Below are 142,842 nucleotides of genomic sequence, written 5' to 3'. Positions count from 1 at the left end.
AGCAGTCTTGGCTTACTCCTATTGTGCCAATGTCCCACCTGGCTAGGGCTGCCCCTCACTCACAAAAATAACCCAGTCTGGGAGTCTAAATTGTTAGTCCAGGTAGGCACAGAAGCACATCCAATAATATTTTTTAAAATCTATAAAACTTCTATATAGTCATACTCGGAGTGAGGGTTGCTCTTAGATTTGCCTCGATACATTGATATTACTTGAGAGTTTCCCATAAAGCCTTGGCCATCCAGTAATCCTTCAAAAGGTAAAATTTTCTCAGCACAAGATTCAACTAACTGTGATCTATCTGGTCCTGGTCTCGTCTCCCAGTGCATTTTATGGAACCTCTTTTGTTTCTGACAAACAACTTGTGGGGGCCCTTTCCTGACTTGTTACTTTCCTAACCTGTTTCTTTTCACATTTAAATACCTCTTCGAAAATTATATTACACTTCTCATCCCCTCCACCCAGTTGTCCTGGTGAGCTGTTCATTTTCCTTTAAAACCAAGTTCAATGGTCTCTACACTTATGAAAGATTCCCTGACCAAACTAAATAAAGCTGCAAACTCCCTTCTTTGTGCACTATTCTGTTTTCTATTTTGTACATGTTTTGTTGGTAGTCACAAAACGTTACATTCTAATTGTTTGTTTATGTCCAACGATCCTTTATGTCCAACGATCTAGGAGCCTCTAACGCGCAGGTCTCTGTCTTGTTCGATTTGGAATTCTTAATTCATAGCACACAACTCATGCTGTATGCTCCATATACAATTACCAAATAAACGATTGAACAGTACCGAGCAGATTACTGCTAAATAAAATTCTCCAAGACAGAGATGAAGTTAATTAAGGCATTTCCTAAAGAATGTTCTTTTCTCTCATTTTGCAAGTTCTAGGCACTGGCACTTTGAATTTACAGTAATTAGAGCCCATTTGATCTCGATATCTTTTGGGGACAGTACCTAGAAGAATTTTGGAATTTGTGAAGGCCATATCAATATTTGTTAATGATGATTAAACTCTTACCACAACATAGAGTTAGGGTAAGGATTAGGTGAACAATGGGAATTGCATAGAGCTTACTGTGTTTACCAGTAACCAGAGCCCCTGTCCACCTCCGTTGGTAGCAGTAGTACTTTATAACCCTTGAGTGGCATGTAGAGAACAACTGGTTGGGCTTTCAGAATCTCATCACATCGTAGCAGTCTTAATATGAAGACTGTTAAGTTTGTGGGTGCAGGAAATGTAGTCACTCAAAGATCAGATGCATAAATATTCATTAAAGCTTTAACAGATTAATTTCCCCCACCTTTACTCCCACATTGTACAACTGCTCTTTTTCTCTTCAGTGGTTCTTTCTCCCTTGACTTTAACAACCCACATGTTGTGATGAGTAGCTGGGTTTTATTTTAAAATACAGAAGAACCAGCTAGGCACAGTGGCTCACTCTTGTAATCCTAGCATTCTGGGAGGCCAAGGTGGGTGAATGGCTTGAGCTCAGACCAAGAGTGAGCAAGAGTGAGACCCTGTCTTTACTAAAGATAGAAAAACTAGCCAGGCATTGTGCCAGGCCCCTGTAGTCCCAGCTATTCAAGAGGCTGAGAGGCAAGAGGATAGCTTAAGCCCAAGAGGTTGAGGTTGCTGTCAGCTATGATGACATCCTGGGAATCTACCCAGGGCAACCGAGTGAGACTCTAACAAGACAAAACAAAACAAAAAACACAGAAGAATCAAACTACATATTATACTGCCAATTTGGAGATGTTTGGCCTCACCTTTTTCTCCTTACACGTTTGGGTATGTTGAGGTATATAGAGCTTGCCTATTAGTATTCAAGGGTTTCCATACAAACTTGTATTTTCAATACGTGGAACCAATGGACTCACATGAATGGTCCTTATATCCTGCATCAATTAATCAGATGAATACCTACATGACTTCTTCAGATCAACCAACAGAAAGGGGTATGCAAAATGCACTGAGCCACAAGGGCAGGCCTGAAATCTACATGCAGCCTCCTGATAACATAGCCATGCGCACAGGGAAGGAAAGAGAGAGTCACCAATTCTGGATAGTATTTTCTCACTAATTCACAGCGGAAATTTTTCTTTCAGTTTCAACTGCACTCTTTTCAAATAAAAGCCTCTCTCAAATTCTAACAGAAAAAGCTTATTTATACATGTCTTTTCAACAAAACATATAAAAGAGAAATTTGTATTTTTTTTTAAGATTCTGTCTTTCTTACTAAGGGGGATCTTACTAATGAGGATCAAGGGAATATTCACTCATTCAACAAGCAGGTATTAAGCCCCTGTTGTAAACACAGGGAGACCTGTGTTTAGTGCTTAGAGAGAAGCACTAATTAAATCATCAATGGGTTTAAAAATCAATATCAAACCTACATTTTTGGAGGATAGTAAACAGCTCACTTATGTAATTCAATTTTACTCATTGGAGTAAGGAAGCGGGTTTCATCTCCAAATAAATTAAATAGAGAAAACCCACAGATTAGAAAACTATGGATCCCACTATGCAGGAAATCATCAATTTGCTGCCTTACTGCCCAACAAAAATAAAGAAGTCCAGCTCCAAGTTGGTGCACAGGAATTCTTTAAACTATTTCTAACTAGAATCAAGAGAGATAAGATATTTTATTATTATAAACTTTTACTTCAGCCAAATATGGGGCCCTACAAATTTCCCAAACCCACTCCCACCACCTCCATGCTCAGGACCATGAAGGAAGAGGGAATTTCCTTTCCTGGGAAATCCTTTCCATCCATCCTTTCCATCATCTTTTCCTGCATCTAATAACTCTCACTCTAGCAGGACTCAGGTGGCACATTCCACCCAGGATAGAAAGGTGTGCTCCTCAGCACCAATGGCTAAACTTGGTAGCATCCAAAGTTTGATCGTAACTCCTGGTTTCTCCAAGTGAGTTGTAGCTCCCTCTATCTCTGCCTTCACAGCTGAACCCATGTCACTGGTTGTGACTGGCATGTCACTGGGATTCCAGCATGCTTTTCCTACTGAAGACTCTAGCCACATCTGACACTGCCCACCCTCTCATTCTCTGGGAAGATATTCAGTCTTCCGAACAATTTAGAGTTGTAAACTCAAGTCATGTGCCCTTTTTCAAGAAATCTACTAGAGAGCACAAGGTAACAGATCTTCGGCAATATTTTAAATGGCTCCACCGTCTTCCCATCTGTGCATCCCAACAAATACTGTTTTAAAACAGTTTGGGGGCCACTGCAGTCTCATTGTCTCTAAATAAGCAGGGTCTCTAAGAGTCTACACCCATCACCATGCACCAGTGTTCTAAGAGTCATCTGCTGTTCCTCCACTACCCTACTCCTGTACATCCTGGGTTCCACACTAGCCGAACTACTGATGCTCTTCCTCAAAGTCTAACCTCTGCCTTTCCAAATCTCAAGATGACCTCCAAGAAAGTCCTTCCTATTCTTAGAAGATCAGATGAAATAAGACCTCCTTTGTCAAGCTTCTCTAACTCCTGCAATAAAATTCATTAATTTCATTTTGAACCCCACAGCCCCTCCCATTGTATTTATCACGCTAATGGTATCCTTAATTTAGATGGTTTTCATATCTCTGTCCTTCTCTAGAGTCATATTTTTCATTTCTCACCAACACCTGTAATAGTACCTGAGATACGGTGGACAAGTGTAAATATTTGCTTTAGAATTGGCATTTGGAGGCCCATTTTCTGCACAGCCCAGCTTAACTGCTTAGAAAAGAAAATCCATTTAAATTTAAGTGGACGTTGCTATTCATTTCTGATGATAGTAACTTTCTACTTACTTAATGATAATAACAACCAAACTGCTACCATTAATATTTGCAAAAGAGGCTTGGCGCCTGTAGCTAAAGTGGCTAAGGTGCCAGCCACATACACCAGAGCTGGTGGGTTCAAATCCAGCTCCGGCCTGCCAAACAGCAATGACAACTACAACCAAAAAATAGCTGGGCGTTGTGGCGGGTGCCTGTAGTCCCACCTACTTGGGAGGCTGAGGCAAGAGAATTGCTTAAGCTCAAGAGTTTGAGGTTGCTGTGAGCTGTGATGCAACGGCACTCTACCCAGGGCGACGGCTTGCAGCTCTGTCTCAAAAAAAAAAAATATTGCAAAAGAATTTCACACTAGTCTTCTTTAATAATAATAACTAACAGTTTCTAAAGACTTACTATATACAGGTACTGTTCTAACCCACTTAGTCATCCAAACAAGAAGTAGCTATGTAACAGTGTATTATTATTATATACCTATGTAAGAATATACATAAAAAATAGAGGTATAGACAGGTCCAGGGCCATATACCTAATATGTAGTAAGTGGCAGGATTTGAAGCTCCAGAGTCTACAGGAGTAGTTAGCACTCTCTGCTGCCCCCAGAAGGTAGAATGCTTCCATAGCTGCCAGAGATGTGGTGTGTTGAGAGGTCAGAATGGTTCCAGGTTCCCTCAACCCTTATGTATCACAGTCAGCCAATGGTTGGGTGGGGCACTGATCTTAGGATCTTGCACTCAGTAGAGTGCCATGGTGTCACAAGTCACAGCAACCTCAAACTCTTGGACTTAAGTGCCCAGGTAGCTGGGACTATAGGTGCCCACCACAACACCCAGCTATTTTGTCGTCGTTATTATTGTTTAGCAGGCCCAGGTCGGGTTTGAACCCACCAACCCCAGTACGTGTGACCAGTGCCCTAACCACTGAGCTACAAGCGCTGAGCCTCACAAAGTTTCTTCTAAAAACACCTGATTCCACTTTTGCTTTCCCCCCACTGTTTCTCTGCACAAAAAGCAGATACAGTCTCTATTATCATCTCAGCTTCAGGGAACCTACGAATTAACCTCTCCTTTTGTCATAAGTATAGGCTCTGGAGCAAAATAAGAGTTGGAAGGCAGATAAGAAGTGTTGAGCAGAGGGAGAGTATAATTTTAAACAAGATGTTTTTGAAAAGACTAATTGAGGCACTGGTATTTCAGCAAAGACCTGAAAGTGATCTGGGGAAAGAGAATGCCTGGCGATGAGAAGAGCAAGTGCAAAGGCCTGAGGTAGGACTGAGCCAGCGTGTTCAAGAGCCAGCAGGAAGACCTAGGAATAGAGTGAACAAAGAGGAGAGGGAAAGGGGGGTTACATCAGAGAAGTGATGGTTTGGGGGACACAGCTAGACGCCACAGTCAAGAATTAGACTTTGAGTAAGACAAGTCTAATTATTAGAGGGTGCTGGCAGGATCTGATATATTTTTAAAAGATGCTTCTGGCTTCTATGTTCAAAATAGACCGAGAGGGAGGGTAAGGGTAAAAGTAGGAAGCCCGCTGTATGGGCACTGCAAAATCTAGATGACAGCTAGTGGGGCTGTGCGGAGTACCGCAGAGGAGATGGCAGGGAGTGGTCAGGCTATACATATCCGTTGACAATAAGGTCACTCCTGGATTGAAGGGGAAAAGAGTCAAGATAACACCACAGTTTGGGTCTGAATAACTGAAAGGTTGGAGTTGTCACTAACAGAGATGGGTATGACTAGCATTCAGATTTCTGTTTTTAATTTGGGAGAAGACAGTAATCTTTGTTTAGGATATATTTGTTTTGAGGTGTTTAATAAACATCTAAGTGGAACTGTCTAGTAAACAGGAGAGATTGTAAACCATGAGATTAAATGGGATTGTTAAAGCCGTGATCACAGGGAAGAGTCCCATGACCAAGCCCTAGGGCTCCGCAGTGTTGATAAGTAGGACAGTACAGGACACTAAAGGACCATTCCAGTGACACGGAAGGAAAGCCAGAGAGCATTATGCTCCAGGAAACTAACTGAATTAGGTTTATCAAGAAGGACAGGTCTGGCTTGGCACCTGTAGCTCAGCGGCAAGGGCACCAACCACATACACTGGAGCTGGCTGGTTCGAATCCAGCCTGGGCCTGCCAAACAACAAGGACTATAACCAAAAAATAGCCGGCGTTGTGGCAGGTGCCTGTAGTCCTAGCTACTTGGGAGGCTGAGGCAAGAGAATCACTTAAGCCCAAGAGTTTGAAGTTGCTGTGAGCTGTGACACCACAGCACTCTACAAGGGCAACATAGTGAGACTCTGTCTCAAAAAAAAGAAGAAGAAGAAGAAGGAGAAGGAGAAGAAGGAGGAGGAGGAGGAGGAGGAGAAGGAGGAGGAGGAGGACAGGTCTGTCAATATGAGGAAGGAGAACTGATCCGCGGCCTCACCAGAGTCCCTCTGGGTGTCAGCTCACTTCTCAGTGCCTGCCAGATGACAAATGCATTTTATATGCTCTACTTTAACCCTCACAAGAACACTACAAAGCAGAAGTTAATGTCTCTACATATTTTTAATTGGAAAACTACAATTCCGGGAGCTAATAACATACCCAATGTCACACAGCCAGTAAAAAATGACCTGAGATCAACACAGGTCTGCATGAACCTAAAAGGAAAGGCCTTAACCACTATGCTAAGCTGCCTCTCCACCTGCCTTCTGTAGTTTAATCTTTGGAAGACTGAAGACAAAATATTCAAATGCCAGATGCTAGTTTATTCACAAAATGCACTTGTTGGAACATCCTCTACCCACCCACCCCTTTATATTCTATTCATCACTCTGAGGGAAGCCTGTAATGAGAGAATTTGTAGTTATGATTTCTACAGATGACATTATTACATCCTGGAGGTAATATTGATCGCCCACTTCCATATGACTTCAATATATTCCTAAATCTGATTACTCATCTGTGTCAATTCTTTGATATCAGAGAGCTTTTGTGCAATCTCCGGTTGGGGACAAGAATCACACAATCTCCTCATTTTCAAGGCTCTTTGTGGTCAAGCAACAGATTTCCTGTTTTTTTCTCCCTCAGAGACTACTTGAATAGATTTCCTCATGAGTAGGCGGGAAAGTACAATGAAATATTGCTTTAGAAATATTTATTACTGCACCTCCCATTGCAACCCAGAGTAGTACAAATAGCTTTTAATATCTTACTTGTAAGTGAACTTTAATTGTGCTTCATTTCCAAGGAATATTTGCTGAATTCTATTTAAGATCTTATTTTTCCATATTGCTGAGCAGGCTAAATCCTGGCGAGAACCGGGATAACTAATTTCCTTGTGCAAAGACCAAGTGAGTCAAGCCAAGATTATTTTGTGGTACTTTGTTTAGAGATGAGAAGAAGATGAACTAACACTTTATGCTAGAAAATCAAACACACAGATAAGCAAAAGAAGAAAAGTAAAAGCACTCATAATTTCACCTGTGTTAATATTTTGATGTTTAGCCTTTTAAATATGCTGCCTCAGTAATTTATTATCTGAGTAAGAGATAAGATGAAGCAAAGTGAACTTGCTTATTTGTCAGTTGACACTTCCTGAAGACACACACACACACAAGGTCTACACTCATCCCTCCAATTCAAAAAAAGAGACCTGTTGACAAAAATGACATACGCCAGTACAGGGGACCCCATGTCAGCTGTTCCTACTAATCTACCATTAGGCCTAAATACAGGTCGACAGATAACTTCAGGAAAGTAAACAACTTTAAAGAGAAGACCTTAAATGAACAATAAGAATAAATGACCTCAAAGGAAATCAAACTAATAGGGAGGACAGAAGAGAATTATTAAAAATAATAAGAGTGGGAGGCAGGTGAATTGCCTGCGCTCAGGAGTTTGAGACCAGCCTGAGCAAATCGAGACTCCATCTCTACTAAAAACAGAAAAATTTGCTGGGCTTTGTGGCAGACACCTGTAGTCCCAGCTACTCAGGAGGCTGAGGCAAAAGGTTTTCTTGAGCCCAAGAGTTTTGTGGTTTCTGTGAGCTGTGATACCACGGCACTCCACCAAGAGCAACAGAGTAAGACTCTGTCTCAAAGATAAAAAAATAAAAAATGGTAAGAGTGACAGATTTGACTATACCATGTATAAAATGCATGATATCTTCCAAACAAAATACCTGCAGGAGAAGGTTTAAGCCAGTTCAAGATTAAAAGGCAATCAGAATAGAATAAAATTTGTATATACATCCTATATCATAAAAGAATTGACATCCTTATAATATAATGAGTGTCTAAAAATCTATTTTAAAAATAATAAATGATCTAGCAGAAAATAGGCAAACAATATTAATGTAGGAAAACATGCAAATTCTTCAGAAAGTTGATTTACATTCAGAAATATAACATTCCTTTTAAAAGAACCTGCTTTTAATCCACACGTTGTCTTGCAAAACAGATGTATTAGATTAAGATTAAAAGACCCAATTAGGGTTGCAATTAGCTATTCTTTCTTATTCCACGCATTCCTGAGGCACAAAGTGTACCTTAAATTGAGTGGATAAGGCTCGGCACCTATAACTCAGCAACTAGGGCGCCAGCCACATACAGCGGGGCTGGCGGGTTTGAACCCAGCCCAGGCCTGCTAAACAACAATAGCAACTATAACAATAACAAATAGCTGGGTGTTGTGGCAGGTGCCTGTAGTCCCAGCTACTTGGGGGGCTCAGGCAAGAGAATGATTGAAGCCTAGGAGTTTGAGGTTACTGTGTGCCGTGACTCTACAGCACTCTACTGAGGGTGACATAGTGAGACTCTGTCTCAAAAAAAAAAAAAATTAACAGGAGTAAGAACAAATATGTTACATATACAATTTTAAACCAGTTCTAAAGGTAGAAAAAACAAAGTGTGTTAATAATAATATATATATGATAGCCAGAATAATGGTTCCCCCAAAGATGTCCACAGTATAATCTCTAGAACCTGTGAGTATGTTATACTACACAGTAAGAGAACATCAAGGTTACCAGTCAGCTGACTTTAAAACAGGAGTATTACTGGCTTCATTTAGTGGAATGGGAGAGATGCGGAAGTGGCTGGGAGTCTGCACTTTCACACCAAGGGTTGGGACCCACTCTCCTGCTGGGATGCAGGAAGGGTTACTGTTTGACCTGTGCACAGCCATCATTTTCCTCAGCACTATTCAGTTTACTTGCAGCCCAGTGTTCTGCATTTCTTGTCTGTTTCTTTTGAACCTCAATAGCACTTCTGGCCTTGTGCCACTTGGCACACCAGTGGTCATCCTTACCAGCGTGGATTCATCACGCAAGCTTTGGAACCTCAGCAGCCATCCCTGTGGGAAAATAGCACAGCCATAATTTTTCAGTACTCATGACAGTATACCCAAGACTATGGGGGGAAAAGTGTCCCAGATGATGTTTAAACCCCCAAGGAGCTCATGATGTAGTGGGAAAGCCAACAAGACTAGAGAACAAGACACAGAAAGACGTAAATCAGATGCCAAACTGTGATTAGATAAGAGAAGTGTTCAAAATGGAGGGAAGTTTCTCGTGAGTAGCTGCCCAGAGGCAGGATTCGTGCTCTCTGAAGATGAATAAGGTCTTAGATGACCACAAAGTTCAAGACCTGCAGTAGGCAGAGGGCACAGAGCCGAAGCTGAGATATAGTGCTCTACCCATCGCCAACCCCAGATGACCTGTCTCAACTGCTTTGTTTTAAATGGATCCTGGAGCAGAAATGGGCCATGTCTGTCAGTCTGTCCTGAGTGTCCAGAGCCTTGGTCGCAAGGAGAATGGTATCTAGAGAGTGAGCTGCTGGGATTATGGGAACAGCTCCTGCTACTTCGGCCAGGGAAGTGCCTGGGTATTGCTAAGAAGCTAGATAAAGTCTATTGAGGTCTCCAGATGACTGTGTCTGAGGAGACAGAGATGAGGAGTCTTCAGAACCTGGGGGAATGGAAGGATTCTAGCTAGCTAATTTGTCAAGAAAAGTGCCCATCTTGATCATTTAAGAATATTTTTAAAATCCACAAAATAAATATTTCTCAATTAAAAAAAATAAAATAGGAGCATTATCCTGGACCTTTGGATGGGCCTAATGCAATATACAAGGATCATTTCAATACAGAAGGGGGAGGCAAGGGAGTAAGCATCAGAGAAAGACTTGATGAGGTCGCAAGGCTGGCTTTGAAGATGTAGGAAAGGACCATGAGCCAAAGTAGTCAGTCCTCGAGATTCTGGAAAAGTCCAGATACCAAGAATTCTTCTCTAAAGCCTCCAAAAGGAATGTAGCCCTGCCAACACCTTGATTGTAGCCCCATGAGACTCATTCTGAGCTCAGAGCTATAAATCCAAATTGCCTTCAGTATTGTAAAATGGTAAATTTGGATTGGTTTAAGCCACTAGATATGTGGCAATTTGTAACAGTAGCAATGGAAAACTTACACAGCATTCAACAGTGTGTCAAGACAGTGATCTAGAATAATTTCATGCCTGGATCTAGTGACTGCAATAAAGCATGTGCTGTCAGAAAGCACATCCACAAGCTTCATCTCCTGAACCAAGTCTTTATTCACACATGACAATTGGTATCTTCTAGGCCAGCAAGCAAAGCCTGTGATAACTCAATTGCTGAGATTTTTCTCTGAGCAGTTCCTCAAATTTTAAAATCTAAACCACAGACACGTTTCATTCTTTGATAGGATACTCTAGAGCAGTGATTCTCAACCTTCCTAATGCCGTAACCCTTTAATACAGTTCCTCATGTTGTGGTGACCCCCAACCATAAAATTATTTTCATTGCTACTTCATGAATCGTAATGTAAATACCCGATATGCAGGATGTATTTTCACTGTTACAAAGGGGTCACAACCCACAGGTTGCGAACCACTGCTCTAGAGACATCAGAGGTAAGTATATGGCAATTCAGAGGCTCAGGGTGTTCTCAAACTACTGACCTCAGCCTCCCAAAGTGCTACGATTACAGGTGTGAGCCACCATACCAGGCCCACACAACAAACTCTTTTTTAACCTTTGTTCCTTCCAGAGAGGGGAATGAGAGAGGTTTCGGGGATAAAGGAACCAGTTTCCCTGGTTCTTTAAGTCAATGAAGATTCAAATTCAACACTTTGCAAGGTGATTGTTGATAAGTCTGTTTCCTTTCTTTGGGTTTACTTTTTCCATCCATAACATATAAGTATAACCAAACATCCACCAACTTATAGTTTAAGCTTCTTTGCCCCAAAGAAGCAAATTTCCGGGCGGCGCCTGTGGCTCAGTGAGCAGGGCGCCGGCCCCATATACCGAGGGTGGCGGGTTCAAACCCAGCCCTGGCTGAACTGCAATCAAAAAATAGCTGGGCGTTGTGGCGGGCGCCTGTAGTCCCAGCTACTCGGGAGGCTGAGGCAGGAGAATCGCTTAAGCCCAGGAGTTGGAGGTTGCTGTGAGCTGTGTGAGGCCACGGCACTCTACCGAGGGTGATAAAGTGAAACTCTGTCTCTACAAAAAAAAAAAAGAAGAAGCAAATTTCCTCTCATTCTTTAGGAGAAGCCTATTCTGTAACATCAGATTCAAGAGATAACTGTGGGGGGCGGGGAGCAAGTAGACCGTGTCTCCACATGTATACTAGTGACCGGCCCAAATACCTGGAAGTTTTATCTCAGGTCTTCCCTCTCCTGCTGACCCCAAGCCCTCAACACACACGCCCTGTTCTCCATCTCTGCTGTCTCCTCTCTGGTTCATCTTTTGTCGCATCCCACCACACCCCTGCAGAAGCCTCTTCTCTGGCCCCTCTGCCACCAATCTTTTGCCCCAACAATTAAGATAATTTATGTTTCATAGTTTTATATATAATTTTTCCTTTTCTTGTTCTCAAAATGGAAAAGTACTATATGACTTCACATAAAAATTAAACAGAACTAACTTAGACACACATAACTAGGAATGTGAAGACCAAACTCCCTGTCCATAACACTTAGGAAAATGAGATCTACCATAAATAGAGGGCTGGGACTCATCCTGGAAGAAACAGGGATGAATAGGCCTGTAATATATTCTGGGAATCCTCTAGAGGGCCTCACTTATGTGGCATTCACTGTGGTTTTAGATTATTGAAAAACAGATTCCTGTAAATGGCTTCATGCCATTCCATTACCAAATACAAGAGCCTCTCCTGATTTGTCCTAACAAGGAGAATTATGATATGCAGCAGCACGAGGACTGGGTTCGCATTAGCCACATTGCAGAAAGACATTGCCAGAATCTCACTTGCAGAGGCCACCATCACATACACCAGTAACCCTAGCTGCCTGGACCCACAGCTCCCTGTGTAAGGAGATCTTAACCCTGATCCTTTAACAACCGCATACAGTTTCTTGCTTTATGTATCTCTCATAAATGGATCAATGAGTTCTAGACTTTTAGTACAAATGTATGAAAACACAAGAAAATCATATCTCATTCTCAAAAGCCTAATCCCAGAGGTTATATCCATCACTTCACTTCACATGCCATTGGCAAAAGGAAGTCACATGATCCCACAGATGCGAGGCCAATGGGACCTTAACAACCACTTCCCAGTGACAGTTACACATTACAGAAAGAGACCTCGCACTTAAGAGGAAAATTGATGACCTCTGCCACGGTATTGAATTCTGCAAACATAGGGAGAGTGGTGAAAAGCGCTAAGTAGCTAAAAAAAAAAAAAAAGTGTCAATGTCTATTTACTGAAGGTCATAGGCACCAAAAGATATACAGATGCTGCACAACTTACAATGCTGTTACATCCCAATAAACCCCTTGTAAGTCAAAAATGTATTGAATAGACCCCGCCTACTGAACATCTTAGCTTAACCTAGCCCACCTTAAATGTACTCAGAGCATTTACATTTTCCCACAGTTGGGCAAAGTCATTTAAAACAAAGACTATCTGGGCGGCGCCTGTGGCTCAGTCGGTAAGGCGCCGGCCCCATATACCGAGGGTGGCGGGTTCAAACCCGGCCCCGACCAAACTGCAACCAAAAAATAGCCGGGCGTTGTGGCGGGCGCCTGTAGTCCCAGCTACTCGGGAGGCAGGAGAATCGCTTAAGCCCAGGAGTTGGAGGTTGCTGTGAGCTGTGTGAGACCACGTCACTCTACCGAGGGCCATAAAGTTAGACTCTGTCTCTACAAAAAAAAAAAAAAAAAACAAAGACTATCTGATAATAAAGTCTTGGCTATCTCATGTAATTTACTGAATACTGTACCGAAAGCGAAAACAGAATGGTCATATGAATTTCATTTTCTACTGAATGCCTGTCACTTTCACATCATAGTAAAGTCAAAAAAGTCATTCCAAACATCATAAGCTGAAGATCATCTATATGACAGTAAAAACTTTTTTGTTATTGAACACACAGCAATTGTCAAGAAAGAAAACACAGCAATTTCTGTGGGCTATGTCCAAGCAATCAACAAGAAGAAGGATTTCGTACCAAAGTAATTGAAACATCTATAGACAAGTGTGCAGCGAGGTAATCAGGGCTTCTACTAGTTTGAGATTACATAATTAAAATGTTGATGTAGATTGAAATATACTAACATGTTATGCTTCTTTTTTACTTCCTGCAGCACTGAAAAAGTTCTGGGATCATTGTTCCAAAACAAATAGAACTATTATTTGTATTCCACTGTTTATGCTGCTGTTACATAGTTTTATGAGTTAATCTACCCTGTTTCTGACATTAATACATACAACTTTCTCCTCTAGGGAGTTGCAGGCAGGCACTCTGTGCTCCATCCCACAGTTACCTATGCACATTGTCAGGGACAAGCATAAGCTTGCTGTACCACCTCAGCTGTAGGGATTAGGGAAGTACCTCCTGAGGCTTTGCTCTCTGGACCATGCAGGAGGGTATAGACAGGAGTGGCTGCAGATCACGCTGTGCCTAGGGGTGAGGCCCCATTAGTAGGACTTGGAGAGATAAGTCACAGGCACAAGGCGTCTGTTTGGCTTGAGGGGTTAGTAGAGGCCCATGAAGAGTTCATTGTACTTTCCACTCTAGGCCCCTTAATCTCAGAAATCACCCTAGAGTCATATAACCTAGAGGAAGGAGCTTAATCTTGCTGCTAAATCATCCTCCTCCTTGGGGACTTTAATCATCTAGTCTTTAACCTGCCTGTGCCAGGAAAAAATCCTTTATTCCTTACTTTGTTTCAGGGGACAATAACCCTACCAAGAGTCTAACACTAGGGTCAAGAGAAAGGGAGGGAAAAAAGGAGAAAGGCAAGGAAACATCAAGTGGAGGCGAGCTAATACTCTGTGGGCACCCACCATATGCTGAAGACTTCTGCTTAAGTCATCACTCTTAAGCCTCACAACACTTCAGGCATTATGTCAGTCCAGTAATTTTCAAATTAGGAAACTCAGTCTCAGAAGATATGAAATGCCTTTTCCAGGGTTTTATCAATGCATCAGCAGTGTGAGCTAAGTTGAATCCATTCTGCCTGACTCCAAAATCCTATTCCTTTCCTTCCCTCTCCTCAATAGTTTCCATTGGCATATAAGACCTCTCAAGATCAACTAATACATAACTAATTTCATAACAATAATCTTTTGCCTTTTCACAAAATTGACATTGGCTCTGATAATGCAAAATCGATAGTGGTAAAACAGTTTGTGCCTTACCACAAATCAAAGCATTGGCACAAATCTATAACTACAAGTTGAACTCTTCATCACCAAGCACTCACAATTTTTCATTATGCCACTTTTACTTAAGAATATCCTGATAGGCTCGGCACCTGTAGCTCAAGCAGTTAAGACACTAGCCACATACACTGGAGCTGGCAGGTTCAAATCCAGCACAGGCCTGCCAAAAAAAAAAATGACAACTACAACCAAAAAATAACTGGGCATTGTGACGGGTGCCTGTAGTCCCAGCTACTTGGGAGGCTGAGGCAAGAGAATTGCTTAAGCCCAGGAGTTGGTGGTTGCTGTGAGCTGTGATGCCATGGCACTCTACCCAGGGCAAAAGCTTGAGGCTCTGTCTCAAAAAAAAAAAAAAAAGAAAAGAATGTACTGATAAAGCAAAATAACAATAATAATAATAATGTTACTGAAAGGTCTATCGCAAATCAGCACAAAAGACAACGAACTGGAGTGGGAATGGTGGGGGATGAGAGAAAAGATACAAGAGACAAAGATGGGATGGGGGGGTCTGGAGCAGTCACAACTGCAGCCAGCATCAAAATACAAAATCAGCTTTATTTTATAGTATCTGAGCAGGGTTGTTTATGAGAAAGTAGCATAGATAAAAAACATATTTTTGGACTTACAACATGATTGGAAAACATAAATAACTTTATCAAGAACAATTCATTCTGTTAATGGTTTCTACTGTATAACATTGTTAACATATCCTGTTCTTGGCCAATATCATGTTAAGAAACCTTATGAACCAGGTATTCTGTAATCCTTGATTATAGAAGGCATAACTGAAGAAGAGGTCCAGCTCTTGAGACTCTGACCAGCCCAGGGGAGAGGCTGAGATCGCCTTTGCATGATAAATTCTAGGCCAAGGCTGTGCCTCTCCTAGGGATGTCCAAGTTGTATTTATCCCTATGAAGTCCTGTCTAAAGTCAGCAACTGCCCTAAAGTCTCAACCTTCACCACCTTCATAAAACTGTCACCCAAGACCAGCCAACCCTACCTTACTATATTTTTATGTTCATCTCTCCTACTTGTTATAACAAAGTTCCTATTTCATTGGATTTTCTCTTGTTTTTAAAAGAAGGAAAATTTTTAACTTGCACTGAAGAAATTCCTTTGAGTCAGAAAGGAATTTTGTTTATCATATCCGAGAAAGGAACAGACACATTCCCTTTATTCTGGGCACTGGATTTTCAAAGACCGTGTTCACTGTGTCTCTGGCCTCCGAGTAAAGCTCATAGGGACAACTGTGAATTTATCAAAAGCATAGGTTGAGTTAGGTCATGAAAATGGAAAAAAAGAAGTGGATGCACAACTCATCACAGAGGACAAACATCACAACATTCAGAACGTTTGGCGTGGGACTGCTTTAGGGTAAAGGGGCAGCTGAGTTTTCTTTCTGGGAAATCACCCGGCCTAAGAAAAGCTATTTTGTATTCTGGTTCAGTTTCCTCATCTGTAACACAGAGACTTTTATGCCAGTTTTTCTAGCTACCCTAATTATGAAGCAACATATTTTAAATATCGTAAAAGGTTATCAAGTGAGTTTTGTGGAAGAAATTAACTCTGTTTTAAATTCTTTGAGGCAGACATAAGAAGGGATAGTCGAATACAGAAAACCAGCAAGTTGCTGAGTTGTGAGACTGAGGCTGAGGAGATTGTTTTGTCAGTAGAGATGCTGATTCATAAGAGGGAGAATGCGAAGTAAACCTCATGAAGTCAAGAACTGTCAATTAGAACGTAGCTGATACATGGTGTCTACTGTTCAATAGATATCTGCTGAATGAACTGGAAAATTTGAGGCAATAACAGGTAATCACTATAAAACAACATATGCAGATGGGAATATGAGAAGTGCCTACAAGAGAGGGAGCTGCAAAAGGGCACGGTGGCTCACACCTGTGATCCTAGCACTCTGGGAGGCCGAAGTGACTGGATCCCCTGAGCTCTGGAGTTTGAGACCTGCCTGAGCAAGAGCAAAACCCTATCTTTACTAAACACAGAAAAACTAGCCCAAGCATTGTGATGGGTGCCTGTAGTCTCAGCTGCTTGGGCATCTGAAGTAAGAGGATTGCCTGAGCCCAAGAGTTGGAGGTTGCTGTTAGTTCAGGCACCACGGCACTCTAGCCTGGGGCCTTAGTCAAAAATAAATAAATGAATAAAATTAAATTAAAAATAAAAGAAAGAAAGAAAGAACTGAATCTTAAGAGAGTAAAGAAACACCAGAATGATCAAAGACTACAGAGAGACAGAGGATGAAACTCATGAAGTGGAACAAAATGTTAAACTCTTGAAATGCAAAAATCCTGTTGCATTTATCTTTGCACTTACTTGGAGGAATGATCTACCATCACTTCCTGTCACTCATGGGAATGGGACAGAACTGACTTAAGAGTATGTAGAGGGAGAATCCGGAACCCAAATCCCTTTTTAATCAAGAGATGCTCTTTTATTGCCATCTGTATATAATTATAATAGGGAGGTTGGTGTTGGGATAAGAGGGACTGATAACTGGTAGTTCTACCCTTGGACATGGAGGCAGGGACAGGTGTGTAGAATCTCTGCATTTTCCCAGAGTTGTCATTAATGATCCAGAAGGCTAGAAATTCATAGATACCAATTCTCTCTCTCTCTCCTCCCCTTACCCTTTTAGTGACTTCTGACTTCATTGTAAGACACTAATCTATACCCAGTCCTCTCTCCTTTTCTGCAGGAATGCTGTTCATTCAAAAATGCTGGGATGGAGGAGCGATCTGCAGGGCAGTGACACATGCCCCAAGAAGAAGAGAAAAATAGATGCCTCTGAGAAAAAACATTGCTGTTACCTCTGGAATTATTCAAAACTTGTTTTACCTCCTAATGTGAGTAGACATCTGATCCAATGTCTAAGGTCTCTAACCTAAGGCAATAAAGTCGAAGCTTTTGGTCTTTTCTCCTGCCAAGCACCCTATAAGATTCTTTCTACTTTGGGCGGTGCCTGTGGCTCAAAGTGGTAGGGCACCGGTCCCATATGCCAAAGGCGGCAGGTTCAAACCCAGCCCCGGCCAAAACCCACAAAAAAAAAAAGATTCTTTCTATTTTAAAGCACACAGTACAGCCCTGATTCTTCCTAAGTATTCAGTAAATGTTGTTTAGGCGGCTACTGTGTAGTTTTCTTAGGAACCCCATTGAAAGGAAGTGGGCCAAGGAGGGGATGGAATGTAACCCTGGACACCTAGAGGACAAACTTACATTGATGAATTGTGCCTTGAAGACAGGCTCGTGCTGCTGGTCTTGGACTCAGTCAGGCCTTCCATTTGGCGTGTTCAGTTTTCTGGATGCTGGGGGAGAAAAGCCTCAAGATTGCCCTTTTTTCTTATGAAGCTTGAGGAAATCCTTTGTGCGAATGAAAATGTGGGGGAACCCAGTCTGCCCTTTGGATAGAAGGCCACACACTCTTTAAGAAACCAATTTCTCAGTAGCATTTTGTACATTTGATCCCTTAGTTTTGGAAACACTTTCTTCAATTAGCTGCCAGGACCTTACCATCTCCTCACAGCTCACATCTTCCTCTTAGTTATTTCTGGTTTCTCGTTCTTTCTTTCACCTCCAAAATTAGGGTAGTTCCAATGGCTTCACCCTGCCTTAGTGATGCACTGTCATCAAAGTTCATGAAACTCTCAAAGTAAAGTATGGTTCTGTTCCTATGACACTTCTCAAGTGATTTCTGACAGGACATTTTCCTCCCAATAACCAAAGTCAATGAAATGTCCTTTATTTTCTTTTTCTTCCTGGGTAATTCCTTTGTAAAGCACCACAGAATTTCAGAGAATGGATACGGCATATTTTTTTTTTTTTATTGTTGGGGATTCATTGAGGGTACAATAAGCCAGGGGATATGGCATATTTTAATTAACCATAATAAACATTCATGTTGATTCTTTTTTTTTTTTTGCAGTTTTGGCTGGGGCTGGGTTTGAACCCGCCACCTCCGGTATATGGGGCTGGCACCTTACTCCGTTGAGCCACAGGAGCCGCCATGTTGATCTTATCTTGCTTTTGCTCTTACATGTAATGTACCAACAAGCAACCTTTTATATCATTCTTTTTAGTTGTTGCTTTCTTGAAATAAACGTTCAGAAATTAATAGTGATAAAAGTCATGAGGTTAAAACAAGCAGCACAAAAAATACTGATCTTCAATAACAATCAGGGAGACACAAATTAAGACCAAAAATAATACCATTAAATTTTTTTAATGATTTATGCATTTTGTTAGTCTCCCTACATTGCCCAGGCTGGCCTCCGACTCTTAGGCTCAAAGGCCCTCCTGCCTCTGCCTCCCAAGTAGCTGAGACCACAGTGGATACCATTTTATACCCACTAGAATGCAAAAAAATAGAAGCCTTTTTATATCAAGTATGGGGAAGCTATAGAATAATGAAAATTTATACACATACACTGCTGCTGATTGGGGATATAAATTAGGAAGACAACTTTTGATAATGAGTTAGTATTATCTCATATAAGTACATGCATTCCCTTTGACCAATAATTCCTTTTGCATGTATAAATCCTAGAGAAACTCTTTATTTATTTATTTATTTATTTATTTATTTATTTATTTATTTTGAGACAGAGTCTATGTCACCCTCTGTAGAGTGCCATGGCGTTACAGCTTACAGCAACCTCAAACTCTTTGGGCTCAAGCAATTCTCTTGCCTCAGCCTCCCAAGTAGCTGGGATGATAGGCACACACCTGGCTATTTTTTTGGTTACAGTTGTTGTTGTTTAGCTGGCCTGGGCCGGGTTTGAACTCCCCAGCCTCGATGTATGTGGCTAGTGCCATAACCACTGTGCTACAGGCACCAAGCCTGAGAAACTCTTACACATGTATATCAAGATACATGTATAAGAATACTTCTAGTTGTATTGTTCATAATGACAAAAAACTAGAAATAACCCACATGTCCATTGACAAGAAATAGATGAATAGACTTTGTTATATTCACACAATGGATTATACAACTGTAGAAATGAATGAACTACAATTGGCTGCAACAACACAAACCCATCTTTGAAATACTGTTGATCCTCAATATTCATGAGGGATTGATCTCAGGACCTCCCTATTCAGGACTCAAGTCCCTGATATACAATGGCTATAGCATTTATATATAACCTATGCAAATCTTCCTGACTTTAAGTCATCTCTAGATTACTTAAAACATCTAATACACCGTGAATGCTGTGGAAATAGTTGTCACGCTATTGTTTGGGGAATAATGACAAGAAAAAAGTCCGTACATGTTCAGTATAGATGGAATTTGCTTTTCAAATATCTTCAATTTATGGTTGATTGAATCATTTGTCGAATCCATAAATATGGAATCCTTGGATACAGCCTATATAATGTTGAGTGAAGAAAGAAAGTTTCAGGAGATGGCACACAGTATGATGCTGCTCAAACCTCACAAATGGAAATAATCCTTCAGCCAAGGATATACAGTCAGCACCATTTCATATCAGGGACTGCAGCATCCACAGATTTTTATATCCGCAAGAGTCCTGCAACCAGTCCCCTGCAGATATCCAGGGACTCTTTCTTCAAGAAAAATAGTACTCAGCTCAGCACCTATAACTCAGCGGTTAGGATGCTAGCCACATATACCAGAGCTGGTGGGTTCAAACCCAGCCCAGGCCTGGCAAACAATGATGACAACTACAAAAAAACATATACATATATATCCGGGCGTTGTGGCGGGCACCTGTAGTCCCAGATACTTGGGAGGCTGAGGTAAAAGACTCGCTTAAGCCCAAGAGTTTGAGGTTGCTGCGAGCTGTGATGCTACAGCACTCTACGGTGGGTGACATAGTGAGACTCTGTCTCAAAAAGGAAAAAAAGAAAAGAAAAGAAAAATAGTACTAATAGTGCTCTTAAATTCGTGATAGGTTTCGTAGGTGATGGTTCACATTTATTTATTATGTTTCCTAACAGTGCCTATGTTACCTATATTTACATATATGAAACAGTATAGAAAAGTAATATTGCATAAAATCAGTTATCACTGAGATCATTTTGACCTTCAATTTAGATACAATGCTCACTAAATTACCATGTTACTGGGTAACTTTATATATCTTCCATTTGTGTTTTGTATATCACAAATAACTTGATGGCAGGAAAAATAAAGGAAACATCACAGATAATGCAAACACATATATTTTTAAAAACTTAGCTTAACAGGGCAGCGCCTGTAACTCAGTGCGTAGGGTGCCGGCCCCATATACTGAAGGTGGCAGGTTCGAACCCAGCCCCAGCCAAACTGCAACAAAAAAATAGCCAGGCATTGTGGCGGGTGCCTGTAGTCCCAGCTACTTGGGAGGCTTAGGCAAGAAAATCACTTAAGCCCAAGAATCTGAGGTTGCTGTGATCTGTGACGCCACAGCACTCTACCAAGGGTGACAAAGTGAGACTCTGTCTCTAAAAAAAAATTCTGGGAGACTGGGTGAGTAGATTGCCTGAGCTCACAGGTTCGAGACCAACCTGAGCCAGAGTGAGACCAAGAGTTTGAAGTTGCTGTGAGCTAGGAGACCAGAGCACTTTACTGAGGGTTACAAAGTAAGACTCTGTCTGGAAAAAAAAAACAACAAAAAACTTAAGTTCTGGGGCCTTTTAGAAATCAGAATATATATTTAGCATTTTAGTTGACAATGTGACAGGCTGTTCAGGGCCTGCTGAGTCCTCTCCCTTTTTTCCTTCATTCAATTTTAGAAGTGCTGCAAAATAAGAATAAATAAAATCAAACAAATCATCTACAAAAGGCTCACATGTAAGAAATCTAAGCAAATTATGCAAGAAGCACTGATTAAAACAAGCAGATTGAAATCCTTATAAGCTGAACCTCTCCAGGCAGAGAGAATGGCAAAGGAAAAGCTTCAAGCATTACAAGTGACCTGGTAATATCAGGAACAATAATGTGACTGTGAATCTAAGCTCTTGTCAAGTGCTGTGTATTTAACTAAAGAGATAATTGCATGCAAGTCTAAGGAATCCCTGGATAGATGGAAAAAGGTGGAATTTGGTAGATTATTAAGTGCTTCATAATGCCTTTTACATTCATGAAAGAATAATATAATTAGATCTAGGCTTTCTGCTTTTGACTGCCATTGTTAATTTTTTCATACTGGAATTTTATTTTTTATTATTTTTTAGTTTCCAAAATGTTAAGAGAGCACAAATGTTTTTGTTAAAATGGATTGATTTACATCGCTTTAGTCATGGTGTTCATTATACCTTAGATAGGTTTTTACCCCTTCTTTTCTCCTCCCTCCCCTCTTCTTGATTTCTCAAGACTTTTACTTCTTTCTGTCCATGTGTGCCCATTGATTAGCCCCAAATTATTAGTGAGTGCGTGTGGTGTCTGTTTTTCCATTCTTGAGATACTGCACTTAGAATAATGATCTCCAGTTCCAACCAAATTGCTGCAAATTATATCATTTCATTTCTTTTTATAGTGACTAGTACTCCATAGTATGTATATTAATACACTTTGTTAATTCACTCATGAATTGGTGAGCATTCAGGTTGATTCTACATCTTTGCAGTTATGAATTGTGCTGCAATAAACGTTCAAGTTCAGGTGTCTTTTTGATAAAATAATGTCTTTTCCTTTGAGTAGATACCCAGTAGTGGGATTGCTGAATCAAATGGTAGGTCTACTTTTTGTTCTTTGAGAAATCTCTCTACTGTTTTTCACAGGGGCTATCCTAATTTGCAGCCCCACCAGCAGCACAGAAGGGTTCCTGTCTCTCTACAATCACACCAGCATCTATTATTTTTGGACCTTTTAATAAAAGTCATTCTAACAGGGTTAAGGTGAGAATCCAATTGTGGTTTTAATTTGCAGTTCCCTGACGATTAGTGACTTCGAGCACTTTTTCATGTTCGTTGGCTATTTGTTTATCTTCTTTTGAAAAGCTTGTTTGTCTCTTTTGCCCACTTTTTATTTAATAATTGGCTCTAGTAAGGTGACAACAACCAAAGCAAATAGACAACCTTCAGAATGGGAAAAGATATTTGCAGATTACAAATCGGACAAAGACTTGATAACTAGGATCTACAGAGAACTCAAATTAATCAACAAAAAATGAGCCAACAATTCCATAGATCACTGGGCAGGAGACATGAATAGAACCTTTTCTAAGGACAATGGCTAACAAATATATGAAAAAATGCTTATCGTTCTTAATCATCAGAGAAATGCAAATCAAAACCACCCTGAGATATCCACCTAACCCCAGTAAGATTAGCTCACATCACAAAGTCCCAAAGCTGCACATATAGAGAGAAGGAAACACTTTTACACTGTTGGAGGAACTGTGAACTCACACAGCCTCTCTGGGAAAAAATATGGAGACCTCGCAAAGATCTCAAATTAGATCTCCCAGCGGCGCCTGTGGCTCAACTAGTAGGGCGCTGGTCCCATATGCCGTAGGTGGCGGGTTCAAACCCAGCCCCGGCCAAAAACCACAAAAAAAAAAAAAAAGAGTCTTTGTCAAATTAGATCTCCCATTTAACACCACAATCCCACTACTAGGCATCTCCCGAGAAGAAAAAAAAAATCATTTTATCATAAAGACAGTTGCACTAGATTGTTTATTGCAGCTTAATTTACATCCCAGGATATGGAAACAACCTAAATGCCCATCAATTCAGGAACGGATTAACAAACTGTGGTATATGCACACCATGGAATACTATTCAGCCATAAAAAAGATGGTGACTTCACATCTTTTGTAATATTCTGGATGGAGTTGAAACACATTCTTCTTAGTAAAGTACCACAAGAATGGAAAAGCAAATTTCCAGTGTATTCAATACTAATATGAAGCCAGTAGAAGATCCAATACATGCCCAAATAGGAAAAAAACTCATTTCAATTCAAGTTGGAGGGTGGGGTAATGAGGGAGGGGGAGGGGATTGGAGTGCTCTCACTGAATGGGCATGGGGTGAGGGCGGTTGGCACACCTGTGTGTGAGACAAAACCACAGACAAACTCTACCTAACAGAATCAAATATTTTGACCGAGATGCTTATACCTTCACATTAACCTGAAATAAATTTACTTAAAATTGAAAAGAAAATGGGCTTAGGTTTTTGTCTTGTTGATTTGTTTGAGTTCTTTCGAACTGGATATTAGCCCTTTATAGGTCGTTTAAAGTTTGTAAATATTTTCTCTCATTCTGTAGGTTGTCTCTTTGCTCTGATAATTATTTCCTTTGCTGTGCAGAAGCTTTTCAATTTAATCAAGTCCCATTCATTTATTTTTATTGTTGCTATCATTGCCTTTGTGGTCTTACTCATAAATTCTTCACCTAAGCTGATATCTAAAAGAGTTTTTCCTCTGGGAGGACAATGCAGGTGGATTGCCTGAGCTCATGACCTTGTCTCTAAAAGTAGCCAGGCATTGTGGGGGATGCCTGTAGTCTCAGCTACTCCAGAGGCTGAAGCAAGAGAATAACTAAAGCCCAAGAGTTTGAGGTTGCTGTGAGCTGTGACATCACGGCCCTCCACTGAGGGCAACAAAGTAAGACTCTGTCTAAAAAAAAAAAAAAAAAAAGTTTTTTTCTACTTTTTCTTCTAGAATTTTTATATTTAAGTCTTTTATCATGTTGAATTAATTTTTGTGAGTGGTCAGAGATAGAGGTCCTGTTTCAGGGTGAATCATATTATTTTTAAGGCATCTTAAGAGACCAGAAACCAATGAAAATGTGATACTCAGGACTGATTCCACAGGGTTATTTATCCAATCTCTTAATGTCAAGGTAAGTAAATATGCCTTAGCTTGGTCATTTTTGTTCATAGAAGAAAAATATACATTTTATAAGTTGAAATTTCATAAGTGGAACCACTTTTATTTTATTTATTTGTTTATTTATTTTTAGCAGTTTCTGGCCAGGGCTGGGTTTGAACCCGCCACCTCCGGCATATGGGGCTGACACCCTACTCCTTGAGCCACAGGCCCCACCTGCGCTTTTATTTTATTTTTTTAAATAATAGTATAGTTTAAATAAAACAGGGAATTGTTGGAAAAATCCCATGGTAGCTAATGAAAACCTATGAAGACCTGAGCTTAGAAAGCTAAGAAATGAAGGGAGCTCTTAGGATTTGCACAGTTAATGATATTCGGAAGCAATGATCTTCCAATATCTGAATTTCTTAGAAAAAGTTACAATTAGCAGGGAAGGCGTCTGATTGGTAGCCTTGGCTCTAAGTTACCTCTGGATCAATCAGCTATGACCAAAACATCAGGGCAGCACACTATAAAATTGCTGTTTCTGGAAGATGCAAGAATCACTGTAAATTCAAAAGTTAAAGCTATGCCAAGAGGTGCCTCCAACAAACTTTTTCCACAAACACCAACTGAGCTTATGTGCTGATCTACTACTCATGCTGGCCACAGAGGATACGAGTACAAACAAGACTGAGTCTCTGCCCTCCTCTGAGTCTCAGACACTAAGTGCCAACCTTAGCATAAGTGAGCTGACAAACAGGGAGTCAAACATACAACCTTTGCCCTCCTCCAACATTACGAAGAAGAGGTGCAAAGGGCTTATTCATTCTTTCTCTCTTTCTTTCTTTCTTTCTCTCTCTCTCTCTCTCTCTTTCTTTCTCTTTCTTTCTTTCTTTCTCTCTCTCTCTCTCTCTCTGTTTCCCTTCCTCCCTTCTTTCCTTCCTTCCTTCCTTCCTTCTTTTTCCCCAAGGATCAAGAGCAGGGAATTTGTTGCACAGAGGTATTCAAGAAAGTGTGTTATCAAACAGAATCACATAAAACACAACTTCTGTGAGCAGCACACAAGTCTACTTTAGCTGCACTTCACTGCTTCATGGCCTAGGGCCACGAAGAGACCAATAAAGGCCAGAGCTCAACAACACCGACCCAGATCCAAGGCTTCCTCTCTGGCACACAACCATGAAGCTCCTTTTTCCTATCTTTGCCAGCCTCATGCTACAATACCAGGTGAACACAGGTAATATGGATTCCTGGGTTTAAGAGGAGTCAGTGTCAGGAACCAGGGATTTAGCTGTCCATGACAATGGGAACCCAAAAATGTGCTGAAAGACGAGATGCTCAAAGAGATGGCAAAGGAGCATACCTATTGCAAAAGTCATGCCCCATCCCCAGTGCATCTCCATAGGACCCAACCCCCAGAACTGTGTCTGATGGAAACACCAAAGAACTACAGGGAAAGCAGGGTATTTTTTGTGTGTGTACTCAGAAAGTATCCCTCAGGCAAGGCACAGTGGCTCATGCCAGTAATCTCAGCATGTTGGGAGGCTGAGGCAGGAGGATCACTTGAAACCAGGAGGAGACCAGCTGGAGGACTTGGCACCTGTGGCTCAAGCGGCTAAAGCACTAGCCACATACACTTGAGCTGACGGGTTCAAATCCAGCCCGAGCCCACCAAACAACAATGACGGCTGCAACCAAAAAAATAGTTGGGCATTGTGGCAGGTGCCTGTAGTCCCAGCTACTTGGGAGGCGGAGGCAGGAGACTCACTTGAGCCCAGGAGTTGGAGGTTGCTGTGAGCGGTGATGACACAGCACTCTACCCAGGGCTACAGCTTGAGGCTCTGTCTCAAAAAAAAAAAAAAGACAAAAGACCAGCTGGGGAACACAGTGAGACCCCATCTCCACCAAAAGAAAAATATATTAACCAGATATGGTGGTGCACACCTGTAGTCCCAGCTACTCAGGAGGCTTAGGCAGGAAGAGCAGTTGGGTCTGGGAATTCAAAGCTACAGCGAGCCATGATTGCACCACCGCACTCAAGCCTGGATGAGAGAGTAAGACCCTGTCGGAAAGAAAGAGAGAAAAAGAGAGGGAGGGAGGGGGGGAAGGAAGGCAGGACTAGCCAACATTTAATGCTGCCTCCCTGCCATGTACATATCTATCTCCTGAGGCTCCACCCAGGTCCACTTCATTTAGCTCTCTTTCTAATTTAAGCCATCTCTTGAAGCAATAGTTCCTATCAGTTTGTACTCTGGTGTAGGAATGAGGCTGTCCTCACCCTTATGCTCAAAAACTTCCTCCTCTGAGAATCCAGGTAACGGGCCTATTCTCTATGTCAACATTTTCAGATTTTTTTAGCATCTTATTATCCCTTCCTTCAGCCTTCCTAGAGATCCCCAAATCACCATAGGGGCATCTAGAAATGCATTATGGCAAAAGACCAAGTCAGAAGATTGGCCATTGTTTTTCAAAAATAAAGGAGAGGCATTGAGACCTATTTCAGAATACAAGAATCACCCAGATATTTGGAATGATTAGCAATAGGTCACAGAAGGGAAAGTGAAAGAGTCGTAGATATTTCTAATGCTTTATCCTGGGACCTAGGAGAAAGGCAGTACCATAAGCAAGTCTGGCTATGTCATCTTGTGTAAAGTCATTTAGCCACATTAAGCTTCAAGTTCCACCTGAGTATAATGGGGTTAATCAGTATAGTTCCTTCCAGTTCAAGAATTGTTCTTTTTTGTATTTGATGAGAAAAATAGTGTGGAAATAATAGTCAACATGCTTGGAAAATTATTTTTTGCTACATAAATTTTGTGTAATTGGTGAAAAATTAACTGTTAAAATAGGCAGGGGACGTGGTGGCTCAGGCCTATAGTCCTAGCACTTTGGTAGGTCAACACAGGAAGACTCACTGCTTGAGGCCAGGAGTTCAAGACCAGCCTGAGCAAGAATGAGACCCAATCTCTACAGACAAGAAAAAAAATTAGTGTGGTCCTATAGTCCAAAGCCATTTGAGAGGCTGGAGGCAGGAGGATTGGTTGAGCCAAGGAGTTTGAGGTTGCAGTGAGCTCTGATAACGCCACTGCACTCCAGCCCAGGTGCAGACAATTTTTTGTCTTTCAAAAAATTAATAAATAAATAATTTTTTTAAAAGATGAGTGATGGAGAAAGAGCTTTCTTGATTCAGAAAAAGAAAAAAAAAAAACAGATGAGACATTGGGTTGGAAAGATCATCCAATAGATGAAGATGAGGTGTCAAGCTAAGCAGGGAATTTGGAATAATATGGAAGTTATCTTGATAGAAATGGGGTTAAGGCTGTGATAATGAATAAGACCTCTGAGGCACAGAGTGTCCAGAGAAGATAAAAGCGATAGAACACCATGCCCCAGGAATCACGGGTCTAGCAATTGTCAAGAAGAGAGAAGTCAAGGACTATTGGGTTTGGCGAGAACACTCCCAAAAATCCTATTGATTTTCTTTTGAAATTCTTTCTCAGCTTAGTTCTATGAGAGATTTTTTTCTGTGATTGGCATTTTCCAGTATCAAAGAAATAGAATGGTGGTACCCTACAAGTGTCTAAAATCTTATCTTAAAAGCAAATAATTGGGTTCCTATTCTTCTTGCTTCTACATGTCTTTAGCTTTTAAAGTTACTCAAGAAAAGGAGACTAAACAGATTTATTCTGGATTTCAGAGGTGAACAGAGATTCACTTGGCCTACCCAGGTGCCTCTATCAATATCCTTAAACACTGGACTTAAAATTTAGTATTAACAAACTCCCTCTATGCTATTCATCTCTCTCCAGCAGTTTTAGCATCATCTCTAATTATTAACCTTGGCCTAATGATTTTCTACCCTTTCTTGTGTGCAGAATATTTTGGCTTGAAAAGGTGTTTAATGGGTTTTGGGAGATGCAAGGACCAATGCAATGTGGATGAAAAACAGGTGCAGAAATGCAAGAAGAAAAAATGCTGTATTGGACCAAAAGTGGTTCATTTGATAAAAAGCTACCTGCAACATGAAATGCCCTCCACACTGGGCAAAGATGCTGAAGAAATACTAAAAATTACCAAGAATTCCAGTGCTATGAAACAAAAAAAACATATTTTATCTATTCTCCCCAACATCAAAAACTCCAGCTTTTTTGTCAATACCAACATGTTCTTCATCCCAAATGCTACCTCTATAAATTTTGCCACCACCAGCACCTGGACCCCAGGACACAGCACATACACTACTAATTCTACCAAGAGAAACACCAAAAAAAACAAATATTCTGCCATTGTCTTCCCACCACCCACCACATAAACACTGCCAACGCCATGCTGGAGCTGGAGGAAGCAGACAAGCGGTGATGTGGGTCTTCCCCCTAAGACATCAAGTTCCTCTCTACTTCCACAACCTGTCATCCATCATTCAATAAATACTGTTTAAGCACCTACAGTTTGTGTAATGTTATCATTCTTACAGGAGCGTCACAGGACCAAGGGAGGGATGAAATTATAAGTTTAGATTTAGATGCCCAAGAGAGAACAAGCACAACAAGGAATGGTGACTCCAGCATTGTCTAGCCCATGAATGGCCTAGAAAATTAAACCTCTATAAGAAGCATTTATGGGGTGGCACCTGTAGCTCAGTGAGTAGGGCGCCGGCCCCATATACTGCGGGTAGTGGGTTCAAGCCTAGCCCTGGTCAAACTGCAACAAAAAAAAATAGCCAGGCATTGTAGCGGGCGCCTGTAGTCCCTGCTACTTGGGAGGCTGAGGCAAGAGAATTGCTTAAGCCCAAGAGCTGGAGGTTGCTGTGAGCTGTGATGCCACAGCACTCTACTGAGGGCAACAAAGTGAAACTCTGTCTCTCAAAAAAAAAAAAAGGATGAAAGTTCCACATGCAAAATAGAATGTGTAGAAACCATAAACAGATGAAAATACTTTTAATAATGTATTTTATTTAATGCAATATGTTTTAAACATCAAATCAACATGTGATCAATATAAAAATTATTTGAACTGCTTTATATTCTTTTTTGAACTAAATCTTTGAAATATCATATTTGTATTATACTTAAAGCACATTTCCATTGGTACTAGCCACATTCCAAACACTCATAGTCACAGGTGGTCAAGGATTCTATATTACATTGGAGAGCACAAGGTTGGAGAGTTTTGAGGGTGCAAGTAGCTATAGGACTATTAGGCAAAGGGGATGGTAATAATCCAAAGAAGATAGTCGGATTTATAACAGCCGAGGCACAGAATTTAAGAGTACAGATATTCAGGTCTGACTCTCTGGGCTATCATCCTGAATCTGGCACTTTTTAGCTGTGTGGTCTTGAACAAGTCATTTATCTACACATCAGCTTATTCATTCATAAAATGGAGATGTAAACTTAATATTATATCCCAGAATTTGGCAATCTCAGATCACACTCCCTTTTATTGCCCAAATTACAATGGCACAGAATCCTTTTTTCAGGTTTTTAAAGTTTTATTTAAGTATAATTGATACACAAAACACTACTGGCCGGGCATGGTGGCTCATATCTGTAATCCTAGCACTCTGGGAGGCAAAGGTGGGTACATCACCTTAGCTCAGGAGTTCGAGACCAGCCTAAGCAAGAGTGAAACCCCATCTCTACTAAAAATAGAAAAATTGACACAATGGTGGGTGCCTATAGTCCCAGCTATGGAGGAGGCTGAGGCAAGAGGATCACTTAAACCCAGGAGTTTGAGATTGTTGTCAACTGTGATGCCACAGCACTCTACCCAGGGTAACAGAGTGAGACTGAATCTCAAAAAAAAAAGAAAAAAAGAAGATTTCACATTTTTTTTTTTTTTTTTTGTAGAGACAAGAGTCTCACTGTACCACCCTCGGGTAGAGTGCCGTGGGGTCACGCGGCTCACAGCAACCTCTAACTCTTGGGCTTACACGATTCTCTTGCCTCAGCCTCCTGAGCAGCTGAGACTACAGGCGCCCACCACAACGCCCGGCTTTTTTTTGTTGTTGTTGCAGTTTGGCCGGGGCTGGGTTTGAACCCGCCACCCTCGGCATATGGGGCCGGCACCCTACTCATTGAGCCACAGGTGCCGCCAGATTTCACATATTTAATGTGTATAATTGTGTGAGTTTGAACATATGCAAATACCTATGATGCCATCACTACAATCAAGCTAATAGATGTACCCATCACATCACAAGGTTTACTTTTATCCCTTTGTTTTGGGGGGACTTTTCATTTGTTTTTCTGTGTGAATGGTAAGCACTTAACACAAGATCTACCCTCTCAACAATATGGTATTGAAGTGTAAAATAGATATTGTTAGCTATAGGCACTATATTCTACAACAGATCTCTGAAACCTATCATCTAGCAAAAGTGAAACTTTATACCCATTTTAAAAATGCCCATTTCCCTTACCCCTCAAGCCCTGGAAACCACCATTGAATTCTCTGCTTCTGTGAGTTGAACATTTTTAGATTCCACATAGAAGTGAGGTCATGTAGAATTTGTCTTTCTTGGCATGGCTTGTTTCACTTAGCATAATGTCTTCCAGGTTCATCCATGTTGTTTGAATGGTAAAAAAAAAAAAAAACAAAACATTAAAAAGTGGGCAAAAGACATGAACAGACATTGTTCAAAAGAAGGCATACAAATGGCCGAAAAATACGAAAAAATGCTCAACTCAATAATCGAGGAAATGCAAACTAAAACCATATTTCTGTCAAGATGGCCATTATTAAAAAGGCAATAGATGTTGGCACAGATACAGTGAAAACAGAACACTTATACACTATAGCTAGGAATGTCAATTAATACAACCTCTATGAAAAACAGTATGAAGATTCCTCAAAGAACCAAAAGTAGACCTACCATTTTATCCGGTAATCCCACTATTGTGTATCTATCCAGAGGGAAAGAAGTCATATAAAAAAGACACTCTTAGAAGAGTACAGGTGAAACCTACTAAATGCAGAATATAAATGTCTGAACACAATAACTAAGAAAATGCCAGGAAGGCTATGTTAACCAGTTCAATGAAAATATTTCAAATTGTATATAAAACCAGCACATTGTACACCCATGATTGCATTAATGTACACAGCTATGATTTAATAAAAAAAAAAATAAAGACACTGACACTTGTATGTTTATCATAGCACAATTCACAATAGCAAAGACATGGAATCAACCTAAGTTCCCATCAATGATAACTGGATAAAGAAATTGGGCGGCACCTGTGGCTCAAGGAGTAGGGCGCTGGTCCCATATGCCAGAGGTGGCGGGTTCAAACCCAACCCCGGCCAAAAACCACAAAAAAAAAAAAAAAAAAATCAAAGAAATTGTGGTGTGGGCTTGGTGCCGGTAGCACAGTGATTACGGCACCAGTCACATACACCCAAGTTGGCGGGTTCAAACCCAACCCCGGCCAGCTAAAACAACAATGACAATTGAAACAAAAAAATAGCCAGGTGTTGTGGCAGGTGCCTGTAGTCCCAGCTACTTGGGAGGCTGAGGCAAGAGAATCGATTTTAAGCCCAAGAGTCCCACTCTTTGAGGTTGCTGTGAGCTGTGATGCCACAGCACTCTACCCAGGGTGACATAGTGGGACTCTGTCTCAAAAAAAAAAAAAGAAAGAAAGAAAGAAAAAAAATGTGGTGTGTATATACCATGGAATATTACTCAACCATAAAAAAAAGAATGATACAATGTCTTTTGCAGAAACTTGGTTGGAACCAGAAGCCTTTATCCTGAGTGAGGTATCTTAGGAATGGAAAAACAAATATTGCATGTTCTCACTTAGAAGTAGGAGCTAAGCGATTAGTATACATGGTCATACAAAGTGGTATAATATACTTTGGAGACTCAAAAGGGAGAGGGAAGAGATCAAATTACCTCTTGGATACAATGTATAACTTTATATTCAGTAAGAGCCCTGACTTTACCACTATGCAATTCATCTATAGATCAAAAAAACCCACTTGTACCCCCTACCTAAATCTATTGAAAAAAATTAATGACATTGGGCGTTTTTTCATATGCCTGTTGGCCATTTGTATGTCTTCTTTGAAGAAATGTTGATTCAAGTCCTTTGCCCCTTTTTAAATCAGGTTATTTGTTTTTGTGCTACTGAGTAGGAGTTCTTTATAAGTGTTGTAGATTAATCCAACATATATAACATATATAGAGATTATCAGATACAAGGTCTGACAATTAAGTTAGCAAACTTGCCACCATACACTTATATTATACAAACAACTCAGTAAGGTTTTATAACCTCCGGATGGTAGGTATTGGTGTCTCACAACTCATGAGTTGCACTCATGTTGACAAGTGGTGGTGTCCTGCTGAGTGGCATTCATTATTGTGTGTGTGTTTATGTGCCATCAAGAGAATGTCAGAGCTTGAATTAGAACAACAAATAAACATTTGTAAATTTCTTGTTAAACTTGTCAAGAGAGGAAGTGAAATCAGGGACATGTCAGTCAGTTCAAGTTTATGGGGATAATGCCATGAAGAAAATGGCAGTGTACAAATGGATTAAATGTTTTTCTGAAGGGAGAGAAGTATACTGATGAAGAGGGGTCAGTAACGAACAGAACTGATGAAACATTACAAAAAATTCATTGAATGGTGCATCAAAATCATTGGCTGACTGTTCAGAAGCAACAGAGAAAAAGTTAGGAAAATGTTAACTGAAAATCTTGGCCACAACTCATGACTCTTGCATGATGACAATGTACCAGCATACCCGGTGCTGTCTGTAAGGAAGTTTTCAATCAGTAAACAATAACTGTAAGGGAACACCCTCCCTATTCCTGATCTGGCCCCCAACAACTTTTTTCTTTACCCAAAGATAAAGAAAATATTGAAAGGAAGAAGTTTTCAAGAGTAATATGACAACATCTTTGATAGGCATTCCAGAAAAAGAGTTCCAAAATTGCTTTGAAACGTGGACTATGTGCTGACATTGGTACACAGCTTCCCAAGGGCAGAACTTTGAGGGTGACCATAGTAATATTCAGCAATAAGTATGTACACTTTTACTAGGATGAGTTCATGAACTTAATTGTCAGACCCCTGTACAAGAGATTTTGGTTGCCAATAAGTGGTAGAAGAGCTACCAAAAAAAAAAAAAAGTCATAGAAGGAAAACACAATTCTATGGTTGAGCAAGATCATGCAAAAATTTCTGCTAAGACAGAATGTGCATCAGCGCAGCAGGAAAAAAGTTGACCGTGTACAGGTCACCCACCAAACCAGAGAGCACTGGAAACTCAACTCAGAGCTCTGGCATCTCAGTCAGAAGAGCTCAAGTCTAAGGGAAGGACGGAGCTCCATCTGTGTTCAGCCAAAGCAGCGGCAGCATTTCCTCTCAGGTAACAACGGCGGGATCCGGAAAAGCTTCCGAATCAGAAGCTTCAGACAAATAGGGTTGAGCATAATTTGTTTCTTTGTTGCTAAAGTCCCAATGTGAATAAGTTACATGGCCCAAGCCACTGATTTCAGATAACAAAGTGGATCCCCTAAAAGGAGGGCTTTGGAAGGCTCTTCAGCTGCAGTTTCTCAAAGCAGCTCAGAGATGGAGCCTTGCTGGGCTCCTTAGGATGCTCAGAAGTAGAGTTTGCCGTTACTGTCTTCTCAACTGAGTTCAGAGATGGCTTCAAGATGGTTAACTTCTAAATTACGTTCAGAGGCAGGTGTTTCATCATCAATTTCTAAACACAGTTCCCCATCTGCCACATACTCACTGACTCCCAGGAGCAGCTCTCAACAAATACAACACTGCTAACTCCCGAAAGCTCTTCCCAGGTCGCTGCAGCACCACTCGCTTCCAAGAGCAGCTCCCAGACCGGTGGATCCCTGGTTTCCAAAGCATTTCCTTGGCAGGTGGTCCCAGTTTGCTTCTAAGAGTAATTCACAGACACAGTTGCCTTCTAGAAGCACTTCACAGTCAAGTGAGAGTTCTGTCAAAGTCTCTTGTTGAAAGTTAACCAACAAAGATGTGAAACAGAAGCAACCTTTCTTCAGTAGACTGTGTACAATAGTGGTATGGAAGCTGGTAGCTGTTGATGTTCCCAGTGTGAATCCTGGAGAGCATCACTGAAGCTCTGAAGGCAACACTGGATGTGGTTAAAAGAACTGACAAATCTGCCTCAAAATAAGAGGTCTTGAGAAAAGATCGTTTATGAATTGAGGTGCAAATCTGTCTGTCTATTTGGACACTGGCTGTGGAAAAAGCAGTCAAAATGCAAAAGTAGTTGGATCAAGAGAAGCAGTGAAATTATGTCACAAGAAAAGGGTGGAGATGGCAAAAATATGTAAAAGGAAGTACAGAGGCAGTGAAATAGAAGATCTAAAACTCCTTGAAGAAGAATCAAGGCCTGTAAACTTACTTCCAGCATCAAAACATCCTTAAGAGCTAGCTACCTTAGCTCAGTGGTTAGTGTACCGGCCTCACACACCGGGGACAGTGGGTTCAAGCCTCTTCTGGGCCTGGTTAAAAAAAAAAGCATCCGTAAGAGCTAGTATGATATATCCACAATACCACTTCACACACAATATCTGGTACTTGCTGGTACAGAGCATAGAACGGGCTTTGAAAAATTTTGTATTGCCGGGCAGCACCTGTGGCTCAGTCGGTAAGGCGCCTGCCCCATATACCGAGGGTGGCGGGTTCAAACCCGGCCCCGGCCCAACTGCAACCAAAAAATAGCCGGGCATTGTGGCGGGCGCCTGTAGTCCCAGCTACTTGGGAGGCTGAGGCAAGAGAATCGCTTAAGCCCAGGAGTTGGAGGTTGCTGTGAGCCGTGTGAGGCCACGGCACTTACCCAAGGGCGGTACAGTGAGACTCTGTCTCTACAAAAAAAAAAAAAAATTTTGTATTGCCATCTTCCAGTTTTTCAGAAAATTTACCTTCTGGTTCTCTTTACATGGTAGAAGTTGTAAATAATTTATGAATAACAGTACACATTAAAAGGCATGCATTAATAGCATACTGTTTTATTATTTTTTTTTTTTTTTGTAGAGACAGAGTCTCACTTTATGGCCCTCTGTAGAGTGCCGTGGCCTCACACAGCTCACAGAAACCTCCAACTCCTGGGCTTAAGCGATTCTCTTGCCTCAGCCTCCCGAGCAGCTGGGACTACAGGCGCCCGCCACAACGCCCGGCTATTTTTTGGTTGCAGTTTGGCTGGGGCTGGGTTTGAACCCGCCACCCTCGGTATATGGGGCCAGCGCCCCACCGACTGAGCCACAGGCGCCGCCCAGCATACTGTTTTATTTGCTGAAGAAAATACTGTCTTCTATTTTTAATGATATATCCCGCATGTTGTGTAGTTCTGTAGAATCTTAAGATTTTTGTATGACTTTCAATGGGTGAAAATGTCTACCATGCCTTTTTTCCTAGTTGAATAAACCACATCAAAGAAAAGGCACCACAATATTTGAAGGTCTGAAAGTCTGTGAAGCTTAAGGTTTTAAAAATGTTGCCCATTCTGAGAGGCCGAGGCGGGCCGATCGCCTGAACTCACATGTTCAAGACAAGTCTGAGCAAGAGCGAGACCCCGTCTCTAAAAATAGTCAGGCGTTGTGGTGGGCACCTGTAGTCCCAGCTACTCAGGAGGCTAAGGCAAGAGAACCGCTTGAGTTTGAGGTTGCTGTGAGCTGCGATGCCAGGATACTCTACCAAGGGTGACAAGTGAAACTCTGTCCTCAAAAACAAAAAAACTATTGCCCATAATGTTGAACGTGTCTGTTAAAAAAAAAAAGAAAGAAAGAAATGGTTGTTTCAGACTATTTTTATGAGAAGTTGTAAGAATTTTTTAGATATAAAGCAGTCTGAAGTATTTCTTGTTGGCCGGGCATGGTGGCTCATGCATATAATCTTAGCAATCTGGGAGGCCGGGGCAGGTGGATTGCTTGAGGTCACAAGTTCGAGACCAGCCTGAGCAAGAGTGAGACTCTGTCTCTATTAAAAATGAAAAACTGAGGCAGGAGGATCACTTGAGGCCAAGAGTTTGAGATTGGTGTGAGTTATGATGCCATGGCACTCTACCAAGTGCGACAAAGTAAGACTGTCTTAAATAAATAAATAAAATACTTCTTGTTATGTGATTCTGAAGTTGTTAAAAATTCACCATGATTTTCATCCCTGCGGATTGTTTAAGCAGGTTAACATACATGTTGAGGTGGAATACAATTTATACTTTTTCTTAAAAGACATAAATGTGCGTTTCTAAGAGAAGCATACTTTATGACTACTAGTAACAGATTGATTCGTTTAGATATTAAATACTTTAAACTATTTTTTAAAAATCTCAAACAATGAACATTTATCAAGCCAAAGTTGAGAACATGGGGGTTTTGGGGGCGCAGGCCGCAAACCCCAGACAGACCTGTGGCTGTTTTTCAGAAGGGGAATCTGAAAGTTTTCAGCATTTAACGGCACACAGAAAGGAAAAAGGCAAGGAGCAGCGCAGTAGTGAGACAGTGGTTACACTCTTGTGAGATCTAGGGAAAGCTACATTTTACATAAGGTAAGGCAAATGTTAAAAGAAAAAAGAGTGTGACAGAAGCGTCAATTATGCAGATGTTCCCGGGTAGGTCATAGAACGTCTGATCCCGTCTTGTCTCTGTTCTGTTACCTGTAAGATAAATTTATAATCCATAGTCAGTAGGGAATCCAACAGACTTTAGTTTTAAGTGCCAGATATGGCCTGTGGACTTAAAGTTACAATTTGCACATCCTTGCTTATGGGAGGCCAGCAAAGAATTTCCCTATGAATGATCTGCGGGGCCAGTTCTTCACAGATGCCTCGGGCCTTTCCTTTCTCTTTTGCACAGGAGATAGGGTGGTGAGATTTTTCATTTTCTTCTTACAAAGGGCAAATACAGTTTTTTAAATTTTGTTTTAGACATAAAATATATATTGACAAGTTGCTGTCATAGCAACAGTACACAGTCATCCCTATTTTACCTCCCCCTTGCCAATGGTAACTAGAAAGTGTCTTTTCAAATACAGGAGGCTGGTCTCCGTGTTCTGTGAGTGCTCAGTCCCTGAATGTGGCAGCCAATTAGACAGTCTAACAAACTCTATCTGCCCCTAATTGAAAGCACATGTATTGAGAACGAGATGCAGTCTGTCAGGCTGGGGCGGCCATGACACAGCTGGTCTGGTCACCTCCTGTCTCTCATGCTTACTGTTTTGTAAATTTAGTTCCCACCCTAAAGCTGCCCACCTTGAATAGTTTAGGAATTAATTTTTGAATTGGAAATGCTGTAATAGATTGTCACTGAGTTGTGCTGATTATTATTTAAAATAAGGGTTATTATGATCTTTACTGTAAGCCATTATATATAAAACTATAATTTTGGAAATGGAAGAGCAAAACAGTCTTGGAGAGGCTACTGTCACTGTTGTCCAGAATCTCCGGCCTTCTGACATAGTTTGGTGGACTATCCCCATCTCTGTATCCTGGCTGACAGTGACAGGCAGCTGCACCCTCTTTGTCCGGTAACCAAATGGCAGAGATTTCTACTTTATCCTGAGTTCGGTGCCCACCTTTTGATCTCATCTGAAGTCCAATGAAGGTTGGAGCTCCAGGCAAATGACATATGTAGTTCTGTCCCCATCCACCCTACTGCATTCTCTTAAGGCACGTCCCCAATCCTCCAGGCATAAAGTTCTTGCCTCTGGCTTTGGCTTCTCTTTTCTTGCTGGCTTCAATGACTTTGCATAACCCAAAATATTCCATATTCAAAAAAGAATAACAGGGGAGAAGGAGGATGAAAATGTAAGCATTAGGCACATTTATTTTAAAGACAAAGGGAAATTTTAGAACGAACACCTGTAGGAGGAGGATGAAACAAGGGAGACAGGTGTAAAAACTAGAGTTCAATACCTCGTTTTGAAGGTTAGACCTTGGAACCGTTAATATTCTACCTAACATAAAAATGTCAAAATTTAAAAGCAATCACTAAAAACTAAAAGCAAAAGAAATTGAATTTACCTAAGTATGGAACCGGTGGCATAACCACCCAAAGGAACTATTTGAAATGACTTAGAGCAGTGTTTTGCAACCTTTTTTTAATCTCCCAGCACACTTGAATCTATAGTTAAACTTCCACAGCACACTTAAATTATGTTGATCAAAAAAGAGTTAAAAGGTGGTGACTATAGCTCAGTGGGGGTAGGGCCCTGGCCACATATAGCCAGGCTGGCGGGTTCGAACCCAGCCCAGGCCAGCTAAACAACAATGACAACTGCAATAAAAAAATAGCCAGGCGTTGTGGCAGGCGCCTGTAGTCCCAGTTACTTGGGAGGCTGAGGCAAGAGAATCACTTAAGCCCAAGTGTTGGAGGTTGCTGTGAGCTGTGACATCACAGCACTCTATGGAGCGTAACATAGTGAGACTCTGTCTCAAAAAAAAAAAAGGTTAAGAAAGGAATTCGCTTACTGTACTTTGAACTTCTTTCAAACATAATTTAGTTAATGATCTTTAAAATTTTTTGCGTCACTCCTAAGATCTTCTCATGGTACACTGGTTGAAAATCACTGACTTAGAGCAGTTTGGGAGTGACTCCTTAGTGGGATATAGCCTCGGGACAAAAGAACTGCAAAATGGTTTGTTCAGTAATCATAATGAGACTTTATTTTTTTTTTTTTTTTTATGGCTTACAGTTGATTTGAGAATCATGCAAGATGCCTTGTAAAGACTTGGCACCCCTGTGCTGGTACAGACTACAGCAGGTAGCACTGTTCTGGGCATTTCTGTCTCTTTCAAAACATGATTTTCTTGACCCTCTCTCTTAGAGATACTGATATGGGGGCTCGGAAAAGCAGGTTTTATCTTTGTTTTTTTTTTTTTGTTTTTTTTTTGTAGAGACAGAGTCTCACTGTACCGCCCTCGGGTAGAGTGCTGTGGCGTCACACGGCTCACAGCAACCTCTAACTTTTGGGCTTACACGATTCTCTTGCCTCAGCCTCCCGAGCAGCTGGGACTACAGGCGCCCGCCACAACGCCCGGCTATTTTTTTTGGTTGCAGTTTGGCCGGGGCTGGGTTTGAACCCGCCGCCCTCGGTATATGGGGCCGCCGCCTTACCGACTGAGCCACAGGCGCCGCCCATAATGAGACTTTAATACATACATTGTGGGATAAATATTGGTGTCACTGATGGAGATAAGAAATAAGAGTTTGAGTAAAAATCCTGCAATCCTAAATTTGAATTGCAAGCTATAATATAATCTAATGATGTATTTTATTTTTTTAATGTCATTTTCTACCTCTGTCCACGGAAAAGCCCTAGAAATATTGACCAATCTAGTAGAAATGATTACTCCTATTAGCCTGGCTGTGACCTCTAAATATAATTTCCCAAAGTCCCATTGAAGAAATTGCTGTTTCTGGGCCTGAAGTAAATATGCAAATTACATTAGAGATATTTTATCATATTGGAAAAAAGAGGCCTGTCAAAGATGACTGAGGTCACATCAGAAGAACAAATAAGTCAACCTGAAGAGGCTGTGAACTAAAATAAAATCTTAAGTCTCCTGCTGACTGAAGAGACTCTCTCTTAGCCAGGGGGGCCCCAGAGAAACCTTAAAACTGAGTTCCCAGCCATAAGGAGATGGGAGGTCAGACACACCTCCTTCCACCCCCTCCTTGCTAATGGCCATCAAGCATTTTAAAGGATAAACTGAAAAGGGAGGCCTTGCAAAAATAACAGGAAAATACCTAATCCTGCAATTTCCTAGTAACAGTAAAAGATCAATTCTATAAGTTCTCTTGGTAATAAGCACCCTGCCCCACAGGAGTTGTGTTTTGCACAACTTCTGAAATAGACTGAACAGACAGAAAGAGATGTATATATTTCTCTTTGGAAATTGTTTTTGAGAATCTGTTTTTCACAGAGTTTCTGAGTAAGTAATAGGGAAGGAGCTTCAGGCTTCAGCCATATCTGCCGACTCCTGCAATAATCCTCCATCGCCAAAGACGGACTCTTAGACTTGGACATCTGGCCCAGCTTGTCTTTCTTATCTGTCTGCAGCTAAGAAAAAAAGAAAAGAATGGATGCAGCAGTTTCTTGACCGCACTCTGCCAATTTATAACACCCTTTAAAATCACTTAGCCGCTCAGCTTAGGTGCTGGCTTTGTCCTTCCCTTTCCTTGGGATTCCATGCCACTGGCTCCCGGCTCTCTTTTCTCCCTGTCTTTCCCACTCTCTTTCAGTCTCTCTCACTCCCTCTCTTCTTCTAAAATGAAATAAACTTTATACTTTTATATCCTAATCTTTGTGTGGAGAAACCTTACTCAAATCTGGGTGCACTAGCTCTGCCCTACCTCAAGCCCTAACATAAAGAGGGGACCTGGTGGCTCACACCTGTAATTCCGGCACTCTGGGAGGCCAAAGCGGGAGGATCCTTCATGGTCTCAAGTTTGAGACCAGTCTGAGCAAGAGTGAGACCCCCATCTCTACTAAAAGTAGAAATATTAGCCGGGCAGGTGTGGTGGTGCACCTGTGGTCCCAGCTACCTGTGAGGCTGAGGCAGGAAGATTGCTTGAGCCCAGGAGTCTGAGGTTGCAGAGGGAGACTCTGTCTCATAAAAATGAAAAGGCAGGGCTGCACCTGTGGTTCAGTGGGTAAAGCACCAGCCCCATATACTGAGGGTGGTGGGTTTGAACCTGACCCCAGCTAAACTGCTACAGAAAATAGCGGCAGTTGTGGCGGGCGTCTGTAGTCCCAGCTACTCCAGAGGCTGAGGCAGGAGAATTGCCTAAGCCCAGGAGTTGGAGGTTCCTGCGAGCCGTGATGCCACGTCACTTTACCGAGGGTGACAAAGTGAGATTCTGTCTCAAAATAAAATAAAATAAAAAAGGCAGCCTCCGAGCAAACAACATGATTTTTCATGCATTTTAAATCATTTTTCCTCTTAAAATGGTTTCCGTGTGTTTCTTATTTTTCGACAGGCAATAAATAACTTTTAGGAAAATAAGTGTGCACCAACTTGGTCAAGTGTTTGAGATAAAGAGAAGGTTTTGCCATTTGGGAAGAGTACGGTAGGATAAATAACTCCAGGGAAAGGTTATCTGTGTTAACGGCCTTCATGAGATGAAATTTAAATAAAAATACTGGCTCATTTTGTATTGATTCCTGTATATCAAAAGGCATCTCGAAAATAATTGGGGAGATGGGAGAAACTCTACCAGGACAAATGATCAGGTTTCCTCAACAGATAAGATGCAAAGAAAAAAAAAAAAAAACAGAGATGAAGGGGTCAACACAGATCAAGAGGCTTAAGAGACACATCTACCAATTACAACTTAGGGATCTATCTGAATTCTGACTCTAAAAATCTGAAGAAAGTAAGATATTTTGGAAAACTTGTATACTGACTGTTTAGTTTTTAATATGAAGGAAATGTTGATTTTTTGATTTATTGGGTATGATAATAGGTTTGAGGATTTTTTTTTTTTTTTTGAGATAAAATCTCACTACGTCACCCTCAGTAGAGTGCCATGGCATCTCAGCTCACAGCAACCTCCAACTCCTGGGCTTATGCCATTCTCTGGCCTCAGCCTCCCAAGTAGCTGGGACTATAGGTGCCTGCCACAGCACCCAGCTATTTTTTTGTTGCAGTTGTCATTATTGTTTAGCTGGTCCGGGCCAGGTTCAAACCTGCCACCCTCGGTGCATGTGTCTGGTGCCATAACCACTGTGCTACAGGCGCCAAGCCATAAGGCTGTATTTTTAATTGTCCATATTTAATGTATACAGCATGATGTTTTCACATGCATAGACGTAGTGAAATGGTTAACTATGTCAAGCAAATTAACATATCCAGCATCTCATACACAGTTAAGTTTTCTGTGTATAGCAAGAGCACCTGAAATCTCTTTTTTTTTATCAAAAATCCCACATAATCAAGTATTATTAATCAAGTATTGTTAAGTGTAGTCTCCATGCTGTGCATTAGATCTTTAAACACCCTCATTGTACATATCTGCAAACTTGTGTCCTTTGACCTACATCATCTCCCCATTTCCTTTTCTTGCCTTCCTTTCAATCCCCTGATACCTGCTAAACACTGTTTTCTTTTCTCTCTCTCTGTATTTGACTTTTTAAAAAATATTCTGCATATATGTGAGATCATACAGTATTTTTCTTTCTTTGGAGTATTTCATTTGGTATAAGGTCCTCCAAGTTCAATCATGTTCTGGCAAATGACAGGATCTCTTTCTTTTGAAGGCTGAATCATATTCCATTACGAATGGATAAAGAAACTTTCCAGCAACAAATCCTGCATTGTTTTCATAGCTTGACTATTGTGAATAATGCTACAGTAAACATGGAAGAGCAAATGTCTTTACAAGGCAGTGATTTCATTTTCTCTGGAGATATGGTAGTTCTATTTTTAATTTCTTTAGGAACCTCCATACTGGGTCATATGGTAGTTTTATTTTTGATTTCTTTAGGAACCTCCATACTGTTTTTTGCAATAGCTGTGCCAATCTGCACTCCCACCAACAGAACACAAATGTTCCTTAAAGGTAGATATGTTTTTAAAGTTCTATTGCCTGAAGATACCCATTAAAATATAAATATCTATATTTTTTTCAAAGGAGGGGAAAGGAAGAGAAAGCAAATGGGATTATTTGAGAAATAAGATTGGCCTTGAGGCTTGGCGCCTGTAGCTCTAGCAGCTAAGGCGCCAACCACATACACCAGAGCTGGCAGGTTCAAATCCAGACCGGGCCCGCCAAACAACAATGACAGCTACAACCAAAAAATAGCCGGGCATTATGGTGGGCGCCTGTAGTCCCAGCAACTTGGGAGGCTGAGGCAAGAGAATTGCTTAAGCCCAGGAGTTGGAGGTTGCTGTGAGCTGTGATGCCACAGCACTCTATCAGGGGTGACAGCTTGAGGCTCTGTCTCAAAAAAAAAAGATTGGCCTTGAGTTGTTCATTATTGACCTGGATGATGAGAACACAGGGCTCTTTGCATCATTGCTTAACTTTTATGCACATTTAAATCATTAAGTAACAATAAGCTGAAAATATTGTTTATATAAGTATCAATGAAAACATTGCATGAATATAAAGACAAAAATCTCCAGAATGTAGCCAAAGTGATATGTACAATTTTTAAATCCTAGATTTAAAAAAATGGAAATAATTACTGAGGACCTGAGATGAAATCAAAATAAACTAAATATGTGGGTGTACACACACACATATACACACAAAATTCTATTTGGAGAAATAAAACAACATATCAAAAATTTTTAGAAGTTCCTGGGCATTACTTAGTTTCTGCTATGTAACAAACCACACCAAAATTTAGTAGCTTAACACTAAACCATTTACATATGCCACAATTCTATGGGTTAGAAATCTGGGCTGGGCTCAACTAAGAGGTTCTTCTTTTCACAGTTGGCCTCACTTACATGTGAGTTGACAGGCGCTGGTGGGTCTAGAATAGACTCAGATGGAATGGTTTGTCTCTGTTCCAAAAGCTAGCCTGCGCTTGTTCTCATAGCAACAGGGAAGCTGTCCAAGTAAGGAGTGTATCTGCTCTGAATGTAAGACTAGGCCAGTTGTTCTCAAAATATGGTCTCCAAAATAGCAGCATCATACCACCTGGGAACTTACTGTATGATAGGTGCTCTTTTAATGTCCAAATTAAACAAGGCTGTCATCATAGGTAACATAATAATCCTAGCACTTTGGGAGGCTGAGGCAGAAGGATTGCTTGAGGTCAGGAGTTTGAGACCAGCCTGAGCAAGAGCAAGAACCCCCTCTCTACAAAAATAAAAATTAAAAGAATTAGCCATATGGTGGCAGGTGCCTGTAGTCCTAGTTACTTGGGAGGCTGAGGCCACAGGATGGCTTGATCCCAGGAGAGTGAGGTTGCAGTGATCTATGAATGACACCACTGCCCTCCAGCCTGGGCAACAGAGAGAGACACTGTCTCAAAAACAAAAATAAAAACAGGCTGGGTGTGGTGGCTCAGGCCTGTAATCCTAGCACTCTGGGATGCCCAGGAAGGTGGATTGCATGAGCTCAGGAGTTCGAGACCCGCCTGAGCAAAAGTGAGACCTTGTCTCTAAAAAAAAAATAGAAAAATTAGCCAGGTTTGGCGGCCGGTGCCTGTAGTCCCTCCCAGCTACTTGGGAGGCTGAGGCAAGAGGATTGCCTAAGCCCAGTGTTTGAGTTTGCTGTGAGCTATGATGATGCCATGGCTCTCTCTACCCTGGGCGACAGAGTGAGACAATGTCTCCAAAAGAAAAGAAATTCTCTTTCTTCAAAATTTGTGGACAACTCTGAAGACCACTGAAATTGAGCTTTTTGAATTTTTCTGAGACATATGTTTAGGCCCCTAGTGTAAGAGAAATCCAGGCAGCTACTGATGTCCTCTACTGACAGTGGCTTTACTGGTCTCTGCTCAGAGGCACAAACATGGTAACTCCTATGAAGCAACTTTTAAATTGTGTTTCTTCGTGAAATGTGGCCTTGCAATGGTTGAGCCTCTAATATTGGCATGGGAGTGAAGGAATCCAAGGAGATGGCAGTTCTGATCATAAAAGAAAAAGATCAAGTACATTCAAAAATTAGATCAGGTAACTTTACAACTATCTTGGTAAAGATTGGCTCAGGTAAGAATTACTGATGATTGCTAAATCCAGGGAGTAATTATGATGATGAGCAAAGATTTACATGGTCTTAAAGTATCTCCCCACAAACTGCTTAGTAGTTGCAATATTTAATGGAAGAATGTCGCGACCCCTATGCACTGGTTTTGGTCGCCGCAGGAAGGAGCCAAGCGTGACACAGATTAGAAGTACAAGCTTGCGGGAGGTGGGCTAACCTTAAGTGCAAGGTAGCCCTGAGCCCCCTCCGCAACGGCTATTTATTAAGGTTATACACAACAGGTGTGGAGAGTTAAGGTAAAGGACGTACACAACAGGTGTGGAGAGTTAAGGTAACGGACGTACACAACAGGTGTGGAGAGTTAAGGTAACGGACGTACACGACAGGTGTGGAGAGTTAAGGTAACGGACGTACACAGGTGTGAAGAGTTAAGGTAACGGACGTACACAACAGGTGTGGAGAGTTAAGGTAACGGACGTACACAACCGGTGTGGAGAGTTAAGGTAACGGACGTACACAGGTGTGGAGAGTTAAGGTAACGGACGTACACAACAGGTGTGGAGAGTTAAGGTAACGGACGTACACAACCGGTGTGGAGAGTTAAGGTAACGGACGTACACAGGTGTGGAGAGTTAAGGTAACGGACGTACACAACAGGTGTGGAGAGTTAAGGTAACGGACGTACACAACAGGTGTGGAGAGTTAAGGTAACGGACGTACACAACAGGTGTGGAGAGGTAAGGTAACGGACGTACACAACAGGTGTGGAGAGGTAAGGTAACGGACGTACACAGGTGTGGAGAGTTAAGGTAACGGACGTACACAGGTGTGGAGAGTTAAGGTAACAGACATACACAACAGGTGTGGAGAGTTAAGGTAACGGACGTACACAACAGGTGTGGAGAGTTAAGGTAACGGACGTACACAGGTGTGGAGAGTTAAGGTAACGGACGTACACAACAGGTGTGGAGAGTTAAGGTAACGGACGTACACAACAGGTGTGGAGAGTTAAGGTAACGGACGTACACAACAGGTGTGGAGAGGTAAGGTAACGGACGTACACAGGTGTGGAGAGTTAAGGTAACGGACGTACACAGGTGTGGAGAGTTAAGGTAACAGACATACACAACAGGTGTGGAGAGTTAAGGTAACGGACGTACACAACAGGTGTGGAGAGTTAAGGTAACGGACGTACACAGGTGTGGAGAGTTAAGGTAACGGACGTACACAACAGGTGTGGAGAGTTAAGGTAACGGACGTACACAACAGGTGTGGAGAGTTAAGGTAACGGACGTACACAACAGGTGTGGAGAGTTAAGGTAACGGACGTACACAACAGGTGTGGAGAGTTAAGGTAACGGACATACACAGGTGTGGAGAGTTAAGGTAACGGATGTACACAACAGGTGTGGAGAGTTAAGGTAACGGACGTACACAACCGGTGTGGAGAGTTAAGGTAACGGACGTACACAGGTGTGGAGAGTTAAGGTAACGGACGTACACAACAGGTGTGGAGAGTTAAGGTAATGGACGTACACAACCGGTGTGGAGAGTTAAGGTAACGGACGTACACAACAGGTGTGGAGAGTTAAGGTAACGGACGTACACAACAGGTGTGGAGAGTTAAGGTAACGGACGTACACAGGTGTGGAGAGTTAAGGTAACGGACGTACACAACAGGTGTGGAGAGTTAAGGTAACGGACATACACAACAGGTGTGGAGAGTTAAGGTAACGGACGTACACAGGTGTGGAGAGTTAAGGTAACGGACGTACACAACAGGTGTGGAGAGTTAAGGTAACGGACATACACAACAGGTGTGGAGAGTTAAGGTAACGGACGTACACAGGTGTGGAGAGTTAAGGTAACGGACGTACACAACAGGTGTGGAGAGTTAAGGTAACGGACATACACAACAGGTGTGGAGAGTTAAGGTAATTACACACGCGGGCTGGATGCGTAAGGATTGCCACGTGCTCTCCTCACGGGTTCTTTCCCCACAACCCTCATGAAGAAGTACTAAGCATCAATGGTTATCACATGCTTACTAGTGAGTGAGCGATCTTATCTCATTCCAGAACACTGAGTGACTTGGGGGACTGCCCCCAAGTCACAAACATCTCTAGGCTTGCCAGGAGACTGTCCTGTTCTCAGCGTTTCCTTTTAATGTGATAAGAATCAGTAACTGTGCTTTGCAAGCATGGTGTCCATTCCTCTACAGAAGAAATTACAGATTCTAAAAGATATTTACAAAGGGAGCAACTGCTAAAATCTTGGGACATATTCTTGCCAAGTCCTGGGTCTTTTGCATCAGGAAAAAGTGAGATGCTAGAGCCACTCTGCTAGGTGGCCGGAATTAGAGCTACTAGGACCTTTCTCTTACATCAGAGGTACCATGTCAGATAAAAATTTCAGGAAAACTAGAGCCTGACCTCAAGAGAAGAATACAGATGGTAAACAGACTCAGAAAGATGCTATTGGGGGATGTAAAAAATATATATATTTCTGAAGAAGAATGTGGAGATGGTAAGCTCCCTATCATCCAGAAACCTTCCACTCAAAGGAAAGAAAGCAAAAGTTGGAAGGTGACAGTATCAATTTGAAAACTCGAACGAAAAGTAATTTTCCCACGGAAATACCTTCCCTTTCTCTAATCATGAAAGTATACACAACCTTCCTTCCAAAACTCAGACATGTTAGGTAGATAAATGATAGACACTCACACGCACATTTACACACATAGGCACATAAACAGCTGTTTTTTTTTCTTTTTTTTTTTTTTGTAGAGACAGAGTCTCACTGTACCGCCCTTGGGTAGAGTGCCGTGGCCACGGCTCACAGCGACCTCCAACTCTTGGGCTTACGCGATTCTCTTGCCTCAGCCTCCTGAGTAGCTGGGACTACAGGCGCCCGCCACAACGCCCGGCTATATTTTTGTTGCAGTTTGGCCGGGGCTGGGTTTGAACCCGCCACCCTCGGCATATGGGGCTGGCGCCCTACTCACTGAGCCACAGGCGCCGCCCAGCTGTTTCTTTTTCTTTTTTTTTTTTTTTGTAGAGACAGAGTCTCACTGTACCGCCCTCGGGTAGAGTGCCGTGACGTCACACGGCTCACAGCAACCTCTAACTCTTGGGCTTACGCGATTCTCTTGCCTCAGCCTCCCAAGCAGCTGGGACCACAGGCGCCCGCCACAACGCCCGGCTATTTTTTGTTGCAGTTTGGCCGGGGCTGGGTTTGAACCCGCCACCCTCGGCATATGGGGCCGGCGCCCTACTCACTGAGCCACAGGCGCCGCCCAGCTGTTTCTTTTTCAAAGATTAAATTATACTAAACGTATATCTTGTAGCCTGCATTTTTACATTTTATCATCATTTTTAATGACTGCATAGTGTTTTATTATATCGTATATTTTTATATTAGATTAGATCCACATTTTATCATAATTCAGGTGGCTTTTAATTTCCTACCATCATTGACAATGTGTAGATTAAACCTTTTTATGTACTAGTCCAATTATTTCCATTAGGCAAAAGGAAGGGAGATTAGGAGACAAAAAGTAGGCCTTAAAATGTGCCTACAAAAAAAAAAAAAAAGTGCCTGCATTGCCAAATTACTCTACAAAGGAAAAATTGTACAAATTAACATTCCCAGCAACAGAGCAAGAAAGCGCTGTTTCCGCACACCTCACAAACAACAGCTAGAAATAGTTCCAAAAATGAGTGCAGTAGATGGAGGTGCTCTTTGTTCTGCCTTTCTCCCAGACAGCCTAGAACACACGTGGCTCCAGGCTAATAAACATTCTGATCTAATCTGCCTGCTCTGGGTGACAGAAAACTCTCCCTGCGTTTCACCGCCCTGTGTCCTGGCGTCATGTGAACCCTATAAAGGCTGTAACCCCCAGCACATCACAGAAGGCCCCACCTCCACCCCTGTAGCCATGAAGTTCTTACCCCTGCTCTTTGTGGTCCTTGGAGTCCTGGCCCAGATGATCCCAGGTAAACAAGATGGAGGGGAAGGGCTCACCCCACTGAGTTCCAGTCAAAGGTAGGGAACTCCCAATATCCCCCAGTGTCTTCGATGCCCCAAAGCCAGCCATCACCCTATACAGCCTCGTACAAAACTTGTTTTCCTTTTTTGCTGCTTCTTTTTTTTTAAGCAGGCCCAGGCCAGATGTGAACCTAATAGCCCCAGTGCATGGGGCCAGAGCTCTACCCATTGAGCTATGGGCACCCGGCCTTATTTTCTCTGCTAAATCAACAGTCACCCTCATCCAGGTCCCAAAAACCTTCTTTGGTATTGTGCGAGCTCCTATCTAAGTTTCTAGAACACTGTGAAGGCTTCTCTCTTCACCATCTGCACATCCCTTGATATCAACCCCTGAGAGCTCAGAGGAAATATTAAGCCCAGAAGGAAGAGATTTAGGATCCTGCCCCTATGCCTAACAGAGGGCTGGCAGGTAGGGTGATGGAAGGAGACCACTCAGAGGACAAGTTCTCACAAGATGGTAAGCAAGATACTCAGCTCAAACCTGGGGGTGAGGAGAGAACGCACAGTCTGAGAGAGAGAGAGAGATCAGAAGAGGGTCAGGCCATGGATGAAGAAAGCCAAAAAGAAAGAGGGTGCTCAGAAGGGGCCAGTGCTATGAGCCGGTGGCAGACACACAGCGCTGGGGCAGAGCCCTCAAGTTTAACCAGAAGGTGCCTGGCACTGTGTGAATGCAAAAATAATCTGTCAGTACAAAACGTCATTTTCCTTTTAACGCTTTTGGAGAATGATTTGACTCCCCATACACGACACCCTAGGTTAACTAGTATTTATAGTTTTAGACTCTCTGAAAACAAAGGAGGCAGAAACACCATAGAAAAGGAGCCTGAGGGTGAGTGAGAAGAGCCCTGATCCTCCCTTTCAAGTGTTCAAGCTCCTCTCCTGACAATGAAGACCTGGACCCCCTTTGTTTCCACCCACACATCTTATTCTGCAGTAGTAAACATAGCAAAATATAAGTCTTTAATGAGCTTTAAAGATGCAAATACCAGCAAAGAAAAGGAGCTCCTCAAACAGAGTTCCCAGAGGCCATTAATCCAGAGAGAATCTGTCTACTCCTCACTGTCTTTCCCAAGTTTCCTTTGCACGGCCTCTTAAGCACACATCTCAGAATAAAAAGCCAGAGTCTCCCATCTGGCCCTGACCCTTAGCAGTCCCTATTCTGCTTCTAACCATGACTTCTCTTTATTTTCCTCTCCCACACAGCTGCTAGGACTAGGATAAGTTGTGGACACAATTTCCCTGGACACTGCAGGCAATATTGCAAAAAGGATGAGATATCACATTTCATGTGCGACTATTACAGAGCTTGCTGTGTCAAGAAAATCACTTAGAGCATTTAGACCATGACCCATCTCTAAGCCTCCTTAGTCTTCAAGCAGAAAGACCACACAAGGGCAAGGCGAGACTCAATATATGACCAGAACATCACCAGAACAACTGCTATTATCACCATCAACTCAAAGAAATACCTTTTCCACAGTGCAGACTCCCCCTACATTGTTGAGAACCAGCCAAAACTTCCTCCTTCTGGAGCTTCAATTCCTGCCTTCTACATCATTCTGTTATTTATCTAATAACTGATTTGGAGTTTGTATCTATCCTAAGAAACAACTGTCATGTGGACTCAATCCACAGGGGATTTGTCAGTTGGGTCCTCCAAAGAGCAAATGCCAAGACAGAATTGGTCATGCAAAAGATGTACTGGGGGAGAGCATCTCTGAAGAACAAAGGTGAGAGGAAGCAGGAGCGGGCAGGGAGAGCCTTCAGACTGCAATGCTTACCTGATATCTACAAAAGGGGAGAAGGACAGAGAAGGACTGAATAGGCTGGAGAGGAGACTGAGAATGCCATTCTAAGTAAGTCTCTGCCAGGAGGATGGGGAGGCCCAAAGCAAGGTGTGACCCTCAGCGGAGTTCTGCTCAGGGCAGGGATGGCCAGGTTCTAATACATGTATCCCACTGGGTTTGGGGTATTTGCTTTGGCTATTGACTGGTCGAGCATGGCCTAGTTAATGTTTCTTGCCAGGCCTTGCACACGGCTTCTTCTGTGGCTGTTATTTCTTTAGAGTATTCACAGACCCAGCAGGGGTGTTTGCATGCTATATCCCCTGCAGGCCAGACTTCTAGGAAAAGCAGGAAACTGCTCAGATAAGAAATTTAGTGGCTGATTTAAAAGTAAACTAGCTAACCTGTTTTTATTCTGCTTTGCTCAGCTTATTTCTCTGTTTTCCCCTCTTTCTGGGGGTGTTTTCCCTTGCCAAGAACAGGGTCTTCGGTCCCCATTCTGCCTGCAAAACAAGATCCTTGGAAGAGATACGGTACTACACCTCAGTTCTACCCCCTTTACCCACAGTGAGAAATGAGATAGAGCTGAGAAGATACTAGAGAAAGTGTTATAACACTTTATAAAACCTATTTGAAAGATTTTGCTAACAGCCAGGCACAGTGGCTCATGCCTGTAATCCTAGCACTCTGGGAGGCTGAGCTAGGTGGATTGCCTGAGCTCACAGGTTCAAGACCAGCCTGAGCAAAAGATAGACCCCATCTCTAAAAACAGCTGGACATTTTGGTAGGTACCTGTAGTCCCAGCTACTTGGGAGGCTGAGATAAAAGAATCACTTGAGCCTAAGAATCTGAGGTTGCTGTGAGCTATGACGCCATGGCACTCTATCAAAGATGACAAAGTAAGACTCTGTCTAAAATAAATAAATAAATAAAAAGGAAAGTTTTTGCTGGTCAGAATTTCTCTTCTTAAATTTCTTCCTGGCAAATGACCTCCACGTCCATTAGACATTAATATATCAAGCGCAAAAGGGGAAAAATAAGGACATAGAGAAATTACACTAAATCATTAGCAAACTTGAAGTAATTAATACAAAGAGACAGCATGCTTCGTGACTAGAAAAAAAAATAAGATTTCTTTCAATTACCTGTGGAAGAGGCCAGGCATGGTGGCTCACACCTGTAATCCTAGCACTCTGTAAGGCTGAGGCGGGTAGATTGCCTGAGCTCAGGTGTTTGAGACCAACCTGGGCAAGAGTGAGACCCCCATCTCTACTAAAAATAGAAAAATTAGCCAGGCAGGTGCCTGTAGCCCCAGCTACTTGGAGGGTGAGGCAGGAGGATCACTTGAGCCCGGGAATTTCAGGTTGTTATAAGCTATGACGCCATGGCACTCTAGCCTAGGAAAACAGTGAGACTCTGACTCAAAAAAAAAAAAAACCTGTGGAAAACTAACAAAACTTAGCAGTTTTAGGTTATCATCAAACATTTTTTAACAAAATTAAAAGTGGAAATTAAATATATCACAGTCTTTATTCAGAACAAAATATAATGAAAAATTAATATAAAGAGAAAACTAAGTGTTTAATCTCTAGAGAGTATAAACAAAGAAATGCTGGGTTTAAGGCTGAAAACTGTATTAAAATGCAAGGATTGAGGGAATGCAAATTAATACATTCCTTTTGGAAAGATGTTTGGAGAACACTTAGAGATCTAAAAATAGACCTGTCATTCAATCCTATAATTTCTCTACTAGGCATATACCCAGAAGACCAAAAATCACATGATAACAAAGATATTTGTACCAGAATGTTTATTGCAGCCCAATTCATAATTGCTAAGTCATGGAAAAAGCCCAAGTGCCCATGGATCCATGAATGGATTAAAAATTGTGGTATATGTACACCATGGAATATTATGCAGCCTTAAAGAAAGATGAAGACTTTACCTCTTTCATGTTTACATGGATGGAGCTGGAACATATTCTTCTTAGTAAGGTATCTCAAGAATGGAAGAAAAAGTATCCAATGTACTCAGCCCTACTATGAAACTAATTTATGGCTTTCACATGAAAGCTATAACCCAGTTATAACCCAAGAATAGGGGGAAGGGGGAAAGGGAGGGGAGGGAGGGGGGAGGTGGGTGGAGGGAGAGCGATTGGTGGGATTACACCTGCGGTGCATCTTACAAGGGTACATGTGAAACTTAGTTAATGTAGAATGTAAATGTCTTAACACAATAACTAAGAAAATGCCAGGAAGTCCACGTTAACCAGTGTGATGAAAATGTGTCAAAGGGTCTATAAAACCAGTGTATGGTGCCCCATGATCGCATTAATGTACACGGCTATGATTTAATAAAAAAAAAATTGGAAAAAAAATGCAAGGATTGAAGGAACACCTGAGTGTCAAAAATCTGTGGACATATTTTTTTTTTATCAGCTAACATTCACAGTTTGCATTAGGTCTCACTCTTTTTATTTGCAATGTGTGTGTTTTGAAAAATGTATAATAGCATATACCCATTATTATAGTATAATACAGAATATTTTTTACCACTCGAAAAATCCCCTGTGCTCCACTACTCATTCCTCCCTCTCCCCAACCCCAGGCAACCAGGGATCTTTTTATTGCCTCCATAGTTTTGCCTTTTCCAGAATGTTGTATAGTTGGAATCATCCTGTAGATAGCCTTGAGACTGGTTTCATTCATCTAGTAATATGCACTTAAGTTTCCTCCATGTCTTTTCATGGGTTACTGGTTTATTTCTTTTTTAATCACTGAATAATACTCTATTGCATAGATGTACCAATTTACTTATCCACTCAGCTATCGAAGGACATCGTGGCTGCGTCCACATAGGCAACTCTCTTACTCCATTTGTGCTGCTATGACAAAATATCACAGATTAGGTCCTTTTTTTATTTTTATTTTTTGAGACAGAGTCTCACTATGTTGCCCTGGGTAGAGTGCCGTGGCATCACAGCACACAGCAGCCTCCAACTCTTGGACTTAAGCGATTCTCTTGCCTCAGCCTCCCAAGTAGCTAGAACTACAGGTGCCTGCCACGACACCTGACTATTTTTTAAGACTAGGAAATTTTTGAATAGAAATTTATTTCTCATAGTTCTGAAGGCTGGAAGTCCCCGATCAAGGCACAGGCAGGTTTGGTGTCCAATGAGGGCTGTATTCTCTGGTTCCTCGTCAGTGTATCCTCCAGAGGGGAGGGACAAGTTGTGTCCTCACGTGGTGGGAGGGACTGATGGGTCACAAGGGGCAAACTCGCACTGTCCAGCATACTTACAAGAGCTGTGGACATATTTTTAACTACCATGGTATTAACTGGGTTTGGTGGCTTGCACCTGTAGTTCCAGCTACTTAGGAGGCAGGATCACTTGAACCCTAGGAGTTCCAGGGCACCTTGGGTGACATTCAGAGAACCTATCTCTAAAAACAATAAAAAATGAACTACCCTGGTTTGTTCAATCATTGGAAATATGTTTGCTGTGGAAAAATTGGAAAATATGGATCAGAAAGAAAATAAGGAAGAAAGCAAGAAATCACTGGTAATTCCCAACAGATAAAATCACTACTTGATATATGTAATTCACTCTTCAAAATATATATGCATGAACTTTCTCAAAATATAAACCTACTGTGTGTACTATTTTGTAACGTGCTCTTTCACTTAAAATACTGTAAATATACTTTTCATGTCAAATATCTTCTATAACAGTTTTTTTTAATTTTTGCCATTTATTTTATTTTATTTTTTTTTTTAGATTTTATTTTATTTATTTATTTTTTTGTGTGTGTGTGTGTGGTTTTCGGCCAGGGCTGGGTTTGAACCCGCCACCTCCAGCATATGGGACCGGTGCCCTTCCCCTTTGAGCCACATGCACCGCCCTCTATAACAGTTTTAATAGCTGCACACCTTAGATCATATGTATGTGTCTTAACTTACTTAACTAATAATTTGGTGTGGTAGGACACCTAGGTTGTTCACAGGGTTCCTGTATTTTATACATTTTATTAAATGAACATCCCTACAGCTAAGAAAAAGAAAAAGAGGGTGGTGTCTGTGGCTCAAGGAGTAGGGCGCCGATCCCATATGCCGGAGGTGGCGGGTTCAAACCCATCCCTGGCCAAAAAAACACACACAGAAAAAAAAAAGAAAGAAAGAAAAGAAAAGAAAAAGAAAAAGGGAAGGGAAAGGAAGAAAGAAAGAATTACTCTCTGTAGTGGTCCAGAGGACCAAAGGAATTGAGGAGAGGATAGAACTATATCATGATTGTGATGATGGTGAAAACGCATACAACATAAACCCAAAATATAGTCAATTTTATCATATGCTAATTTTATTTATTTTTTTAAATAGAGTCTCACTTTGTCACCATTGGTAAATGCCAGAGCATCACAGCTGACAGGAATCTCAAACTCATGGGCTCAAGTGATTATCTTGCCTTAGCCTCCAAAGTAGCTGGGACTACAGGTGCCCATCACAATGCCCGGCTATTTATAGAGATGGGGCCTCACTCTGGCTCAGGCTGGTCTCGAACCTAGGAGCTCAGTCAATCCACCAGCCTCAGCCGCCCAAGTGCTAGGATTACAGGCATGAGCCACCGCACTGGCCTACCATATGCTAATTGTAGAAATCAAAAAGTAAAAGACACAATCACAAAAATGTCATTTGAGAGGAAAGATTTATTCAGTATGCCAAGATAATAGAGAACTTTCAATTTATACAACCTTGCCTCTCATAAAATATTAAGGTTGTTATAAGCTATGACGCCATAGCACTTAATAATATTTATAAGTAAAATATTAAAATACAAATTCTTTTTTTTTAGATAGAGTCTCAAGCTGGCACCCTCAGTAGAGTGCTGTAGCTCACAGAAACCTCAAACTCTTTTTTTTTTTTTGAGATAGAGTCTCACTTTGTCGCCCTCAGTAGACTGCCGTAGCGTCACAGCTCACGGCAACCTCCAGCTCTTAGGCTTAGGTGATTCTCTTGCCTCGGCCTTCTGAGTAGCTGGGACTACAGGCACCAGCCACAAAGCCCGGCTATTTTTTTTGTTGTTGCAGTTTGGCTGGGGCCAGGTCAAAACCCACCACCCTCGGTACATGGGGCTGGCGCTCTACTCACTGAGCCACAGGCACCACCCTCAAAATCTTGGGCTTAAGTGATTCTCTTGCCTCAGCCTCCCAAGTAGCTGGGACTACAGGCGCCCTCCACAATGCCTGGCTATTTATTTTTGTTGCAATTGTCATTATTGTTTTTTTAGCTGGCCGGGGCCGGGTTTCAACCTGCCAACCTAAGTGTATGTGGCTGGCGCCCTACCGACTGAGCTATGGGTGCCACCTAAAATACAAATTCTTAAGAGCTATCACTTAAACTTGTACACATAACTTAGGTAAAAAAAAAAAAATTCTCCTATGAAAAGACTTGAGGATTCTTTCTTCTCTTTTCTTCTCCCTTTCTCATTTCGTTAAAGGAATAGTCTTACAGCTTACGGCCACAGTAATTGTGATCAACTTGATGAAAACAAAGCTTTAAATATGTACAATCTCAGTAATTTTTTAATAGGTATGTGTTTGGCTTGTTCTTGTCTCTTTGCTAGTTTTTCCCACCTCCCTGCAAAGAAGAAAATAGTTTTAAGTCTTGTTCGAAGAGGGCACCCGTAGCTCAGTGGTTAGGACACGGGCCACATGCTCCAGGGCTGGTGGGTTTGAACCCAGCCCAGGCCTGCCAAACAATAATGACAACTACAACAAAAAAATAGCCGGGCATTGTGGCAAGTGCCTGTAGTCCTAGCTACTTGGGAGGCTGAGGCAAGAGAATTGTTTGGGCGGTGCCTGTGGCTCAAAGGAGTAGGGAACCAGCCCCATATGCCAGAGGTGGTGGGTTCAAACACAGCCCCGGCCAAAAACTACAAAAAAAAAAAAAAAAAAAGAAAAAAAGAAAGAAAGACAGCAAGAGAATTGCTTAAGCCCAAGAGTTTGAGGTTGCTGTGAGCTGTGACACTACAGCACTCTACAGAGAATGACAAAGTGAAACTGTGTCTCAATTAAAAAAAAATCTTGTTTGAGGTGGCGCCTGTGGCTCAAGGAGTAGGGCGCCAGCCCCATATACCGGAGGTGGCAGGTTCAAACCTGACCCTGGCCAAAAAAACTGCGGAAAAAAAAAAAAATCTTGTTTGAAGAATAATTTTTTGTTTGTTTGTTTGAAGAATAATTTTGTGGTGATTATGGTTTTGGCTTTGGAAAGAAGGAAGGAAAAAAGGAAGAAAACATGTTAAGAGGCTGATTATTAATCCACTTCAAGACAGATCTTAATCACTAAACTGAAATTCTAATATGAAATTGAACTGTCCTAAATATTGAAAATTGTATATTGAAAATCATATACTCGGGAAAATAAGACTTATGAATTATCATTAAATTTATAAGATAATGTGTTTACCATGGCATTAGGCTAAGAAAAGTGGCACAATAACTACTTAGAAGGTGTCCTTTCCTAAGGCTAAAATCCTGAGTTTTTTTAAATAAAAAATTCCTTTTCCTTTAATAACAAAACTGGCTTTGGTCTTTAAATTGAAGAGAAGAGAATAAACCACCACTTTTCCAGCATAACCTCTGCAAGGTTATATCCTCATGCTCTCAATCATCATCCAGTAGATCCTGCGGCTTGAAATACAATACAGGAATGCATTCATTTTCTTCAAATAAGATAGTAGAAACACACTCATTGAGCTCCCTCTACAAATAAAAAGAATTTTAGATTTAAGGAATATGAGACTCAGCTTGCTGGACTCCAATCAGTACAAGACACATAATTCGCAAGGCCCAGCACAAAATAAAAATGTGGGGTCCCTTGTTCAATAAGAATTGAGAACTTCAAGATGGCTACAATAGAATATTAAACCAAGCAGAAAGTCCTTCTGAGTATAGGGAGCTGTGTAATGCATAGGTCTCAGGGCCATAAAGCCAGACCTGGTTCTCGCAGTTAATACAGCAATTATATTTACTGATGTGACAAAAACTTCAGAATAATCTGAACTTGAAGCTGCTGGAGTGGTGAGAATTGCACATTTCTTCATGGGAATGCAGCCATTCTGATTGAGCTAGGCATGTCAATTGAGCAAACTGGAATATCTTAAGACAGCTTTTTTTTTTTTTTTTTGGACAGAGTCTCATTTTGTTGCTCTCTGTAGAGTACTGTAGCGTCACCATTCACAGCAACCTCAAACTCTTGGGGTCAAGTGATCCTCTTGCCTCAGCCTCCGAAGTAGTTGGGATTACAGGTGCCTGCCACAATGCCCAGCTATTTTTAAAGACAGGGGTCCCGCTCTTGCTCAGGCTGGTCTCCTACTCCTGAGCTCAAGCAATCCACCCACCTCCGCCTCCTAGAGTGCTAGGATTACAAGTGTGAGCCATGGCACCCGGTCAAGACAGCTTTTATTTCTCTTTGCTGAGCTGTCCTGACCTTGCTGGAAGTAGCACCTAGCACAGTCACAGAGTAGGCAGACAACATGGGTTGAATTAATCGCAGTCTTCATGGCCATGAGTCCACATTTCCGGGACTCATTAATGTATTTAGTTAAGCAAGAGTTATGCTTTAAATTTATGTATCTCCCTTTCAAGTGCAAACCTTAGAAAGTGCTGATTGCATAGTGTGACTTTATTACAAAATGGAGCAATTAAGCTATTATGAGTCAGTCAAGGTTCTTCTGGTCAGAGATAATTCTGAAAGGTCAGAGACTATTTTCAGGGCAGCTGGCCAGAGGCCTTCTGTACTGAATTTATTGTTAGGCTATATAAGATGGCTTCGAGCAATATGAGAACACATCAACCCAATTCCAAATCCAGTATTAAGAGAGCTCACTTCCCCCATAGCAGAGTTTTGTTAGCCCAGACTGGACTGGCCTGACTTAGGTCATGTTCTCATCTCTTAACCAATCAGTAGCTGGGGCACGGAATGTTGTTGTTGTTGTTGTTGTTGTTGTTGTTTGAGACAGAGTCTCACTCTGTCCTCCTGGGTAGAGTGTGATGGTGTCATCCTACTTCATGGTAACTTCAACATCCTAGGCTCAAGCAATCCTCCTGTCTCAGCACCCCAAGTAGCTGGGATAATAGGTGCCACAAGGCCCAGATAGTTGGGGTTTTTTTGGGGGGGTTTGTTTGTTTTAGTAGGGTCAGGGTTGGAGGAGGGGACTCCCTCTTGCTCAGACTGGTCTCAAACTCCTGAGCTCAGGCAATCCACCTGCCTCCGACTCCCAGAGTGCTAGGATGACAGGCGTGAGCCCAGCCGGGATGGAATGTCATGATTGACTTAGTCATAAACTCCACTCCCAAATCCAGAAATAGAATCATCTGGGTCACCCACAGGAAGCAAAGTAAATGCTGGACACCAAACAACACATGTCCATCACAAGCAGAGAGCAAGCTACCTCTATTAAGAAGTTACTGATCCCCAGAAACTTAAAAGATAAGATCAAGGGCGGCGCCTGTGGCTCAGTGGTAAGGCACCGGCCCCATATACCGAGGGTGGCGGGTTCAAACCCGGCCCCGGCCGAACTGCAACCAAAAAATAGCCGGGCGTTGTGGCGGGTGCCTGTAGTCCCAGCTACTCGGGAGGCTGAGGCAAGAGAATCGCTTAAGCCCAGGAGTTGGAGGTTGCTGTGAGCTGTGTGAGGCCACGGCACTCTACCGAGGGCCATAAAGTGAGACTCTGTCTCTACAAAAAAAAAAAAGATAAGATCAAGAGCCGTCCTGAAATTTCTGTGTTTCAGTGTTCAGGGCTACAGTTAACTGACTTTCTGAAAGTACTATTTTTTTTTTTTTTTTTTTGCCTTGTATGAAGCAACTGAAATGAAAGCTTAGAACCAGCATTAGAAACCATGAGTTTGAAGTCAAACTGAGTCCAGGTATTCTGTAGTGGAATATACGTATCCTACAGTTCTCAAACATGATTCAGCCCATGGATACTAGTTAATTTATTGTTTTGTTGAGACAAAGCCTCAAGCTGCTGCTGGGGGTAGAGTGCTGTAGCATCACAGCTCACAGCAACCTCCAACTCCTGGTCTTAAGCGATTCTCCTGCCTCTGCCTCCCAAGTAGCTGGGACTACAGGCACCCGCCACAAGGCCGGGCTATTTTTTGGTTACAGCTGTCATTGTTTGGCCCGCCAGGCTGAATTCCAACCGGCCAGCTCAGATGTATGTGGCTGGTGCCTTAGCCTATTGAACCACAGGCACGGAGCCTAGATTTGTTTTTAACTTACAATTGTTGTTGCAGTAAACAAATTTGAAAGAGATAATTGTTTCAGGAGTGTCCAACCAGCAGCTCACAGGCAGTATGCAGATTTGTGAGGACTTATTTGCTTATCTGTAGTAGTGGATAGCACGAAAATTATGCACAGACCCTTTTGTTGTTGTTGTTCAGCAGCTTTCATTAGTGTTTGTGTATCTAATGTGTGGCCCAAGACAACTCTTCCTCTAGTGCAGGGCAGAGAAGCCAAAAGGTTGGATACCCCTGAGTCCTATTCAAAATGATTCTGCCTATAATTATGCATGACTATGTAAAACTTTAATATAAATACTTATTTAAACACTTATTTATCTATTTTTAATGTCCCTCTACTAAAAAAATCCACCCCAGCCCTAAGGTGCTTATTAATAAACCAAACCACCATGTAAGCAGTGAGAACTGGTCTCGCTGACCGTTTGTCTTGCATTACCCCCACTCGCCGGTGGAAGGATACTAGTTGCCAGGTGTTTATCAAGAGGCAACTTGCAGGCTCAACCCAACAGGAAAAAGTTGCGCAAAAAGATTCGATGTCTAACACAGGGACAATCACAGATGTTCTGTTTACTGACCCACGGTAACAGGAAGGCGGTCAAGAACCGGTGGCTTGGCTCAACGCCCGCAGCTCAGTGGCTAAGGGGCTGGCCACATACACCAGGGCTGGCGGGCTTGAACCCGGCCTAGGGTTAAACAACAATGACAACTACAACAAAAAAATAGCCAGGCATTGTGGCAGGTGCCTGTAATCCTAGCTACTCGGGAGGCTGAGGCAAGAAAATTGCTTAAGTTCAAGAGTCTGAGGTTGCTGTGAGCTGTGACAGCACAGTGCTCTACTGAGGGCAACAGAGTGAGAGACTCTGTCTCAAAAAAAAAACAAAAAAAACCATGGCTTGTCATAATGAGCTCACTAACCAGTGACAGTCCTTCTGATGTAGTATGTTAGCCCTATACACCATTTTTCCTCTCTAGGGGTTCACTTTCCTTAGATGAAGGCCTCATTTTCATGGAGATGCAAGTGTCACTGCTGCACCCTAGCCTTGCAATAGCTAGAGCCAGTTCATTCAGTAATTTAAGAAGTATTTATTGAGAACCAACTTATGTGCCAGGATCTGTTCCCTGCAGTAGGGATATCAGTAAACAAGAATGACAAATTGCCGCCCCCACGAACAACTTATTATTTCAAAAGAAGTGAATGTGTGATATCAGATAATAATCATCCTTACAAAGAAAATAAAACAGAGTGATGGGTCGCAAGTGGAAAGCCACTTGAAGACCCTGAGAACAGCCCAGGACCAGCCAGCACAAAGGTTGAGCAGGAAATAAGCTTGGTTGGCGGGAGGAGAGCAGGCTCCGGGGAGTGGAAACTGGGGCAGGAGTGGTGGGAGCGGTAGGAGAAGAGGCTGGAATCCAGCTCACTCAGGCACGGACCAGGCATTACCGACAGGCATAGAACAACGCCCTCCGTCTAGCCACACTAGCCACACTAGCTCGGATTGCGAATTCTGCAATAAAATGCACCATTGGCGATTTACAAAAAGGGGCTCGTTCCTGGGAGCCGGCCCCTGAAGGCGTTGGCTTGTTGGTTTCGTCGGCCTTTATCGCCACCTGCCGGCGATACTCGGTACACCCGCGTCGTGGGCACGCACGCGCTGCAGCGGCCCCCGGTGGCCTGGGCATGACCACCCCCACCCCAAACCCGATCTCCAGCCTAAGTGCTACCACTGACCCAGGGTCAGCAGTCCCAGGTCAAGATTCACACTTGACTTCCCGAGATACTCAGAGATCGAACAGGAGATATGCACAAGTTATACAGTCCCTGGATCTTCCATTTACCCAATGGGCTGGATTCACTGAGCCTCAGCCGGATTCACTGAGCCTCAGCTTTTCATGCCTCTCCTACCAAAATTAAAAAACAGTGCCTGGTCCATGCCTGCCACAGTCCTTATGCTAAACTCTTCACTTTTGGGGTACTCTACATCTTGTCAAATGCTCTAGAGATACCTCAGGTGCCTGTTCTTCCCGTTACAGTTGATCCCTTATCTTCCAGGTCCCCCAAGAGGCCTGTTCCCAGTTCCACGCTTCAGTAAAGACTGGGAGCAGAAATGAAGACAGATAAAGAGGACAGGGTCCTTTACCCAGAACCCCGCTCCCAACTCACACCCCACCCTTACAGCCCAAGTATGCTTCTTTGGAATCTCTGCCTCCCTCAGCCCAACCAGACCCATGTGGCTTAGATTCAGAACCTGTTCACTCTCACACTGAAGATGATCCCCACCATGAGCTGGGATTCTAATTTAGATTTTAGCCCAAACAGACATTTCTGCCACAGGGTCCTCTGCCTGATGTGCTTTCCCTCCAGATGTCACCCCTGGACAATTGCAGCTGTGATTGTACAGAGGCTTTTCCCAACTAATCAAGGTTCATCCCACGTTGCTTGCGGTGGGGAATGGTACCCACCACATGCCAGTGCAAATGTCTAGTACATTCAGTTAAAACAAGTAATGCCCCATCTTGCAACTTTGCTGCTTTAAATAAAATAGGTGGATGGGACCATTAAGTTTTGGCTTCTGTACTCAGCCTGTGAATATGTGCTGCCTGCACACCCAAGGTACCACCTTTCTACTCAGCATCTCCTCTGTGCAGCCAAAAACCCAGAATTTCTGAAGGATGCAACTCCTCCTAGAAAGAGAAGGAAACAAAACAAGCAGACCAGCCAGGCCTGGTGGCTCATGCTTATAATCCTAGCACTCTGGGGAGCCCAGGCAGGCGCATCCCTTGAGCTCAGGAGTTCAAGACCAGCCTGAGCAAGAGTGAGGCCCCATCTCTACTAGAAAAACTAGCTGGGCATCGTGATAGGCATCTATAGTCCCAGCGACTCAGGAGGCTGAGGCAAAAGGATCGCTTGAGCCCAGGAGGTTTCTGTGAGCTATGACACCTTAGCACTCTAGCCTGGGGCAACAGAGTGAGACTCAATCTCAACAAAACAAAACACAAACAGAACCACCTAAGCTGATGACTCCCTGCTAGAGGGCATCACACAAACCTGTCTTGTTAATACTACCCCACAAGACCAGAGGGGGTTATGCAGATCAGTGACACTCCCCATCTAAAGAGCCAACCTTCCACTGTTCTTCCCTATGGTCCCTGGTGGATGACTACTAAAAGTTAGTAATTTCTACTACTTTCGCCCCTACCCCCCACACTTTGCAAGTTACCAGGGACCTCTTGACTGCCAATCACCCCCTAGAGTGTCTCCCTGGTTCCCTCCACTGTTCATCCCACTGGTAATCCAGCCTCAGCCCTCGCATCCACCCCACTGTTCTCTTCTCTCTCTGCCTCTTTCCTGCACCCGTCTTTGACACCTTGTGTATAACTTGCCCAAACCAGTGCACATGCATTAATACATCTCAGCGGAGTTGGGCCTGCCCTTACCTTCCCACTTCCCACATATACTCATATAGGATCCACCCAGCTCCTTCACCCACCAGCCACCTCCCACTTAGTACTAGAGGCTCTGGCTAAGGAAAATAGGCAATAAAATAAAAGGCACCCAGAGGTGCCAGGAAAGACCACTTCTGGGTACTCCATCAATACTCATCTGGCACAACCACTCCCTGTGAGAGACTGCTAATTCCCTGTAACTCATCAGCCCTGAATTCATCCTCCACCTCTTCTCTACAACTTCACCTTCACATAACTAATACCCACTGTACTGCAAACTGTTTGTCAAAGGTGGGTGGGTAGAGCAGAAGTGCTCCATATGGTTTCATGTCTATCTGACAGAGGGGGTGTGGGAATAGCACTTCTAGAAGACGAGTCCATTTGACAAAGCCTGTCTAGACATGATCCATCTGGGTGGATTTCTGTCTCCACCATTTTGGGGACTTGGGCTGCTGCAGAACAATGAGAAAGAAAGGATGTCCCAGACTCCACCCAAGGTCTAGGACACAAGCATGCCTGAGCCCTGCAGCCCCCAGAGGTTGCCAGAATGCTGACAGTCCCCTGGTGTGGGGTAGAGAGGGGTTCATTTGAAGTGAGAAGTGTCCAGAGAGGGTATAGTAAGCAGAATAATGCTCCCTCAAAGATGTCCACATCCTAATCCCTGGAATCTATGAGTGAATTGAATTACTTTACATGGCAAAGGCGATTTGAGATTGCAGATGAAATTTAGGTTGCTAATCCACTAGCTTTAAGACAGAGACATGAGCCTGGACTATCCGTGTGGGCCCAATATAATCATGAGCGACCTTAAAAGTGAAAGAAGGCTCAGCACCCAAAGCACAGTGGTTACATGCCAGCCACATATACATAGGCTGGCGGATTCGAACCTGCCCGGGCCAGCTAAAACATCAAGGACAACTGCAACAAAAAATATACCCGGGCATTGTGGCTGGCACCTGTAGTCCCAGCTACTTGGGAGGCTGAGGCAAGAGAATCGCTTATGCCCAAGACTTTGAGGTTGCTGTGAGCTGTGACGCCACAGCACTCTCACCAGGGCGACAGCTTGAGACTCTGTCTCAAAATAATAATAATAATAATAAATTAAAAATTTATAAATAGGGGAGGCAAAAATAAATAAAGAAAAAAAAAATGGGGCGGCACCTGTGGCTCAAAGGAGTAGGGCGCCAGCCCCATATGCTGGAGGTGGCGGGTTCAAACCCAGCCCTGGCCAAAAACTGCAAAATAAATAAATAAATAGAGGAGGTGCCCATAGCTCAGTGGGTAGGGAGCCAGCCACATATAGCAAGGCTGGCGGGTTCAAATCCAGCCCGAGCCAGCTAAAACGACAACTGCAACAACAACAAAAATAGCTGGGCATTGTGGCGGGCGCCTGTAGTCTCAGCTGCTTGGGAGGTAGAGGCAGGAGAATCACTTGAGCCCAGGAGTTGGAGGTTGCTGTGAGCTGTAATACCACAGCACTCTACCCAGGGCAACAGTTTGAGGTTCTGTCTCAAAAAAAAAAAAAAAAAAAGAAAGATAAAAAGAAATATGCCCACCTGAATTTTTTTTTTGAGACAGAGTCTTAAGCTGTTGCTCTGGGTAGAGTGCCGTGATGCCACTCTCAAACTCTTGGGCTTAAGCGATTCTCTTGCCTCAGCCTCCCAAGTAGCTGGGACTACAGGCGCCGCCACAACGCCCGGCTATTTTTTGGTTGCAGCTGTCGTTGTTGTTTGGCGGGTCCGGGCTGGATTCGAACCCGCCAGCTCAGGTGTATATGGCTGGCGCCTTAGCTGCTTGAGCCACAGGCGCCACGCCTCAGCTGGGCATATTTCTAAGGAATGTGGTGAAGGTAATGCCTGGTTACTTTTGACTTATAATAACGTGTCAGGGAAGGACAATTAAGTGAGGGAAGAACTATTAGTTCAAAAGGAACCACAACTTGATGATTCTGGAACTACGGTATTCAGCCTACCTTAGTCCATTCAGGCTACAGTAACAAAATCAAGTTGTCAACAGATGTAGTGTCTGGTAAGGGCACTCCTCTCTGCTTCCAGGATGGAGCCTTCCTGCTGTGTCCTCGCATGGCAGAAGAGCACACAGTGATGAACTCACTCATCAGCCCTTTTATAAAGCAGCCCTGATCCCATTCAGGAGAGCTCTGCCACGTGTGTGTTAACTTCGACAGCACATACACTATTCATAAAACTGGAACAATACAGAGAAATTAGCCTGAGTCCTGCACAAAGATGACGGGCAAATATGTGAAGCTTTCCTTATTTTTTAACTGATCAGCACTTATGTGCAAACATAGAAGTAAAACTCAATGGGGCGGCGCCTGTGGCTCAGTCGGTAGGGCGCCGGCCCCATATACCGAGGGTGGCGGGTTCAAACCCGGCCCCGGCTGAACTTCAACCAAAAAATAGCTGGGCGTTGTGGCGAGCGCCTGTAGTCCCAGCTACTCGGGAGGCTGAGGCAGGAGAATCGCTTAAGCCCAGGAGTTGGAGGTTGCTGTGAGCTGTGTGAGGCCACCAAGGGCCATAAAGTGAAAACTCTGTCTCTACCAAAAAAAAAAAAAAAAGAAGTAAAACTCAATGGAAATCAAGCAAGCGGGAGGAGGGCAAGAGGGGATGAGTGAAATCATCCCTGATGGGTACAATGTACACCGTCTGGGTGACGGGAACACTTGTAACTTTGACTCAGACAATACAAAAGCAATCCAGGTAACCAAAACATTTGTACTCCCATAATATTCTGAAATTAAAAATTCAAAACAATAGGCCAGGAGTGGTGGCTCACGCCTGTGGGAAGCCAAGGTGGGTGGATTGCTTGAGTTCACGAGTTCAAGACCAGCCTGAGCCAAAAAGCAAGACACCATCTCTACTAAAAATAAAAAAAACTGAGGCAAGAGGATGGCTTGAGCCCAAGAGTTGAAGGTTGCTATGAGCTATGATACCACAGCACTCTATCCAGGGCGACAGCTTGAGTCTCTATCTCCAAAAAAAAAAACAAAAATTTCCCCTCATGAAAAAAAGAAACCACTTCACATCCAGGATGGCTACTTTAAAAAAACAACAGAGGGGCTTGGCACCTGTGGCTCAAGTGGCTAAGGCGCCAGCCACATACACCTGAGCTGGCAGGTTTGAATCCAACCAGGCCCACCAAACAACAATGACGGCTGCAACCAAAAAAAAGCCGGGCGTCGTCCCAGCTACTTGGGAGGCAGAGGCAGGAGACTTGCTTAAGCCCAGGAATTGGAGGTTGTTGTGAGTGGTGATGCCACAGCTCTCTACCCAGGGCGACAGCTTGAGGCTCTGTCTCAAAAAAAAAAAACAAAAAAAAACAGAAGAGCCCATCAGATACAGTCCACATAGTTGCCTAGCCCATCTTAAGACAAAGTCCATTCCTACCACATCTTCTGCAAGGCGGGGACCTGCCAGGTACTGAAAAAAAAGCAAATGTAATCCAGCTTTATTGGTAAAAAGGGCTGACAGATTTACCTGGGAATCCCCACCTGGCCCAAGTAGCAGAACCAAAGAGAGGGGAGGGGAGGAGGAGGGAAGAAGGAAGGGAGGGAGGGAGGCAGGGAGGGAGGGAGGAACTGCAGATCAAGGTCTGAATGAGATATAGTCTGGAAATAAAGGATTAAAGGCTCCAGGTCTGAGCAGAGGGCAGGGAATGCAGGGGTGGCCATGGCATCACCATCTAGAAGGGCAGCACCTCTTCCACAGGGATGTTGAGGATGACGTCCATGTCTGGGGTGCACCTGGTCGGAAGCAGCAAAGAGGGGTGTGAGAGGCCAACAGCGTGCCAGAGTTGGAGTGGGCAGGGAACATTCTCAAGGGGAGCCCTGCTCTTGAGAACACTGGCACTTACTGGGAGGCCCAATCCCCAAACACAACCTGTTACCTGGAAGCCCAACTGGGCATAGATACGTGAGCATGAGCACACACACACGTGACATCCACACGCACACATGCATCCACGTACACACACGTGGTATCCGCACGCACACATGCATCCATGTACACACACGTGGCATCCACACGCACACATGCATCCATGTACACACACGTGGCATCCACACGCAAACATGCATCCATGTACACACACGCATACGCACAAAGTATCAAAAAAGGAAAAAGGATCAGTTTGGCAAGACCATGTTCCCCTAAAGAGTGTGAGCCCAACAGAGAACTCAAATGTATTAGCAAGAAAAGAACAAGTGATCCCATCTCAGGCTGGGCAAAGGACTTGAAGAGAAACTTCTCTGAAGAAGACAGGCGCACGGCCTACAGACATATGAAAAAATGCTCATCATCCTTAATCATCAGAGAAATGCAAATCAAAACTACTTTGAGATATCATCTAACTCCAGTAAGATTAGCCCATATGACAAAATCCCAAGACCAGAGACGTTGGCGTGGATGTGGAGAAAAGGGAACACTTCTACTGCTGGTGGGAATGCACACTAATACGTTCCTTTTGGAAAGATGTTTGGAGATCACTTAGAGATTTAAAAATAGACCTGCCATTTGATCCTACAATTCCTCTACTAGGTATATATCCAGAAGACCAAAAATCACATTATAACAAAGATATTTACACCAGAATGTTTATTGCAGCCCAATTCATAATTGCTAAGTCATGGAAAAAAACCCAAGTGCCCATCAACCCACGAATGGACTAATAAATTGTGGTATATGTACACCATGGAACATTATGCAGCCTTAAAAAAAGATGGAGACTTTACCTCTTTCATGTTTATGTGGATGGAGCTGGAACATATTCTTCTTAGCAAAGTATCTCAAGAATGAAAGAAAAAGTATCCAATGTACTCAGCCCTACTATGAAACTAATTTATAGCTTTCATATAAAAGCTATAACCCAATTACAGCCCAAGAATATGGGGAAAAGGGAGGGGGAGGGGAGGGGAAAGGGAGGGGGGAGGATGGGTGCAGGGAGAGTAATTGGTGGGACCACACCTACAGTGCATCTTACAAGGGTACATGTGAAATTTACTAAATGTAGAATATAAATCTCTTAACACAATAACTAAGAAAATGCCATGAAGGCTATGGTAACCAGTTTGATGCAAATATTTCAAATTGTATAGAAAAATCATACACAGCTGTGATTTAATTAAAAAAAAAAAAAAAGAGTGTGAGGCTAAGAAGCAGCAGGGTCTTTGGCTCTAAAATGCTGAGGCCCCACAGATCAATTGGTCTCTTTGAAGTGAGGATTACTGGTTTTCAAACCTGACTGTGTCACCCTGAGCAAGCTATTTCTCCTCTCTGAGCCTCAGTCCTTCAGTTAGCACCTATGTGACAAGCACCTACTACGTGCCAGATGCGAAGGGAGCCTCAGTTTCCTCATCTGCCAAATGGGCATAATAATTTCAACCTTGGTCATTGGTGGGAAGATTAAATCAGACCACACCAGCATGTAGTAAGTGTTCAGGAAATGACAGGCATTATTCCTTGCATGAAAGTAGCAAGAGAAATGGATTCCCATCAGCATACAGTCCCCATATCAGTGACCAGCACAAACATTTAACAAGCTACAGGATTACATTCTCTCTCTTCCCTCTCCCAAGATCATCCGCTCTCACGGTTTCAATAATCCACTAATGCACATGAAATACTTGGGCATGAAATGTCAGGATGTCAGCAATTTATAATACTTCAGCAAAAAAAAAAAAAAAAAAGAATAAATACAGATAAAGCAAAAATGCCAAAATATAACAACTTTCAAATCTAGATGGGCAACTGGATATTCATTATCATATTTTCTCTACTTTTATGTACATTTGAAATCTTTCATAATCATGGTAAAAAAAAAAAAAAAAACAACTTAATCTCTATACCAGCAACACCCAATTTTCTACCTCTATCCAGTATCTGTCCTCTGAGGTCTACACTCATCTACTCAACTGCCCACCTGATGACTCCACACTGATGACTCACATAAACCAGACCTAACATCCAGGTCAGCTTCCAATGGCACTACACATACAGCCCTCACCCCAGTCTTTGCAATCTCTGGATTTGGCACCATCACCCACCTTACTACAAGCCAGGAACCCAAGGGTTATCCTGACATCTCCCTGTCCTGTTCTTCCCATAGCCAAACATCACCAAGTCCTACAGATTTTACCTCCTTCAATACTTCTCCAGTCCACCTATTTCTCCCATCTCTTCTGCCACCCACCTGGTGAGGCCACTCCCAACACTCCCCCTTGGACAGCTGACCTCATGCCCTCCTGGACTTCTGGTTTCCACTCTGGCTCCTCTCCGATCCTATCCCTGTGCTCTTTTCAAAATGTTTTAGGAATACAAATCTGATCATGTCACCATTCAGCTTAAAATCTCTTGCTTTCAGGATTAAGTACAAAACGTTGGCCTACGGGGTGCTTCAAAAAAATCACATACTTGGGTCTTCGAAGTAAAACATCCTCAAATATGATCTCTCGGGGTTCCAGGGTCTTGTTTTGGAGCTCTTCCACCTCAGCCCTTAGGATGGGTATTTCTTCTTCAAACTGGTTAATAAACTGAGAGGGAGGGGGGCATAGCAGGGGAGAGATGAGAAGCCAAACATCCCCAATCAAAACAGGGGAAAAAACAGATGAAGATGAAAGATTCTGGGGAAATGATATGGGCTTCATCACTGGGATATGCTGACTCCAGAGAGGGGACCTCCAGGGAGGGCTGGCTCGAAATCAGTGACAACATTCAGTGGTGCTGAAAAAGGTAAGGGGATCATGGAAGATGGAGACAGGCTGCAAAGGGGTGGGATTGCTTGATCTCAGGAATCACTGGGGACTGGTGGAGATGGTAAAGGGCCTCACACTGAACAATGATGAAAAGGCAAGATAATAAAAACTACTTTGAAAGGGTTGGTCATAGTGAAGTTCATTAACACGGACAATGGGTAGTGAGTGGCCAGTGACAAGAACTAAGAAGTAAAGACAGACAGTGGCTAATGGTAAAGTAGATGATGCTTGATGAAGCTGCCAGTGGGTCATGGCCAGCGCTGCTGGTTAAGAGAGTAAGGCCCAGGCCAGGGCCAACCCCCTTCCCAGCAAAAGGACACGTAATAGTAATGGTACTGGCAAGGAGGAAGGCCAAGAGTACACTCAGAGACCTGAGTGACCAATCAGGACGAGCCTGACTTCTGTGAGCCTGGGGACGGCTCAGCACTGCTCCCCCACAGAAGGCCCGTCGCCTTCCCTGTCTACTCACCTTTTTGAACCTGTCCATGCACTTCAATATGGCCTGGCTATCCTGGGTCTTCTGTAGAAGAGCCTCCTGGTAGGGAGACTGGGTTTTCTGTGGAGAAAGGCAAGGTGTAGAGAGCCAGGGCAGGGGGACGAAGAGCCCTGGAAGCAGAGGGCAGGGAAGAGGGCCTGGATATCCACCCAGGCAGCGGGCTACTCACCACCACCAGAGACTTCAGAATATTTATTTTCTTATTCTGCATCTTGTCAGACAAAGACTTCAGGACCCTTTTGCGCAGCTCACTAAGGTCGTCCAGCTCTTCCTGGGGGCCAGCAGGAGGGTGTCAGCCACCAGCCCTGCCTCCCCCAGTCTAGTGGTGCAGGGCAGGGGCGCTCCTACCTGATGGCTGTCCTTGACCTGCTGCAGCTGGCGCACAAGGTTGGTGATCTGGACTGATTTGACAGGATACTCATGGTCCATGTAAGTGCTCAGGAAGCTCACCTCCTCGTGGGTCTTCTTGATTTTGGCATCCAGCTGCTTCACTTGCTGCTCTAGACCTGGGGAGGGATGGGGAGGTCGGGAGGGACAGGAGGCAGGATCTTCCTCAGGATCCCTCCCTCCCCAGAGGCCCAGGAAACAAGGTCTCCGAGGCCAATGGACTGGGGTGTGGGCTGAGGTGTGTTCACATAGGTCTGGCAGGTGGTGAAAAGTTAAGCCCCCAGAGAATCTTCCACCACTGTAGGACAAGAGGCAACACTGGGTAGGAAAGAGAAACACAATGGTACATGATCCCTAGACTGGTCACAGCTCACCAAGTCTGTCCCTCTCTGGACCTCTCTCCTGAGATAGACCAGGGAGACCCAGCAATGCCGGATCCTGAGGATGACCCACAGTAGGACTGAGACAAAGTCTACCTGCCTTCCTCCATGGAGGGGATTCCTGATGTCTGCAGCTGCCAGACACACTCCCCTTTACTCAAAAGACCTACAGACCCAGCAAGATGGAAGCCAGGAGAGCTGCATCCTAGCCCAGCCAGACTCTCAGAGGGACTGTGGCAGGAACCAAAGCCAGGCTAGGAATGGATTCTGGCTCCTAGCTGTATAGCCTTCAACAAGATACTTCACCTCTCTTAGCCTCAGTTTCCTCATCTGTAAAATAGGAGAACAGTCCCTGCCTCCTACTGGTAGTTGTAATGACTGAGTGAAAGTCTACCCACCACAGGGCAGACACCTGGGGCCAAGTGCTTAAGAAGTCAGCTATTAGCTCTGCATCTCAGCAATTCATCCACCTCCAAGGGCCTGACGGCTTCTGAAAGTGAACGCCCTGCTGCTGACCTCCCCAAAGTGCCAGGGATGAGAGTCAAGAAGTTTACCCCAAGGATTCTCACCCTTCATCTTGGATTCCTCTTTTTCCTCCAACTCCTGAAGCTCAGACTTCAACTGCTGCAGCCTCTTATTGTTTGAAGTCTCCAAGATATCGACGATAGTCTGTGGGAGCAGTGGAGCCAGCTCATCCCCAGATTCTCCTGGAGCGGGGCTGCAGTGTACTGTCTACACTTGGCACTCCCTCAGCGGAGTCCCCAGTCCCAGTGCCACTCCCAGGCCCAGCAATCTGACCTGAGGCTGCAGAACAGTCACCTCCTCACCATCCCCCAACCCACCCCTCTCCTCTCCTACTGCCCCACCTCAGCCAGTGGCCCTGCTACACACCCAGTCACACAGGCCCAAAGCCAGACTCCAGTCCCTGCTCCCCTCTCTCATCCAGCATTTCACCAAGTTGTATGGATTTTGTCCTCCAACAGTTCCCAGAGCCATGCCCTTCTCTCCACCTCCCACTGCCACTATCTTATTCAAATTCTCTTCATCTCCACCTGGAACATTATGACAGCTACCCCTAACTGGTTCTCTTTTCATCTAGTCTCCACACAACAGTCACAAAGATATTTCTTTTTTTTTTTTTTTGTAGAGACAGAGTCTCACTTTATGGCCCTCGGTAGAGTGCCGTGGCCTCACACAGCTCACAGCAACCTCCAACTCCTGGGCTTACGCAATTCTCTTGCCTCAGCCTCCCGAGTAGCTGGGACTACAGGCGCCCACCACAACGCCCGGCTATACAAAGATATTTCTTTAAAAAAAAAAAGGTGCTCATGTCCCTCTCCTGTTTAAAACCTCAGATCCCCTCTGCCCTGTAATGAGGTCCAAACTCCTTACGTTGGTTGACGAGGCACTCCTCAGCCAATGCCCTCTTTCTCTAATCCCTGCCTCACACCTTATTGTCTGGCCATGCTTGGCAGCATGTGGCCCCTATAGCCAGCTAAGCTCCAGGTAGAGCCCTGGACCCCTTGAACCAGCTAAGCTTACCCTGAGCCCTGGACACATTTCCTCTCCCTGGAATACTCACCTCCTCTCTGTCAGTCAAACCTACTCTGCGAATTTCAGCCCAACCATCACCTTCTCCAGGAGGCCTTCTTGATTCCTCCATATCCAGGCCAGAGGCCCTCTCGGGGCTCCCTAGGTTCCCCACCTCTAGCACAGCACACACACCTTGAGGCTTTCTAACAGCCTGTGTCCCCAACAGAATAGCAGCTTCATGTGGATGAAGTATCTCCCTGACCACTATCCACCCTCAGGGCCCAGAGGAGACACTCAGGATGAACAAAAAATGTGTAAGTGGGCCAACAGTAGACAAGTCCGACAGGGATTTCATCCAGGTTTGGAGAATGTTCTGCTAGGTTTCTGAATAACTCCGTATGTCTTTGGCCTTGGTCCCTATTATAGACTAAGTTGTACCCCCCCATTCATATATTGAAGACCTAACCCTCGGTGTGACTATATTTGGAAATAGGGCCTTACAGTAATTAAAATAATTAACTTCAAGTTCATTAACTTTAAGTAATGAAGGTTAAATGAGGTCATACATGTGAGGCTCTGATCCTATAAGACTGGTGTCCTCAGAAAAGGAGGAAGAGACAACAGAGCTCTTTTTCTCTCCATGCACACAGAAGTGAGGCCATGTGAGGATACAGAGAGAAACCATTTTCTCTGAGTCTTCAGTCTAGCCCAACTCCTGGGTCCCTATGAACTTTCTGCCCTGTCACTGCAGCATCACCAAGTCTCTCCCAGAGGAGGCAGGAGATGCTTCCTGGCTTCTTCACCCTAAGTGTCACCACCAAGCCAATGGTGCTAACAGGGTGGGAGAAAGAGCACAACAGATCTAGCTCCGGAATGCCTGGGTGCAAACCCCACCTCTGATCCTGGCCACCTGGGTGACCCAGAGCAAGTCACCTAGCCTTTCTGCCTTTCCATTTTTTCATATGTAAAATGGGGGTAATAACAGTGCCCACTCCATAGGGCTGTTGTGACTATATGAACACATGTAAAGCACTTAGTATTACACCATACTGGTGTTTGCTAATGGTGGCGGTGGCAGCCTTCTCCTGCACAGGTGCAATAAATGCAGAGTCTTGCACAGGTACCATACGCATCCCTTTGGGATGGATGCTCTTGTGTTCCATTTTACAGAGCTCAGAGAAGCGACGTGAACTCAGAATCTCCAGCTAGTAAGTGCTGGAGCGAGGGACCGCAACCCCACTTCGATAGTATTCCAAAGCCCAGGTGGGTGGGGCAAAGGGTGGGAACGACCATTTTCCGGAGGGAGGAAGCCGCACATGGAAGGGGGCAGGAAAGGGCAGGAGAGGGCGCCCGAGTGCTCGGTAGCGGGGAAGGAAGGCCAGAGGCGCGGGCAAACGCTCCGTGCAGAGGGCAGAGGCGCGGGTCTCACGGTAAGGATGTCCTGCTGCTGCAGCATTGCCCGCACGTTCAGGGCAGTGCTATCCTCCATGTCCTGGATGGTGCTGATCAGATCCAGATTGAGCTTGGTGAGGAAGGTCTCGTGGTTGCGGAGCTCCTGGAGCAAGGTCTTTCTGTTCTTGACCAGCATCTGCGGGAGGAGGGAGGTGAGAGGGAGGCTGCGCGCTGCCCGGCCAGGCCCAAGCGTCCAGGAGCCCGGAGACAGCGGCTCTCCCGCGGGCGCCCGCCCCCTCGTGGCCTCCACTGGTAAATGCGGCCGGACTGGGCGGCAAGTCCCCATTGTCTGGGCGTCTTTAACTCTTTGGTTTTAATTAATTTACTTATGTTTAATTGACAAATAATAATGGTACATATTCACGGAGTACATAGTAATGTTTTGATCCATATAATGTATAGTGATCAAATCATGGTAATTAGCATAGCCATCATCTCCAACACTGATCATTTCTTTGTGCTGGGAACAATCAATATCCCCATTCTAGCTATTGAAGACTATATAATAATGTATTATTGTTAACGATAGTCATCCTACAGTGCTATAGAACTAGACCTTATTCCTCCTCGCTAGCTGTAATTTTGCATCCTTTAACAAATCTCTCCCTAACCTCTCTTCCCCTACTATTTCTGGCCTCTGTAGTTACTCTTTAATCCATTTTGAAATGCCCATGTTCCCGTCATTTCACATCTCTGAGATGGGTGAGGATGTATTTTAAAATTGGTGGTGTGTCACCATCACCATTTTATTAGTGGGCAAATAAAGTTGTGCCTTAATATCAATGGCTTCTTAGGATCAGTGAAATATAGAAATAATAATTCACATCCCAGAGGTGACTCCCAAGTCTGGAAGAGAAGGAAGGAGGGCAGAGAGGGTTCTACTAACCCCCACTTCCTGCTAGGCCTGAACTAATGCATATTGGCAGTTCATACAACTGGCCCTTGTGGAAACAAGGAGAGTCTGAGGGGTTAAGTGACTTGCCTAGGTTATACCCAGCAGGTACATAAAATCTACAATTGTTGAGGGCCTATTAATGCAGGTGGCATATGGTGACAGTTCATCTTCCAACAGCGTTTTGTTCATTAACTCCATTTTGCTAATAAGTGAAGGCTTGATGAGGCTCAGAGAGTTTAATGAATTGTTCAATGTCACACAGCCAAGAAGTGGTGGCAGTGGAATTAGAAAGCCAGATTTCTGAGTGTGCCTTTCTTCTATACTAAGAAAGAACTGAGTGGGCTTAAAACTGCAAGGCGTGGCTGAACCATATAATATTTGGGTCTTGGGTGTTAGGCCTAGACATACCTACCTTGGTTCCAAAAAATCCCACCTCTGCCCAGGCAGGGTGGCTCATGCCTAAAATCCTAGCTGTCTGGAAGGCTGAGGAGGGTGGATCCCTTGAGCTCAGGAGTTTCAGACCAGCTTGAGCAAAACTGAGACCCCTGTCTCTACTAAAAAATAGAAAAACTAGCTGGGCGTCATAGTGGGCATCTGTAGTCCCAGCTACTTGGGAGCCTGAGGCCAGAGGATAGGATTGCTTAATCCCAAGAGTTTGGGGTTGCTGTGAGCTAAAATGACATCAGGACACTCTACCCAGGGCAGAGAGTGAGACTTTGTCTCAAAAAAAAAAAAAAATTCCAGCTCTCCCACCTGCCATCTAAGGGAACCTGGGCAAGTTAATTAACCTCCCAAAGCCCTGTTATATATTTTTTTTTTAAGTGTTCTTTTTTTTTTTTTTTTTTGTAGAGACGGAGTCTCACTTTATGGCCCTCAGCAGAGTGCCGTGGCCTCACACAGCTCACAGCAACCTCCAACTCCTGGGCCCAAGTGATTCTCCTGCCTCAGCCTCCCGAGTAGCTGGGACTACAGGCGCCCGCCACAACGCCCGACTATTTTTTGGTTGCAGTTTGGCCGGGGCCGGGTTTGAACCCGCCACCCTCGGTATATGGGGCCGGCGCCTTACCGACTGAGCCACAGGCGCAGCCTGAGCCCTGTTATATTTATTCCAACAATGAGGAAACTAATACCTGCTTTGAGACCTACTGTAAAAAATAACTAAGGTAAAATTCAGTCAAGCTACTGCCTTAGCTGATATACACTCAGTGAATGATGTCTGACACTGCTCTCTCTGGCTCTAACCTTCCACCCCTGCCATTCCTTATTCCTCTGTTCTTCCTTATTTCTCTGTCCTTTGCCAGAAACCACTCCTTCCTAGCTTTCAGCCCCTGTATTTGTCATATAATCATAATCATACAAATGTACCAAAAGCTTACACATCATGTGCATTGCAGTACGTCACCCTGACAGCAACCTTATGAGATGGGAGATGGGCACTATTAGTAGCCCTACTTTATAAAAAGTAGAAACTGAGGATCAGATTGAGTAACTTACCCAAGGTCACACAGCAGAGCTGCTGTCCTGGAAGTCTGGGCTCCTGACCACTCCACTATCTTGCCTCTACATCTCCAGACCAAAATACCCAGAAGCATCTTGTGAAAAATGCCAGTCTGCACCAGGAATCTGTATTGTTCACACACATCCCATTCCCGGCTGATTCGGATAAATAGAATTTAATGATCTCTAGAGATGGCTCTCTCTGGCCCCCTATCGAATGTAGATGGCTGCTTGTTTCCTTCCTGAGCCTTACAGCAATTTGTAATCACGCATGTAGTTTGCAATTGTCTCCTGCTTTCCCAATTTATTTCTCTCCTAGGATTTATCTCTACCCAACATAACAGATATTTTTCTTATTATCTGGTGTTTCTTCCTTTTTCTTCTATCTGCATGTCCCAGCCAGGAAGGCAGGGGATGCATCTCTTTTGTTACAGCTGTTATTTCCAGCACATAACACAGGGCCTAGAGTTCTCCAAGTAGGGGCTGAATAAATTAATGAGTAACTAACTACCCTGTGGGATTTTTTTAATGCATTTATTATGTGTCTCCCCACTAATGTGGAAGCTCCACAATCACATGAACCCTTGAGTGCCCTGCTCGTGGCTACATCCCCAATACTCAGCACAGTGCCTGGCACATATTAGGCACTCTCTAAAGAGTTATAGATTGAGGCGGTGCCTGTGGCTCAAAGGAGTAGGGTGCCAGCCCCATATGCTGGAGGTGACGGGTTCAGACCCAGCCCTGGCCAAAAACTGCAAAAAAAATTAAAAAAAAAAAAAGTTGTAGATTGAATAAATAATTGTCCTGAGACTGAGGGACAGAGTCAGGATCCTATTCCATCCCCAAGAACAACCCAACTAGGTGGTGTCTGCACCCTTCCTTGTTTCTTCTCTGCCCCACAACTGCCCACATAGCAGCAGCACCCCACAGTCTCCTGTGAAGACCTAAGCCAGATCACACCCCTGCTCTACTCAAAATCCTGCAGTCTTCCTGTGTAACTCAACCAAAAAACCCGCAAGGCCTAATCAGGAACTACAGGGACAAATATAAGCTTACCTTACCCTACCACACCTCTCCTCATCATCACTTGCTGGAGTCCCAACAACCTCAGGGCCTTGGCACTTGCAGTGCTGCTGCCTGGAACATTCCTCCCTCAGATGTCCACCCAGCTGCTTCCTCCAGGTCTCAGCTCAAATATCACCACTTAGCAGCCTTCCCCAGCACCCTGTCCGAAAGTCACTGCCACTCCCTCCTCTATGCCTCTCTAGCCCCCTCACTCGCTCTTGGGGATCTTCATAGAGCTTATCATCACTGCACATATTATATGTTCATCTTGTTTATTGTCAGTCTCCCCAGAGGAACATGAGGTCCTTGAGGTCAGGGGCCACATCACTGGTGAATCCCCACACTCAGAATAAGGCCCGGCACACAGTAGGTGCTCAATAAATATGTGTTGACTAAATGAATGAATGACTATAAGAGACAGTATTAAGAACTGGTTAGGAGGCTGGGCACCTATAGCTTAGTGGTGAGGGCACTGGCCTCATGCACCAGGGTTGGTGGGTTTGAATCTGGCCTGGGCCTGCTAAAAAAAAAAAAAAAAAGTAAGGCATTGTGGCAAGCACCTGAAGTCCCAGCTACTTGGGAGACCGAGGCAAGAGAATCGCCTGAGCCCAAGATTTGGACATTGCTATGAGCTATGATGCCACAGCACTCCACCGAGGGCGACAAAGTGAAACTGCTTCAAAAAAAAAGAACTGGTTAGGAGCACAAGTTTTAGAGCCAAATTGCCCAAGTTCATATTCTATATCAAACAACACATAAACCCTTCTAATGCCAGGATAAAAATAACGTTAGAGATAACATGTTCCTGCTTTATAAATGTTAGGTTGCCTCTAAACTTTTGCAAAATTGAAGGTTAACGGAAAAAAAACGATTTCAAAGAAAATTACATTTTCCCTTTTTCTTTATATAATAGTCATTGTTCATCGAGCTATTAAAAATTTCCTTGGTTCTTCTATAGTATCTTATAGTATGTATAATATTTAGTATTTTGTTTTCTGCTATGTATACTAAAGACCCTTCTTCTTTAAAATTTTTTTTTAATTTTTATATTTTAGAGACAGGGTCTTGCTTGTTGCCAAGCTAAAGTACAATGGTGCAATCACCTCACTGTAGCCACAGCCTCCTGAGCTCAAGAGATCCTCCTGCCTTGGTTTCCCCAGTAGCTAGGACTACAGGTGCATGCCACTAAACCCAGCTGCTCTATTATATTCTTTGTGGAGATGGGGTCTTGCTATGTTGCCCAGGCTGGTCTCAAATTCCTGGCCTCAAGCAATCCTCCTGCCTTGGACTCCAAAAGTGCTAGGACTATAGGTGTGTTCCACCATGCGCAGCCAAGACCTCTCTTTTAATCCCTTCGAAAACTTTTGAAATGGGTGGCACCTGTGGCTCAAAGGGGTGGGGTGCCGGCCCCATATGCCAGAGGTGACAGGTTCAAATCCAGCCCTAGCCAAAAACTGAAAAACAAAAACAAAAACAAAAAACTTTGAAACATTGTTCAGATAATGACATAAGCTGGGACTACAGGCCCCTCTAGTTTTTCTATTTTTAGTAGAGACAGATCTCACTGTTGCTCAGGCTGGTCTGGAACTCCTGAGCTCAAGCAATCCACCCACCTCGGCCTTCTAAAGTGCTAGGATAACTCAGGAGGCTGAGGCAAGAAGATCGCTTGCACCCGGAATTTGAGGTTGCTGTGAGCTATGATGTTCTAGCACTCCATCCAGGGCGAAAGAGTGAGACTCTGTCTCAAAAAAAAAAAAAAAGAAACAAAGAAAATCACAGCACTAGACTGTATTCCTCATGCAGAGAAATAAAGGATGATTCAGCTTGTGTTCTTGAGTCTTACACACAACAGCAAATGCTTTAACTAGCTTTGACCACTGGCATGGCCATTTTCTGGCTATATGACCTGGTGCAAGTCACTTATCTCTCTACACTTCAGTTCTCCCATCTGTAAAACAGGAATGATCATGAGCACATCTGTGGGGTTGCCATGAGGAGGAAATCAGTCAAGTCTGACACCCAACGTACCCTGTGGCTTCCCCCACCCACCTTGCCTGTGGGCAAATGTCCCTCCTACCTTCATTAACCTGATTTGGGCCTGCATCATCCCAGAGTCCACCTTCTCTGATTTGCGCGGTTCTCGAGCATTCTTCAGCTTGTTTGGCACCGCCATGGACGACTTGGAGGGCACTGCTGGGATAGATGGGAAAGGGCAGAGAGAGGGTGAGGGCACAGGCAGACCTGTGGCCAGGTCCCAGGGAGAGCACCACCAATGAGAGGGAGCCCAGGTCCCAGCCCCAAACCCACTCACAGCCTTATCATGTGACACTGGACAGAGGAGGAAACTCAAACCCATCAATAAGCTCCTTGATACCAGGGAGGGAGAAGCCCAGGTCAAAGTACTGAGAAAGAGTCAGGAACTCCCATGTGTTGCGTCTTGTCAGTGGCTGACACAGCACAGGACAGCAAGAAGACCAGCGTCTGGCAGGCCTGGGTCCAAGTCCCTGGTCTCCCACCAGCCTGGCAGACGGGAAGTTCGGATGGGGTAGGAGTTAAGAACGGGAACTAAAGAGCCAGCCAGCCCAGGTCTGAAGCTGCGCTCTGCCTTCTGCTGTCTGTGTGGCTTAAGCAGATCACACAACCTCTCTACTCATCAGCTCCTCTCTATAAGTAGAGAGGCGTCATCACCATGCCACCATGCCTACCTCAGGGTTGCTGTGAAGATTCAATAAGAAGTTACTATACCTTAGAGGTGTCTGGAGGAAGTGCTTGACACATATTCAGTGCAGGACACACATTACTAGTAGTTACTGTTATTTCTAGTGACCTCAGAATTGGACGACAGCGCCCCATGACGCAGAGGACCTACACAACACTGCAATTGACTGTCTCCAAAATCCAGTAGGAGCTGTGGTTCCTCAGATGGGAGTACAGGCATTTGGACGGCATATTCTGCTTCCTCTCAGCCTTTCCAGCACTGGCATGAGACAAATCACCCTGGTGGCTGTACCTCTATTCTCAGATCCCACCAGAATCTCTGCATCAGGTGCAACCCAGTTCACTTAGGAAAGATATTAATAATTTCACTAATAGATCAAGATCCTTAATCCTGGTAAATGTTAGTACTAAGTATAGAGATAATGAAGTAAATTAATTTTGTTAAAGTTGTAAATTAATCGTACGTATCTGGTATTAATTGTATTGTTTAAGAGATACAGAGAATTACTGTATCATTAGAATCTTGTAATTCTGGGCGGCGCCTGTGGCTCAGTGAGCAGGGCGCCGGCCACATATACCAAGGGTGGCGGGTTCAAACCCGGCCCCGGCCAAACTGCAACAAAAAAATAGCCGGGCGTTGTGGCAGGTGCCTGTAGTCCCAGCTACTTGGGAGGCTGAGGCAGGAGAATCGCCTAAGCCCAGGAGTTGGAGGTTGCTGTGAGCTGTGTGAGGCCACGGCACTCTACCGAGGGCCATAAAGTAAGACTCTGTCTCTACAAAAAAAAAAAAAAAAAAGAATCTTGTAATTCTAATTTTAAAGGTATAAATGAGATTTTGATTTAAAGTTGAAAGGTTTAAGACTCTTATTAAATGTGTATGAATTACTGGAACTTCTTTTTTTTTTTTTTTTTTTTTTTATTTTGGCCGGGGCTAGGTTTGAACCCACCACCTCTGGCATATGGCACTGGCACCCTACTCTTGAGCCACAGGCACCGCCCTGAATTATTGGAACTTCTAAAAGAACATAAGATTACTTATATTAGAAGTTTATTTCATTAGATATATAAGAGTTATTTAAATACTCAATGGTTTTTGTTAATCACATAAGTAAATTATTTGAATATAAAAATGAATATATTAAAAATTTTTAATGTAGCTTAAAAGGGTAGGAGAATTTAATTTTAACCAAGTTCTAAAGTCCCCTTACCCGTGTTTATAAAAATTGTAAGATTGTTCTGGGAGGCCAAGGCGGGTGAATCACCTCAGCTCACAGGTTCAAGACCAGCCTGAGCAAGAACAAGACCCCCATCTCTAAAAATAACCAGGCATTGTGGTGGATGCCTGTAGTCCCAGCTACTCAGGAGGCTGAGGCAAGAAAATTGCTTGTTATATGTTTGTTTCCTCCTACAGTGGAGCAGCTTTCAAATCAAATATTTACACATTGTTTATCCCTTTTTTTCTTCATTGTAATAACGGAATGAACTAGGATAAATAATGAAAGAATAATATAATTGCATCAGTGACAAGAAGACTTGAAAAAAAAAACAGAAGTATCTGTCCCTGTCTGAATTTCAAGTTCCCCATTGGATGACCAGACTGGCAATCATTTCAAATCCCAATCTGTTTTATTGAAATCTCTTGATTAAATTTAATTTTCCTCTGGAAAAAAAAAAAGAGAGAGAGAGAATGCCTTGAGCCCAAGAGTTTGAGGTTGCTGTGAGCTGTGACAGCATAGCACTCTACTGAGGGCAACAAAGACTCTGTCTCGAAAAAATAAAATAAAATAGACATATCTTTTAAAAAAAATGGCAGATTGGCCGGACATGGTTGCTCATGCCTGTAATCCTAGCACTGTGGGAGGTCAAGGTAGAAGGATCACTTAAACTCAGGAGTTCAAGACTACCTTGAGCAAGAGTGAGCCCCAGTCACTACTAAAAATAAAAAATTAGCCAGGTGTTGTGGTAGGCACCTGTAACCCCAGCTTTTCAGAAGGCTGAGTCAAGAGGATTGCTTGAACCCAGGAGTTTGAGACTACTGTGAGCTACGTTGATATCACTGCACCCTGGGCTGGGAGACAGAGTGAGACTCTGTCTAAAAAAAAAAAATGGTAAGGGCGGCGCCTGTGGCTCAGTCGGTAAGGCGCCGACCCCATATACCGAGGGTGGCGGGTTCAAACCCGGCCCCGGCCGAACTGCAACCAAAAAATAGCCAGGCGTTGTGGCGGGCGCCTGTAGTCCCAGCTACTTGGGAGGCTGAGGCAAGAGAATCGCTTAAGCCCAGGAGTTGGAGGTTGCTGTGAGCTGTGTGATGCCACGGCACTCTACCAAGGGCCATAAAGTGAGACTCTGTCTCTACAAAAAAAAAAAAAAAAAAAGGTAAATGTTAGGACTAAGTATAGAGATAATGAAGTAAATTAATTCATTAATTAATTTACTATTTACTAAAAACAAAATGTTTAAGGAAGTTTCAATAATGAGTATTTATTTTCAGTTGTGGTAGTAACCCTGATTTATCTTTTTAAATTAAATGTTTAATTTTGAGATAGTTCAGCTTCACATGCAGTTTTAAGAAATAATCCAGGCTTGGCACCTGTAAATCAAGCAGCTAGGGCGCCAGCCACATACACTGGAGCTGGCAGGTTCGAATCCAGCCGGGGCCTGCCAAACAACAATGACAACTACAACCAAAAAATAGCCGGGTGTTGTGGCAAGCGCCTGTAGTCCCAGCTACTTTGGGAGGCTGAGGCAAGAGAATCACTTAAGCCCAAGAGCTTGAGGTTGCTGTGAGCTGTGACACCAAGGCACTCTACCCAGTGTGACAGCTTGAGACTCTGTCTCAAAAAAAAAAAAAAAGAAAGGAAATAATCCAGGGAGATCCTATGTGCCTTTACCCAATTTCTCTCAATGGCAAAAAGTACAATACAGTATTGCAACCAGGATATTGACATTAAGATGGCAAGATACAGACCATTTCCATAACCACGAGGATCCCTGTTGCCTTTTATAACCACACCTATTTTCCTCCCCTTACCATTGTCCCCCAACTCTCTCTAACTCCTGCAATCACTAATCTGTTCTCTATTTCTAAAATTTTGTCATTCTCAAACGTTATATAAATGTAACTTTTGAGACTGGCTTTTTGCACTGGGCATAATTCTCCAGAAATCCATCCAAATTGTTGAATGCATAAATGTCTTTTCCTGTTTGTTGCTGAATGATATTCCACGGTATTGATGTGCCACTTTGTTTAACTATTCACTCATTAGAGGCCATCCAGGTTACTTCCAGTTTTGTTTTGTTTTTGTTTTTATGAAACAAGAGTCTCCGTTACCCAGGCTAGAGTGCAGTGGCATCATCATAGCTCCCTGCAGCCTCAAACTCCTGGGCTTGAGCAATCCTCCTGCCTCATGAGGCTCTGGAGTAGCTGAGACTACAGGCACACCACCATGTCTAGCTAATTTTTTGATTTGTTGGTAAAGATGGGGTCTCACTCTTGCTTGGGCTTGTCTCAAACTCCTGCCCTCAGGCGATCTTCCCACCTTACTCTCCCAGGATGCTAGGATTATAGGTATGAGCTACCTCACCCAGCCTATTTCCAGTTTTGAGGTCTTATGGATAAGGCTGCTATAAATATTCACATACTAGTTTTTGTGTGAACACAAGTTTTCTTTACTCTGGAATAAATGCCCAAGAGTGCAATTGCTAGGTGGTATGGGAAATGCATGTTTCATTTCATTAAAAACTGCCATACTCATTTCCAGAGTGGCTCCACCATTTTACATGCCCACCAACAACGTATGTGTGATCTAGTTTCTCCTCTTTGCCAGTATTTGGTGTTATCACTGATTTTTAATTTAGCCATATGATAGGTATGCAGTGATACGTCATTGTGGTTTAATTTGCATTTCCCTAATGGCTAATGACGTTGAACATCTTTTCATGTGCTTATTTGCCATCTGTATATACTCTTTGGTTAAATATCCCTCTTCATGTCTTTTACCCATTGCCTAACAATTCTATTATTGAGTTTTTAGAATTATTAATATAGTCTATCTAGTAGTCCTTTGTCAGACACACAATTTGCAAAGATTTTCTCCAAGTCTATAGCATATCTTTTCATCCTCTTAAAAAAGCTTTTCACAGGATAAAGTTTTTAATTTTGATGAAGTCCAATTTATCCATTTTTCTTTCATGTATCAAGCTGTTAGTATTCAGTCTTAGAACTCTTTACTTGGCCATAGGTCCCAAAGATTTTTCTCTTCTGTTTTTTACACTTTCATATTTTATATTTAATTTTTTATTTTACTGCACATTTATATTTTGAGTTGACTTTTGTAATAAGTTGTGCTACTTAAATCAAGGTTCACTTCTTTGCCTATAGATTCCAGTTGTTCCAGCACTATCTGAGGAAAAGGCTTTCTTTCCTCCACTGAATTTTTTGTACCTTTTTCAACAACCGGTTGGGCATATTTGTTTTTTGTTTTGTTTAGTTCTGTTTTTGCTAAGACAGAGTCCCACCCTATTCCCTGAGCAGAGTGCAATGGTGTCGTAGCTCACTGCAACCTCACACTCGGGCTGTGGGAATCCTGCTGCCTCAGCCTCCAGAAGCCACTGGGATTACAAGGGCTTGCTGTGGCACCCAAATGGGTTTTTCATTTTTTTTCTGAGTCAGGATCTCACTCTTGCTTAGACAAAACTTGTGAGCTCAAGCAATTCTCCCACCTTGGCCTCCCACAGTGCTGGGATTACAGGCAGGAGCCACCACGCCTGGCAGTTGGGCATATTTGTATGGATTCATTCCCTTTCCCTCACTGGGGAGTGCCAGTGATTTCAAGCAGGGAACTGATCTTTCATCTCTGCCTACTGGTACTCTGATTCCCAGGCTGGGATAGTACTGGCAGGGCTGAGTGGGGAACTTCCCTTGCAGAAGAAGGCAAAGCTATGACTCCTCCTTTAGGGTAGTGCCAGCAGGGTCTAGGAGTGAACTAAGCCAGCACCGATGAGATTTAATGAGGTGGCGTGAGGTAGAATTAGTCTAGGCTCCATTCCCTTCTCCCTGTGTCAGCACAGTCCAATGGGAACCTGAGCCTCTACCCCCACCCAGCAACAATGAGGCAAAACAAAGAGGTAGTAGATGGGACTACTTGGCATTCTACTCTCCCATTCCCTTTTTTGGGTGTCAGTGTTGCCCACAGTGGGTGCTGATCTTACATTCCCCATTCAATGGCAATAAAGTGGTGCAAGTGATTATATACCCAGATGTATACATAGGTAGGGTATATTATCTATGATATTCACTTCAGGATACTAAAGGAATATTACAAAACATTTGTTATTAAAAGAGGTATTGGAGACCAGGCGTGGTGGCTCACACCTGTAATCCTAGCAATCTTGGAGGCTGAGTGGGGGTGGATTGCCTGAGCTCATGAGTTCAAGGCCACCTGAACCACAGCCAGAGCCAGACCCTGTCTCTAAAAAAATAGCCGGGCCTTGTGGGTGATGCCTATAGTCGTCCAGCTACTTGGGAGGCTGAGGCAAGAGAATCACTTAAGGCCAAGAGTTTAACGTTGCTGTGAGCTGTGACGCCACAGCACTCTACCGAGGGCGACAAAATAAAATGCCGTCTCAAAAAAAAAAAAAAAAAAGGTATTGGGTCTGATATGGGTGAAGCACAATGTTTTACATGGAGCTTCTCATTTATGAAGTATTAGTGTCCCCATTTTCACAAGTGAGAAAACTAATGCTCAGAGAAATGAATGACTTTCCCAACTGAGCAAATGGCACGGCCAAAATTTAAACTCATGTCTGCCTAACCAAGGCCTCAGAACTCCCCTGGAAAGAATGATAATGATGTGGCAGAGATTACTCTATGAGTTCAACAAACCCTGTTTTCTTTTCCTTCTAGAAACACACACTATATTCCTCCCCTTCCTTGTGGTTAGGGATGGCTATTGACTGAGTATGGCCCCTGGAATAGGAGTGGGAGTGATATATCACTTCAAGTCTGGGCCCCCCAAAACACTACCCACAAAATTGTCCATGTTCTTGCTCCCTCTTCCCTCTCTGCCAGCTGGATGCAAACGTATCCAGCAGACGACTTCAGGGCTCCTAGGGCAAAGAAGCCTGGATCCCTAAATGACCAAGTGGAACAGATTACCCCTTTCCCCTAGATCTACAAATGCACACTCTGAAATAAACCTTAATATTAATGCTTACAATTTGAAGGTTATTTGTTACATCAGCTAGCCTATCCTAATATGAATGGTGTCACTAAGGGCCAAGAGCATCTATTCTATCCTGTCCCCAACCCCCACACCAGCCTCCAAGTGCTTTTGCTGACCTGTCTGCATCTTAGTCAAAGTCTTCATTTTGCTTTTATCGTTGTCACTGACTTCTGGGACTGAAAGGACAGTAGATAGTTTGCTTTTCTGTTTGGACCGCTGCCATGGAACATAATCCTACCAGACAAAACACAATCAGTCACACAGCACAATGGGTTCAAATCCCAGCTCCACCCCGTTTACAGAGATACTATATGTGACCTCCAGCAAATGACATTACCTGTCTGAGCCTCAATTTTCCCATCTGTAAAGTGGACCTAATAATAAAACCTACCTCTATGGGTGCAAAAAAAAAAAAAAGGGATGATATTTATAAAGCATGTGGTTAAGTGTTCTATAAATGTTAGCTATCACTTTTTTTAATCAGCCAGCCAGAATTTACTAAGTACATCCAAACTGTGAGGTGCTAAGAACTGTGAGAAACAGAAGGCATGGGAAAAACCCAATACCCACCCTCAGAAAACCAGAGTAGCAATCAGAGATGAATAACCTTATTATACACGCTTAACATTCTGATAAGGTAGTGAGAAGAGAAAAATGAGATTCAGAGGCTTGCTCCGGGTCCCACAGCAAATGTGTAACTCATCTAGGACTGGCATTCAGGTCTCCAGACTGTCTGCATCACCCGGAGCAGTCATGATCGTGATTGCTGAGGCTTGCTTACTGCAGGGTCAGCCGGTTCCCCCTCCCAGACTCACCAGATCCTGGAACTTGGGGACTGCGAAGTATGTCCAAGAGCGGGCGGACCTGGAAAGAGTTGAGGCGAGAAATAATTTCCATTATTTCCACCCTATGCGGCTGCAAGCAGCAAACTTAAAACAGGCGTAGAACCTCGAACTCAAAACTATAGTTTACGGTGCCCAAGAGCAGCAGGTAAAGAATGTGAGTGGGCGTGGCGAGGACATTGTGGGCGGGGAGGGGCGGGGTCAGGGGACTGCCTGTTGTCCTCAAGGCAAGGGCGGGGCGACGGCAGGGAGACGCATGCGCGCTCCACCATTCCGACGCAGCTCTGTTTTACTTACTTCTGTAAGACGTTCTCCATTGGGCAGAAGGGAAGAAAAGTCGTGCGTTCGTGGGTCTCTGATCGGCTTCTCCAACTTTCTTGTTTCAAAGTAGATCGGTGGGACCCCGGCACTCAAATTTCCCGTGGAGACCGGAGGTTTCCTCTTGCGTCTCGGTCTCCAAGGAAACGGAACGCTGGCTACCGAGCGCCTAGAGGGACTAATCTCACAAGGCAAAATGCAGCTCTCCCCGATTCTCAAATTGGTTTCAAATGACCCTCAACTTGCCCCTCCTGTAATTCTAAATAATTGTATCAGATTTTTCCACTCTCATCAAACCTCCTTCACTTCCTCTCCATCCTCGCTCTTTTCTAATGACTTTGCTTCCTATTTCACTAAGAAAATCTTAGGAATCAGTAAGCTCACAAGTTCATAGCACTTCGTTTACTCACCTCCTGTAACTATGTATAAACTACCTAATAAGACCAGTTCCTACACTCATGCATCGAATCCTGTCCTCTTTAATTTTCTTAAAAATATTGATCCAGCAATTCTCCCCATTTTCTCATATATCATTTCCCCCCTCTCCTTTATATCATCGGTATACCAATATATTTTAATTTCTTCTGTTAAAAAAGAATGACTACTTCCCCTCCAGCTACCCATCCATTTCTGCTTCACTTTACAGCAAAATTCCTCGACAGGTTTGCCTACTCTATTTCCCTTTCCTTGACCATCCTTCTCCCCTTCCTCCAGTCAGCTTTCCAACTCCACCCTTCCTCTGAAACTGCCTTTGTCAACGTCATCAAAGACCTCCGCTTTGCTAAACTCCATTGTCACTTCTCAGTACTCCCATATTTGGCTTACCTGCAGCTTTTGACACAGCGGATCACTCCTTTCCTTGAAACACTTTCTTAACTTGGCGTCCAGGAAACCGCTCTCTTGAGTTACTTCTTGCCTTCTTTTCTGGTCCCTCCTCTTCTCCCTTTACTATTGGAGCGTCCCAGGGCTCAAGCACAACCCTCTCTTTTTCTCTATCCATTCTCACTTCATTCATGCTCCCTTCTGGTCTCAAAGCTTCAGATGCCATTTGTACCCAGAATCCTCCCAGACTCACATCTCCAGTCCAGCCCTTGCCCCTGAATTGCAGCCACATACGTCCAACTGCTTACTCAATGTCTCCACTTGGGCACCTAATAAACAACCCCAGTGTGCAAATTTTCCTCCCCTCGAAATGGCAGCCCTCTGCTTGGAGTCATCTTTGACTCATCTCTCATCCCACACAAGTTCTTCACCAGATCCTGTGTGCAATACCTTCAAAGTTATGTGAAACTGGACCACTTACCACTACCATTCTCTCTCTCTCTCTGTCTCTCTGTCTCACGCTCTCTCTCTCTCTCTCACACACACACACACACACCCCTCTTTCCTCATGCACCTAGACTACAATGTACCAGCTCCCGCTCTTGTCCTACTCTGGTTCTCTCTTTACACACCAGATTTGCTAGATAGAACATAAATATAAAGTGCATTTCAGGCCTCTCTGCCTACTTGTCCTGGCAACCTGAGTCCAGTTGCTGTCTATAGCAAATGTATCTTGCTCTGTAAGCTTGTATCTTGCTCTTACTCTGTAAATCTATCTTTCTCTTCCTCAATAAACCTTTGTTCTGTGCTTGCCTTAAAAAAATAATAAGAAGAAGTTATGACTTCCCCGTGGAAATTCTCCCTGGTCACCTAAGAGCCAAACATCTCCACAAGGACATGAACAGGTTACAGAAGAGGAAACCTAAACAAGCTAAAACTATGAAAAGGCACACAAGTTTACTAGTGACTTGAAAAATGCAGATTAAAATGACAAGGAGAGGGCAGCACCTGTGGCTCAAAGGAGTAGGGCGCTGGCCCCATATACCAGGGTGTTACCAGGTGTGGTGGTGTGCACCTGTAATCCTAGATACTTAGGAGGCTAAGGCAAGAGGATTGGTTCAAACCCACCCCAGCCAAAAACTGCAAAAAAAAAAAAAAAAACACGGAGACACCACAGGCAAATGCCAACAGGCTAGATAATGCCAGATGGAGGTGTTGAGTGGAGAGAGGGAACCCTGGGCACTGTTAGTGGGGTGTGGACTGGCCTGGGCATTTTAGAGGACAGTCTGCCCCAACGGGGGTACAGGTATGTATCTGCAACCCCCTCACACAGGAAGCAGTGAGTGAGCACTGGGGGCACACAGCAGCACTGGAGGATCTTAAAAACATAGTGCTGAGCAAATAAGAAACTGAATGAGATCTATGACACATTTACATAATTTTAAATATATGCATATAAAGCAATATACATGTATATGAACATGTGCAAATGAAAGGAAAACTTTTTTTTTTTATGGCATCAGTTTTACCAAGTGTCTTTTTCAGCAGTAGCCAAGAAAACTCTTAAATACGAGGCTGTGCCAGTAGCTCAGTGGGTAGGGCACCAGCCACATACACCCAGGCTGGCAGGTTCCAGATGGTGAAGATTTTTTTTTTTTTTTTGTAAAGACAGAGTTTCACTTTATTGCCCTCGGTAGAGTGCCGTGGCATCACACAGCTCACGCAACCTCCAACTCCTGGGCTTAGGCGATTCTCCTGCCTCAGCCTGCCGAGTAGCTGGGACTACAGGCACCTGCCACAACGCCCGGCTATTTTTTTGTTGCAGTTTGGCCAGGGCTGGGTTTGAACCCACCACCCTCAGCATATGGGGCCGGCGCCCTGCTCACTGAGCCACAGGCGCCGCCCCAGGCTGGCAGGTTCAAACCCAGCCCGGGCCAGCTAAAACAACAATGACAACTGCAACAACAATTAAAAAAATAGCCGGGCGTTGTGGTGGGAGCCTGTAGTCCCAGCTACTTGGGAGGCTGAGGCAAGAGACTCATTTAAGCCCAGAAGTCTGAAGTTGCTGTGAGCTGTAACGCCACGGCACTCTACCAAGGGCAACATAGAGAGACTCTGTCTCAAAAAAAAAGAAAAGAAAAAAGAAAAGAAAACTCTTAAATATGTAAAAATGGTTGCCTTTTGGTGGAAAAAGAGACTAGAAAAGGAAAATGAAGATAAAAGGAAATCAGCCGGCACAGTTGCTCACACCTGTGGACCTGGCACTCTAGGAGGCTGAGGCAGATGGATTACCTGAGTTTGGAGTTCAAGACCAGCCTGAGCAAGAGTGAGACTCCATCTTTCAAAATAGCTGGACGTTGTGACGGATGCCTGTAGTCCCGGCTACTTGGGAGGGTGAGGCAAGAGGATGGCTTGAGCCCAAGATTTTGAGGTTCTTCTGAGCTACGATACCATGGCCCTCTACCCAGGGCTAATAGATTAAAACTCTCAAAAAAAAAAGAGAGAGAGAGAAAGAAATTTACCAAGTCTGGTGGTGCGCACCTGTAATCCTAATCCTAAGGAGGCTTAGGCAAGAAAATTGCTTGAGCCCAGGAGGTTGAGGGTGCAATGAGCTATGATGACACCATTGCACTCTAGCCCAGGCGACAGAGCAAGACCTTGTCTCAAAAAAATAAGAAGAAAATAAGAAGGACCAAATAATTTGAAATCACCTAAACTTTAATAGGGGGAACATTACTATAGGATACTAGGCCAGAGCTCCCAACTTTTTCTGCCTCTTAAAAATCTAAGGAGAGGGCGGCGCCTGTGGCTCAGTGGGTAGGGCACGGGCCCCATATGCCCCAGGTGGTGGGTTCAAACCTGGCCCCAGCCAAACTGCATCAAAAAAGTAGCCAGGCATTCTGGTGGATGCCTGTAATCCCAGCTACTCGGGAGGCTGAGGCAAGAGAATCGCCTAAGCCCAGGAGTTGGAGGTTGCTGTGAGCTGTCTGATGCCATGGCACTCTACCCAGGGCGATAAAGTGAGACTCTGTCTCTACAAAAAAAAAAAAAAGAAAGAAAGAAATGTTTCTGCTTTAGTAATAAACATGACGCCTGTGGCTCAGTGAGCAGGGCGCCGGCCCCATATACCGAGGGTGGCGGGTTCAAACCCAGCCCTGGCCAAACTGCAACAAAAAAATAGCCGGGCGTTGTGGCGGGCACCTGTAGTCCCAGCTACTCGGGAGGCTGAGGCAAGAGAATAGCCTAAGCCCAGGAGTTGGAGGTTGCTGTGAGCTGTGTGACGCCACGGCACTCTACCGAGGGCCATAAAGTGAAACTCTGTCTCTACAAAAAAAAAAAAAAATCTAAGGAGAATGTTTTTTTTGTTTTTTGTTTTTGTTTTTGAGACAGAATCTCACTATGTCACCCTGGGTAGAGTGCCATAGCGTCACAGCTCACAGCAACCTCAAGCTCTTGGGCTTAAGCGATTCTCTTGCCTCAGCCTCCCAAGTAGCTGGGACTACAGGCGCCCGCCACAACACCCAGCTATTTTTTTGTTGTAGTTGTCATTGTTGTTTGGCAAGTCCAGCTGGATTTGAACCCACCAGCTCTGATGTATGTAGCTGGTACCCTTAGCAGCTGAACTATAGGTGTCAAGCCAGAGAATGGTTTTGTTTTTTTGAAACAGTCTCACTTTCTTGCCCCTGTAGAGTGTAGTGGCATCATAGCTCACAGCAACCTCAAACTCTTGAACGCATGCCATCCTTTTTCCTGAGCCTCCCAAGTAGCTGGGCCTACAGGTGCCAGCCACAACGCCTGACTCAGGGTCTACCCTTGCGCAGGCTGGTCCTGAACTCCTGAGCTCAAATGATCCACCTGTCTTGGACTCCCAGAGTGCTGGGATTATAGGCATGAGCCACTGTGCACAGCCTGAGAATGCTTTTTTTTTTTTTTGAGACAGAGCCTCAAGCTTTCACCCTGGGTAGAGTACCATGGCATCATAGCTCACAGCAACCTCCAACTTCTGGGCTTAAGCGATTCTCCTGCCTCTGCCTCCCAAGTAGCTGGAACTACAGGGTCCCGCCACAGTGCCCGGCTATTTTTTGGTTGCAGCCAGCATTGCTGTTTGGTGGGCCCGGGCTGGATTCGAACCTGCCAGCTCAGGTGTATGTGGCTAGCGCCTTAGCCGCTTGAGCCACAGGCGCTAAGCTGTGAGAATGCTTTAAATTACACTGCACACTGTGGTAAATAGAAGAGGCTGCTATGATAAAAGCCATCAGTCTGGCTTGGTGCCCGTAGCACAGTGGTTAAGGCACCAACCACGTACACCAAGGGTGGTGGGTTCAAACCCAGGCCAGCTAAACAACAATAACAATTGCAACAAAAAATAGCCAGGCGCCTGTAGTCCCAGCTACTTGGGAGGCTGAGGCAAGAGAATCGCTTGAGCCCAAGAGTTTGAGGTTGCTGTGAGCTGAGATGCCATGGCACTCCACCCAGGGCGACATAGTGACACTCTGTCTCAAAAAAAAAAGCAATCAGTGTGGGTAGTCTGGCTACCCCTTTTGGCTGCCCCTAGAGCTAAGGGAACCACTGTCAGTTACCCCTATCCATTTTCAGAGCATTTTCAGGCCTGTACCACAGGCCTCCAGCTGGACTCCAGATAGTTACCAAGAAACTATCAAAAAGTAGAAGGTAGCAATACATGGCAGACCCGGTGGTTGCCTTCCCAATAGACATCCCTCCTCTTCATCCTAGCTAATAGACCTCATCTCGTCCATGTGTGCATTTGCCTTAGAGGAGGCTAGCCTCAGCCCCAATCCCTGGTCCAGTAGTCATGACCGCTCTGAGCTAGGTGTGCTGGGCCCATTTCCCTTACCAGTTTGAGGTCATAGAAAAATGATGAAAGGGGCAGGCCCAGTGGCTCACTACTGTAATCCTAACACTGGAAGACTGAGGTGGGTGGATTGCTTGACGTCAGGAGTTCAAGGCCAGCCTAAATAAGAGCAAGACCCCATCTTTAAAAAAAACAAATAAGGACTCGGTGCCTGTGGCGCAAGCTGCTAAGGTGCCAGCCACATACACCTCAGCTGGTGGGTTCGAATCCAGCCCGGGCCCGGCAAACAACAATGATAGCTGCAACCAAAAAATAGCCAGGCATTGTGGCGGGCGCCTGTTGTCCCAGCTACTTGGGAGGCTGAGGCAAGAGAATCACTTAAGCCCAGGAGTTGGAGGTTGCTGTGAGCTGTGACATCACGGCACTCTACCCAGGGTGACAGCTTGAGGCTCTGTCTCAAAAAGAAACAAATAAGGCAGCGCCCATAGCTCAGTGGGTAGGGCGTCGGCCACATACACTGAGGATGGCGGGTTCGAACCTGACCTGGACCGGCTAAAACAACAATGAGAACTGCAACAAAAATATAGCTAGGTGTGTGGCAGGCACCTGTAGTCCCAGCTACTTGGGATGCTGAGCCAAGAGAATCACTTAAGCACAAGAGTTTGAGGTTGCTTTGAGCTGTGACACCATGGCACTCTACCCAGGGTGACAGCAGCTTGAGACGTTGTCTTAATAAATAAATAAATAAATAAATAAATTTTTAAAAAGAAAAAGAAAAATGATGAAAATCTGGCTAAGGAGACATGGCAAGAGTCTACTCAGAGACTTAGGAAAAGTTTTTATCACACTTTTTTTTTCTGAAGCAGAGTCTCAAAAAAGTAGAGTGCCGTGGCATCATAGCTCTCGGCAACCTCAAACTCTTGGGCTCAAGCAATCCTCTTGCCTCAGTCACCTGAGTAGTTGGGACTACAGTGCCCACCACAATGCCCGGCTAGTTTTTCTATTTTTTATTAGAGGTGTCACTCTTGCTCAGGCTGGTCTCTTCAGTTCAGGCAATGCATCCGCCTCGGCCTCCCAGAGTGCTAGGATTACCGGCGTGAGCACCACACCTGGCTTTATCACACTGAAAAAAAAAGACATTGCAGAAAAACATTCCTTCATCCACTAATAGACATTATTGCATCTGTGTGGGACTGTGAAATTGTGGAACTGTGAGGGGATTTGGTCAAAGAGGACACACTGGGAATGGCAGAGGGGAGAGTGGAAGAAACCTGCTCCTTGATAGCACTGTTGAGCCATTAATTTAACCAATTAAATTACTGTAGTCTAGGGCGGCGCCTGTGGCTCAGTAAGTAGGGCGCTAGCCCCATATACCGAGGGTAGTGGGTTCAAACCCGGCCCCGGCCAAACTGCAACAAAAAATAGCCAGGCGTTGTGGCGGGCGCCTGTAGTCCCAGCTGCTAGGGAGGCTGAGGCAGGAGAATTACGAAAGCCCAAGAGCTGGAGGTTGCTGTGAGCTGTGATTGTCATAGCACTCTATCAAGGGTGATAAAGTGAGACTCTGTCTCTACAAAAAAAAATAAATAAATAAAATTACTGTAGTCTAGGTGCAAGAGGAAAAAGGGGTGTGTGTATGAGAGAGAGAGAGAGAATGGTGGTGGTAAGTGGTCTAATTCTAGACAATGTATAACAAATCACGTTGCTAAGTGAGCCACTTTGATTTGCTTTTTCTGGTACTTGCAGGCCAAAAATACCTTACTGAAGTCTGCATGTTGAGCAACAGCAGAGAGAAGAAACTTGGCTCCCTGACAACTTTGCAGCTCAGAGGTACCTTCTTTTTATTTTTTTATTTTTTTGAGACAGAGTCTCACTTTGTTTCCCCCAGTACAGTGCCATGTGTCACAGCTCACAGCAACCTCAAACTTGGGCTCAAGCAATCTCTTCCCTCAGCCTCCCAAGTAGTTGGGACTCCAGGGGCCCTCCACAACGCCCGGCTATTTTTAGAGATGAGGTCTCCCTCTCGCTCAGGCTGGTCTCGAACCTGTGAGCTGAGGCAGGTCACCCACCTCGGCCTCTCAGAGTGCTAGGACTATAAGCATGAGCCACAGCACCTGGCTCAGAGGTACCTTCTCCCCTGACTGCCTGCCAAATTCTGAGCTGCTTCATCAGAGGGAAATAAACCTCCAACTTGGGTGAGACCTTGTATTTGAGGGTTCTTTTGTTATTTCAGCTTAGGCTATACCTTGACTAATATGAAGAGGAGCTTGGCCACTGTCACAAAACCTTTCTCATCAGAATTCTGACCCAGCATGAGCACCTACTGAGGGTCACCTGTGCCCAATATCTCAGATGCTTGGTCATTTCAAATTTTTAAATGTCTCCCACTTCAAATTTTAAAAATAAATGCACTTGCCTGTGGCTTAAAGGAGTAGGGCTCCGGCCCTATATGCCAGAGGTGATGGGTTCAAACCCAGCCCCGGCCAAAAACTGCAAAAAATAAATAAATAAATAAAATAAAAATAAATGCACTTAAATATTTGCAAAAATGCTGCCATTTCAATCAAGGTGAAACACACCTGAGAGGTCACTGACAATCATTTGTTGTAGCAAAACTGTGGGAACTAGGTTTGAGTAAGAGAAAGTCCGTCTGCCCTTCACCTCTTCCAGTGTCATTTCTGAGTTCATGAGCACCTCACGGAACCTCTTTCCCCCAGCATAGGAGGGCAAGATGAGCTGGCCTTTCCTTTCTGCACATGTAAGGTGATGAGTATAACAGAGGACCACCGAGGCCTGCTTGACCACAGGCTCACAACAGCAGCCTTGCCTTTGATTGCTGTAACATCTTGCCAACTAGGCTGAGGAGGCTATTGTGGGCTTTCATCCATGTCATTTGATGCGCTGGCTTTGTAGCAAAGGCACACGTTATCCTAGACCCATGGTCCCTACTGTTGTCATGGTTCTCGTAGAGAGACCTACTATACTTGACACAACGAAGATTCTAAACTTTCCTTTTTACAATCCACACAGCCCTCAAGAGCTGCCTACTCTTCTATTCCAAGATTCCCCACTGAATTCACTCTGAGGTCCCAGCTCCCTGTTGCCTTCTTGTCGCTCATGTCTGGGGCTCTTCAGTTGTCCTTTTGCCCTCCTCAAATCTTCTTCAGTCCCAATCGTGAGCACACTTCCTCAGGTAACTCGGAGGTGATCAGACCAACTTTGAGTTCACTGCTAAACATAGCTTCATGGGAGCTGTGGCAGATGATCTTGTGGTTAATCAAGATTTTAATCATCTGAATGAACCACAGACTCTGAAACCAGTGCTGTGTGTCATTGGTCTGCACCTAAAGAGTCAGCGTATAGTCTGTGTACTGAGTTGAACAGTGTTCCCCAAAATTCATCTCCTTCCCAGAACTTTATTTGGAAATAGAGTTGTTGCAGATATAATTGGTTAAGATGAGCTCATGCTAGAGTGGGGTGTGCGCTTGATCCAACATGACTGATGTCCTAATAAGAAGAGAAGAGATACAGAGGCAGTGACAATAGGAAGTGATGCCATGTGACAACAGGCAGTGAGGCATCTACAAGCCAAGATTTTTTTGTTTGTTGTTTGTTTTAGAGATAGGGTCTCACTCTTGTCACCCAGACTATAGTGTAGTGGCATGATCATATCTCACTCACTACAGCCTGAAACTCCTGGCCTCAAAGCATCCTCCTGCCTCAGCCTCCCCAGTTTCTGGGACTACAGACATGAACCACTGCACCCAGTTTACAAGCCAAGGATTGCCGGCAACACTAAAATGCAAGAGAAAGGCATGAAACAGAGAATCACCTAGAGCCTTCAAAGAAAGCAGGGTCCTGCTGAGACCTAGATTTCAGACTTCTAACCTCTAAAACTGTGCAAGAATATGTTTCTGTTGTCCTAAACAATTCAGCTCATGGTATTTTGTTATGGCAGCCCTAGGAATGTAATAGTCACATAACTCCATTGGCTTCCACCATGGAGCCCTGTGGCTGTTCATGAACCCTCTTCAGCTGCATGAGATCCTTATCAATCTGTATGAAAACTTACCATCAAGGCTGTCTGCAAGACACTGGGTCCCGAACACAGTAAAAATGTCCAATAGGACGTTCTCCTGGACACACTTGGAGGTCAGAGGATACAGGAAGACAAATTTGGTCAAGAGCCAGAATAAATGTTCACAGCCTGGCAGGATTTATTTATATGATAATGATTTAGACTCAGCATCTGCAGCTGAGCCCTTTGGAAACCTTTAGCTTGAACACCAAGCCATAGTTGACAAGGTGTTTCTTTGCTGACAGGAGCTGCAGACAGTCTGGTAGAACCTACTGAATCACAGGAGATGCTCTTGTAACTTTGTTCCAATTCCCTCCCCATGTACCTGCCATGTCCAATGCCAAGGTGGGTCTCAGAAAAAATATCAAAGAGTAATAATACTGGAATATTATGTCAAAGAGACATAACACCGGACTTCTGATGATGTCCCCTTCATGGATGTCACCAGCTTCTCATTCCCAAGCAGTTAGGACAATGCTGATGCAGGCCAGATGCTGATAGTCAAATACCTCATTCTTCCTTTGGCCTTGGCCGCCTCCTCCTGGCATCAGCTTGCTGTACTTTTCTTTGGTGAAGAGATTGAAATTTGTGATCTTGCTTTCTAACAGCTGTTGCAAATATCCCAGGAACATCTCACACATGTTGTCCCAACACATCCTAGCCTTGGGAAAGGCCAGTATCCCCTCCCTCTGGGACAAGATCACAATGCCAGAGAAGACGCTCTGAAGGCAGGCTCACAGCCCAGAGAGTGTAGACACCCATGCCAATGGCATGCTACTGAGAAGCAAATAAACGAGAAGCAGCAAAGCTCACAAAAGAACAGTTCCATTGGAGAGAGATAGAACATGAGTCAGGACCCAGTCCTAGTTTATCCTTAAACAAATTGTTTCACTTCCTTGAATCTCAATTCATTCCTCAGTAAAACAGGAACAATAATGCTTACTCCACTGGTCTGTTTTGAAGAGTAACTCATGCTATTGTGGTAGAGTTACCAATGCCTTCCAATACCCACTCTACCTTCTTCTGTAGTATTAAAATTTTTAATGGGCACGTGTGCTGCCTATTTAAAGACCTCATTTTCCAACCTTTCTTACAGCTAAGCGTAACCACCATTTCGCAAATGGTGATGTGGGTAGAAAAAATCTGTGCAGTTTCCTGGTATGCTCATAAAAGCCTGTCTTTTGTGCTAATAGTAATAGGCCCACAAATGTAAGTCATCAATAAATAGCAACCTTGATGTAGGCATTACCTACATTCTACAGACGTGAGGCCGAAGTACGTAAGTGGCTAAGCCTAAGTACGTAAGTGGCTAGTCACTAAGCCGTTACTAGCTTTGTGATACTGGGCAACTCACTCTACCTCGCTGTACCTGGTTCCCTCATCTGTGAATAGGAGCAATAATTCTTTTTTTTTTTTTTTGTGACAGAATCTCACTATGTCGCCCTCGGTAGAGTGCCATAGGGTTACAGCTCACAGCAACCTCAAACTCTTGGGCTTAAGCAATTCTCTTCCCTCAGCTTCCCAGGTAGGTGGGAGTACAGGCGCCTGCCACAATGCCCAGATTTTTTTGTTTGTTTGTTTGTTTGTTTTTAAGATAGTCTCACTATGTGGCCCTGGGTAGAGTGCCATGGCCTCACAGCTCACAACAACCTCAAACCCTTGGGTTTAAGTAATTCTCCTGCCTCAGCTCCCCAAGTAGCTGGGACTACAAGTGCCCGCCACAAACTGGGCTATTTTTTTGTTGTTGTAGTTTTCATTGTTGTTTAGCAGGCCCGGGTCAGGTTCAAACTCACCAGCCTTGGTATATATAGCCGGCATCCTAACCACTCAGCTATGGGTGCCAAGCCTTGGCTAGTTTTTTTTTTGTTGTTGTAGTTATTATTGTTGTTTGGCAGGCCTAGGCCAGGTTCAAACCCGCCAGCCTCAGTGTATTTGGCTGGCGCCCTCACTGCTGAGCTACAGACACCAAGCCAGAAACAATAATTCTTATCCCATAGGGTTTCTTTGTTTTTCCTGTCTTGCTCTCTAAAACTTGCTTCTTTTTAAGGTCCATCTCTTTCTTTTTTTAAAGAGAGTCTTACTCTGTCACCCTTGGTAGGCTGCCATGGTGTCAGCCTAGCTCACCGCAACCTCAAACTCTTGCGCTCAAGTGATCCTCTTACCTTAGCCTCCTGAGCAGCTGGAACTACAGGTGCCCACCAAAATGCCCAGCTAGTTTTTCTTTTTCTTTTTTTTTTTTTTGAGACAGAGCCTCAAGCTGTCATCCTGGCTAGAGTGCCATGGCATCACAGATCACAGCAACCTCCAGCTCCTGAGCTCAAGCGATTCTTTTGCCTCCACCTCCCAAGTAGCTGGGACTACAGACGCCCACCACAACGCCCGGCTATTTTTTGGTTGTAGCCATCATTGTTGTTTAGTGGGCCCGGGCTGGATTTGAACCTGCCAGCTCAGGTGTGTATGGCTGGCACCTTAGCCACTTGAGCCACAGGCGCCTAATTTTTCTATTTTTAGTAGAGATGGGGTTTCGCTCTTGCTCAGGCTGGTCTTGAACTCCTGAGTTCAAGGAATTCACCCCCTGGCTCCTAGAGTGCTAGGATTATAGGCGTGAGCCACTGCACCCAGCCTCAAGGTCCATCTCAAATCATGTTCTCCAGTCTCTAGACTGACTTTTAGAAATTAGAGCAAACCCCAAGTCCGTCAATAAGAACTTGGACTGAGATGGAGCTATGCTTGCCATGTAACCAAGTTCAGTCAACCATGTAACCAAGTTCAGTCAACAGAATAAACAGAAATGCAATATCTAGATGGACCTGTCCTTATAGGAAAGGGACATGCCCTTCAATTTCACTTCCTCCATCCAGCTGTTGGAATGGATTCTGGTAGCTGGAGCTCAGCAGCCATTAGACCAGGAAGTATTCTTTTTTTTGTTTGTTTTGGAGACAGAGCATCAAGCCATTGCCCTGGATAGAGTGCCCTGGCATCACAGCTCACAGCATCCTCCAACTTCTGGGTTCAAGCAATTCTCCTGCCTCTGCCTCCCAAGTAGCTGTGACCACAGGCACCCATCACAGTGCCCAGCTATTTTTTGGTTGAAGCTGTCACTGTTCTTCGGAGGACCCTGGCTGGACTCGAACCCGCCAGCTCAGGTGTATGTGGCTTGCACCTTAGCCACTTGAGCCACAGGGGCCCAGGCCAGGATATATTCTTGAAAATGTAGTTCGCATGTGATTGAACAACAAGATAGAAGGGACGTGTGTCCCTGACACTGAAGCCACCATTCCAGTTCTGAGCTGCCTATTGTCAGACTTTTTTTTTTGAAAGAAATAAACCTCTAGGCTGGGTGCAGTGGCTCATGCCTGTAATCCCAGATCTTGGGAGGCCAAGGCAGGTGGATTGTTTGAGCTGACAAGTTCGAGACCAGCCTTAGAGGAGTGAGACCCCGTCCCTAAAAAAAAATAGCCTGGCATTGTGGTGGGTGCCTGTAGTCCCAGCTGCTTGGAAGGCTGAGGCAAAAGGATCACTTGAGCCCAAAAGACTGAGGTACTCTACCCAGGGCGACAGAGACTCTGTCTCAAAAAAAGAAGAAGAAAGAAGAAGAAAGAAGAAGGAGAAGAAGAAGAAAAACCTCATTCTTTTTTTTTTTTTTTTTTGCAGTTTCTGGCCAGGGCTGGGTTTGAACCCGCCACATCCAGCATATGGGGCCCGCACCCTACTCCTTTGAGCCACAGGTGCCGCCTAAAACCTCATTCTTATATGTTACCATTATTCTAGAATTTTTGGCCATTCAGTTATTTCCAACTAGTATATTGAGTTTCCTAACAATTAAAAAATCAGCTGCCATTTACTAAGTGCTTACAGAGCAGTGGGGAATTGTGTTGTCTTTACATCCATCACCTGTGACAACATAGAGCAAGACATGGCCCAGCTTTCAAAGACCTCATAGATGTCCCTAAGACAGATCCTTTCACTCCCCTGAGCCTTCTCTGATGTAACGTGGAGATAAGGGTACCTAAACCAAAGACAGCAAATGTGTTGGTCAGGCCCATTCGACACACATTAATACCTGAACCAGGCTCAGAGACAGAAGCAACGAAGAGAAGGGAGTGACTTGAGAACACAGCCACCACCATGAGCCTCCTCAACAAGCCCAAGAGTGAGGTGACCCCAGAGGAGCTACAGAAGTGGGAAGAAGAAAAATTTCACACTCCTCCACACTCTGTGCTCACACAGTCAGTCAAGAACAACACCCAAGTGCTTATCAATTGCCACAATAACAAGAAACTCCTAGGCCATGTGAGGGCCTTTGATAGACACTGCAACGTGGTGCTGGAGAATGTAATGGAGATGTGGACTGAGGTCCCCAAGAGCAGCAAGGGTAAGAAGTCCAGCCGGTCAACAAAGACCACTACATCTCTAAGATGTTCCTTCCTGGGGAGCAGGTCATTGTCGTCCTGCAGAACCCACTTATTACTGGCAAATAGGGCCCTCTTCCCCATCTACAGAGTGCTCTCTCGTACTGTGAAGGCCTGCTCTTTGTGATGGGAATGATAAAGCCCTGTGGGGGGTTTTCTAAAAAAAAAAAAAAAACCTGGGGCGGCGCCTGTGGCTCAGTGAGTAGGGCGCCGGCCCCATATGCCGAGGGTGGTGGGTTCAAACCCGGCCCCCACCAAACTGCAACAAAAAAATAGCCGGGCGTTGTGGCGGGCGCCTGTAGTCCCAGCTGCTCGGAGGCTGAGGCAAGAGAATCACGTAAGCCCAAGAGCTGGAGGTTGCTGTGAGCCATGTGACGCCACGGCACTCTACCAAGGGCGGTACAGTGAGACTCTGTCTCTACAAAAAAAAAAAAAAAAAAAAACCTGAACCGGGCATATTCTAAGCCATTTACATAATGGTGGCTTTGGACAAGAGGTGAGAGTAGTCAAATTTGGAAAACATGTTGAAAGAATAGCCATCAGGATTTGCAAAACAATTGGATGTTAGGGTTGAGGGAGAGCGGGAGATAAAAGTGCTAACGAAGGATACAAACGGAAGCCAGCCACTAAGGACAGAAAAACAGAAAGACAGAAGAGGCCTCACAAGAAGGACACTAGACCCTCACGTGTTCAGGCCTTGTTCAGGCCTCGTTCAGGCAGCCACAAACTGAATTTCCAGTCTCTCTTAGAAAAGCAGACAGCTGGCAACACTGGGCGTGTATCCCTCCATGGTAATAATCTGCCAGAAATGAATAAAGGCCGCCCTCTTTAGATGGCTTTCCTGCCCATCTGGACAGCTTTGGTTACAGGGTAACTGCCCGGCCGCTGTAGTTCCTAGTTCAACAATTTTTACACAAGTTGACCTGAGAAAAGCAGAATTAAACAAAAGGATAGCATACCCACAGCAACAAAATCTTACAATAGGGGCGGCTTCTGTGGCTCAAGGAGTAGGGCGCCGGTCCCATATGCCGGAGGTGGTGGGTTCAAACCTAGCCCTGGCCAAAAACAAACAAACAAACAAAAAAATCTTACAATAGAAGAAGATAGGTTGAGTAAAATTTGACATGGATCCGGAACCTAATCTACAAGTTGGATCTTTTCTTTTTTTTTTTTTTCTTTGTACAAGACTTTATTAAAGGTCTTTACAGAGCAACATCCAAACTCCAGATACATCTGCCAAGGAGAACCTGTTATGCTGTGGGGACTGGCTGGGGCATGGCAGGTGGCTCTGGCTTCCCACCCTTCTGTTCCGGGATAGGCGTAGTAGGCAGTATTTCATCTTTGGGTTCTACGATGCTCACGTGATCAGGCAAAGGTTTCTTAGGGCCAATCTTACCAGTAGGGTCCCAAGGTAGCATGATCTTCACCTTAATGCCCAACACACCCTGTCGGAGCAACACATGGCGCACAGCAGTGTCAACATAGTAGTTAACAGGGTCCCCACTGTGGATCATCAAGCCATCCACAAACTTAATGGACTTAGCCCTCTGTCCTCGGAGTTTCCCAGACACCACAACCTCGCATCCCTTGGCTCCACTCTCCATGATGAACCGCAGCACACCATAGCAGGCTCTCCGTACTGCAAGGCCTCCAAGGAGTTTGTAACACAGAGATTCTGCCTGGGCAATGGCACACAGACCTCTTGTGGCCACCTTTTCAGCATAAAGCTCTACACTGCCCTCTGGGAAGCCAAATCTTTTCTGAACTACAGCAGTCAGTTCCCGAATGCGTCGGCCCTTCTCACCAAGAACATTCTGCGTTCTGGTGGCTAAGATAATGATTTCTGTCCTGGTTGGTGTAACTCGGACCTCAACTCCGGAGTAGCCATCTTCAGTCAGTTCACGAGTTAGAAACTCATTCAGTTCAGCTTTGAAGATGCCATCAGCAACAAACTTCCTCTTCTTGGAGATCTGGACCGCCATCTTGCCGCTGCGCGCTGCCCAAAGGAAAGGCAAGTTGGATCTTTTCAAAATACAAACGGATAAGAATAGGTTGGTTATATGAGAGGTCCTGGCTAGTGCATTAAGACAAGAAAAAGTGGCGGTGCCCGTGGTTCAGTGGGTAGGGCGCCAGCCACATACACCGAGGCTGGTGTGTTGGAACCTGGCTGGGCCAGCTAAAACAACAATGACAACTGCAATAAAAAATGTATATATAGCCAGGCGTTGTGGCAGGTGCCTGTAGTCCCATCTACGTGGGAGGCTGAGGCAAAAGAATCGCTTAAGCCCAAGAGTCTGAGGTTGCTGTGAGCTGTGACACTACGGCACTCTACCCAGGGCAACAGCTTGAGAATCTGCCTCAGAAAAAAAAAAAAAAGACAAGAAAAAGTGTAAGATCTGAAAAGAGAGACAAAACCTCCATTATTCACAAACAATTGGATTGGCCACATAAAAAAGTAAAAAGATTCCCAAAACCGCTGGAAATTTTTTTTTTTTTGGTTTTTGGCCAGGGCTGGGTTTGAACCCGCCACCTCTGGCATATGGGACCAGTGCCCTACTCCTTGAGCCACAGGCGCCGTGCAACCGCTGGAAATTTTTTAAGATTTCAGCTTTGTTGCTTGCTATCAGGTCAGTACACAAAATTCAATTGTGTTCCTTCTAAATGCAAACAACAAAAATATGTGACTTCTGATTTACATTTACAATAATTTCATTTACAATAGCCGCCAAGCCATGTGGTAGGTACCTTAGAATAAATCCCCAAATTTTGCAAGATTGTTATGCAGAAAACTATAAAATGATATTTATAAAATAAGATGTAAATGAGAAATTTAGTGAGCCATAGATGGTGAGACTATTATAAAATGGCAATTCTGGGTGGCTCAAGGAGTAGGACACCAACCCCATATACTGGAGGTAGCATGTTCAAACCGGTCCTGGCCAAAAACTGCATAAATAAAATGGCAATTCCTTTTAAATGTAATACAACTCCAACTAAAATCCAGAAAGTAGCTTTCTGGGACTTGGCTAGTTCTAAAATTTATAGGGAGGATCAAAATGTAACTGAGAGAGGGTGGCGCCTGTGGCTCAAAGGAGAAGGGCGCCGGCCCCATATGCTGGAGGTGGCGGGTTCAAACCCAGACCCAGCCAAAAACTGCAAAAAAAAAATGTAACTGAGAGAATCTTTTTATCTTTCTTTTTTTTTTTTTTTTTTGTAGAGACAGAGTCTCACTTTATGGCCCTCGGTAGAGTGCCGTGGCCTCACACAGCTCACAGCAACCTCCAACTCCTGGGCTTAAGTGATTCTCTTGCCTCAGCCTCCCGAGTAGCTGGGACTATAGGCGCCCGCCACAACGCCTGGCTATTTTTTGGTTGCAGTTCAGCCGGGGCCGGGTTTGAACCCGCCACCCTCGGTATATGGGGCCGGGTTTGAACCCGCCACCCTCGGTATATGGGGCCAGCGCCCTACTGACTGAGCCACAGGCACCGCCTAACTGAGAGAATCTTAAAGAGGATTTATGTTTCCCATAAAAGAAGAAACTAAAGTGCAGGTTTCTCTTTAGAAATTGGAAGATCTGGGCGGCGCCTGTAGCTCAAGGGGTAGGGCGCCAGTCCCATATGCCAGAGGTGGCGGGTTCAAACCCAGCCCCAGCCAAAAAAAAAAAAAGAAATAGAAATTGGAAGATCTGCCCCCATTAGGGCCTTCTCAGAGACCAATAATCTAGAGTTGACCAACAGCTGCTTCTTCAGATAGAATATGTGATTTCCAGTTCACCGCCCAGGACATTTTCTTTCTTTAAGGTACCTGCCTGATCTTTATAGATATTTGATTGTGTGATAGTAAAAAAATTATTTAAAATACATAGATTCGACCAGGCGCAGTGGCTCATGCCTGTAATCCCAGCATTTGGGAGGCCAAGACGGATGGATTGCCTGAGCTCACAAGTTTGAGACCAGCCTAAGAGTGAGACCCTGTCTCAAAAAAATAGCCAGGCATTGTGGCAGGTGCCTGTAGTCCCAGCTACTTGGGAGATTGAGGCAAGAGAATTGCTTGAGCCTGAGAGTTTGAGGTTGCTGTGAGCTGTGATGCCACGTTACTCTACCTAGGGCAACAAAGTGAGACTCTGTCTTAAATAAATAAATAAATAAAAATAAAATACACAGATTCTATTTGGTTTTATAAATATCTTCCTTGTGGGAAGACTTAGGCATGCATAAAGGATAAGAAAGTGGAATGCACCTCGGAGCCTGTAACACAGTGGTTACAGCTCCGGCCACAAACACCAAGGCTGGTGGGTTCGAACCCAGCCCGGGCCGGCTAAGCAACAATGACAACTGCAACAGAAAAACAGCTGGGCATTGTGGTGGGCGCCTATAGTCCCAGCTACTTGGGAGGCTGAGGCAAAAGAATCGCTTAAGCCCCAAGAGTTTGAAGTTGCAGTGAGCTGTGACGCCATGACACTCTACCAAGGGTGACATAATGAAACTGTCTCAACAAAAGAGAGAGAGAGAGCAGAATCTAGGACTAGAGGTTTCTGGTAATGGTGAGTTCCAGGTATGTATGATCATGGAGGAAAGGGTTTCTGAGGATATAAAGTGAAGGAACTGGAAGGTGCAAACGCCACAGGAATCAGTAACAGAGGCTTTCCTAAGACCAGTACCTAGAGTTGAGACGAAGGGAAAGATTGTAAGCCAGAAATGCACAAGGACTCCAAAATGGTAAGTAAAATTGGAAAATGTGGGAGAAAAATAGAAAAGAATGTTAACATTGGCAGAAACCCTAGGAACCCTAGGAACCTACTCCGGACCAAACCCTAGGAACCTACTCTGGACCAAACTCTATGACACAGGTTGTCTCCTTGAATATTTGAGAGTAAATATTAATATGCAGTGCTAATAAATAAGTGTAGTAGATATTAATATATTACTAGTAGTCCTCTGAGGGTAGATGTTAGCATCTTTTTGTTATGTCTGAACATACTGAGATTATGAAACCACGGTCACTGGCCCAGTGTGATAGGACTGAGATTTGAAGCACCAATATTCCAACTTTGTTCTCCAGAGCCTTCCTTTTCTTTTACTAAACATGGAAAGGTCACTGCATGACCCCAGAATCCACACAGATATGCCAAAGAAAACACAGCTGACCGGAGGTGATGTTAAATCCATCCCCTCAACCACCCAAATGTATTAATGTAGCATCAATGCCTCCAGACACTAGTTGAGACAGATGTGAAAGGAAAAGAGATGCTGACAAGTGCTGGCTTTAGCCCGGGAATCTGCCTGTTAAAAAGGCTTCTCCTGGAGAGACTGATGTACAGTTCTTGATCCACATCAGAAGTGGTTAAAGATACAAGCTACATACAAGCCCCACAGTGATTTAACTGTCTCCAACCCTTGCCTCCTTATTTGTGGAGTGTATTTACACCACCGTTTTTTGCAATATTCCCATATGATGAAGTCTGCAGTATACTTAGCAAAGTAGCAGACACTTAACACTCAATGTATTATCATCTTTGTCACGAGAACGATGAAGGTCTTTTAAAAAAATGCAATAAGATTTATTTGGAAATGTATCACAAGGACTGACGAATGGTCAAAGGTGTAGTGTGATACAGTAAAATTTTAACCATAAAAGTTAATGGTAAAATGTTCATGGTAAAATTCTTGCAACTTTTGTTTTAAAATATTCATAACCCAAAGTTGGAAAAAACAATAACGCGTTTTGGTACGCTTTGGAAGAAGGGAGAGCTAAGTTTTATTTTTGTTTTTTTAATAGAAAAGGTATAAAGAAAACAAAATGGGCAGAGCTTCCTCAACTCTGCCCCGCCTTTGGGCCGCGGGCCGTTGGTAATGCTGCCGGGATGAAATCATCGACCGCCGCTTGCGAAATGCCAAATCCTCGAGAGCGAGGCCGGAGGCTGCCAAACCGCGCGGGGGAAAGGGACGCCTCGGAGCGCCGCATCCCTCCGCGGGCAGCGGAGGTGGAGCTGCAGCGAGCGCCGGCGGAGAACAGGACCGGCCGTTACCAGTGGGCTCTGGGACGGCGCCGGCCAATATGCGCCGCATGTAAATACCTCGGGGGAGGCGGGGGAGAGAAGGGTCGAATTTCAAAAAAAGCCCAAACCCCCCACAGGCCGGACGGGCGGGCGCGCGCGATGGGCGCCCTTAGGCTGCGGGAGCGAGTGGAGGATGCTGGGAAGGAGGTAAAATGGCCACCGGCGGCGGCGCGGAGGAAGAGAGGAAGCGGGGGCGGCTGCGGCTTCTGCCCCCCGCGCGGCCACCCGCCCGGGCCGAAGAGGCCGAAGGCGGCCGTGAGAAAATGGGCTGGGCCCAGGTGGTGAAGAATCTTGCAGAAAAGAAAGGCGAGTTCCGCGAGCTACGGCAGCTGCAGCGGCGGGAGGAGGAAAGCGGCAGCTGCGCGGGCGGCGGGCTCGGTGCCCCAGCGGGCCTGGCTGCGCCGGACCTCGGCGACTTTCCCCCCGCTGGCCGCGGGGACCCGAAAAGCCGCCGGAGGGACCCGGCCGGCGAAGCGACGGATCCACGCAAGAAGAAGGGGGCTGCCGAGGCGGGCAGGAGGAAGAAGGCGGAGGCGGTTGCGGTCATGGCGGCCCCGTTCAAGCCCGGCGAGGCCGAGGACGGGGCCGAGCTGCCCCTCCAGGAGGAGCAGGCGGCGGCGGCGGGCCCAGCGGCGAGCCCTGGCAAGGGTCGCTTCCTCGTCCGCATCTGTTTCCAAGGAGACGAGGGCGCCTGCCCGACCCGGGACTTCGTAGTAGGTGCACTTATCCTGCGCTCCATCGGCATGGACCCGAGCGACATCTACGCTGTTATCCAGATCCCGGGAAGCCGCGAGTTCGACGTGAGCTTCCGTTCGGCAGAGAAGTTGGCCCTGTTCCTTCGTGTCTACGAAGAGAAGCGAGAGCAGGAGGACTGTTGGGAGAACTTTGTGGTGCTGGGGCGGAGCAAGTCCAGCTTGAAGACTCTCTTCATCCTCTTCCGGAACGAGACGGTGGATGTGGAGGACATTGTGACCTGGCTTAAGCGCCACTGTGACGTGCTGGCAGTGCCGGTGAAAGTGACCGACAGGTTTGGGATCTGGACCGGGGAATACAAGTGCGAGATCGAGCTGCGCCAGGGGGAGGGTGGGGTCAGGCATCTGCCGGGGGCTTTCTTCCTTGGGGCGGAGAGGGGCTATAGCTGGTACAAGGGACAACCCAAGACGTGCTTTAAATGTGGTTCCCGGACCCACATGAGCGGCAGCTGCACGCAGGACAGGTGTTTCAGGTGCGGGGAGGAGGGGCACCTGAGCCCTTTCTGCCGGAAGGGCATCGTGTGCAACCTCTGTGGCAAACGAGGACACGCTTTTGCCCAGTGTCCCAAAGCAGTTCACAATTCCGTGGCAGCTCAACTCACCGGCGTGGCCGGGCACTGAACACCCGCCTAACTGCCAAGGTGAACTCACAGCCAGCTTACCCCTCGTAAGTGCCAAAACTTTTTTTTAAACCGTTTTTTATCGTTTTTGAAGGAGACCTTTTTTAAAGCTACAAGAGACATCTCTCTATGCCTTTTTAAACCAAGTTTACTTCATTTAAGCCTGATCTGAATTGGTGACTCTGTCATCAGTAACAACTACGTAAACTGTAGCGTGCAGATGTATCACCCCTCCCCTTTTTTAAATTTTATTTTCTTTTTTGTATTTTTTGTTTTCTTGTACTTTTTATTTTCACACCTTGTTTTCTCCCTGGATTTTCATTCTTTGGGCTGCCATGCTCATCTTTATGCCTCCATACTAGGTAGGGGGCCCAACACGTGGTAGACACTCTATAATAATCAGTGTTTGTTGAATGGAAAACATTGTTGACTGTGGCTTATGTCAGAGTGTCTACCTTTGCAGCTCTTCCCCTCCCCCTTTTAATTTGCTGCTTTTAATGTTTGTGGTCTGAGAATTTGTGAAACCAGTGTTGTTTGAAGTGTATATAATCTGAATCAATAAGCTCTGAACGGTGGCCAAGGGCCTGTCTTGTGGCATAAAAATGCATGGACTTTGTGACAGCTCTTTTGGTATCTCAGAAGACATTTTTCATAGAATCATGGAATCAAGGATACTCCAGCTGAAAAGAACCTGAGAGTTGGACCAATCCCTTGGTTTTCCAGCAGATGAAAAAAGCCCAGAGAGGTTAAATGACTGGGTCAAAATTCACATAGCTGTCTGGTGCCAGCGCTAGCCTATAGCAGAGTTCCCTGACCCCAAGCCCGGTGCTCATTCCACTACCTCTCACACTTCACAACAAATTTCCTCCACACTTGAGGACCCAGGTCTGATCTCTCCAGAATGATGAACCCAGGGGAATGCTGAGAGATCGCCTGGGGGAGGGGGCAGAAAGAGAAGGTTTAGCAGGGTCTTCTCAATACTTAGAAAATGGGAAGGGACCAAGGAACGGACTTCAACTTTGTTGCTCCCTGGGTACCACCCTTCCCCATTGATTGCCACCAGTGAGAAATGAGGGTGCCCCTAAGTAAAGAAACCTACCAAAGGTTTACATTTGCACCTTACCTTCAATTGCTAGGAACCCTAGAGAAGCAGCTAGCTGAACTCATCTACAACCCCCTGACTCTCAGGAGAAAGATGATTTTAACCTGGAATTATGTGTAAGCTGTAACTCAGAAATGTACTTGGGAAATAGGTCAAGCGAGAGGTCATGGGTCAACTGTTACCAAGTTAAAGTAGAAAAGACAGTACACTACTTTTCTTTTAGTTTTTGTCTTTCTTTTGATATATATATTTTTTTTTTTTTTTTTTGCTATTTCCTTGTGGCTTAGAATGTAAAATTGAGTGTTTTGTTCTGAATAAATATTTATCTTTTGTATTGCTAACACTGGTGCTCTATTTCCTTTCAAAGTTAGATGTACAGTATATAACTGTAGTTCAGTCCTTCCTTCCCTACACACTACGTGTTTGCCTTGCAAATTTCGTACCCCTGAAGGCAACAGTTTAGCACCTGCTTTGTTTTGCCAGGCCCTCTGCAGTTGTTAACCTAAACTCAACTCATCACAATCACTTAGCACAGTGTTAAAACTCAAGTTTTTAAGCAGTAACCCACCTCCAAAAAGTCAGAGTCACTGAAGTGAGTGAAATATTTTTATGTAATCATCCCCAAGCAATTCTGGTGGGTAGCCAGGTTTGAGACCACAGTTCCAAAACATAAAACAAGTGAGCCGGATTCTGCCTTGTAGGAGATTACAAACCAGTGGAAGGGACACTCTTTCCAGTTATTGTAAGTGCCAGGAGTGGGATGCAAAGTATTCTTGGGTTTTAGAAAAATACTCTCTCTTCTCCCAGAAGGAAGAGAGAAGTGGGTGGAGGTCAAATGGTCCAGGAAACTTTGCCCAGAGTCACCTCTAGAGATGTGAAGGTTGGACCTGTAAGCAGGACACCGTCTAGGTCTCTGGATTCTGGGTCCAGTGCCCTGCAGGCCACAGACATAACCCTCTGAAAGGACTTTACAGCTCAAGATGTTAAGATGATCTGATCCTAAAAGTTAAAAGTGCCAGTATATTGATACTCTGACTTGGTAGTTTGAGGATATTTCCAAAGCTGATCTGGAGTTGGGGCCTTGTTAGCTCTTGCTGGTTCAGCCCCTGTTCTTCCTGTCTCCCAAAGCAACCAGGCCCTCCCCTTGCCCTCCCTCCTATCCCTCTTCTCTGCCAGTGATTTCCCTCCCTCTCTCAAGGCTGGAGGCCACAGGCTGGGAGAAAGCCCGCATTCACCACACTCCCCACCCCCTTCCTTAAAGCAGGCACTTTGTGGAGGAGCCTCCTTAGAAAGAACCTTCCCTCTCCTTACCCCTCCCAACTCCCCACTCCCGGAGGGAGCCGGGGAAGAAACTGTTTCCCTGCCCATCCCCCACAGGATCTGCTCCAGGGCCTCCTGCCTAGCAGTCCAGGGACAGCCTTGGGCTAAAGCATAGCAAACTTCCCCCAGCTTCCTTTCCCAAACAAGCAGCCCCCATTACAATCCTTCAATGTTTATGGAAGTGAAGAATTCTTCACTGGAATTCTTTCACTTCTCTGCAAAGTGTGCAGAGAGCCCCAGACTGAGGCTGGCTGACTAAAGGATATTGATTCATTCAACTTCAACCAATAATGAGGGCTGTTAGAGCCAGGCCCAGTGCAAGGCATTCTGCATAAATTACCTTGAACAAGAAAGTGCATTTGCAGGGGGGATATGGGGAAGTAATGTGCCAATAATTTTTACAGTCATATAAATCCCTTTAAAATACTTGTTCTGAAAAATAAAATGCAAACAGTATAGCATTGTCTGAAGTAGTTTAGAAGAGACAGTGTCTTGATTGAAACCTGCAAGGTGAGTAAGAACCAGGGTAAAAGAGAAGACACTAAAGCAGGAGAAACAGTCTCTGTAGAGGCCTGGAGGCCAGAGAACACACAACGTGTTGAGGCTAGCTGAAAGTCACAGGAAGATGTCGTTAGGGAAAAGTCAAAGAAGTGACATGGAACTTGTCAGTCATATTAGGAAGGTTGATTTTATCCTCAGAGCCTCTAGTCTGGCTACCTCTATGCCATTCATTTCATTCAACATATATATGTTAAGCACCAACTCTATTTGGGCCATTTCTTTTTCTTTTTAGAGACAGAGTCTCACTTTGTCACCCTCAGTAGAGTGCTGTGGCATCACAGCTCACAGCAACCTCCAGCTCTTGGGCTTAGGCGATTCTCTTGCCTCAGCCTCCCGAGTAGCCTGGACTACAGACGCCTGCCACAATGCCCAGCTATTTTTTTGTTGCAGCTTGGCCAGGGCGGGTTTGAACCCGCCACCTTCAGAATATGGGGCCGATGCCCTACTCACTGAGCCACAGGCGCCCCCCAGTGAGCCCTTTCTAAGCCGTGGAATACAACAGTGAGCTAGATAACCAAGTCCTAGCGGTTCAAATGCTAGAGTCACAAAATATTACAGACTATAATAATGCATTCAAAGAAATACACAAGGTGAAATCCTTGTTTAACAAGAAAAGTGGATCCATTCTTAAGGGTCATGGATAACTTCCCAGGGAAAATGTTTAAACTGAAATAGAAAGGATATAAAAGGAGAAGAGAGATGAGAGTGGGGGTTAAGGAAAGGCAAGGGTATTAGGCAAAAGGAACAGCAAGTTAAAACATCCCTATAGTGGGAGGAGACACAGCCAACTCTAAAAACAATGAAGTCCAGTGTATCTGCATTTGGAAACAGAAACCACTCTAACTATTGAAGAAAGCAATAAGCCCTAGTCTGGGTATTAGGGATGACTCCTAGAATACCACAGAGCTGACCTCCCAAGGAAGCTACTACCTCTCTCAGAAAGATATCCTGCTGAGGCTGCCAACCAAGGACAGGATTCTGGGATCACAAAGCCACTGCCAATGCCACACCAGGGCAGTGAAATGCTGAGTCCTTTTCCTGCCTCCACAAAGCCATAGATCTCTGTGCACTCATGTTTCCACAACCATATTTACAAGTAAAAGCAGCTAAAACTGGCTTCCTTCCACCTTCCAAACTTTCTGCAAATACATCTAATTTCCAGAGCCCTAGCTGCAAGGGAATGGGAAATGTTTCAGATTTCCAGGATCCATAGCAAAGGAAGGCACATAGAGTGGGGATGGGTGCTGTCTGCCAATGTACCATGTCCAGCCCAACCAGTGAGACTGGAATGCAGAGAAGGAGAGGGAGAAGATGTTATAAGATGAGGCTGGAGAGTGTGGGGACATCCAGTAGGCCACCTTACAAAAGTGAGTCTAAGAATGGTGAAGAGTGGTTGAATGATTTTTAAGCAAAAGAGTAACACGATTAGAGTTGTGTTTTAAAAATATCATTCAAGATATTTTGTGGGTCAAAGGAGAGCCCAAATGGAAAAGGAATATAGTTTACCCAGATGAGAGATGATGATAACTTGGACCTGGAAGGTGGAAATGGACAGAGAGAAACAGCAAGGTAAAGAGATAGTTAGAAGTCAACAAGATTTGGAGCTGTATTCAGCAGGCTGTGCAGTGTGGTGGCTCACGATCTGTAATCCTAGCACTCTGGGAGGTGAAGGCCAGTGGATTGCTTGAGCTAAGGTATGTGAGACCAGTCTGAGTAAGAATGAGACCCCGTTTTACCTAAATATAGAAAAAAAAAAAAAGCCAGGTGTGGTGGTGGGCACCTATAGTCCCAGCTACTGGGGAGGCTGAGGCAAGAGGATCTCTTGAGCCCAAGAGTTTGAGGTTGCTGTGAGCTATTAAAAAAAAAAAAAAAAAAGATTTGGAGCTATATTTGACGTGGCCTGTGAGAAGATTAATTACTCAGGATGATGCCTGGGTACCCAGCTTCTGTAGTTGGATAGATGGTGGGGACTTTCCCAAGATGTGGAATAGAAGAGAAAACCCAAATTTGGGGGTGAAGGTCTTGAATTTTATTTTGGAATGTTCTGTTTCAAGTCTCCATAAAGAGGGCTGGGCATGGTGGCTCACACCTGTAATTCTAGCACTCTGGGAGGTCGAGGCGGGTGGTTTGCTTGAGTTTAGGAATTTGAGACCAACCTGAACAAGAGCAAGACCCCCTCTAAAAAATACCCGGGCATTGTGGCGGGTGTCTGTGGTCCCAGCTACTTGGGAGACTGAGGCAAGAGGATCACTTGAGCCCAAGAATTTGAGGTTGCTGTGAGCTACGACACCACAGCACTCTACCAAGGGTGACCAAGTGAGATTTTGTCTCAAAAAAATAAATATATAAAGTCTCCATAAAGAATGTCTAAGAGGGTGCGGCGCCTGTGGCTCAGTTGGTAAGGCACCGGCCCCATATACCGAGGGTGGCGGGTTCAAACCCGGCCCTGGCCAAAACTGCAACCAAAAAATAGCCGGGCGTTGTGGCAGGCGCCTGTAGTCCCAGCTACTCGGGAGGCTGAGGCAAGAGAATCGCTTAAGCCCAGGAGTTGGAGGTTGCTGTGAGCTGTGTGAGGCCACGGCACTCTACCGAGGACCATAAAGTGAGACTCTGTCTCTACAAAAAAAAAAAAAGAATGTCTAAGAGGGGATGGCACCTGTGGCTCAGCGAGTAGGGTGCCAGCCCCATATTCCAAGGGTGGCAAGTTCGAACCCGGCCCTGGCCAAACTACAACAACAAAGAAACAATGTCTAAGAGGTAGTTGGATATATACAGATCTTAAATTCCCAGGAGAGTTCTGGACTTAAGTGGTAGCAGTGGCTTTCAAACTGTTTTACCACATTCCATGGTACGATAGACATTTCCTGCTGTGGCCACCATACGTTATACGTACACATTTATTTCTAAATGTGAAATGTTTCCCCAAACAATATTGCCCTGTGCATGATGTGCCTTTATACTTTCTGTTCTATTGCTTTATCCTTTTATAAAGGCTTATATGACCTGTTACATTGATTTCACAGTCTCCTAATAGGTCATGACAGAAAGCAGAGGGAAAGAAGGTTGTACCTGAGTGAGTCTTTGACATGTGAGAGTTTTCCCTGATGGAAATACAGGTCAGCCAGAAAGGGAGAAGGAGAACAAAAGAGTGCAGAGACTTAAGCCAGGGCAAATGGGAAGGGGTAACAGCTGTACTGAAGTTTGCAAGAGGTTGAGTAAGACCAGGACTGAAGAGTACAGGTTGCCTGGGGGTAATGCAGAGGTATCAGAGAGGACCTTTTAGACAGACTAAGGAAGAAATGATCTTCCTAAATTGTCAACCTGGCACTTTGATCATTTTATTCCTATGTATATCACAACCTCTGAAACTCCACTTTTTCCCTCAGAACTCTCAGCCTGGCACCCAGTTCTTTTCGCAGGAGGCTCCCTTCCAACCTTATTCTCAACCAAAGTGCTCCTTGTTTTGTCAACTCAAGGCAGGGCTGACAAAGAGCACCCGGAAGCAGTTCAGTATGGCTGGACAGTGGAGTAGTACAGACCAAACTAAGGATGAGCAGGGGTCAGATCAGACCAGAGTTGAGGGTGTGGTTCCATGGGAGTGTGCCAAATATGTGCCAGGCCTCTGGATCCATACAGTGCCACTTGCTGGCTTGTCAATGTGACTAAGAAGACTTGAGAGAGGACACTGTACAGAAAAATAAACACAGATTTATTATGGCTGAGAATGTAAGTTTTGCAGAATTTTAAAATAAAACATAGACTAGGGCGGCGCCTCAGTGAGTAGGGCGCTGACCCCATATACCAAGGGTGGCGGGTTCAAACCTGCCCCGGCCAAACTGCAGCAAAAAAATAGCCAGGCATTGTGGCAGGTGCTTGTAGTCCCACCTACTTGGGAGGCTGAGGCAAGAGAATCGCCTAATCCCAGGAGTTAGAGGTTGCTGTGAGCTGTGTGATGCCACGACACTCTACCGAGGGCAATAAAATGAGACTCTGTCTTTAAAAAAGAAAAAAAACATAGACTAATATCTTTGGAGGCCAGGAGCAGTGGTCCATGCCTGTAATCCTAGCACCCTGGGAGGCTAAAGCAGGAGGATCATTTGAGCTCAGGAGGTTAGGTTAGCCTAAGCAAACAGGCACCATCTCTACTAAAAATAGAAAAACTACCTGGGTGTGGTAGTGGGCGCCTGTAGTCCTAGTTACTCCAGAGGCTGAGGCAGGAGGATGGCTTGAACTCAGGAGACTGAGGTTCCTATGAGCTGGACTGAGGCCATGGCACCCTAGCCCAGGCAACAGAGTAAGACTCTGTCTCAAAAAACAAAACAAAACTTTGGGAAACTCTTTGGCACCATCTTAACAAAATTTAAAATTCACGTAATCGGGGCACAGTGGCTCACACCTGTAATCCCAGCACTTGGGAGGTTGAGGCAGGTGGATTGCCTGAGCTCATGAGTTCGAGACCAACCTGAGCAAGAGTAAGACCCCCAAAAAATAGCCGGGCGCTGTGGCAGAGGCTATAGTCCCAGCTACCTGGGAGGCTGAGGCAAGAGAATCGCTTGAACTCAAGAGTTTGAGGTTGCTATGCGCTAAGATGCCATGGCACTCTACCAAGGGTGACCAACTGAGTGAGACTCTGTCATAAATAAATAAATGTTAAAAAAAGTTATGGCTCAGCACCTGTGGCTCAAGTGGCTAAGGCACCAGCCACATACACCTGAGCTGGCAGGTTCGAATCCAGCCCAGGACCACCAAACAACAATGATGGCTGCAACCAAAAAAAGCTGGGCGTTGTGGCAAGCACCTGTAATCCCAGCTACTTGGGAGGTGAAGGCAGGAGAATTGCTTGAGCCCAGGAGTTGGAGGTTGCTGTGAGCTGTGATGCCAAAGCACTCTATACAGGGTGATAGCTTGAGGCTCTGTCTCAAAAAAAAAAAAAGAAATTATGTAGGCAGCGCCTGTAGCTCAATGGGTAGAGCGCCAGCCACATACACTGAGGCTGGCAGGTTCCAACTCAGCCTGGGGCCAGCAAAACAACAATGATAAACTGCAACAACAACAACAAGGCATTGTGGTGGGGCCTGTAGTCCCAGCTACTTGGGAGGCTGAGACAACAGAATTGCTTAAGCCCAAGAGTTTGAGGTTGCAAAACTCTGTCTCAAAAAAAAAAGTATGTAGCAGCCAAGTGCAATAGCTCATGTCTGGGGCGGCGCCTGTGGCTCAGCCCGTAAGGCTCCCGCCCCATATACCGAGGGTGGCGGGTTCAAACCTGGCCTCAGCTGAACTGCAACCAAAAAATAGCCGGGCGTTGTGGCGGGCGCCTGTAGTCCCAGCTACTAGGGAGCCTGAGGCAAGAGAATCGCTTAAGCCCGGGAGTTGGAGGTTGCTGTGAGCTGCGTGATGCCCTGGCACTCTACCAAGGGCCATAAAGTGAGACTCTGTCTCTACAAAAAAAAAAAAAAAAAAAATAGCTCATGTCTGTAATCCCAGCACTTCAGGAGGCCAAGGTGGGTGGATCACCTGAGCTCAGGGGTTCAAGACCAGCCTGAGCAAGAGGGAGACCCCCATCTCTACTAAAAATAGAAAAAAAATAAAGGCTAGCTGGGTGTTGTGGTAGGCGCCTGTAGTAGGAGGCTGTGGCCAGAGGATTGAGCCCAAGAATTCAAGGTTGCTATGAGCTACGATGTCACAGCACTCTACCCATGGCAGCAGTGAGACTTTGTCTCAAAAAAATAAAAATAAAATCCATGCTATATTTAAGACAATAATATCATTTATAGGAAATAAATCTATAGGTAAACTTAGACATGTATACAAAGATGTACTAATAAGTACAAGGCTGCTAACTGCAGCATTACTTGGGGTACCAAGGACTGGAAATAGCATTGATTGCTTGTCAGTAGGGAACTGGTCTGACAGGCTATGGCACATCCAAACAGTGGTACGCAGTGGTGCTGTTAAAAAGGAAAATTGTGTCTGTATTAATATGGAAAAATCTCTAAGACACACAAAATTTAATGTAATCCCAGCTACACAAGAGGCTGAGGTGGGCACATCACTTAAGCCAAGGACAACTGGATATTTGAGGTTTGGAATGAAAGGGAAATTTATTTTTAAAAAACTATTTCATGTATTAATGCTAACAACAACAAAATAATTGCAAAACACAAGACTTCAAAGAAATTCCTGTAGACTTTGCAGAGACAGGAACCCATTTCCTGTATCTTTAAAAATAAGAACTTTAATGGAAGAGTTTAACTCTGCAGTAGCCAACTCACTATTCTTCCTGCTTTCAACCTTAGTTTCCTTCAATCCACAGTAATTGACCCCCAAAGGAAATTTGATCACATTATTTACCTGCTTGAAGATCTTCAAAGATTTTGCACCCTCTCTGGAGCCCACCAGGCCCTATCTGACCCATCCTGTCTCCTCTGGGACTCCTTACTTGCCAGGTCTCACCCAGACTTGACTTTCTGCTGACAGTAGCTGGTGATTTCCTGCAATTAGACAACCCCTTCACCCTCAGCCTCCCAGAGTGCTAGGATTATAGGTGTGAGCCACCATGCCTGGCCAAGAATGTTAATTTGAACTTAGCCTTCCAGATTGTTAGGAAGGTGGGCAGCGCCTGTGGCTCAGCGGGTAGGGCGCCCGGTCCCATATGCCAGAGGTGATGGGTTCAAACCCAGCCCCGGCCAAAAAAAAAAAAAAAACACAGATTGTTAGGAAGGTATAGCCATCAAGGAGGAGAATTGAACATATTTTATTTAACACTTGTGAGATTGTTGAATAACTTCTAACTTTGTAGAGACATGGTATATGGACCTTCGATTAAACTATGATTCTCAGTCCCATAAATGACCCGGTTTGATTCTGTCATGTCTTTGCAGATGGGCCTGGTAAACTCTGTGATCCTCGGTTTCCTCAATAGGAAAATGAGTAATTTTTTTTTTAAGGACTTCTCCAAATTAGAGCAATAGCGAGTTTGCTCTGTCAGTTGAGTAATTCCCTCCTCAGGGCTGCTGAGAAACTGACATCAAATAATCCATGTCAAGGGCTTGATAGAATGCCAGGCAGGCCCACAGTATACAGTAGTTTTCATTGTTAATCTTTTGCCTCTGGCTATCATCTCCCCTGATTTTCTATATGACATCCACTACTACTCTTTTGCATTGTTTCCACACTGTTGCTCCCTCCTCACCCCTTACCTGTACCCTCTAGCTTCCCCATTCTTTCCCCCTAGTCAAATCTTACCCCTTCTTCAATTGTGATAATAGCTACTGTTACTTGCTTGTTTGCTCTGTTTCAGGCATGCATTATCTCAACCTAGTTCTGACACCAACTCAATGAAGTGGGTACTGTTTATTATTCCCTCAAATACAAAGACACTGGGATCTGGAGAGTTGAAGCACTTGGCAGCTGGTAAGTGCTAGAGCCAGCGGCGTGTGAAGCCGGGGAGTCCTTCTGCAGAGTCAGGTCTCCCAAATACCAAGATAGAATCAAGCAGCCCTTGGCTATCCCACTCATTTCAGGGCACCATCGACCCCTCCTCCTCACGCGTGCCCATCCCCGTATCCCTGTCTGTGGTATACCCCATTAGCTTTTAGGGGTTTGTCTCTTTCAGACTAAGAGGGCGGGTACTTCGTCTCACGCCACGTTGTCCACATCATCCAAACTCCTTCCCTCTCTCTCCTCTTCATTCCTTTTTCTCCTGTTAAATATTGGGAGCCTACTCTGTGCCAGGATTTGGTGTTCAAATGTTACCAGTGGAGAGGTCAGAGGAGGATGGAATTATAAGACACTTTCTTTTTTCTTTATGCCCTTCTATGTGGCTGATTTTTCTCAAGTGAGCACGCATGCCCAATTCCTCCAACACACTCCTAATGAGGCATTGCTAAATTGGTTTGGTCCAATTAAGGCCCTGTCCCCTTAACTCCCAGCCCCCATGCCTCCTCCACAGTCCCTCAAATCCAGGCCGCCCAGCCCCCCTCCGGAAAGAGGAGTTGGGGGCGAGCGCCGAAATCTGAGTGGCTCTTTCGAGCCTCCGTTGCCGTAGAAACCGGCTGCAGGGGCCTTGGCGGTCCAGGACACCCTCCTCCCACGACGCAGCCAATAGTCTCAAAGCTCCGTCGCAGGCCTCCCCGCCCTCCAGCTGCCCGGCAGCCCACTGGGTTAGAGCCCTGCCCTCAGCCCAAGGGACTCTACCAATGAGCTTCGACCTTGCCCTCCAGGTCTTGCAAGTAACAAGACTTGATTTTTTTTTTTTTTTTTTTTTAAGGACATCTCCAAATTAGAGAAAACTAGCAGTAATACCTTTGACAGTTGCAGCCCAAAGAATCTTTGGCTGGTATTTTATTCTTAAGGAGACCAAAACTGTTTAAATTACGCAATAATATATGCCATTTACTAAAACAATTTTAGACAATGAAAATTTAGGCAATAGGATCGACATCACCTGCTTTATGTGAATTTCCTTTATTACAGGTATTTTTATTTAAAATGATCAAAACTGGTTCTCTTTCCTTGTTTATATTTCAAATACATACTAATTTAAGACTGAGTTTTTTGATGCTGCGTGCATGAGACATTGGCCTAATTAATTGGTAGCTGACTTTTATTGGACAATCTAATTCCGGGATTCAGAATACAGTAAAACTGTACGATATTCAAACATCTATTTCTCTTAATCCGTGGGGGAAAAAATTCCATTTTTTGAGGAAGACTACATAGTGGCTTTGACACTCTGAAGTCTAAATAAACAAAAAAAAATTTTTTTTTTGAGACAAAGTCTCATTATGTCACCCTTGGTAGAGTGCTATGGCATCATAGCTTACAGCAATCTCAAACTCTTGGGCTTAAGCGATTCTCTTGCTTCAGCCTCCCAAGTAGCTGGGACTACAGGCCCCTGTCGCAACGCAGGGCTATTTTTTTGTTGTTGTTGTAGTTGTCATTGTAGTTTTGGCAGGCCCAGGCTGTATTCGAACCCACCAGCCCTTGTGCACGTGGCCCACACCCTAACCACCGAGCCACGGTATTTTTCTTGTCACTGGTTACAGCTGCCACTCAGTGAACCCTCATTGTGACCCACATCCTAAACTATTCTGCACTCCCATTTTGAAAATGGGAAAACAGAGGAAAATTAGCTGAAGTATCTCCTGAGGGACTCATTGAACAAATAAAGTTTGATTTCAAATCCTGGACACTTTGTTTAAAACCCTGGTATTTCCATGATTAATTTCTGACCCACCTCTAGGAGTCCACTGTTATTTTAGCCCGTGCTTCTCTGAGTCACAAATTAACTACATCTCATAGATTAGCAACCCAGCATTCTGTCAAGGTTTGTAAGACTTTGGGACTTCACAGAAATGGTTAAAAACTAACCTTCCTCCTTCCCCCTACCAAAAAACCCCCAAATTTTATTTATTTATTTATTTATTTATTTATTTATTTATTTATTTTTGGAGACAGAGTCTCAAGCTGTTGCTCTGAGTAGAGTGCCATGGCGTTACAGCTCACAGCAACCTCCAACTCTTCAGCTTAAGCAATTCTCTTGCCTCAGCCTCCCAAGTAGCAGGGACTACAGGTGCCCGCCACAACACCCAGCTATTTTTTGGTTGTAGTTGTCATTGTTTGGAAGGCCTAGGCTGGATTCAAACCCGGCTAAGCTCCGGTGTACGTGGCTGACGCCCTAGCTACAGGCACCGAACCTAAAAAAAAACACAACAAATTTTAAAATTCAGGAACAGACTAAAGATTCCCACCTTTTAATTTTGCCAAGTAAAGGTAATAAAAACATCCATCAGCCAGGCACAGTGGTGTACATCTATAATCCCAACTTCTCTGAAGGTTGGAAAGGGGATTGCTTGAGCCTAAGAATTCACCTAAGTAATGTCTTGAAAGAAGGAAGAAAGGAAGAAAGGAAGGAAAGGAAAGAAGGGAGGGAAAGAGAGAGGTAGAATGAAAAGTAAAGCCTCGGCAGCGCTTATGGCTCAAGGAGTAAGGCGCTGGTCCCATATGCCGGAGGTGGCGGGTTCAAACCCAGCCCCAGCCAAAAAAAAAAAAAAAAATCACAAAAAACAAAACAAAGAAAAGTAAAGCCTCAATTTTATTAGTGTTACCTAATAAAACTATTATGCAAGGCACAAGTATAATTTTAAATTTTCCAGTTGTCATATTAAAAAAAGGAAAAGAGGGCGGCGCCTGTGGCTTAAGGAGTGGGGCGCCGGTCCCATATGCCAGAGGTGGCAGGTTCAAACCTAGCCCCGGCCAAAAAAAAAAAAAAAAATCACAAAAAACAAAACAAAGAAAAGTAAAGCCTCAATTTTATTAGTGTTACCTAATAAAACTATTATGCAAGGCACAAGTATAATTTTAAATTTTCCAGTTGTCATATTAAAAAAAGGAAAAGAGGGCGGCGCCTGTGGCTTAAGGAGTGGGGCGCCGGTCCCATATGCCAGAGGTGGCAGGTTCAAACCTAGCCCCGGCCAAAAACCAAAAAAAAAAAAAGGAAAAGAAAGAAATCAGGGGTGGGGAGGCAGAGAAAGAAGGAAGGAAGGGAAGGAGAGATGAAATTAATGTTTATGTACTTAATATTTAACCCAATATATCCAAACATAATCTCAACATGTAATCAATAGAAAAAATATTAATGTAGTATTTTACATTTTTTATACTAAGTCTGTGAAACCTAATGTGTATTTTGCACTAGAGGACATTTCAATTTTTACTAGCGACGCTTCAAGTACCCAACAGCCTGTGGGCAGTTCTATACTATTATTTAGTAAAAAGAAAGGGCCTTGACACACACATGCATATACTGTCATAAACTTCTAAATTTTATTTCATTTTACTTATTTATTTTTTCAGACAGAGTCTCACTCTGTCACTCTGGGTAGAGTGCCGTGGGGCCACAGCTCACAGCAGCCTCAAACTCCTGGGCTCAACCCATCCTCTTGTCTCAGCCTCCTGAGTAGCTGGGACTACAGGTGCCTGCCACAACATCCACTAGTTTTTCTATTTTTAATAAAAACAGGTCTCGTGGGCGGCGCCTGTGGCTCAGTGAGTAGGGCGCCGGCCCCATATACCAAGAGTGGTGGGTTCAAACCTGGCCCTGGCTAAACTGCAACAAGAAAAAATAATTAAAAAATAAAAAATAGACGGGCGTTGTGGAGGACGCCTATAGTCCCAGCTACTCGGGAGGCTGAAGCAAGAGAATCACCTAAGCCCAAGAGCTGGAGGTTGCTGTGAGCTGTGATGCCATAGCACTCTACCAAGGACAACAAAGTTGAGACTCTGTCTCTAAAAAAAAAAAACAGGTCTCTCTTTGCTCAGTCTGGTCTCAAACTCCTGAGCTCAGACGATCCACCAGCCTCGGCCTCCCAAAGTGCTACGATTACAGGTGTGAGCTACCATGCTCAGCCATCTAAAAAAAAAACATTTTTTTTCTTTTGAGACTGAGTCTCACCATACCACCCTCAGTAAAGTGCTGTGGTGTCACAGCTCACAGCAACTTCAAACTCTGGGGCTTAAGTCATCCTTCTGCCTCAGCCTCCCAAGTAGCTGGGACTATAGGTGCCCACCACACGCCCAGGTAGGCCATCTAAATTTTTTTAAATGAAGAAATTTAGATAAATCAAAAGTGAACTACCTGTCCCTATTGTTCTCTTTTCATTATGCAGGTCTCCAAGGACCATCCTAGTTGGCAGATGGGTATTTTAGAGCTATACACAGTTGAAATAGGTGGGGTTTATGCTGGTGCCTACAATGGCACGTCCACACCTGAGTTGGCTTCTTCCTGCCTTCACTGAATGGGGTATAATTAAGAGTGTACACTGTGCAGGCTCTCCTAGGTGCTGGGAATACAATTATCAGAGTAGAAACCAGGTATGTCCTTTGACTTCCTAGAGCTTCCAGCCTGCACAATTGAAGGGTTAATTGCAAAAGTTGCTGAGTACTCTGCAGTAGTGTAGCAAGTGGGCTGTGCAGGCAATAAGGGAGTGTATCATCTGCAGATAATTTAAAAGCAATAATAAAACCAGTTGAAAGTTGGTCTGCTTTTCATTACCACCGTATACCCACAATTGTAAACAATGGCAGTGATAAAATATTCCTCCCCAAAGAAGCTCAAGTTGTTGGTCTAACTTTTTTTTTTTTTTTTTTTTTGAGACAGAGCCTCAAGTTGTCAGCCTGGGTAGAGTGCTATGGCATCGCAGCTCACAGCAACTCCAACTCCTGGGCTCAAGCGATTCTCCTGGCTCCGCCTCCCAAGTAGCTGGGACCACAGGCGCCCACCACAACGCCCAGCTATTTTTTGGTTGTAGCCTCATTGTTGTTTGGCGGGCTCGGGCTGGATTCGAACCTGTCAGCTCAGGTGTATGTGGCTGGCGCCTTAGCCGCTTGAGCCACAGGCACCAAGACTGTTGGTCTAACTTGAGTTAGATAATATATTTATAAGCTTCAAATCAGCACTAATTACTTGTGTGCTAATAAACATTACATTCTATAAGAAAGTTAATTCAGAGCACTCTTAGTTATGCAGTCAGCCCTAACAAGACTCAGCTACAATTATAGCTTATATATATTTTTTTGAGACAGAGTCTTATTTTGTTGTCCTCTGTAGAGTGCCCCAGTGTCATAGCTCACAGCAACCTCAAACTCTTGGGCTCAAGTGATCATCTTGCTTCAGCCTCCCAAAGTGCTGAGACTACAGCCATGAGAATATGGTTAGAGACAGGGTATCCTCTTGCTCAGCTAATCTCCAACTCCTGAGCTCAAGCAATCCACCCTCCTTGGCTTCCCAGAGTGCAGGATTACAGGCACGAGCCACTGTGCCCGGACTACACACATCGTTTTGAGACTAAGTTCATAACAGTTCAGAATTTTTTTAAGCTTGTTTCCTGCACAGTCATGTCTCCAGAGCTTTGGTATGAATATATCTGTGTTTAAACGATAAATCCAGAATAAATAATGATAGCAATGACTTTGAAGTTGAGGAACCAGAACAAGAGTTGCTTCAATCCTGTCCTTTTATGTAACCACTTGAAACTTTTGTATTTAAAATTTTAACATGGCAAAAACAAAGAATAAACTATAAAGTGTGTTAACTGCAAATTTATAACTTAATAAATTATATTATTATATTACATTGTTAGCTTACCAAAATTGTTTTCCAAATTTGATGTTTTACCAATATTTAATATAGAAATTGGCTCTTATTTTGTTTGTTTTGTTTTGTTTTTTGAGACAGAGTCTTACTCTGTCTTAAATAAATAAATAATAAAAATTAGCCATGTGTAGTGGCACTCCCCTGTAGTCCCAGCTATGTAGGAGCTGAAGCTGGAGGATCACTTGAGCCCAGGAATTTGAGGTTACAGAGAGCTATGATCTTGCCACTGCACACTAGCCCAAGTGACAAAGTGAGACACTGTGTCTGAAAAAAAAAAGGGTTCAGGGAGATTCAGGATAGATATTATATTAGGTGAGGGAAGGTAGGGATTATGATGGCAAAGAAGTTCATAAGGGAAAATAAGTTATTTTCAATGTTCCAGTCCTTGTGTTGAGATGCTGACTTTATAGGTTTTTATTATGTTATACAAAAAAAAAAAAGAAAATACACACCAACATAAAGTGAGCCAAATATGGACAATAATGTCATAGACTAAGCAAGTCTGTGCACTTGAGATGGGGGGAGTGGGTAGACAGTGTCAGAAAGCAGTCAGGGCAGACCCCTCTGGGGAGCCCATTGGAGCTAAGGCTTAAATGAGGAGGAGATTCATCAGCCACATGAGGATGGGGCTAAAAAGTGTTCCAGGCAGGCTCGGCGCCTATGGCTCAAGCTGCTAAGGCCCCAGTCACATACACCTGAGCTGGCAGGTTCGAATACAGCCCAGGCCCACCAAACAACAATGACAGCTGCAACCAAAAATAGCCAGGTGTTGTGGCAGGCACCTGTAGTTCCAGCTACTTGGGAGGCACAGGCAGGAGAATCGCTTGAGCCCAGGAGTTGGAGGTTGCTGTGAACTGTGATGCCACGGCATTCTACCCAGAGCGACAGCTTGAGGCTCTGTCTCAAAAAAGAAAAGAAAAGTGTTCCAGGCAGAGGAGATAGCACAAACAAAAGTCCTGAGGTAGGCCCAAGCCTATTGTGTTTGAAGAACATCCAGTTTAAATGTGTATTATCTTTAGATTGCTGTGGCTCTTTCTGTAAATCGATCCTAAGGAAATAATAGACAAGTACACAAAAATCTATGTACATAAATGTTTGCTGCCATAATTGTTTCTAAGAGGAAAATAATTTAAATTTCTTTCAAGAAGGGACTGATAGAATCAATTATAGCATATCCATATAACAAATACTAAGCAGACCCGAAGAAGTCTTATGTGTTACATGGAAAGAGAAAGAAAAAAGCAGACTACTAGAAATAACATACAGTACTATTCCACTGGTATAAAAATACTATTTATGTGTGGATGTGTTTATAAGAATTCAAATTTCTGGTAATTTATATTAAAATTTAAAATTTATTGAAAATAATGCCCTTTTCCTATTATATGGATCTTCACTTTTTACTTTATATAATTCAGTATAGCTTGACATTTTATCACTAAACTTTATCACTTTTTACAATAATAAAAAATACACTTTGATAAAGAAAATATTAATAGGCCTTAATATGAAGGTTTTCATAATCAACCCCCTAAAAAATGGCTTGACAAATAAATTTATAAACATATTTACTTGGGAAAATCTATGCTTATGAAGACTGCAGTCACATTAGAAAAATGCTTAAGGGGCGGTTCCTGTGGCTCAGTGGGTAGGACGCCAGCCCCATATACCAAGGGTGGCAGGTTCAAACCTGGCTCCAGCCAAACTGCAACAAAAAAATAGCCAGGCGTTGTGGTGGGCACCTGTAGTCCCAGCTACTTGGGAGGCTGAGGCAAGAGAATTGGCTAAGCCCAGGAGTTGGAGGTTGCTGTGAGCTGTGACGCTATAGCACCCTACTGAGGGCAATAAAGTGAGACTCTGTCTCTAACAAGAAAAAAAAAAAGAAAAATGCTTAAGCTATAATATTAAATGACAACTACAGGAGACAAGATGAAATTAGCTAGATAATAAATATGCAAAGAGGCAGGGCATGGAGATTCATGCCTGTAACCTTGGCACTTTGGGAGGCATAGGCAGACGGACTGCTTAAGGCTAGTAGTTCAAGATCAGCCTGAGCCACATAGCCAGACCCTACCTCTACAAAAAAAAAAAATTTTTTTTTAATTAGCCAGGTGTAGTGGCATATGCCTCTAGACCCAGCTACCTCAAGGCTGGGACAAAAGGATGCTAACCCCAGTAATTTGAGATGGTAGTGAGCTATGAGGATGCCACTGCACGCCAGCCTGGGCAACAGAGACTATGTTTCTTTTTTTTTCAAGTTTCAGTTTTTGGCCCAGACTGGGTTTGAACCCACCACCTCTGGCATATGGGACCAGTGCCCTACTCCTTTGAGCCACAGGCACCACCCAGAGACTATGTTTCTATAACAAATGAACCACCAACAACAAAAAGTGTAGAGAGGAAAAAAAATATTAGAAAAATACAAACAAAATGTTAAAAGTGGGCCTGGTGTGGTGGCTCACACCTGTAATCATAGCACTCTGGGAGGCTGAGGCAGGTGGATTGCCTGAGCTCACAGGTTCGAGACTAGCCTGAGCAAGAGTGAGACCCCAGGGCGGCTCCTGTAGCTCAGTGAGTAGGACGCCGGCCCCATATGCCAAGGGTGGCGGGTTCAAACCCAGCCCCGGCCACACTGCAACAGAAAAATAGTCGGGCGTTGTGGCGGGCGCCTGTAGTCCCAGCTGCTTGGGAGGCTGAGGGAAGAGAATCCCGTAAGCCCAAGAGTGGAGGTTGCTGTGAACTGTGTGACGCCACGGCACTCTACCCAAGGGCAGTACGGTGAGACTCTGTCTCTACAAAAAAAAAAAAAAAAGAGTGAGACCCCAGTCTCAAAAAATAACCGGGCATTGTGGCAGGAAGCCTGTAGTCCCAGCTACTTGGATGGCTGAGACAAGAGAATCAATCCTTGAGCCTAAGAGTTGGAGACTGCTGTGAGCTATGATGCCATGGTACTCTACTGAGTGTGACAAAGTGGTATGCTGTCTCAAAAACAACAAAAAAAAAATTGTTGGCTCAGCACCCATAGCGCAGTGGTTACGGTGTCAGCCACATACACCAAGGTTGGCAAGTTCAAACCCAGCCCAGGCCAGCTAAAACAACAATGATAGCTGCAAGCAAAAATACCCTATTTCCCCAAAAATAAGACAATGTCTTATTTTAAGGTGTGCTCCCAAAGATGCGTTAGGTCTTATTTTCAGGGGACGTCTTATCTTTCCTGTAAGTAGGTCTTATTTTCGGAGGATGTCTTATTTTTGGGAAAACAGGGTAGCTGGGCGTTGTGGTGGGCACCTGTAGTCCCAGCTACTTGGGAGGCTGAGGCAAGAGAATTGCTTAAGCCCTGGAGTTTGAGGTTGCTATGAGTTCCGACACCACAGCACTCTACCAAGGGTGACATAGTGAGATTCTGTCTCAAAAAAATAAAAAATGTTAATAGTGGTCATTTCTTGGCATCCGGTACAATAAATCCCAACAAATAGTTTGTTTCCCTTAAATTTCAATATTTTTGAAGTTTTACACAATGACCATTTTGTGATCTGAAAACTTTTTCCTCTTCAACAGTTGGTAAATAATCTTGTATTAGTTACCTACTGCTGTGTAATACATTATTCCCAAACATAGAGGCTTAACAAAGCAAAAACTTACCATCTCAGTTTATGTAGATCATCAGTCTGGGAAGAGTTTGGTTGGTGGTTCTGGCTCAAGGTCTCTCATGTTCATGCCCTTAAGATGGTTGAGCCAGGGCCGCAGTCATCTGAAGGCTCGACTGGGGCTAGAGGCTTCAATTCCAAGACAGATCACTCACTCACGTGGCTATTGGCAGGAGGCTTTAGTTCCTTGCCACCTGGGTCTCTCTATGAGACTGCCTGAGTGTCCTCACAACATGGCAGCTGACTTCCCCCAGAATAAATGATACATATGAGACAGGCAGCATGGAGAAAACCATAAAGCCTTTTACGTCTTAATCTTAGATGTCATACACCATCACTTCTGCCACATTCTAGTCACCAAGTACAGTTCACACTTAATGGGAGAAGAAGAGCTAGGTTCTTTTTTTTTTGAGATGGAGTTTTACTATGTCACCCTCCCTAGAGTGCTATGGCATCACAGCTCACAGCAATCTCAAACTCTTGGCCTTAAGTGATTCTGTTGCCTCAGCCTCCCAAGTAGCTGGGACTATAGGACCCCACCACAACACCTGGCTTTTTTTTTTTTTGGTTGTACCCTGTTTCCCCGAAAATAAGACAGTGTCTTATTTTAAGGTGTGCTCCCAAAGACGCACTAAGTCTTATTTTCAGGGGATGTCTTATCTTTCCTGTAAATAGGTCTTATTTTCGGAGGATGTCTTATTTTCAGGAAAACAGGGTAGTTATCATTGTTGTTTGGCAGGCCAGGGCTGGGTTCGAACCTGCCAGTGTATATTGCTGGTACCCTAGCTGCTAAGCTACAGGAGCCAATGTTTTTTTGTTTGTTTATTTAAGGAGGACTATTAAAGAAGTTGTGGACATAGTTTTGAAACACAACAAAACTTATGGCTGATCTTTCCCCCTCCAATTTTCCCTCCTACAATCTATCCAAAACATATAAAGCTCCTTAATCTTCCTAAAACACAGTTCTTGTATCACCCTGCAACTAAGAAATCTTCCCTGCGGAGAAGGGCACCGGCCCCATTTGCCGGAGGTGGCGGGTTCAAACCCAGCCCCGGCCAAAAACTGCAAAAAAAAAAAGAAAAAGAAAAGAAAACTCCCTGGTTACCCACAGACCAGAAAATTCTTAGAATTGGTTTCTAAGGCCCAATTACCACATTGTCCCCAGCTTCAGTTCAATACAAACCAATGCTGTTTTTCAGGTACACTCCACACTCCCTGCTCTTGGAGCTTTCCCATGTCCTAAATATCTCTTAAAACCTCACCCCCATCTCTAGTCCCTTGCAATTGTTGTTTCCTCTCCCTGGGATGTTCTTCCCCAAGATCTTTGCATGGATGGCTCCTTCTCCTCCTCATAAACCCACCCCCAATCTCTATCATGCCATCTGTCCAGTCACTTCCTCTACCATTACCTTGTTTTACCAGAGCACTTGCTACTTCTGAAATTATCTTGTTTACCTGCTGTTTGCTGTTGCCCTCAAATTGCTCCTCAAGAATAGGGACAGTGACTGTTTTGGTCACAGCTGTAACCCAGTAGCCCTAGTTCCAAGTTCAGTGCCTGGCATATACTAGGTGTTCAAAAATTGTTGAATTAAATGTCTCCTTTCCCAGGGAATTCAGACAGAATTTCATGCTGCATGTCTGCCAAAGAAGGGGTAGGAGGAAGAGTGAAGCCAGTATCTCCCTCAACTGAACTCCCATGCCTTCTTGTCATTAATGTCCTGGCAACTATATGCTCCCCAGGGTCCATCACAGGACCTAGGGAATGGTGAGTATTAACAATTGTTTGTTTATTAATGGTGCATGCAAGAATGGAAGAAGGGATGGAGGGGTAGTAGAATAATGAATATATTATTTTTCCTGCTGAGAATAAAGATGGAAACCCTAGTCCAAATCAATCTGGCATTAGGTTAGGAACTATTCAGATACACTGGAATAACAACAATAGCAGCAACAGCTAGAGGGTGAAGAACAGACCTTTGAGAGGCCATAAGCACTAAAATGATGAAAGGAGCATTAAATGGAAAAAGTGTAAAGGTGTTAGAAGTTTCAAGAGAGCTTTTATTTTCTCATAATCACTACTCTGATACCTTTCGCGAAATGTTAAAACCATTCCCACCTCGCCATTTTTTTTCTCATTAGGTTGATATCTCTGCCTTGCTTGTGACCACTGCAAATACCGGGAATTCCAGTCCCTGATAACTTTTATTGAACAGTCACCAGGTTATCAGGGATGTGTTACATCCATCATCCCATTTAATCTGTGAATAAGTCATATGTGGGAGAAACTGCATTATCTCTCATTTTAAGAATAAGCAAAAAGAAGCACTAGGATATGAACACAGGAACTCTGACTCCATCGGGCAAAGAACTGCCCAGGCTGCGGCTGTAAAGGTTTCAAACGTAGGGATTTCCTGAATTCGGGTTCCAGCAAGGCAGAAGGACCATTAGGGTGGGAGCAGAGCTTACTCCTTCCTTGGGTCTTTAAGAGTCGCCCCCTCCCATCAGGGATGCTCCAATTACTACCCCATCCCCCGTCCCCCGCGCTGCGGAGCCGCACCCGGGCCTTTCTTCCCTGCTCAGAGTCAGTTCTCCGCCTTCACTGGCCCAGAGATGGATGAACTCTACCACTAGAGGCGCGTTCCCTGCGCCCCCACACCCCAGCAGAATTGCCACCTTCCAGACCCTAATCCTGACCCCTCCCAGTTTTGGGGAGTCCTAGCGCTCCTGGCCACCGCCTGTGGTCACGACACCGTGAAGGTGACCTCCCCCGGGGACAGCACACGCCGGGTGGCGCCCGAACTGGCTCACACGTGGTGAGCCCCGAGCGCTCGGCCCCTCCCCGCCACGCGCCCAGCGCCTGCAACCCGGCCACGCCCCCGGATCTGACTCCGCCCCTGCCCCTTCTGGCTACTCCAGACCCGAGACGAGGGACGCGCCCAAGGCGGGCACCCAGCAGTCAGCGGGTTGGGTAGGATCTGGTAATCGGGCACTCACGCATCCTCGAATTTCGCCCGAGGCTTGTGAAAAGCGGGAAGTCTGCCCTGCTCAGGACGCTTGTCTTGGTGTCCCGCCCCCTCAGTGTGCTAGCCTAGAAACCGGGTTCTAGTCTGCGTGTTCTCGTTTCATATTTGTAAAGTGGTCGTCCTTTTCCCTTATCTAAAGATTCTTGTGGTGCCTCACACGAAATAAAACATAGTGTACATATGAAAGTGATTCGTTGGTTGGGTCCAAAACCATTTGAGCCCGTATGTGGCTAGGTGGGAGTAACATCTATGACAACGTGAGTCTGTCCCCTTAAGCCTTCCAGAGTCTTGGTCTCCCCCAAATCCTCTTCTGGGACGGCCCGGAAAGACACCCCCAAAAGAGGAGGGGTGGAAACCCTACCTGACGGCAGGTGTCACAGAATAAGCTAAAATTTCAAAGGCAAATAGGATCCCGGGCAAGCTTCCAGAACCAGATGGGAAGCATGCTCGGCGTCCCCTACCCTCCTTCCAGCCTAAGAAAAGAAACCGATCTCATCCGTCTCCCCCAATCCCAGCCCAGAGACCGGTTAGCCCTGCAGCCCGAGCCCCGCCCAGCTCCCGCGGCCAGCGATTGGGAGATGCAAATACCGGGTTCTCTGCCCAGCAACGGGTGACGCACCGCCTGGGTGCGAGGCGTGGCCCGGCCGCAGCCCAAGCGGGCACCTCGGTGTTTACACGGGGCGGCCCCGCGCGCGCCGCAGCGGCCCGCAGACGGCGAGGGGGAGGGGTGGCGCGCGCGCCGCCGGGGCCGCGCGGGGAGAAAGACACTGAAAGGCGTCGGCGGCGGGGCGGGGAGCTGCGCGCGCGGGCCGCGGCGGAGCTCGAGGCTGCAAGAAGAGCCCGCAGGAGCGTGAGGGGGTGCGATTCCTCCGCCCCCGCAAAACAATGTGTGGTGTGCGCCAGCGAGCAACTTGCCGGAGGCGGCGGGGGCGCGCCGAGCCCGCCTGAGACCGCGCCGCTGACCTTCTCCCCCCAGTCGTCCATTGGGCCCGAGCACTCAGCTCCTTGCTCCCCAGCTCGCAGGGGCCGGGCCGAGCCGCGGGGCGGGGCCGCCCCTCAGTCGCCGCTGCCTCCTCCCCCACCTCCAGCCGCGGAGGATGCGGACGGCCCCCGGCGGCGTCTAGCGGCCCGGGGCCCAGGCGCGATGGTGCAGCAGCGGGGCGCGAGGGCCAAACGGGACGGCGGGCCGCCGCCCCCGGGGCCCGGGCCGGCCGAGGAGGGGGCGCGTGAGCCTGGCTGGTGCAAGACTCCGAGTGGCCACATCAAGAGGCCGATGAACGCGTTCATGGTGTGGTCGCAGCACGAGCGGCGGAAGATCATGGACCAGTGGCCCGACATGCACAACGCGGAGATCTCCAAGCGCCTGGGCCGCCGCTGGCAGCTGCTGCAGGACTCTGAGAAGATCCCGTTTGTGCGGGAGGCGGAGCGGCTGCGCCTTAAGCACATGGCGGATTACCCGGACTACAAGTATCGGCCGCGCAAAAAGAGCAAGGGGGCGCCCGCCAAGGCGCGGCCCCGCCCCCCCGGCGGCGGCGGCGGCAGCAGGCTCAAGTCCGGGCCACAGCTTCCCGGCCGCGGGGGCCGCCGAGCCGCAGGAGGGCCTTTGGGGGGCAGCGCGGCGGCACCAGAGGACGAAGAGGACGACGACGACGAGGAGCTGCTGGAAGTACGCTTGGTGGAGACCCCCGGGCGGGAGCTATGGAGGATGGTCCCGGCGGGACGGGCTGCCCGGGGACAAGCGGAGCGTGCCCAAGGGCCGTCGGGCGAGGGAGCGGCCGCCACCGCCGCCTCCCCGATACCGTCGGAGGATGAGGAGCCAGAGGAAGAGGAGGAGGAGGCGGCAGCGGCAGAGGAAGGCGAAGAGGAGACGGTGGCCTCAGGGGAGGAGCCGATGGGCTTTCTGTCCAGGCTGCCCCCGGGCCCCGCCGGCCTGGACTGCAGCGCCCTGGACCGCGACCCAGACCTGCCGCCCCCATCGGGCACTTCGCACTTCGAGTTCCCGGACTACTGCACCCCCGAGGTTACCGAGATGATCGCAGGGGACTGGCGCCCGTCTAGCATCGCCGACCTGGTTTTCACCTACTGAGCCCACCGTCAGCGGGGCGCGCACGCCCCCAAACCAGCTGTTTACATACAGGAATCAGGTATTGGGGCCCCTCGGAGGCCGAGGCTGGCACCCCATCTCCCGCGCAGCCTCCCCCCTCCTGGACGTGCCCATCCCCCCTCAAATCCAGACATTCCCCTCCCCCGCAGACACACCCCAAGGCTGCCCAACCCCCACCCTTTCCCTGACATCCCTGCCCCTCTACATGTTGCCCCCTCCCGCACAGCCACCAGCAGCCAGCCCCCCTCCGATACACCTCCCATCCTCTTACAGACCTGCACCCCTCCCCCATTTCCACACGCCCCTCCTCGTGGCCGGAGGACACACCCCCTCCCCCAGTTCCTGACTCTCTCCTCCCTAGCCCAGCCTGCCTTCTCGGTTAGGGGGGCTATGCGTCTGGGCTGTACCGCGCGCTCCTACTTTGCCCCGCCCCTCCTGGGGGGGAGGGGCGCGCTCTTTTATCCCGGGTGCGTTAGGGCCCGCCCCCCTCTGGGACCTACCCTCTTCTTGCGCATGCTTAATAATTCTTGGGAGGAGGGGGTTGGTCCCAGTCCAACAGCCGGTCTCTGTCTCTTGCTCCGGGAAGAAGGGGGGCAAGTGTAGGAAGATCCTGAGAAATCCTTTGATCTGAAACCCCATGGCTTCCTCTCGACCCGACGGGGCGTCGCTGCCTTAATGGGAGGAGCACTTGGAAGTAGGAGAAAGAGACTAGCTGGCTCTGAAGTGTTGGTTTGGGCCTGGAACTTTTCCAAATGGCATACCCCCTTTTCCCTATGGGGTCACCCACATCTACGCGCACACCCCTCCCCTCCCGACGGCTTGACTGCCTTTACTGCCTATCTTGGTCCTCAGGAACGTCCCTTTCTTTCCCCAACTTGGACTTGGGGGTAGGGTCTTTCTCTGGAATTGTCAGTAGAGAAAGGGACTATCCAAGAAAACTCAGAACCAAGACACCTACCAGTTTGGGGACAGGGCCTTTGCTGCTCCCTCCCCACCTCCTGGAAGTGCCCTGTTACCTCAAGGCGCCCTCTCAACTTCAGTCCCTTCCTGTCTCCCATGTCCACCCTCATTCCCTCAGCTGCAGGCAGTATTCAGCGGGAGAAACTGAGGCACATCGGTGCTAGGGGTTTGGGATTGAGACATAATAGTACATGGGTGACAGGAAGAGTTCATTAACCGGGCCAATGAGACTGATGGGCTGTTTGCCCCTCAGCTTTTCCATGTGAAAAATGGGCATAGTGCTGCTGTAAGGAAGTTGTGTCCAGTTCAGGGTGCCCTGGGGATCCCTGCCCCTGATGCTGTTACCCCTCTGACTGCATCTCCTCACTCAAGCCCCGTCCCTCCGGCCTCCCCACACCCCCTTTGCCCTCACTACCTGTATCTCACCGGCGTGTGTTCACCCTCCTGGGTGGTCCACACACACTCATTCACACACACAAATCTCAGGAACAAACGGTCCCAGAGTCCTCCGGGACCCCTGCCCAGGGTCTCTGCAGGTCTCTGCCCCACGCGTTCCCGTCGCTGACAAAAGCCACCAGCTGCCTCCTTTAAGCTTGGTGCTCCGGCTCTGGGCCTTTCTTGCGCTCTTTCTTTCTCTCTTTCTTTCTCTCTCTCTCTCTCTCTTTTTTTTTTTTTTTTAAGAAAAACAACAACAAAAAGACATTGAAAAAAACAGAAAACGTCATGTGAGTGAAAAGATGTCACTGTCTGTGGTCTTGGAGAACTAGTCTCGTAGCTAAGGGGAGGGGTCCCTCCGTCTGGGGCGCTGGCACCCACAGCAGGACTTCCGCCAGTCTGATGCCAGGACTGAATAAAGTGTATTTGCCCCGACCTTGCCCTGTGGTTCTGCATGTCTGTGCTTTTCCTCAGTCTTCCCCAAAAAGTTGGCCAGATTCAAGTTCATATGGTTTAGGTCCAAGCTGTCCCAGGGCAAGCTGGCCTCTCTAGGTCTCTGTCTCAGGACTCCTTAACCTTCATTAAGGGTAGCAAATTCACCCCCTGTAGGGGCCATAAACAAATGAGTCTGAGTGGACAATGGCATGATGATCCTGTGGGAATGCCGTTCACAGTGGCCAGACAGCCAGATTGTTCAAGAGAAGCTAGAGATAGGGATGTTTATGAGTCATCTTAATTTCCAAATGAAAGCTGACTCAAATATTTTTAAATCTCTGTGGGCCACATGAAACAAATGTGCAGGCAGGTCTGGTCCAAGGGGGCCAGCTTGACTCTGCCCTTCATGAGGATTAAGAAGCAGGGTTGGGCCACACTGGGCTCAAAGTCCAGCTCCACCACCGAACTTCTATGTGACCTTGAGCAAATTAACTTTGTCCCAACTCTTCTTTCCATATGTGTAACATGGGGATGATAGTACCTGCTTCACAGGATGAAATGTTTGAGGTGAGAGGCATTTAACAAGGTGCTCCATAAAATTTATTACTCCATTGTCCAGAGGAGGAAACAGCCAGGTGGTGAAGCAGCTTACAGAAGGGCCTGTAGGTAGTGTAAGCAGCCAAGGTCAAAGACAGGGCCCAGAAACTTGGTTCTGCCTCCTGCTGAAGTGTTAACTTCAGGGTGCTGTCTCTGAATCTGCAGGTGGTGGTAGGCCTGGGTGGCAGGGTTGGCCCCAGTGCCTGGCACACATTGATTTTTTAAATGACCGAAGAGCAGTGGAAGCCACAATTCCTGTCTTTTGAGTCTCTGACCATTGTATTTTGGAAAGTGAGACCAAGGCTTTCCCCTCTTTTGTCCCCCTAATTCTTCTTCTCCCAGATCCAGTGAATTCCTAAGCTGGGACAAAGCCTCTGTTTTCCCAGTAAGAGCCAAGGCTGAGTGTGGGGTGACAGTGACAGCTTCCTCTCAGGCTCTGGTTGGAAGCAAGCTGTCAAAAAATAAAAAAACTATAAGAAGAAGTAGAGTTGAGAAGGCATGGGAGACAGGGTATGTGCCACTTAGAAGGCCCTTTCAAGGAAGGACTTCCTCAGCTGCAGAGAGCCACTTTGCCCTAGGCCACGCCCTTCCCTTCCCTGGGCAGTGTCTGGTGTCTGAGCAAGGCATGGTAGGAGCACCTGGCCTCTGCACTCCCATGTGGGATGGACACTGACAGGCAGTACTTGGGGCAGGTCCTCAGCCCTCACTTACCAGGGCAGCCAGGGGCATTGTCAGGCCTACAGCACAGTTTGCCTTTTTCCTGTGCCCATTCCTGCTTCCTCTTCTTTTCACAGGTATTCATCCCTAATAAACATCTTGCAGCCCAAACTCAGTCTCTGTGTCTGCTTCTGGAGAAGCCTCATCTGCAGTGGAGGACTCAAGGGGTGGGACAGAGGGTCCCTGGCCCAGTTACTGCTAGGCCCCTCCCTTTGGGTAGCCCGCAGTCTCAGAAGTCTCTTCCCTTCACTAGCTCTGATGAAAGGGCATGGCTGCACCCTTTCCTAGTCTATACCTGTCAGCATCTCTGCTGATGCCTTTCTCACAATCCCTCCCCTGGTAAAAAGCAGGAGGGAGGGAGGGAGAAGGTGATCATCTGGGTTCGTCCTTCAGAATGGCCTGGGAGGGAGACAAGGGCGGGGAGACCTGAGATGGTGCTGGAGCTGTGGGACCTTGGTCAGGGTTCTCCCTCTTTGCTGGCCGCAGTTGCCCCGTATATAAAGTCGGGGAGGGCAAGAGGACCAGAAGAGGGGCGGTCTCATTTTGGTTTCTTCCATTTCAGAAGCCGATATGAAAGGTGGGGAGACACCTGCCTATGGGAACTCTGGGGACACCTAGTGGCTGAGAAGAGTAGAACTCAGGTTCTGTGCAGTTGGGGGTGGGGATCAGGGTGTTTCCCACTCCAGTCTCACTCAGTTCTTGCAGTATTGACTGCTGGGTCATGTCCCTTGCCTGGGTGGTTTGAACCATCTTGGTTACAAGGCTTTTAAAACACCCACATGCTGATATGTTGGTTATCTTCTATTCCTGCATAACAAATTGCCACAAACTTGGCAGTTTCAGACAATATGCATTTATTGTTTCAGTCTCCACGGGTCAGGAATTTAGGCATGCCTTATCTGGGTCTCTGCTGGAGTTCTCAAGGCAGCAACCAAGTGTTGGCCCACTTGCCTGTTTTTTTGTTTTATGGGTTTGTTTGTTTTCCAAGATACAGTCTCACTTTGTCGCCCACAGTAGAGTGCTGTACCATCATAGCTCACAGCAACCTTAAACTTCTGGGCGGCTCAAGCGATCCTCTTGCCTCAGCCTCCCAAAGCATTGGGACTATAGGTGCTTGCCACAGCACCCGGTTATTTTTAGAGACAGGATCTCACTATTGCTCTGGTGGTCTGGAACTCCTGAGTTCAGGCAGTCCATCCACCTCAGCTTCCCAGAGTGCTAGGATTACAGGTGTGAGCTGGCCCTGTTTTTTTTTTTTTTTTTTTTTTGGTTTTTCTGAGCTTAGCATCCTTTCCCAAATTCACATGTTTGTGGACAGAATTCAGTTCCTTTTGATTACAGGATGGAGGTATGTCCTTGTTCTCTAAAAGCTGCTCACAGTTTCTTGCCGCATGCCCCCTGCAGGGTCTCCTCAACCCTCACACAATATTGCAACTTATTTTGTCAAGGCCTAAAGGAGGATCTTACTACTTCTTGGAGTCACTTAGTTCAGGGAAGGTTTAAGCTTTTTTAAAAAGGCACTTCAGACGGGCGCAGTGGTTTATGCCTGTAATCCTAGCACTCTGGGAGGCCATGGCGTGTGGGTTGCTTGAGCTTACAAGTTTAAGACCAGCCTGAGCAAAAGCGAGACCCTCCGTCTCTACTAAAAATAGAAAAACTGAGGAAAGATGATTGCTTGAGCCCGAGTTGGAGGTTGCTGTGAGCTATGATGCCATGGCATTCTACCCAGGGCGACAGCTTGAGTCTATCTCCAAAAAAAAAGCACTTCAGTAAGGTCAGGTACCCAGCAAAATCTGCCTTTTGGTTAACTAAAAATCAACTAATTTGGAACTGTAAGTTTATTTGCAAAAATCCTTCAGGCTAATCCTAAGAGTGACAGCTATCATACTAGCCTCACCCGCAGGTGGGAAGTTGCTCGTGCAGGCCATGTGTATCAGGTACTGGAAATCTCAGGGACCATCTTAGAATCCTGTTTATCACAGCTGAGATTCTCAAACCTACTTCTCTATCCTTGACATTGCCAGACTGCCTGCCTTCCTGTTACCTCCACTGGGATGTCTAATGGGCAACTCAAACTTGACATGCCAGAAAATGAATTTTTTTTTTGAGACAGAATCTCTCTTTGTTGCCCTAAGTAGAGTGCCGTGGCATCATCATACCTCACAGCAACTCTTGGGCTCAAGAGATCTTCTTGCCTGTTTTTCTATTTTTAGTAGAGATGGGGTCTTGCTCTTGCTCAGGCTGGTCTCGAACTCCTGAGCTCAAGCACTCTGTCTGCTCAGCTTCCTATAGTATTAGGATTACAGGCTTGAGCCACCGTGCCTGGGCTGGCCTTGCTTTTTTTGTTTGTTTGGCTTGTTTGTTTGTTTGAGATGGTGGTACCCAGGCTGATCTTGAACTCCTGGCTTAAGCAATCCTTCCACCTTAGCCTACCCCCAGTAGCTAGGATTACAGGCCTGTCCCATCACACCTGGCTTTTTAGAAAATGAATTCCTGTTTCCACAGTGCTCCCAGGCCTGGTGCCCTACTCCACATCTGTGCAGCCGACGTGGAATTAAAGGCCAGACCCTTCAGGCATCCTAGTCTCCTCTTTTCCTCATAGCTTTATATCCCTTATATCCTGTTGCCTCTACCTTTGAAAAATGTCCTGTGTCCTGTCACTCTTCACATCTTCCATGGCCACACTCCTGTTTCAGCCTTCACCATCTCTCACCTGGTATAGGGCACCAGCCTTCTCACTGGCCTTTCTTTCTCCTTTTTCCCACTTAGTCTTACTGTTCACACAGCAGCTAGAGTGGTCTGCTTAAACTATTATGTAAATCAGACCGTGATCTACCTCTGTACAAAGCCCTCCCATGGTTCCCTTTTCAGCAAATGCCCAAGTCCTCAGTATCCTTTGGAGCCATATAAACTGCTCTGGGACACATCTTGGACCACTTTTCTTTTCTTCTTTTCTTTCTTTCTTTCTTTTTTTTTTTTTTGAGACAGAGTCTCACTATGTCACGCTCAGTAGGTGCGGTGGCGTCACAGCTCACAGCAACATCAAACTCTTGGGCTTAAGTGATCCTTTTGCCTTGGTCTCCCAAGTAACTGGGACTATAGGTGCCCGCCACAACGCCTGGCTATTTTTTTGTTTGTTTAGCAGGCTCAGGCCGGGTTCAAACCCACCAGCCCCGGTGCATGTGACCGGCGCCCTAACTGCTGAGCTATGGGTGCCACGTCATACTTTTTCCTTCTCTTATGACACTCCAGCACACTGGCCTCCGTGCTGTTCCTCAGAACTGCCAAGCACACCCTACTTCAGGCCCTTTGCACATGCTATTCCCTCTGCTTACAATGCTCTTTCCTCAGATATCCCAGACCAACTTCTTTTAAGGTCTCAGCTCCTGTGTTAACCACCTCAAAGATGTCTTCCCTGACCATCCTTATAAAATACTACCCTCCTCACATTATTTCCTTACTTTGCTTCTTTTCTTTTTTATTTTTGTTTTTTACATAGAGCTTCTCTCTGTCACCCTGGGTAGAGTGCCATGTCATCATAGCTCATAACAATCTCAAAATCTGGGCGGCGCCTGTGGCTCAGTCGGTAAGGCGCCGGCCCCATATACCGAGGGTGGCGGGTTCAAACCTGGCCCCGGCTGAACTGCAACCAAAAAATAGCCGGGCGTTGTGGCAGGCGCCTGTAGTCCCAGCTACTCGGGAGGCTGAGGCAGGAGAATCGCTTGGGCCCAGGAGTTGGAGGTTGCTGTGAGCTGTATGATGCCATGGCACTCTACCAAGGGCCATAAAGTGAAACTCTGTCTCTAAAAAAAAAAAAACAATCTCAAAATCTTAGGCTTGAGCAATCCTGTTGCCTCAGCCTCCCGAGTAGCTGGGAGTACAGGTGTGCGCCACAACCCCCACCTAGTTTTTCTATTTTTAGTAGAAACAGGGTCTTGCTCTTGCTCAGGCTGGTCTCAGAACTCCTGAGCACAAGCAGTCCACCTGCCCCAGACCAAGTGCTAGGATTACAGGCCTGAGCCACTGAGTCCAGCTACTTCACTTTTTCTTAATAGTATTTATTACTATCTGGCATTTAGCATATGTAGTTTTTACATTTTAATTTAATTAGTAAGTATGCTTCATGAGGAAGGGATGGCTCTGCAGTGGATTCTCAGCCTTGGCTCATTCACCCACCCATTCAGCAAACATTTATTAAGGGTCAGTCCATGTGCTAGATGCTGGGTATATGGAAGTGAAAAAAACAAACATGGTTTGTGCTGAGCTCACAGTTCTAAGGAGAAAAACACATAAACACAGGAATAAAAAAATGCAATTTTTTTTTGAGACAGTCTCGCTTTGTTTCTCTTATAGAGTGCTATGGCCTCATAGCTCACAGCAATCTCAAAGTGGGCTCAAGTAATCCTCCTGTCTTAGCCTTCCAAGTAACTGGGACTATGGGCGTCTGCCACAATGCCTATTTTTTATAGATGGGGTCTTGCTCTTGCTCAGGCTGGTCTTGAACTCCTGAGCTCAAGCAATCTGCCCATCTCAGCTGCCCACAATGCTAGAATTGCAATTTTTTGAGATAGGATCTCACTCTGTCACCCAAATTGGAGTTCAGTGGCATCATCACAGCTCACTGCAACCGCAAACTCCTGGGCTCAAGTGATCCTCCCACCTCAGGCATGTGCCACCGTGCCCAGTTAATTTTTGAATTTTTTTTATAGAGACAGGGCCTTGCCCAGGCTGGTTTTGGCCTCTAGCCATCCTCCCACCTTGGCCTCCCAAAGTGCTAAAATTACAGGCATGAGGCACTGTGCTCTACCTGAAGTGGAAATGTTTTGATACAATGGACAGTGAGTCGGGGGGAAACTCAAAGGAGGTATGGAGCAGGGTGCAGTCACTAGGAGACGATGTTTAAGCTGTGCCCTAAAACCTCCATAGGTTGTGATGATTATAGAACATAGGCACAAGTTCTTTAACATTTCTCCCTTAAATTTCTTTCCCCTTGAAACTGAGCTGGTCTTCACAATCCACTTGTAATGAATACAATGCAGCAGAAGTGATGTTACAGGATTTCCAAGGCCAAGTCACCCTGAATGACCATGTTAAAAGGCCAATAGCCCCAAGACTGCCATGCAGTGAAGAAGCCCAAGCCACATGGGGAGATTACATGGAGGTA

At 44.9% G+C, this 142,842-nt stretch overlaps 5 protein-coding genes, 1 long non-coding RNA gene and 3 pseudogenes across 8 annotated transcripts; 6 read left to right on the top strand and 3 right to left on the bottom strand.

Annotated features, from left to right (window-relative positions):
• The first annotated feature begins 25,448 nt into the window (after positions 1 to 25,448).
• DEFB129 (defensin beta 129) lies at positions 25,449 to 28,581 on the top strand. Its single transcript, XM_053574722.1, has 2 exons — positions 25,449 to 25,506; positions 28,145 to 28,581. The coding sequence occupies exons 1-2, from the start codon at positions 25,449 to 25,451 to the stop codon at positions 28,579 to 28,581; spliced, it is 495 nt and encodes a 164-aa protein (XP_053430697.1).
• A 2,418-nt stretch (positions 28,582 to 30,999) lies between these two features.
• Positions 31,000 to 61,732, top strand: LOC128573505 (CDKN2A-interacting protein-like; annotated as a pseudogene).
• A 3,903-nt stretch (positions 61,733 to 65,635) lies between these two features.
• Positions 65,636 to 88,180, bottom strand: C21H20orf96 (chromosome 21 C20orf96 homolog). Of its 3 annotated transcripts, none has more exons than XM_053574719.1 (12): positions 88,049 to 88,180; positions 87,725 to 87,773; positions 87,026 to 87,143; positions 80,046 to 80,161; positions 74,489 to 74,647; positions 72,096 to 72,195; positions 71,108 to 71,265; positions 70,929 to 71,030; positions 70,733 to 70,819; positions 69,923 to 70,041; positions 66,056 to 67,257; positions 65,636 to 65,788 (listed from the first exon to the last, which is right to left on the bottom strand). In XM_053574719.1, exons 1-11 carry the CDS (start codon positions 88,066 to 88,068, stop codon positions 67,197 to 67,199), a joined length of 1,089 nt encoding a protein of 362 aa, XP_053430694.1. In that variant the 5' UTR covers positions 88,069 to 88,180; the 3' UTR covers positions 65,636 to 65,788; positions 66,056 to 67,196. The 3 variants fall into 3 exon arrangements, with proteins under 3 accessions (XP_053430694.1, XP_053430695.1, XP_053430696.1); XM_053574720.1 differs by having other exon boundaries at positions 80,046 to 80,158; XM_053574721.1 differs by lacking the exon at positions 87,026 to 87,143 and having other exon boundaries at positions 87,725 to 88,151.
• On the top strand, positions 65,662 to 65,775 carry LOC128574331 (uncharacterized; annotated as a pseudogene).
• Positions 88,181 to 101,907: 13,727 nt separating the features above from the next.
• On the top strand, positions 101,908 to 102,260 carry LOC128574082 (small nuclear ribonucleoprotein Sm D2-like; annotated as a pseudogene).
• A 1,083-nt stretch (positions 102,261 to 103,343) lies between these two features.
• On the bottom strand, positions 103,344 to 104,204 carry LOC128574081 (40S ribosomal protein S3-like). The gene has a single exon (XM_053574717.1). It carries the CDS (start codon positions 104,171 to 104,173, stop codon positions 103,442 to 103,444), a length of 732 nt encoding a protein of 243 aa, XP_053430692.1. The 5' UTR covers positions 104,174 to 104,204; the 3' UTR covers positions 103,344 to 103,441.
• Positions 104,205 to 107,868: 3,664 nt separating this feature from the next.
• Positions 107,869 to 110,992, top strand: ZCCHC3 (zinc finger CCHC-type containing 3). Its single transcript, XM_053574714.1, has one exon. It carries the CDS (start codon positions 108,402 to 108,404, stop codon positions 109,620 to 109,622), a length of 1,221 nt encoding a protein of 406 aa, XP_053430689.1. The 5' UTR covers positions 107,869 to 108,401; the 3' UTR covers positions 109,623 to 110,992.
• Positions 110,993 to 122,150: 11,158 nt separating this feature from the next.
• LOC128574080 (uncharacterized) lies at positions 122,151 to 132,934 on the bottom strand. Its single transcript, XR_008376611.1, has 3 exons — positions 132,792 to 132,934; positions 129,403 to 129,536; positions 122,151 to 122,302 (listed from the first exon to the last, which is right to left on the bottom strand). It is a non-coding gene; the product is annotated as an uncharacterized LOC128574080 (long non-coding RNA).
• A 221-nt stretch (positions 132,935 to 133,155) lies between these two features.
• Positions 133,156 to 136,361, top strand: SOX12 (SRY-box transcription factor 12). Its single transcript, XM_053574715.1, has one exon. The coding sequence runs from the start codon at positions 133,575 to 133,577 to the stop codon at positions 134,514 to 134,516; it is 942 nt and encodes a 313-aa protein (XP_053430690.1). The 5' UTR covers positions 133,156 to 133,574; the 3' UTR covers positions 134,517 to 136,361.
• Positions 136,362 to 142,842: the final 6,481 nt, after the last annotated feature.

The sequence above is a fragment of the Nycticebus coucang genome, chromosome 21 (assembly GCF_027406575.1).
Source record: "Nycticebus coucang isolate mNycCou1 chromosome 21, mNycCou1.pri, whole genome shotgun sequence".
Taxonomy (NCBI): Eukaryota; Metazoa; Chordata; class Mammalia; order Primates; family Lorisidae; genus Nycticebus; species Nycticebus coucang.
Note: the sequence above shows the minus strand (reverse complement) of the source record. Positions and strands in the feature narration are given on the sequence as shown.

Excerpts from the sequence above, each read along its gene's own strand:
- C21H20orf96 (XM_053574719.1), bottom strand. The coding sequence starts at position 88,068 with ATGGAGAACGTCTTACAGAA. Across the intron at positions 71,031-71,107 it reads AGGTCAAGGACAGCCATCAG|GAAGAGCTGGACGACCTTAG; the intron begins GTAGGAGCGCCC and ends GCTGGCCCCCAG. Across the intron at positions 70,820-70,928 it reads TTCTGAAGTCTCTGGTGGTG|AAAACCCAGTCTCCCTACCA; the intron begins GTGAGTAGCCCG and ends CTTTCTCCACAG.
- SOX12 (XM_053574715.1), top strand. The coding sequence starts at position 133,575 with ATGGTGCAGCAGCGGGGCGCGAGGGCCAAACGGGACGGCGGGCCGCCG.
- ZCCHC3 (XM_053574714.1), top strand. The coding sequence starts at position 108,402 with ATGGCCACCGGCGGCGGCGCGGAGGAAGAGAGGAAGCGGGGGCGGCTG.
- LOC128574081 (XM_053574717.1), bottom strand. The coding sequence starts at position 104,173 with ATGGCGGTCCAGATCTCCAAGAAGAGGAAGTTTGTTGCTGATGGCATC.
- DEFB129 (XM_053574722.1), top strand. The coding sequence starts at position 25,449 with ATGAAGCTCCTTTTTCCTATCTTTGCCAGCCTCATGCTACAATACCAG. Across the intron at positions 25,507-28,144 it reads ACAATACCAGGTGAACACAG|AATATTTTGGCTTGAAAAGG; the intron begins GTAATATGGATT and ends TCTTGTGTGCAG.